The 126,343-nt window shown below is 44.5% G+C and overlaps 5 protein-coding genes and 1 pseudogene across 8 annotated transcripts in view; 5 read left to right on the forward strand and 1 right to left on the reverse strand.

Annotated features, from left to right (window-relative positions):
* LOC139381488 (tectonin beta-propeller repeat-containing protein 1-like) overlaps positions 1-365 on the forward strand; it is a 30,309-nt gene extending 29,944 nt beyond the window's left edge. For both annotated transcript variants that reach the window (XM_071125078.1, XM_071125077.1), the window contains exon 24: positions 1-365. This exon is cut by the window's left edge and continues 1,572 nt beyond it. The gene's annotated coding sequence lies outside the window, so the exon portion shown is untranslated.
* The window catches only part of LOC139381489 (class A basic helix-loop-helix protein 15-like), an 11,883-nt gene extending 144 nt beyond the window's left edge, over positions 1-11,739 (reverse strand). Inside the window, exons 1-2 of the mRNA XM_071125079.1 lie at positions 11,594-11,739; positions 1-2,811 (exon numbers count right to left, since the gene is read on the reverse strand). The exon at positions 1-2,811 is cut by the window's left edge and continues 144 nt beyond it. Of these exons, the coding sequence (XP_070981180.1) occupies positions 2,196-2,771 (576 nt within the window). The 5' untranslated portion in view covers positions 2,772-2,811; positions 11,594-11,739 and the 3' untranslated portion in view covers positions 1-2,195. The remainder of the gene's footprint in view (positions 2,812-11,593) is intronic.
* Positions 11,740-59,351: 47,612 nt separating this feature from the next.
* On the forward strand, positions 59,352-62,048 carry LOC139381691 (parvalbumin-2-like). Its single transcript, XM_071125392.1, has 5 exons — positions 59,352-59,410; positions 60,213-60,282; positions 60,410-60,542; positions 60,966-61,075; positions 61,751-62,048. Exons 2-5 carry the CDS (start codon positions 60,222-60,224, stop codon positions 61,774-61,776), a joined length of 330 nt encoding a protein of 109 aa, XP_070981493.1. The 5' UTR covers positions 59,352-59,410; positions 60,213-60,221; the 3' UTR covers positions 61,777-62,048.
* Positions 62,049-69,667: 7,619 nt separating this feature from the next.
* On the forward strand, positions 69,668-72,008 carry LOC139381169 (parvalbumin beta 2-like). Of its 2 annotated transcripts, XM_071124553.1 has the most exons (6): positions 69,673-69,732; positions 70,553-70,616; positions 70,909-71,041; positions 71,341-71,450; positions 71,608-71,728; positions 71,818-72,008. In XM_071124553.1, the coding sequence occupies exons 2-5, from the start codon at positions 70,559-70,561 to the stop codon at positions 71,631-71,633; spliced, it is 327 nt and encodes a 108-aa protein (XP_070980654.1). In that variant the 5' UTR covers positions 69,673-69,732; positions 70,553-70,558; the 3' UTR covers positions 71,634-71,728; positions 71,818-72,008. The 2 variants fall into 2 exon arrangements, with proteins under 2 accessions (XP_070980653.1, XP_070980654.1); XM_071124552.1 differs by having other exon boundaries at positions 69,668-69,732; positions 71,608-72,008.
* Positions 72,009-82,472: 10,464 nt separating this feature from the next.
* On the forward strand, positions 82,473-91,306 carry LOC139381417 (parvalbumin, thymic CPV3-like). 2 transcript variants are annotated; one of them, XM_071124923.1, is made up of 5 exons: positions 82,473-82,677; positions 83,483-83,550; positions 84,222-84,354; positions 86,877-86,986; positions 90,961-91,306. In XM_071124923.1, exons 2-5 carry the CDS (start codon positions 83,490-83,492, stop codon positions 90,984-90,986), a joined length of 330 nt encoding a protein of 109 aa, XP_070981024.1. In that variant the 5' UTR covers positions 82,473-82,677; positions 83,483-83,489; the 3' UTR covers positions 90,987-91,306. The 2 variants fall into 2 exon arrangements, with proteins under 2 accessions (XP_070981024.1, XP_070981025.1); XM_071124924.1 differs by lacking the exon at positions 82,473-82,677 and adding an exon at positions 83,059-83,159.
* A 14,051-nt stretch (positions 91,307-105,357) lies between these two features.
* On the forward strand, positions 105,358-121,126 carry LOC139381287 (vacuolar fusion protein CCZ1 homolog; annotated as a pseudogene).
* Positions 121,127-126,343: the final 5,217 nt, after the last annotated feature.

Here is a 126,343-nt window from a genome sequence, read left to right on the forward strand (position 1 = left end):
TATATCTGTGAATACTGTCACTTTATCTTCCTATGGCAGTTCATAATACAACAAGTGCATTGTTTGATAATGACACTGAGTACATACTGCTGTTACTACAGTACAGGATTTATCCTAAAGGAGGGACACATTACACGTATAGTTTGGGATGGGAAGGGGGTACACCATAGCATGAAAATCAGAAGTCTATCGGAGGACTTTTCTCTTCAGGATTCCATTGCTTTTGTTGATTATGGTGTAAAACAGAATACTATAAGCCGGTACTGTTCCAACTCGAACAAGGGTGTTATTGAGATATACATTTCTTCCTTCTAATAGTGTGCATGGTCAATGTCCTCTCAATAAATGTGATTATTGATAAGGAAGATTCTCATTTTACATTTTTCAATTCACACTTTCTTGGAGTCTCAGGCGAACTCAGGATTGCAAAGATATTACAGAAGTATCATTCAAACACACATTGTAAGAGCAACATAATTATTACATTCACCTTTCACACCACTGTTCTAATAAAATATGCCATTTAGCTGATGCATTTATTCCAGGTAACTTACAGTCATGTTTGCATACTTTCTGTGTACAAGTGGTAATTGAACCCACTATCCTGGCATTGGAAGCCCCATGCTCTACCAACATAAAAACACAAGATACCATAGGGTCATGGAGGTAAAACAACTTGGTCAACACATACTGTACATTTTGACATGTACACATATGGCTCTGTGTAGATCCTGTGGTCTAGCGATAACACTGCTGGCTTCCTCTTCCCACCAAAGGCATGAGTTCAATTTCCTGCTCTAACCCTTCAAACTGTTTGTCCCACCTACCTGTCTTCCACTCTGCAATTTAATAACTGTCAACCACCCCCAAATAAAATATATACATACAAATATGTTTCTAATGATTTACACTTTAAATTACAGTGTGTATTCTTTCCCTTCCTTAAACAGTACAGTATTTGACTAAAGTCTGTGGGACAAGTATAGGAAATTATATCCTTGTCTTGTACTCTTGGACTGTTGTGTCGAGAGGCAGTCTGTGCGACCAGTATAGGTACGCATATCCTTGTCCTGTATGTGACTGTTGTGTCCAGAGGTAGTGCTCAGCTGGGAAAACAAACATTGTTCCTAAAAGGTTGAAAACATTTATTTATCTACAGCAGGGGTGGCCTGTCCTATCTACAGCAGGGGTGGCCTGTCCTATCTAAAGCAGGGGTGGCCTGTCCTATATACACAGCTTGGGCCCCTGTGGGCTACAGTGTATGCTGGAGAACTATACTTTAACAATCAGCTATTTTACATTTCTGACCAATCAAGTAACTACAGTTAATCGCCAGCTAGGAAAAATGACAGAAAAAATAAAGAAAACAGATTAAATGGCGCTGGAATGTTCTTTGACTTGGTTCTCACCACATATCAGAGTCAGAATCCCACGTGAGATGAACTTTAAGTTCCCCTGTTCTAGAAGTTATATCATGGTCCTTTGGGGATTCTGTCTGTCACAGCTCTGGCTAGGTCTTTGTCTAATCTGACATAGTCCACAGGCTGCTGGTGCTCTTTGCCTGTCTGTCTGTCTTCACTTGTACTCCACCATTACGTTTCTGAGAATGAATGTCAAGGGTACAGTGCTCCAAATCACCTCACCTTCTTGTTTGCTCCATTTAGTGCATGGTCAGGTATGTCGCTATAGCTCACTAGCTTGTCGGAGTATAAGGCTGCATCTCAGATGACACCCTTTCCCCAATCTGTGCACTACTTTTGGCCATGGTCATACATAGAGTAGCAGTGTACAATATGGTAGATAGGGTTTAAGTTGAGATTCGCTCCCCAAGTCAAGCCTGGATGCTTCAACTCTTTGGCTGTGGAGTTAGCACCTGCTAGCTATTAACTTTCCTGGCTGAAGCTTTGGATCTGGGTGAGGAACTGAGGCTAGATGTTAGCTCTCCTGGCAGAAGCTGTGGATCTGGGTGAGGAACTGAGGCTAGCTGTTAGCTCTCCTGGCTGAAGCTGTGGATCTGGGTGAGGAACTGAGACTAGCTGTTAGCTCTCCTGGCTGAAGCTGTGGATCTGGGTGAGGAACTGAGGCTAGCTGTTAGCTCTCCTGGCTGAAGCTGTGGATCTGGGTGAGTAACATAGGCTAGCTGTTAGCTCTCCTGGCTGAAGCTGTGGATCTGGGTGAGGAACTGAGGCTAGCTGTTAGCTCTCCTGGCTGAAGCTGTGGATTTGGGTGAGGAACTGAGACAGGCTCTCATCCCCATCCTCCTCCAGGTGCTGCTGGTAACACTGGAGCAGTCTGGCAGCGCTAGCCTCTGTCGGTGTCTCACCAGGGGGCAGGCGGGCGCTGGATATCCCCAGGATGATGGAGGTCAAGGACTTGATGTAGTTCTCAGCCAACGTCAGCGTCTCAATCTTGGAGAGCTTCTTGTCCATTTTGACATGTGGAATGGCCTCTCTAAGAGCCTGGAAGGCGTTGTTAAGTTTGTGCATGCGCTGGCGCTCCCGCTCGTTGCTCTCCAGCCGCCGGACGTTGCGTTCTTTGTTGCTGTTGTGAGACCGTCGGTGTCTGTGGGGGCCGTGGGTGTTGCCACCGCCTCCGCCTCGCTCGTGGTCCCCGCCCCTCAGAATGCCTCTCCAGGAGCCTCCAATACGGACCGAGGCCTCAGAGCCCTCCTGTTCGCTGGTGCCTGGTTCTCTGTTCTCTGGTTCAAGGTCCAGGTCTGGCTCGGTCCAGGGTTTTCTGCATGACTTAGCCGCCTTCCCTTTAGACTTCATCCTTCAGCCTGATTTAGTTACCCCTCTTCCTCACAACAGCCTTGAAAGACAACATAAACAACAACTGGTTATAGAAAGGACTTGTCAAGGAAGAGATAAGCAAACAAGTGGCAGTGCCTTTGCCCTGAGGGCTACAGTGTTACAGATTAGTTTAAATACTTAAGTTGGAATATGCAGTTTTTTGACCACCATTTTCCCCTTCCACTGTCAAATCAAATCATCCAATCAAATTTTATTTGTCACATGTTTACTAAATTAACTAAAGTTTAAAAAAAATAAAAAATAAAAATAACAATAATGAGGCTATATATATTCATTTTTTTCATTTTTTGTATATATTTCAATCTCTTTTTTCCATTTTCAAATTAAATATACCTTTCTGCAACTCGCCTCATCCAATGTGGTACGGATCTGCTATTTTTTTTTAGACCTTATAACTGGAACCTCCATCAGAGGCAAGCCATCAGAAGCCATCATTAGCTACTAGCTATTTAGTCATTGTTAGCTACTGCTGGCGGTCATTATGTTTAGCTCAGACACCAGCCATTTAGTGCGGATAATACCTGCCAGTCTGCACAGCGCGCTATCAGACCTGAGCATATCAGACTGCTTTTCTCCACTACATCACCGGATTCCTGCTGCAAGCTCTGGACCATTACACTGGATCATCACAGCTAGCTAGCTGCTACCGAGTGGCTATTGTGGCTAACGCCCCGGTCCAGAGGCAAGCACCAGTTAGCCTCGAGCTAGCCTCGAGCTAGGACCATCTCCCAGCTAGCCAACGAAGTACACCAACTACAATACCTCTCTTGCCAATTGGCCTGGACCCTTTGTCGACACGGAGCCCCGCCGATCCATCACGACTGGTCTACTGGCTTCTGCGTTGTGGATGACGGTGAAGACCCATCTACAACATTTTCCATCAAGATAGAACTGCTAAAGGGGGCGGAGTTGCAATCTAATGCAGAGATAGCCTGCAGAGTTCTGTCATAGTATCCAGGTCTATGCTCAAGCAGTTCAAGCTTCTACTTTTAAAATTCCATCTCTCCAGAAATAAGTCTCTCACTGTTGCCGCTTGCTCCCAGCAGTGCCCTGGACACCATATGTGAAATGATTGCCCACCATCTATCTCCAGAGTTCGTACTGTTAGGTGACCTAAACTGGGATATGCTTAACACCCCGGCCGGCCTACAATCTAAGCTATATTCCCTCAATCTCACACAAATTATCAAGGAACCTACCAGGTACAACCCAAAATCCATAAGCATGGGCACCCTCATAGATATCATCCTAACCAACCTGCCCTCTAAATACACCTCTGCTGTTTTCAACTAGGATCTCAGCAACAACTGCCTCATTGCCTGCGTCCGTTATAGGTCCGCGGTCAAACAACCACCCCGCATCACTGTCAAACACTCCCACTTCTGCGAGTAGGCCTTTCTAATCGACCTGGCCTGAGTATCCTGGAAGGATATTGACCTCATCCCGTCAGTAGAGGATGCATGGTTGTTCTTTAAAAGTGCTTTCCTCACCATCTTAAATAATCATGCCCCTTTCAAAAAATGTAGAACTTAGAACAGATATAGCCCTTGGTTCACTCCAGACTTGACTGCCCTTGACCAGCACAAAAACATCCCGTGGCGTACTGCACTAGCATCGAATAGTCCCCACGATATGCAACTTTTCAGCGAAGTCAGTAACCGATATACACTGTCAGTTAGGAAAGCAAAGGCTAGCTTTTTCAAACAGAAATGTGCATCTTGCAGCACTAATTCCAAAATGTTTTGGAACACTGTAAAGTCCATGGAGAATAAGAGCACCTCCTCCCAGCTGCCCACTGCACTGAGGCTAGGAAACACTGTCAACACCGATAAATCCACGATAATCGAGAATTTCAATAAGCATTTCTCTATGGCTGGCCATGCTTTCCACCTGGCTAACAAACCTCGGCCAACACCTCTGCACCCCCAGCAGCAACTGGCCAAAGCCCCCCCACTTCTCCTTCACCCAAATCCAGACCGCTAATGTTCTGAAAGAGCTGCAAAATCTGGATCCCTACAAATCAGCTGGACGAGACAATCTGGACCCTCTCTTTCTAAAATTATCCTCCACCATGGTTGCAACCCCTATTACTAGTCTGTTCAAACTCTTTTTCGTATCGTCTTAGATTCCTAAAGATTGGAAAGCGGCCACGGTCATCCCCCTCTTCAAAGGGGGAGACACTCTAGACCCAAACTGTTACAGACCTATATCCATCCTGCCCTGCCTTTCTAAAGTCTTCGAAGGCCAAGTTAACAAACCGAGCACAGACCGTTTCAAATCCCACCATACCTTCTCCCCTATGCAATCCGATTTCCAAGCTGGTCACGGGTGCACCTCAGCCACACTCAAGGTCCTAAACAATATCTTAACCGCCAACGATAAAAGACAGTACTGTGCAGCCGTCTTCATCGACCTGGCCAAGGCTTTCGACTCTGTCAATCCCCATATTCTTATCGGCAGACCCAACGCCTTGGTTTCTCCAATTGACTGCCTCGCCTTGTTCAGTAACTACTTCTCAGATAGAGCTCAGTGCTTTAAATCGGAGGGCCTGTTATCTGGGACATCTGGCAGTCTCTATGGGTGTGCCACAGGGTTCAATTCTCGGGCCGACTCTTTTCTCTGTATATATCAATGATGTCACTCTTGCTGCGGGTGATTCTTTGATCCACCTCTACGCAGACGACACCATTCTGTATATATCTGGCCCTTCTTTGGACACTGGTAACTAACCTCCAAACGAGCTTCAATGCCATACAACACTCCTTCCGTGGCCTCCAACTGCTCTTAAACACTAGTAAAACTAAATGCATGCTCTTCAACCAATCGCTGCCCACACTCGCCCGCCCGACTAGCATCACCACTCTGGACGGTTCTGACTTAGAATATGTGGACAACTACAAATACCTAGGTGTCTGGTTAGACTGTAAACTCTCCTTCCAGACTCACATTAAATATCTCCAATCCAAAATTAAATCTAGAATCAGCCTCCTATTTCGCAACAAAGCCTCTACTCATGCTGCCAAACATACCCTTGCAAAACTGACTATCCTACCGATCCTTGACTTTGGCAATGTAATTTACAAAATAGCCTCCAACACTCTACTCAGCAAATTGGATGCAGTCTATTTGGCTGGTCCTCGCTACATATTTGTCGCCAAACCCACTGGCTCCAGCTCTTCTATAAGTCTCTGCTAGGTAAAACTCTGCCTTATCTCAGATCACTGGTCACCGTAGCAACACCCACCCGTAGCACGCGCTCCAGCAGGTATATTTCACGGGTCCTCCCCAAAGCCAACACCTACTTTGGCCGCTTTCCTTCCAGGATTCTCTGCTGCCAATGACTGGAACGAATTTCAAAAATCACTGAAGTTGGAGACTCATATCTCCCTCGCTAACTTTAAGTGCCAGCTGTCAGAGCATCTTACCAATTGTTGCAGCTGTACATAGCCCATCTGTAAATAGCCCATCCAACTACCTACCTAATCCCCATATTTGTTTTTATTTTTCTGCTCTATTGCACACCAGTATTTCTACTTGCATATCCTCATCTGCACATATCTGCACTCCAGTGTTAATTGCTCAAATGTAATTACTTCACCACTATGGCCTATTTACTGCCTTACCTCCTTACTTCATTTGCACACACTGTATACAGATTTTTATATTGTGTTATTGACTGTACATTTCCTTATCCCATATGTAACTCTTTCTTGTTGTGTTTGTCGCACTGTTTTGCTTTATCTTGGCCAGGTCGCAGTTGGCCTACCTGACCTACCTGGTTAAATAAAGGGGAAATATTTGTATTTTGAATAAAACTATACAGGGGGTACTTGAGTTTGCGTCCTTATTACTCAGAAAAACAACTACAAATTGACAAACCCAAGTTCTAAAATCAAATCAAACTTCATCACATGCGCCGAATTCAACAAGTGTAAACCTCACCGTGAAATGCTGATTACACTGTAATTACATTGTAATTAGCTAATGGAACTAAACCTACTGTTTATGATGATTAATGATGAGTTATATATGTTATATTACAATAAGACAGAAATATGGCCTTTTTAGAATTGTTTTTATTCAGTTTTAAATGAAGATGTATTTTCTTTTGACGTGAAGAAAAATGTAAGAAACACAGTGTCTATCTAATCAGCCAGTGTGTGAAAATGCTATAATGTAATCTCCACCTGTCTTATCCTACTGTAGGTTACCCAGGCCTCCAGATAATACCCAACTCAAGGTTACGCTCTTTTAACACAGACAGGAGACAGAAAAGTACAGCACAATTTTGGGGAGAGAGATTTTACCCTTGTGTACTCCATCTCATAACTTAAAGGGGAAATCTGCACCTTAAATAACAAAGCGCCACCCCGCCACTGATTTGGTAAACAGCTGAGGGCTGGCGCTGAAGAAATGTTACCACTTTCAAATTCATGAACAGAGCTATGAATGCAAGGACTGACCATCCATGATATCACAGTTATAGTTTTAAACATGCCTTGAGACTATACATTGTTGGTTTACAATTAAATCGTTTACAAACAATTGAGTAAAACAAGCATATATTTTGGATTCTGATGGGGTACGACATTTGCATGTAGCAATCGCAGATGTAGCAATCACAGATTGCTCCTTTAAATTGCAGATCACTGTGTGAGATTAACAGTAAACCTGTCTGAGATATAGGCTATCTATGATGTGAAATGTGTGTCTGTGTGGAGGCTGTTGGCCTACTGGTATGCTTCATCAGACGCCATTAATGTAACATGGTAACAGGTGAAATCACTGCAAGGGGCTATTCTGCTATACAGCAAGTTATTCTAACAGTTTTTTCACAGCATAAAACCAACTACATACTGTAGTATTTACAGAAATTATACATTCAGTATTATTTCATTGTGATGATGAGTTGGGTAACAAAGTAACACTTTTAGGCTTTTGCTTATTATGAAAAGATTATTAAGGTTAGATTGATAATTTTTTATACAAACAACATACATATGGCAAATTTTATTTAATTAACAAGTAAAAAAAAAAGTTTCAAATACAGAGGTCAAAATAATTTGCAACCCTGTTTTCAATAACTTTCAATACCTCACATTGCGAGGATAATGGCACTGAGCCTTTTTCTAAAACGTTATATGAAATTAGAGAACACATAAGGAGGGATCTTAGATCTCTCGCCTCAGGTAGAGTACCTCAAGCTGTAGACCACACTATCTACCAAGAGACTTTTCATCTGTATTTTTCGTAGCTGTCTATTTACCACCACAAACCGATGTCGGCACTAAGACCACACTCAACAAGCTGTATAAGGCCATAGGGAAACAAGAAAATGCTCATCCAGAGGTGGCGCTCCTAGTGGCTGGGGACATTAATGCAAGCAAACTTAAATCCATTTAACCTAATTTCTACCAGCATATGCAACCAGAGGGAAAAAAACTCTAGACCACCTTTTCTCCACACACAGAGACGCGTACAAAGCTCTACCCTGCCCTCCATTTGGCAAATCTATCCATAATTCGATCCTCCTGATTCCTTCTTACAAGCAAAAACTAAAGCAGGAAGTACCCGTGACTCGCTCAATACGGAAGTGGTCAGATAACGCAGATGCTACGCTACAAGACTGTTTTGCTAGCACAGACTGGAATATGTTCCCGGGATTTATCCGATGGCATTGAGGAGTATACCACCTCAGTCACTGGCTTCATAAATAAGTGTATCGATGACGTCGTCCCCTCAATGACCGTACGTACATATCCAAACCAGAAGTCATGGATTACATGGAGCGGAAACACCAATCCAGACGCTTATAAGAAATGTTTGAATGATGCTGAGGAGCAATGCTGTTACAGTGCCTTGCAAAAGTATTCGGCCCCCTTGAACTTTGCGACCTTTTGCCACATTTCAGGCTTCAAACATAAAGATATAAAACTGTATTTTTTGTGAAGAATCAACAACAAGTGGGACACAATCATGAAGTGGAACGACATTTATTGGATATTTCAAACTTTTTTAACAAATCAAAAACTGAAAAATTGGGCGTGCAAAATTATTCAGCCCCTTTACTTTCAGTGCAGCAAACTCTCTCCAGAAGTTCAGTGAGGATCTCTGAATGATCCAATGTTGACCTAAATGACTAATGATGATAAATACAATCCACCTGTGTGTAATCAAGTCTCCGTATAAATGCACCTGCACTGTGATAGTCTCAGAGGTCCGTTAAAAGCGCAGAGAGCATCATGAAGAACAAGGAACACACCAGGCAGGTCCGAGATACTGTTGTGAAGAAGTTTAAAGCCGGATTTGGATACAAAAAGATTTCCCAAGCTTTAAACATCCCAAGGAGCACTGTGCAAGCGATAATATTGAAATGGAAGGAGTATCAGACCACTGCAAATCTACCAAGACCTGGCCGTTCCTCTAAACTTTCAGCTCATACAAGGAGAAGACTGATCAGAGATGCAGCCAAGAGGCCCATGATCACTCTGGATGAACTGCAGAGATCTACAGCTGAGGTGGGAGACTCTGTCCATAGGACAACAATCAGTCGTATATTGCACAAATCTGCCCTTTATGGAAGAGTGGCAAGAAGAAAGCCATTTCTTAAAGATATCCATAAAAAGTGTCATTTAAAGTTTGCCACAAGCCACCTGGGAGACACACCAAACATGTGGAAGAAGGTGCTCTGGTCAGATGAAACCAAAATTGAACTTTTTGGCAACAATGCAAAATGTTATGTTTGGCGTAAAAGCAACACAGCTCATCACCCTGAACACACCATCCCCACTGTCAAACATGGTGGTGGCAGCATCATGGTTTGGGCCTGCTTTTCTTCAGCAGGGACAGGGAAGATGGTTAAAATTGATGAGAAGATGGATGGAGCCAAATACAGGACCATTCTGGAAGAAAACCTGATGGAGTCTGCAAAAGACCTGAGACTGGGACAGAGATTTGTCTTCCAACAAGACAATGATCCAAAACATAAAGCAAAATCTACAATGGAATGGTTCAAAAATAAACATATCCAGGTGTTAGAATGGCCAAGTCAAAGTCCAGACCTGAATCCAATCGAGAATCTGTGGAAAGAACTGAAAACTGCTGTTCACAAATGCTCTCCATCCAACCTCACTGAGCTCGAGCTGTTTTGCAAGGAGGAATGGGAAAAAATGTCAGTCTCTCGATGTGCAAAACTGATAGAGACATACCCCAAGCGACTTACAGCTGTAATCGCAGCAAAAGGTGGCGCTACAAAGTATTAACTTAAGGGGGCTGAATAATTTTGCACGCCCAATTTTTCAGTTTTTGATATGTTAAAAAAGTTTGAAATATCCAATAAATGTCGTTCCACTTCATGATTGTGTCCCACTTGTTGTTGATTCTTCACAACAAAATACAGTTTTATATCTTTATGTTTGAAGCCTGAAATGTGGCAAAAGGTCGCAAAGTTCAAGGGGGCCGAATACTTTCGCAAGGCACTGTACATCCAATGATTGTTTGCCTGAGGCTGTTGATGAGCAGGTGCTTGTACGTGTGTACACATTCTCTTTTTCCTCTTTTGTTCAGTTTGTTGATTGATGATGCATTGGGGGATGGTGGCTTGGGAGGGTTTGGGGTTGGGGAATGGAGGGAGAGGTTGTTGTTCTTTTCGGGGTGGGGGCGTGGTTCTCGGGATGGTTGAGGTGCAGCTCTCGGGGAACTGTGGGATATTGGATGGTTGGTGGCCTGGCAGTTAGAAGCATAGCCGGTGGCAGATAGGTCGCTGGTTCGAGCCCCCGTTTTGACTTGGTGGGAGATCTGTCGATGTTCCCTTTTGGGTCACTCTGGATGTGAGTCTGTTAGATGACTGAATGCATGGTAAATGATGAGCGGCTTCACTGTATGTTTTAATATTTTTTATCCCGCTATAGCCTCAGACGAACCATCAAACAGGCAAAGCGTCAATACAGGACAATGATTGAATCGTACTACACCGGCTCTGACGCTCGTCGGATGTGGCAGGGCTTGAAAACTATTATGGATTACAATGGGAAACCCGGGCCCGAGCTGCCCAGTGACGCGCGGCCGAAGAGCTCTTGTTTTAATGTCATCTGACCATAGCACAGATTCTAATCCAAGTGCCAATGCCATTTAGCAATGTGGATCTTCCAGCATGACAATAACCCCAAGCGCACATCAAAATCCACAAAGAAATGGTTAAATGACCACAAAATCAACAAAATGGCCATCTCAGTCTCCGGATTTGAACCCAATTGAAACCCTGTGGTTTGAATTGAAAAGGAGAGTCCATTAGTGCACGGATATCAAGGACCTGGAAAGATTCTGTATGGAGGAGTGGACTAAGATCCCTCCCAATGTGTCCTCCAATCTCATAAAACATGTTAGAAAAAGGCTCAGTGCAGTTATCCTCGATAGGTGAGGTATTGAAATCTATTGCAAACAAGCATACCAATCATATTTTTGAAATATATATATTACTTGTTACACAAAATATATTTCTCTGAGCAATTGTATTAGTATAAAATAATAACATTTTCCTCCTTTCTTGAGCATACAATATAGCTCAGTATTTGTATTATTTATTTTATACAATATTTTTTTTGCTAATCTTTACCAAGGGTGCCAATAATTACGGACTGGACTGTATATCACGTTTTTCAGTAAGAAAGGCTATTTTTATTTGAATAGTTGAAAAAACTGTGAATGTCTTAAATTGATATAACTTCATTGGATTTCTATGAAGAAAAATGGAATGGACAACAAATTGAAACTTAACTTACCTTTCAAGTGAAAGTAAGATTCCCCTGTATGTAGAAGAATAGTTTTCACCATGGAACATCGATAATATCTTCAGAATGCACGTTTTGCTTAAGTGGTAGAAGCGTCTGAGGTTCCACTCCGAGGATGAAGATAACTGTAAACATGTGAGGTACCTGTTGCTGCTGTAATGTACACGTAGCGCTCGCTTAGCCAATGGGAGTGCGCTCCAACTCCGGACATGGTCATCTGTGCCCTGCGCTACCAAAAGCCTCGTTTACACCTGGTCTAACATGCGTCCTTTGTCCTGATCTTATCCGCATTCTGATTGTGCCCACAGTGAAGCCGTTGGTGGAAGAAGTAGATGTAAAGATAACCTTAATTGAAAATGACTCAAGTAAAAGTGAATGTCACCCAGTAAAACACTACTTGAGTAAAAGTCTAAAAGTATTTGGTTTTAAATATACTTAAGTAAAAGTATAAATAAATTCACATACAGTATATTGCCGTCATTGTAAATTAGAATTTGTTCTTAACTGACTTGCCTAGTTAAATAAAGGTTAAAAATAAATAAATACAAAAATAAATAAAATATTAAGCAAACCAGATGGCAAAATCGTTTTTATTTTATTTTGATTTACTGATTATTTATTTACTCTTACTCTTTACTCCAGCTCCAGCACTCAGACATAATTTACAAATGAAGCATTTGTGTTTAGTGAATCCGCCAGATCAGAGGCAGTAGGGATAACCATTTTCCTGTCCTTCTAAGTATTCAGAATGTAACGAGTACTTTTGGGTGTCAGAGAAAATGTATGGAGTAAAAAGTACATTATTTTCATTAGGAATTAAATGAAGTAAAAGTAAAAGCTGTCAAAAATATAAATAGTAAAGTACAGATACCCCCAAAAAATGACTGATGTAGTACTTTAAAGTATGTTTTACTTCAGTACTTTATGCCACTGCATAAATGTGTCTCTTCTCCGTCCACTGTGTCCACATTGTGACCAGATATCATGGTCCCTCCCTGTATGCAAATTATGCAAATTATTTGAATAACCGCTCTGGAGGTGGTCAGGAAGATAATATCACAATTAGATCACAATGAGAATGTGGACATGCTCAAGACTGTTAGAAGCAGGTATAAACAGGGCTAAAACTGCACTTTGTCAAAATCAAGTAGAGGCTTTCCACATGTCAGTCCACTTGTTGCACCTGCCCATTAATTGTCAGAGGGATATAACATGATTTTTTATGTTGGTTAATCTATTTTAACTGTTTATTTTTCTATTTGCATTCACATCTCAGTGTGTGTGTGTTATATTATGGTATGTTGTGGTCATCAGACCCCTCTGTTACTGTTAATGTGTTCTAGACTAATCCTTGTTGTTATGTTGTGGTCATCAGACCCCTCTGTTACTGTTAATGTGTTCTAGACTCATCCTTGTTGTTATGTTGTGGTCATCAGACCCCTCTGTTACTGTTAATGTGTTCTAGACTAATCCTTGTTGTTATGTTGTGGTCATCAGACCCCTCTGTTACTGTTAATGTGTTCTAGACTCATCCTTGTTGTTATGTTGTGGTCATCAGACCCCTCTGTTACTGTTAATGTGTTCTAGACTAATCCTTGTTGTTATGTTGTGGTCATCAGACCCCTCTGTTACTGTTAATGTGTTCTAGACTAATCCTTGTTGTTATGTTGTGGTCATCAGACCCCTCTGTTACTGTTAATGTGTTCTAGACTAATCCTTGTTGTTATGTTGTGGTCATCAGACCCCTCTGTTACTGTTAATGTGTTCTAGACTCATTCTTATTGGGATACAGGCAGACATAGCCCTGAAAGGTCAACAACTGACTCTTGGTGGTACATTAACTTGAAAAGGGATGGTTTACACCCATGTAGTTGGACCCCTGGTCTATAAATTGTAAAGGGAGAATGTGTAGTGTTCACTAGCGGTGAAACAGCAAGGTCCCACTGTTGAACTCTTCTGTTTATTTGGGTGTTTGTCTTCATTCAGCAAACACACTTAGTCTTCCTTTCCCAGCGGCGGATCCTGGGGTAAACACAAGAAAGTCAGTCAGACTTCTGTATGATATAGTGGTTCCACAAACATACCTACCGGTATCTAAAGAGAATGTCAGACACAGGTGAGCAGCTCCCAGCAGCAAAATGGACACGGGTGATGTATGTATGTATGTATGTGTGTATGTGTGTGTGCGTGTATGTGTGCGTGCGTGCGTGCGTGCGTGTGTGCGTGCCTGCCTGCCTGCCTGCCTGCCTTCCTGCCTGTCTGTCTGTCTGTCTTATTAGGATACAGTTTTTGTATTTTTATTCTTGTATAAGGTTATTTGATGGCTATTGTTTAGCCTCTAGTTCATTCTGTGTTATTTAAATTCTAATATATGAATCATATTTGTCTGTCCGTCCGTGTGTTAAAGCATAGTATTACTTATCACTGAGTTATGCTTCACAGTAGGCAAGGGGAAACCAATCAAAGGAAAACTCTGTATAGAAATATTTGTTTACTTGTTTCTTGAATTTACAATATCATGGTATTATCAGTACAGAAGTTAGTAGTTAGCCTACATAATTTCCAAAAACCTGATGAACATTTTCTTACATTTTGAATATGCAGGCAGTCTTGTCTTTCTCACACTTTATGAGTGAATCCAACCGTCTCCATTGGTGGACTCCATTTATTCATTGCAGGATTATCAGGTCACCTCTTCCTGTTCGGGCCGCGCCGATCCCCTTTTCTGTTTCAGTTAGTTTTGCCTGATTAGTGTCACCTGTTTCTTGTTTGGGTTTTGTTTTGGGCTATTTAAACCCGGTATGCCCGCCTGCTTTTGTGCAGGCTTGTTTTTCTGTTCATGTGTGTGGATTTATGTGGATTCCTTTTTCCGGACGGTTTCGTCCTGTTTGTCCTGTTCCTGGAATAAAGACCCACGTTTGAACTAACTCTGCTCTCTGCGCCTGACTCCTCCACCCACTACTCCTAGAAGCCGTGACAGAAGCCCGCACCACGACATGGAGTCAGCAGGAGCAGCGACCACCCCTCTTCCATTAATGGAGGAGCGCGTCCTCCATCACACGGCTATCCTCCATTGGATCGGTTCGGCGATGGACCAAATGATGGAGAGGATGCAGCGATGGGAGAGGAGTGGTCTCCCGACATCAACTCCAGCTCCCCCACAGACGACGCAACCCACTCCTCCTCCGGCGGTGTCCGGTTCCAGCGCATTGCGTCTCGCGCCCCCGAGGGAGTACGATGGAGCGGCGGCTGGGTGCCAGGTATTTTTGCTCCAGCTCGAGCTCTACCTGGCTACCGTTCATCCGACTCCCTCGGGTGAAGAGAGTGTGAGCTTCCTCGTCTCCTGTCTGACAGGTAGAGCCCTGGAATGGGCCAACGCAGTCTGGAACGGCCCAGACTCTGCTCGGGACTACTACCCGGAGTTCACCCGCCGTTTTCGGGCTGTGTTCGACCACCCTCCTGAGGGCCGAGCAGCGGGTGACTGTTTCACCTCAGACAGGAGACGAGGAGCGCGCAGGACTTCACTTTGGAGTTCCGGACCTTGGCCGCTGGTGCGGGGTGGAATGACAGGGCCCTGAGGGACCACTACCAGTGCAGCCTCCGGGAGGACGTCCGCAGGAAGCTAGCTTGTCGGGACACCACACTCTCCCTCGACGAATTCATAGACTTGTCGATCCGGCTGGACAACCTGCTAGCTGCCCGTGGGCGTTCAGAAGGGGTCCTGTCAGTTCCACCTCCCAGTCCTCCTGCTCCAACTCCGATGGAGTTGGGAGAGGCTGCATCGAGGGGGACCGGAGGAGGAGGCTCCTCCTGCACCTACTGCGTTTGGAGAGGACACACTTCAGACCGGTGCTGGAGGAGCCCGTCTGGGAGTCGAGATGGCAGGCGGAACACTTCTCGGCCACCCCAGGTGAGTAAGCACCAAACTCACCCAGAGCTCCCTGTTGGTCACATGTTTTTATTAATTTCTTTCCCTGCGTTTTCTCCCTCTCTCCAGCATAAGGCGCTAGTCGATTCAGGCGCAGCTGGGAGTTTTATGGATCGCGGACTCGCCCATAGGTTGGGGATTCCGTTGGTGCCGATAGACCCACCCTTCCCCGTGCACTCCTTAGATAGCCGACCGTTAGGGTCAGGGCAGGTCAGGGAGGCTACGGTTCCGCTGGACATGGTAACGCAGGGGGATCATAGGGAGTGGATCAGTTTATTCCTTATCGATTCACCTGCGTTTCCAGTGGTGCTGGGTGTTCCCTAGCTGGCTATTCACAGTCCCCTCATTTCCTGGAGACAGGGGGCTCTTCAGGGGTGGTCAGGGGAGTGTTCAGGTAGGCGTATAGGAGTTTATATCGGTGCCACGTCGGTGGAGAGTCCAGACCAGGTTTCCACTGTGCGCAGAATATGCCGATTTGGCTATCATCTTTTGTAAAAAAAAGGGCAACCAAATTACCACCCCATCGACGGGGGGATTGCGTGATAAACCTCCAGGAGAATGCTGCACTTCCCAGGAGTCACGTGTACCCATTGTCACAGGAGGATACGTTGGCTATGGAGACATATGTTACGGAATCTCTGAGACAGGGGTACATTCGGCCCTCCATGTCACCCGTCTCCTCGAGTTTCTTTTTTGTGAAAAAAAAAGAGGGAGGTCTGCGTCCGTGCATTGATTATCGAGGGCTAAATTCTATCACAGTGGGGTTTAGTTGAGCTATTCTGTTTATTTGGGTGTTTGTCTTTCTTCAGCAAACACACTGTCGTGACGTTGTATTAGTTAATGTGACGAATGCTGTTCATCGAATGATTAAAAGTTTCTAATTTCGTGATTATCTGAATCAAGCAATTATTAACTCATTAACCTGGGGCACCATGGGAAAACTAGTTTTTATTGAGTTTCTATTTCCCAAATTAACTCAAATAATATCAGAATATCGATTTCACAACAGCCGCTAATTAACCAGTTACCTCTACCAATCTCGTTCTGAACGTCGTATAGCCCGTGAATCTGCATGGTGTCACGCCCTGGTCTTAGTATTTTGTGTTTTCTTTATTATTTTGGTCAGGCCAGGGTGTGACATGGGTTATTTATGTGGTGTGTTTTGTCTTGGGGTTTTTTGTAGGTTATGGGATTGTGGTATAGTAGAGTCTATGGTTGCCTAGAGTGGTTCTCAATCAGAGGCAGGTGTTTATCGTTGTCTCTGATTGGGAACCATATTTAGACAGCCATATTCTTTGAGTGTTTCGTGGGTGATTGTTCTTGTCTCTGTGTTTGTTTGCACCAGATAGGTCTGTTTCGGTTTTTCACGTTACGTTTAGTGTTTTTGTATTGTTCGTCATTATCTTTATTAAAGATGTATGAAGATAACCACGCTGCATTTTGGTCCGATCCCTGCTACACCTCCTCTTCAGAGGAGGAGGAAGAAGAAAACCTTAACAGAATCACCCACCAAAACAGGACCAAGCGGCGTGGTGACAGGCAGCGGCAGCAGGAGCAACGAAGTCTGGATTATACGACTTGGGAGGAAATAGACAGGTGGGCAGTTGACCCAGGGAGAGTGCCGGAGCCCGCCTGGGATTCGCTGGAGCAGTGCGAAGAGGGTTATAGGAGAATGGAGTTTGAGAGACGAACACGGCGGCGCGGATGGAAGCCCGAGAGTCAGCCCCAAAAATTTATTGGGGGGGGCACAGGGAGAGTGTGGCAGAGTCAGGAGTCAGACCTGAGCCAACTCCCCCTGTTTATCGTAAGGAGCCAAGGAGGGAACCAGAACCAGAGCCGGTGTTGGAGGTGAGCGAAGCAGAGACTGTGAAGGAGTTAATGGGGAAATTGGAGGAGAGAGTTATGAGGGAGTTGCTGTGTTGGTGCATGAGGCGCGGAATTCGCCCGACGGAGTGTGTCGGGGATTTGATGGCACCTGGGTCAGCTCTCCATACTCGTCCTGAGGTGCGTGCTAGTCGGCTGGTGAAGATGGTGCCAGCCTCACGCACCAGGCCTCCTGTGCACCTCCCTAGCCTTGCACGTCCTGTGCCTGCTCAGTGCTACAGTGCGCTTAGCAGTGCTAACCATGGCGGGCGTGGTACTGGTCAGGCACCGTGTTATGCGGTGGAACGCACGGTGTCCCCAGTACGCATGCTTAGCCCGGTACGCTACATCTCAGCTCCTCACATCTGCCGGGCTAGGGTGAAGATCCAGCCAGGGCGGTTGGTGCCAGCCCTGCTCTCAAGATCTCCAGTACGCCTTCACGGTCCGGTCCATCCAGTGCCACCTCCACACACCAGCCCTCCGGTGGCAGCTCCCCGCACCAGGCTTCCTGTGCGTGTCCTCGGCCCAGTACAACCAGTGCCAGCACCACGCATCAGGCCTACAGTGCGCCTCGCCTGTCCAGCGCTGCCAGAGCCTTCCTCCTCTCCAGTGCTGCCGGAGTCTCCTGCCAGTTCAGTGCTGCCGCAGTCTCCCGCCTGTTCAGCGCTGCCGGAGTCTCCCGCCTGTTCAGCGCTGCCAGAGTCTCCCGCCTGTCCAGCGCTGCCAGAGCTGCCAGTCTGCAAGGAGCTGCCAGTCTGCAAGGAGCTGCCAGTCTGCAAGGAGCTGCCAGAGCTGCCAGTCTGCAAGGAACTGCCATAGCTGCCAGTCTGCAAGGAGCTGCCAGAGCTGCCAGTCTGCAAGGAGCTGCCAGTCTGCAAGGAGCTGCCAGTCTGCAAGGAGCTGCCAGAGCTGCCAGTCTGCATGGAGCAGCCAGAGCTGCCAGTCTGCATGGAGCAGCCAGAGCCGCCAGTCTGCATGGATCAGCCAGAGCCGCCAGTCATCATGGAGCAGCCAGAGCCGCCAGTCATCATGGAGCAGCCAGAGCCGCCAGTCAGCCAGGATCCGCAGGGATCCGCCACATCCGCCATTCAGCCAGGATCCGCCATTCAGCCAGGATCCGCCAGTCAGCCAGGATCTGCCAAATCCGCCAGTCAGCCAGGATCTGCCAGAGCCGCCAGTCAGCCAGGATCTGCCATCAACCTGCCTGAGCTTCCTCTCAGTCCTGAGCTTCCTCTCAGTCTTGAGCTTCTTCTCAGTACTGAGCTACCCCTCAGTCTTGAGCTACCCCTCAGTCCCGAGCTACCCCTCAGTCCCGAGCTACCCCTCAGTTCCGAGCTACCTCAGTCCCGAGCTGTCCCTCAGTCCGGAGCTGCCCCTCAGTCCAGTGGGGCCCTTGGTTAGGTTTACTAGGCCAAGGTTGACGGCGAGGGTCGCCAATCTAAGGACGCGAATTAAGCGGACTAAGACTTTGTTGGACTGGGGTCCACGTCCCGTGCCGGAGCCGCCATGGACAGACGCCCACCCGGACCCTCCCCTATGGGTTTAGGTGTGCGGCCGGGAGTCCGCACCTTGGGGGGGGGGGGGTTCTGTTACGCCCTGGTTTTAGTATTTTGTGTTTTCTTTATTATTTTGGTCAGGCCACGGTGTAACATGGGTTATTTATGTGGTGTGTTTTGTCTTGGGGTTTTTTGTAGGTAATGGGATTGTGGTATAGTAGAGTTGTCTAGGTAAGTCTATGGTTGCCTAGAGTGGTTCTCAATCAGAGGCAGGTGTTTATCGTTGTCTCTGATTGGGAACCATATTTAGACAGCCATATTCTTTGAGTGTTTCGTGGGTGATTGTTCCTGTCTCTGTGTTAGTTTGCACCAGATAGGTCTGTTTTGGTTTTTCACGTTACGTTTAGTGTTTTTGTATTGTTCGTCATTATCTTTATTAAAGATGTATGAAGATAACCACGCTGCATTTTGGTCCGATCCCTGCTACACCTCCTCTTCAGAGGAGGAGGAAGAAGAAAACCTTAACACACGAGCCCGGGTCTCACCAATGAGTTCGTACCACACCAATCTTAGTTGGCTAAAATGATGATAAAAGATACACATAGACGAAACACATTATAGGCTATTGATTAAAACTTAACGGGCCAACACACTATGGCGCGTGTTACCCAAAATTGGGATTTCAAAGAGAGAGAGGAAAAAGAAAGTACATGAGAGAAATATACATTTGGGTGAATTTGTCAGCTATGCTATTCTAACCCTAGCCTTGCCCCAAACTGCCGCTCTTATGGGTCAGAATACAATGATGTAATTACGTGGGGTAGACCTTCGAGGATTCTCTGCGTGGACCGTTCAGGGGACCGTTCAGCTGCTCGATGACACACTTCTCCTGCACACCTCTCTGATCGTCCTCACGATGTCAGTGTCCTTTTGGTTTAGGAGTCTGTTCCCTCACCCTTGCTATGGAAGGGGTCTTCTGAGGACAGACAGCTCTGTAGCTCACAACATAGGAATGAAACCTTTTAGATAACACGATTCGCTGAGATTGGATGCTAAGCTTGAATTCACCCGCTTAGACACAGCTACTCATCCGTAGCTTAGGTAGAAAATTATTCCTTTGTCTTCAAACTTGTGTTGCGTTCTGGGTTCATTGACTTTTTAGACCTTGGCTGCAGCTTGGGTCACGTAGTCTTCTCTGTAAATTCTATACTCACAGGTTTTATACCCTTGGGTCAGAAGTGGGCATAACCGCCTTTAGGGCAATTCTCTGGGCGTACCAAGTTAATGAGGCAAGGTCTAGATTTGACTCAAATCCAATTTTAGACAACTAACTTTACATTTCTTCTTTACAAAAACATTCCCTTTGATTTGGACATTTTCCACACAACGTACAATGTATAAACATCAAACATATACTAGGAAAAGTCTTCACGTTACAATGTTTTCGTAAAAACGTCATCTATTAACCTTTAATAACAAAACAAAAATGACATACATTTTCATATTCCATCTATCGTCATGACCACCATTGTGGCTGATGGAAACCATTGTTCCAAAGTCCCTTTATTTCATGTTTAATGTTCTGAGGTTGGTTCTCCATAGTAACAGGACAAAGGGAATTTGTCTGTGGCCTGAGACTTACCAGGGGCGTGAGGGGTCATAAAACTCATCTTCAGACTCCTAGATCTCTCCTCCTCTGTTGGGGTTGAGAGATAATCTGTAGGGTTGTGGTCTCCTGTAACCTGACCTGATCAGGACAGTCATGACAACACTTAGTCTTCTTATCCCCAGCGGTGGATCCTGGGGTAAACACAAGAAAGTCAGTCAGACTTCTGTATGATATAAAGTTGAAGTCAGAAGTTTACATACACTTAGGTTGGTCATTAAAACTTATTTTTCAACCACTCCACAAATGTCTTGTTAACAAACTAAAGTTTTGGCAAGTCGGTTACGACATCTACTTTGCATGTCACAAGTAATTTTTCCAACAATTGTTTACAGACAGATTATTTCATTTATAATTCACTGGATCACAATTCCAGTGGGTCTGAAGTTTACATACATTAAGTTGACTGTGCCTTTAAACAGCATGGAAAACTCCAGACAATGATGGCATGGCTTTAGAAGCTTCTGATTGGTTAATTGACATCATTTGGGTCAATTGGAGGTGTACCTGTGGATGTATTTCAAGGCCTACCTTCAAACTCAGTGCTCTTTGCTTGACATCATGGGAAAATCAAAAGAAATCAGCCAAGACCTCATTAAAAAATTGTAGATCTCCACAAGTCTGGTTCATCCTTGGGAGTAATTTTCAAACGCCTGAAGGTACCTGTAATGCTCCGGGTGTCGTGGGTGTGGAGTCAAATGCAGGAGACAGAGAGTTCAATGCTGCGCGTCTTTTAATCGCACCAACGCACCACAGGGTGCTCACAAAAACGTTACGTTCCCAAAACACAGGGAATCAAAATGTACAATGGGAAACAATCCCGACCGGACACTAACACGTGCCTATACCACAGAGCCGAAGGTTACATAGAAATAATCCCGCACAACAACCAGGCGGGCCGGCTGTCTAATAAAGACAAACTAATTAAACATCCACAGGTGCTACCACTCAACATACAAGGAGGGGAAGGAAAAACAATCAGTGGCAGCTAATAGGCCGGTGACGACGACCGCCGAGCGCCACCTGCCCGGGAAAGGGAAACACCCTCGGTCGGACTCGTGACAGTACCCCCACCCCTGACGCGCGGCTCCCGCAGCGCGCCGACACCGGCCTCGAGGTCGCCCCGGAGGACGAGGCGCAGGGCGATCCGGATGGAGGCGATGGAAATCCCTCAACATGGAGGGATCCAAGATGTCCCCCACCGGTACCCAGCACCTCTCCTCCGGACCGTACCCCTCCCAGTCCACGAGGTACTGCAGGCCCCTCACCCGGCGTCTTGAGTCCAGAATGGCCCGGATCGTGTACGCCGGGGACCCCTCGATGTCCAGCGGGGGGGGAGGGACCTCCGGTACCTCACTGTCCTGCAGGGGACCAGCTACCACCGGCCTGAGGAGAGACACATGAAACGAGGGGTTAATACGATAATAGGAAGGGAGTTGTAATCGATAACACACCTCGTTTATCCTCCTCGGGACTTTAAAGGGCCCTACACACTGCGGACCCAGCTTCCGGCAGGGCAAGCGGAGAGGTAGGTTTCGGGTCGAGAGCCAGACCCTGTCCCCCGGTACAAACACGGGGGCCTCACTGCGGTGGCGGTCAGCACTCCTCTTCTGCCGTCCACTCGCTTGTCGTAGAGATTCCTGGACGGCCCTCCAGGTCTCCTTGGAGCGCTGTACCCATTCCTCCACCGCAGGAGCCTCGGTCTGGCTCGGATGCCATGGTGCCAGGACCGGCTGGTACCCCAACACACACTGAAAAGGGGACACGTTAGTAGAGGAGTGGCGTAGTGAGTTCTGAGCCATTTCAGCCCAGGGAATGTATCGTGCCCACTCCCCTGGCCGATCCTGGCAATACGACCGCAGAAACCTACCCACCTCCTGGTTCACTCTCTCCACCTGCCCATTACTCTCGGGGTGATAACCGGAGGTCAGGCTGACAGAGACCCCCAAACGTTCCATGAACGCTCTCCATACCCGGGACGTGAATTGGGGGCCCCGATCAGAAACGATGTCCTCCGGCACCCCGTAGTGCCGGAAGACATGGGTGAATAACGCCTCCGCAGTCTGTAGGGCTGTAGGGATACCGGGCAACGGGAGGAGACGGCAGGACTTAGAGAACCGATCCACAATCACCAGAACCGTGGTGTTCCCCTGAGACGGCGGGAGATCGGTCAGGAAATCTATGGACAGATGTGACCATGGCCGCTGTGGAACAGGGAGGGGTTGTAGCTTCCCTCTAGGAAGGTGCCTAGGAGCCTTACTCTGAGCGCACACTGAACAGGAGGAGACATAACCCTTAACGTCCTTAGCCAACGTAGGCCACCAATACCTCCCCTGAAGGCTCCCCACTGTCCTCGTCACCCCAGGGTGACCCGAGGAGGGTAGGACGTGAGCCCACCGAATCAGTTTGTCCCGAACACCAAGCGGCACGTACCTTCGCCCCGCTGGACACTGAGGAGGCGCGGGTTCAGCCCGTAACGCCCGCTCGATGTCCGAGTCCACCTCCCATACCACTGGGGCTACCAGCTTCGAGGCGGGAAGGATGGGAGTAGGTTCGGTGGACCCATCCTCCGTGTCATAAAGGCGGGACAGTGCGTCAGCCTTCACGTTCTGGGAGCCCGGTCTATAAGACAAAGTAAATCGGAACCGGGTGAAGAACATGGCCCACCTTGCCTGACGTGGGTTAAGTCTCCTAGCTGCCCGAATATACTCCAGATTCTGGTGGTCGGTCCAGATGAGAAAGGGGTGTTTAGCCCCCTCAAGCCAGTGTCTCCACACCTTCAGAGCTCTAACCACCGCTAGCAGCTCCCGGTCCCCCACATCATAGTTACGCTCCGCTGGGCTGAGCTTCCTTGAGAAGAAAGCGCAGGGGCGGAGTTTTGGTGGCGTACCCGAGCGCTGTGATAGCACGGCACCCACCCCAGCCTCGGACGCGTCCACCTCCACTATGAATGCTAGAGAGGGGTCCGGATGCGCCAACACGGGCGCATCAGTAAACAGCGCCTTCAACTTGTTGAATGCTCCGTCCGCCTCTGCTGACCACTGCAAACGCACCGGGCCCCCCTTCAGCAGTGAGGTGATGGGAGCCGCTACCTGGCCAAAACCCCGGATAAACCTCCGGTAGTAGTTGGCAAAACCCAGAAACCGCTGCACCTCCTTTACCGTGGTCGGAGTCGGCCAATTACGCACGGCCTTAATGCGGTCACCCTCCATCACTACCCCCGAGGTGGAAATGCGATATCCCAGAAAAGAGACGGCTCGTTTAGAGAACACGCATTTCTCAGCCTTGACGTATAGGTCATGCTCCAGCAGTCTACCAAGCACCTTGCGCACCAGAGACACATGCGCGGTGTAAGTGGCCGAGTAGATCAGAATGTCATCGATATAAACCACCACTCCCTGCCCGCACAGGTCCCTGAGAATCTCGTCTACAAAGGATTGGAAAACGGCTGGAGCATTCTTTAACCCATACGGCATGACGAGGTACTCATAGTGGCCTGATGTAGTACTAAATGCGGTTTTCCACTCGTCTCCCTTCCGAATACGCACCAAACTATACGCGCTCCTGAGATCCAGTTTTGTGAAGAACTGCGCTCCGTGGAACGATTCCACCGCCGTAGCGATGAGAGGTAGAGGGTAACTATACCCCACTGTGATGGCGTTTAGACCTCTATAATCGATACACGGACGCAAGCCTCCCTCCTTTTTCCTCACAAAAAAGAAACTTGAGGAGACGGGTGAAATGGAGGACCGAATGTACCCCTGTCCCAGCGCCTCCGTGACATATGTCTCCATTGCCAACGTCTCCTCCTGGGACAGCGGGTACACGTGACTCTTGGGAAGCGCAGCGTCTACCTGGAGATCTATCGTACAATCCCTTCCCGGTCGATAAGGTGGTAATTTAGTCGCTTTCACTTTACTGAAAGCGATTGCCAAATCGGCATACTCGGGGGGAATGCACACCGTGGAACCCTGGTCTGGACTCTCCACCGACGTGGCACCGATGGAAACTCCCAAACACCTTCCAGAACACTCCTCTGACCACCCCTGGAGAACCCCCTGTCTCCACGAAATTTTAGGATTGTGCCGGGCCAGCCAGGGAGTCCCCAGCACCACTGGAAACGCAGGCGAATCAATAATAAAGAAACTGATACGCTCCCTATGATTCCCCTGCGTCACCATGTCCAGTGGGACCGTGGTCTCCCTGACCATCCCTGACCCTAATGGCCGGCTATCTAGGGAGTGCACGGGGAAAGGAGAATCTATCGGCACCAGCGGAACCCCTAACTTAAGGGCGAGTCCGCGATCCATAAAGTTCCCAGCTGCGCCTGAATCGACTAGCGCCCTATGCTGGGAAGAGGGAAAAAAGCGAAGGAAAAAAGTTAAGACAAACATGTGGCCAACAGGGGGTTCTGGGTGAGTTTGATGCTGACTCACCTGGGGTGACCGAGAAGCGTTCCGCCTGCCATCTCTACTCCCAGACGGACCCCCCCAGCACCGATCAGACGTGTGTCCTCTCCGACCACAGTTGGTGCAGGGAAGGCCTCCTCCTCCGGTACCCCTTGGCGCAGCCCCTCCCAACTCCATCGGAATGGGAGCGGAGGGGCTGGGTGGTGGAACGCACAGGACCCTCTCTGAACGCCCGCGGGCAGCCAGCAGATTATCCAGTCGAATGGACATGTCAATCAGCTGATCCAGTGACAGAGTGGTGTCCCGACACGCTAACTCCCGGCGGACGTCCTCTCGGAGACTACACCTGTAGTGGTCCATGAGGGCCCTGTCGTTCCACCCAGATCCGGCTGCCAAGGTCCGGAACTCCAGCGCGTAATCCTGGGCGCTCCTCCTCTCCTGCCTGAGGTGAAATAGTCGTTCTCCCGCCGCTCGGCCGTCTAGAGGGTGATCAAACACGGCACGGAAGCGGCGGGAAAACTCTGGGTAGTGCTCCCGCGCTGAGTCTGGACCATTCCAGACCGCGTTCGCCCATTCTAGGGCACGACCCGTGAGGCAGGAGATGAGGACACTCACCCTCTCTGCTCCTGAGGGAGTGGGTCTGATGGTGGCCAGGTATAGCTCCAGCTGGAGCAGAAACCCCTGGCAACCCGCCGCCGCTCCATCATAAGCCCTCGGTAGCGTCAGACGGAGGGTGCTGGAGTCGGGAGATGGGGAGTCCGGAACCGTGGGTGCCGAAGGTGGAGAGAGGAGCCCACTCCTCTCCCATCTGTCCATTCTCTCCATCACTTGATCCATCGCGGATCCGATCCGATGAAGGACGGTGGTGTGGTGGAGAACCCGTTCCTCCATCGATGGGAGAGGGTTGGCTGCTGCTCCTGCTGACTCCATTCAATTTGATAGGTGCGGGATTCTGTAATGCTCCGGGTGTCGTGGGTGTGGAGTCAAATGCAGGAGACAGAGAGTTCAATGCTGCGCGCCTTTTAATCGCACCAACGCACCACAGGGTGCTCACAAAAACGTTACGTTCCCAAAACACAGGGAATCAAAATGTACAATGGGAAACAATCCCGACCGGACACTAACACGTGCCTATACCACAGAGCCGAAGGTTACATAGAAATAATCCCGCACAACAACCAGGCGGGCCGGCTGTCTAATAAAGACAAACTAATTAAACATCCACAGGTGCTACCACTCAACATACAAGGAGGGGAAGGAAAAACAATCAGTGGCAGCTAATAGGCCGGTGACGACGACCGCCGAGCGCCACCTGCCCGGGAAAGGGAAACACCCTCGGTCGGACTCGTGACAGTACCAGGTTCACCTGTACAAACAATAGTCTGCAAGTATAACACCATGGGACCACGCAGCCGTCATACCGCTCAGAAAGAAGACGCGTTCTGTCTCCTAGAGATGATTGTTCTTTGGTGCGTAAAGTGCAAACAACAGCAAAGGACCTTGCGAAGATGCTGGAGGAAACCGGTACAAAAGTATCTATATCCACAGTGAAACAAGTCCTATGTCGACATAACCTGAAAGGCCGCTCAGCAAGGAAGAAGCCACTGCTGCAAAACTGCCATAAAAAAGCCAGACTACGGTTTGCAACTGCACATGGGGAGAAGATTGTACTTTTTGGAGCAATGTCCTATAATCTGATGAAACAAAAATAGAACTGTTTGGCCATAATGACCATCGTTATGTTTGGAGGAAAAAGGGGGAAGCTTGCAAGCCAAAGAACACCATCCCAACCGTGAAGCACGGGGGTAGCAGCATCATGTTGTGGGGGTGCTTTGCTGCAGGAGTGACTGGTGCACTTCACAAAATAGATGACATCATGATGCAGGAAAATTATGTGGATATATTGATGCAACATCTCAAGACACCAGTCAGGAAGTTAAAGCTTGGTCGCAAATGGGCCTTCCAAATGGACAATGACCGCAAGCATACTTCCAAAGTTTGGGCAAAATGGCTTAAGGACAACAACGTCAAGGTACTGGAGTGGCCATCACAAAGCCTTGACCTCAATCCTATAGACAATATGTGGGCAGAACTGAAAAAGCATGTGTGAGCAAGGAGGCCTACAAACCTGACTCAGTTACACCAGCTCTGTCAGGAGGAACGGGCCAAAATTCACCCAACTTATTGTGGGAAGCTTGTGGAAGGCTACCTGAAATGTTTGAGTTAAAGTTAAGTTAAACAATTTAAAGGCAATGCTACCAAGTACTAATTGAGTGTATGTAAAGTTCTGGCCCACTGAGAATGTGATGAAAGAAATAAAAGGTGAAATAAATCATTCTTTCTGCTATAATTCTGACATTTCACATTCTTAACATAAAGTGGTGATCCTAAATGACCTAAAACAGGGAATTTTTACTATGATTAAATGTCAGGAATTGTGAAAAACTGATTTTAAATGGATTTGGCTAAGGTGTATGTAAACTTCCGACTTCAACTGTAGTGTTATGGTTCCACAAATATATCTACCATTATCTAAAGAGAATGTCAGACACAGGTGAGCAGCTCCCAGCAGCAAAATGTACAGTGTTGATATGTGTGTGTGTGTGTGTGTGTGTGTGTGTGTGTGTGTGTGTGTGTGTGTGTGTGTGTGTGTGTGTGTGTGTGTGTGTGAACACTAGGGCTGGTCCTGCTAGGTTTCTTGAAATCAACCCTACCACACTTCAGGTTCTGTGCAAATATTTCTCGATTCAGTTTCCCCTCAGACCAACCGTATGTATTTAGTTTACCCATGGGCTCTGATAACTGATAAATACACTGTGCTGGGTATGCTTTAATAATGTGCAAACTAAGCTCTTACAAGCTGGCATAAATACCGTAACACACACACACACAGGCACAAGGACACACACATACAAGCATGAACATGCGCATGAGTTGAGTGCCGTCCTGTCCTGTCCTCCACCCCTTCTGGTCATAGAGCTGTCCCCAGCCCACAGTTGGACTCAAGGACACACCTTGACATACATAGACAAATAAAGGGGCCTCTCCCTCTCTTTCCCTCTCTCTCACTTCCTCTCTCTTTCCCTCTCTCTCACTTCCTTTCCTTCCCTCCCGATTTAATTGAAATGACATGGAAACAACATTGATTCAACCAGTGTGTGCTCTGTTTAGAGTCCACACACACTGTGCAATTTCTTATTATAAAATAATAAAACGGATCAATATTATCTATAACTGATCAATTTGACCTTTAACTGATCAATTTAACCTATAACTGATCAATATTATCTAAAACTGATCAATATTATGTGTAACTGATCAATATCATTTTTAATTGATCGATATTACCTATAATTGATCAATATTATCTATAACTGGTCAATTTGACCTATAACTGATCAATATTATGTATAACTGATCAATATTGTCTATAATTTATCAATATTTTCTATAACTGATACATTTGACCTATAACGGACCAATAATATACTGTATTATTGACTGTATGTTTGTTTATTCCATGTGTAACTCTGTGTTGTTGCATGTGTCAATGTCACGGCCGTGGAATGAAGAGGAAAAAAGCGCAGCTTGGTGAGCATACATATTCCTTTTATTTAGGTGACGCCGACAAAAACAATAAACAATACAAAACAACCGTGAAGCTTAAGGGCTATGTGCCACAAACAAAGTTAACTTCCCACACTGAAAGGAGGGAAAAGGGCTACCTAAGTATGGTTCCCAATCAGAGACAACGATAGACAGCTGTCCCTGATTGAGAACCACACCCGACCAAAACATAGAAATACAAAATCATAGAAAAACAAAACATAGAATGCTCACACCACATCACACCCTGACCTAACCAAAAATATAAATAAAACGTCTCTCTAAGGTCAGGGCGTGACAGTCGAACTGTTGTGCTTTATCTTGGCCAGGTCGCAGTTGTAAATGAGAACTTGTTCTCAACTAGCCTACCTGGTTAAATAAAGGTGAAATAAAATAAATAAATATTGTCTATAACTGATCAATATTATCTGTAACTGATCTATTTTTTATTTTATTTTTTTTATTTCACCTTTATTTAACCAGGTATGCTAGTTGAGAACAAGTTCTCATTTACAACTGCGACCTGGCCAAGATAAAGCATAGCAGTGTGAACAGACAACAACACAGAGTTACACATGGAGTAAACAATAAACAATAAACAAGTCAATAACATAGTAGAAAAAAAATAATCTATATACATTGTGTGCAAAAGGCATGAGGAGGTAGGCAATAAATAGGCCATATGAGTGAATAATTACAATTTAGCAGATTAACACTGGAGTGATAAATGATCAGATGAACATGTGCAGGTAGAGATACTGGTTTGCAAAAGAGCAGAAAAGTAAATAAAATAAAAACAGTATGTGGATGAGGTAGGTAAATTGGGTGGGCTATATACCGATGGACTACAGCTGCAGCGATCGGTTAGCTGCTCAGATAGCAGATGTTTAAAGTTGGTGAAGGAGATAAAAGTCTCCAACTTCAGAGATTTTTGCAATTCGTTCCAGTCGCAGGTAGCAGAGAACTGGAAGGAAAGGCGGCCAAAGAGGTTTTGGCTTTAGGGATGATCACTGAGATACACCTGCTGGAGGGCGTGCTACGGGTGGGTGTTGCCATCGTGACCAGTGAACTGAGATAAGGCGGAGCTTTACCTAGCATAGACTTGTAGATGACCTGGAGCCAGTAGGTCTGGCGACGAACATGTAGCGAGGGCCAGCCGACTAGAGCATGTGGTGGGTGGAATAAGGTGCTTTAGTAACAAAACGGATGGCACTGTGATAAACTGCATCCAGTTTGCTGAGTAGAGTATTGGAAGCTATTTTGTAGATGACATCACCGAAGTCGAGGATCGGTAGGAAAGTCAGTTTTATTAGGGTAAGTTTTGCGGCGTGAGTGAAGGAGGCTTTGTTGCGAAATAGAAAGCCGACTAGATTTGATTTTGTATTGAAGATGTTTGATATGAGTCTGGAAGGAGAGTTTGCAGTCTAGCCAGACACCTAGGTACTTATAGATCAATGTCCACATATTGAATCAATGTCCACATATTCTAGGTCGGAACCATCCAGGGTGGTGATGCTAGTTGGGCATGCGGGTGCAGGCAGCGAGCGGTTGAAAGGCATGCATTTGGTTTTACTAGCGTTTAAGAGCAGTTGGAGGCCACGGAAGGAGTGTTGTATGGCATTGAAGCTCGTTTGGAGGTTAGATAGCACAGTGTCCAAGGAAGGGCCAGAAGTATACAGAATAGTGTTGTCTGCGTAAAGGTGGATCAGGGAATCGCCCGCAGCAAGAGCAACATCATTGATATATACAGAGAAAAGAGTCGGCCCGAGAATTGAACCCTGTGGTACCCCCATAGAGACTGCCAGAGGACCGGACAACATGCCCTCCGATTTGACACACTGAACTCTTTCTGCAAAGCAGTTGGTGAACCAGGCAAGGCAGTCATTAGAAAAACCGAGGCTACTGAGTCTGCTGATAAGAATATGGTGATTGACAGAGTCGAAAGCCTTGGCCAGGTGGATGAAGACGGCTGCACAGTACTGTCTTTTATCGATGGTGGTTATGATATCGTTTAGTACCTTGAGCGTGGCTGAGGTGCACCCGTGACCAGCTCGGAAACCAGATTGCACAGCGGAGAAGGTACGGTGGGATTCGAGATGGTCAGTGATCTGTTTGTTGACTTGGCTTTCGAAGACCTTCGATAGGCAGGGCAGGATGGATATAGGTCTGTAACAGTTTGGGTCCAGGGTGTCTCCCCTTTTGAAGAGGGGGATGACCGCAGCAGCTTTCCAATCCTTGGGGATCTCAGATGATACGAAGGAGAGGTTGAACGGGCTGGTAATAGGGGTTGCGACAATGGCGGCGGACAGTTTCAGAAATAGAGGGTCCAGATTGTCAAGCCCAGCTGATTTGTATGGGTCCAGGTTTTGCAGCTCTTTCAGAACAAATATACTACCTATAACTGATCAATGATATATTTTACTGATCAAAATTACCAAAAATGGATCAATATTATATATAACTGGTCAATAATATCTATTTACTAGACCACTTAGTACATTGTGTAATGATGACGTCATTTGGCCTAAGGCTGAATGTGTCACGAGAGCATGACGGGCGGCACTGTTAGCTACTACACAGTCCAGTGATCTATGTCACTAGATAGAAGGCTTATGGAGTCAGACACTGTCACAGAGCTTTGTGATGTCAGTGTAACAAACTGACAGGTGGTTTGGAACTATCGGAAATAAAAATATAGTATATTTTTTCTTCAAGCTAGCGATCCGTTAAATACTGACTCATCACAAAAAGGATGGAGAGAGGAGGGGAGAGTTGGGGAGAGGAGTGGAGAAGAATGGAGAGTAGGAGAAAGGAGGAGAGAGAGTGAGGGAGAGAGAGAGGATAAGTAATTTTTTCCAGGAGGTCAAGGCTCTATTGGTGACAGAAAAACAAGATTGTATATCCAACCACTTTCCTCACTGCTCCAGGTCAGCGTCAGAGACGTGGGTGAGGACCAGACTGGAAGGTCTCAACTGTGAGCAGGCATGGGTGAATGGACCCCTCCACCTCTGGTGTGGGGGTGTAGAGGTCTGGTGGGGGGATGCTAAAGTATAGTATACTGGACTGTGATATGACTTAATATAATGGTACCATTTTACGGGCTCCTAACCAACTGTTCTATTTTGTGTGGGTTTTGTTGTGCAATTTTTGTAACTTAATGTTGCTGCTACTCTCTCTTATAACTGAAAAGAGCTTCTTGACATCAGAGCAACGATTACTCACCTCGAACTGGACAAATACTTTTTCTTTAATGAGTCCGACGAGGAGGATATACTGCTTCCCGGGGAGACCAGGCCCAAATCCCTGTCATTCGCGTGAAGAAAAGACAGAGATGCAGGGGGCGAAAGTCTTTTTTACCTTTATTTAACTAGGCAAGTCAGTTAAGAACAAATTCTTATTTTCAATGACGGCCTAGGAACAGTGGATTAACTGCCTGTTCAGGGGCAGAACGACAGATTTGTACCTTGTCGGCTCGGGGGTTTGAAGTTGCAACCTTACGGTTACTAACCACTAGGCTACCCTATCACCCCAGTTTGTGTGCCTTATGAGGATTCGTAGGCAAGTGAGTAAATCGCCACTACCATCAGTTCTATTGGCCAATGTGCAATCACTGGAAAACAAACTAAATGATCTACATTCGAGACTATCCTACCAACAGGACATTAAAAACTGTTATATCTTGTGTTTCACCGAGTCATGGCTGAATGACGACATGGATATTATAGAGCTGGTGCATTGGCAGGACAGAGCAGCTACGTTTGGTAAGACGAGGGGCAGGGGTGTGTGTCTATTTGTCAATAACAGCTGGTGCACGATGTCTAATAATAAAGAAGTCTCGAGGTATTGCTCGCCTGAGGTAGAGTATCACATGATAAGCTGTAGACCACACTATCTACCAAGTGAGTTCTCTATATTATTCGTAGCCATCTATTTACCACCACAAACTGATACTGGCACTGAGATGCTGGCACTAAGAGCGCACTCAACGAGTTGTATAAGGCCATAAGCAAACAGGAAAATGCTCAACCGTAGGCGGTGCTCCTATTGGCCGGGAACTTTAATGCAGGCACTTAAATCCGTTTTACCTCATTTCTACCAGCAAGTCACATGTGTAAACAGAGGGGGAAAAAAACTCTAGACCACCTCAGTCACCGGCTTCATCAATAAGTGCATCAACGATGTCCCAACAGTGACCGTACGTACATATCCCAACCCAAAGCCATGGATTACAGGCAAAATCCGCACCAAGCTAAAGGCTAGACCTGGCACTTTCAAGGAGCTGGACACCGGACACTTATAAGAAATCCCGCTATGCCCTCAGACGAACCATCAAACAGGCAAAGCGTCAATACAGGACAAAGATTGAATTGTATTGTTGGTTAATGGCTTGTTAGTAAGCATTTCACGGTAAGGTCTACACCCGTTGTTTTCGGCTCATGTGACAAATAAAAATGTAATTGATTTAATAAGATGGTGGTCGACCATTTTAGTTTTGAGAGAGCTGTCCAAGAAGGAGAAGTCATCCTCCCATTCTAAACCAACACCTGTAGGGAAGAGTGAACACAACCACCATCAGATAGAGAGATAGAGACATAATATTGTCCTCTAAGGAGACGACCCCTGAGGTTGACATTTTAGTTAAAAGGTTGACATTGCTGCGGTGCGGGATTGGGGATTGATCGTTGGTCTCAGGTCTGTGTCTGTAAATGTGCATATGGTGTTTGACCCTTGGTCTCTTTGCTGTAGGTTTCTGGTCAGTGACATTAGCTCCCTGGTGGGACTCTCCTATTGAGAATGTTCAAAATTACATTATTTAGATACTGTAGGTATTAAAACATGATTCCGATGTAAAATACCAATTATCTGATTGATGTTACCTGATCCAACACATTGACAGTGACATCATCAAAGAAAGACACCTTCCTCCCATGTCCTGGTTCGTCCCTTTCTGATGATGCAGGGCTGGGGGATGGCAAGGTTGCAATGGGGGGCGAAAAGACTGGCCTGGGGGACCCTCTCACCTGAGGAGAGACAGCACTGAAAGTCTTCATGCCTGCATGGAGAAAAAGGTGATTCTTTCACATAAAATGTAGTTCATTTTACGTTATTCTTCAACATAAAACTAAACATCTATTGAGACATCCATTGTCTCCTTTTACAATGAGCCATAGCAACAGTATATCTCCTTCAAAACGAGGAATGTTAAAACGGATTACTAAGTGTGCTTTCCATCCAATGACATGGCACTCAGGCAATCATTGGATAATTTATATTTATCATTTTCTCCTAGCCACTTACTGCAAGGCCTGAATAAATATTGGTGGCCGTCCTCGCAGGCGAACACGCAATAGGAACCTTTTTCCGTTCTGTGGTCACCGGGCAACCGTTAAATGAGTGACTCAGGAAAGGAAACGGAGATGCTGACTCACTGAGCGGTATGACGAACAAATGCAAGAGGCACACCACACACAGCCCAGGAGATGCACACATACACACTCATACACAACACACAACACACACAGCTTTAATCTGTGTCTCCTGTATCACCTAGATCAGCAACTCACTGTGTAACAGGTGTGAGTAGGGGGCCACAGCAGTACTGCCCAAATTACCCCTACCAACACCCTACATACAGACATAGCTAAAACACACAAACTCGCAAACAGACACACAAATACACACGCACAAACGAACAAACAACACAAGCATGCACACACACACACGTACACACTACTATAAAAGAAAGAGGACTGTTAGCTAAAGAACATGACAATGGAACTGCAAAGCAATGGTCAACAACTATTGACACTGTTAGTAAAAGTTACAGAATCAGAGGCATACCACTGTTCTCTCTCATTAGTTTGCTCCACAACGACCACACCCCTTTTCGGTAGCCAATAAGATGAGGGTCCATCCAAAGACAGGAAACAGATTCTCTGAAGTGAGGTAAGTCTGTCAAGTGAAGATGAACAAATGTCATTTTACATGTTGCTACATCATGATGCCCTACAACTACAGAACACTACGATGTTATTTTGCAACTTCCTGACATCCAGGCCTATCTGTTACACTATCAATGTGAATTTCAAGAGAAAAGTGACTTAGAGAGAAGGTCAGAATACTACTGTACCTTGTGATTTGAGCCAGGGCCACATTCAGTGGGTCAGTAATCCAGGAAATAAGACACTAAAATAGGAATTGAGGAAAAGAGAAAAAGAGTAGAGAGAGAGAAAGAGAGAGAAGGAGAGAGAGAAATATGTATACAGTAGTCAGTCCCATGGACTTGACCAGTAGCAGGGAACAGACAGATCAGTTAATTGCCTGGCTAATGTAGCAGAGCCTCCTTGGTGAGAGAGAGAGACAGTGAGAGGACAATATACACACACATACACACACACACACACACACACACACACATAGACACACACACAAAGCTCTACAGAGAAGCTGCAATGACAATTTTGACTCAAAATCAGAACCTGAACATTTACAAGAGTGTTTGGAGGAAAGATGTTTTTAGAGACTGATGCAACCTCAGGACCCCTTACTATCTTCAGGACTTTCACCATGGCATATTATTAACAAGCCTATGTGAGTATGAGTGCCCTCTAGTGGTTCTGTTGATAATAGCAGACAGTCGATGTCAAAGACATGTCACACACTTCAGAGGGAGAACAGCTAGGGCCGTCTAGAAAATAGCTACTCTGCCGCTATGTGATTGATTCTCAGGAATCTTAAATATCTAGTTTCAAGTTTATTTGTAATAAATGTTTCTGTACAGATTCAAATAAATTACTACTATCTACTGAATGATGAAATACTGGATTCATTTAGTGAACATATTTTATTTAACCTTTATTTAACTAGGCAAGTCAGTTAAGAACAAATTCTTATTTACAATGACGGCCTACCCTGGCCAAAGCCTAACCCGGGCGACGCTGGGCCAATTGTGCACCTCCCTATGGGACTCCCAATCACGGCCGGTTGTGATACAACCTGGAATCGATCCAGGGACTGTAGTGACACCTCTAGCACTGAGATGCAGTGCCTTGGACTGCTGCACCACTCGGGAGCCCATACACAGTATATTTCCCATACTCTTTCTGACAGAGGACAAGTTGTAAGGTCCGGTCGCTACTGTCCTCTCCCTGGCAACAAAATCACTGATGCTGGAGTTCTACTTGACACACTCATGCAGCATCAGGATATTGTTCCCAGGGAGACACACACACACTCGTCTTTCAGGTCCTCTCTGTCCCTGGTCTGAAGAAGAAGGGAAGGAAGGAGTGAAGAGAGGATTGGCGGAAAGGAGGTAGAGAGAGATGGACAGATGGTGGTTAACTCAAATGGAGGAAGGTGCTTGTGTTTCAACCTAGCCCCTGTGTGTTTCATTAAGGGGTACCCTCCTTCTCTCCTTTCATCCCTCCCTCCCTTCCTCCATTCCTCCCTCCCTCTTCCCGTATAGTCCAGGCATCATGTCACCTAGCCTGCAAACCCTGGTCCTTCTGTTAGGTCAGCCTGATGCTTGAACAGATACTTCACACTTTTTCCACTGAACCTAGCAGTATATCAAATCAAAACAAATTTTATTGGTCACATACAAGTGTTTAGCAGATGTTATGCGGGTGTAAGGAAATGTGCAGAAATATCTAACAAGTAATATCTAACAACTACAAAACATATACCCAATACACACAAATCTAGTATGATATAGGCCAGGGTTGAAAAATCCAAATAAAATATATTTTAATCTAAACTATTTGTGCTGTGGTCAGTCTGTTTACCCAGCATCAACCTCTTGATATAAATCTACAACATTGTCCATTTCATTCATGAATTACAGTATCTTTGATTCCCCCTCTTTGGAAGATTGTGATCTGATGGGCCACATTAAAAGTGTCTTCCATCATTACTCAGGTTTCAGGTGTGACATGGTGACTAGTCGTTACATTCCCTAATTTACTGTTGTTTTTCTAACTGGGGCAAAGCATAGAATATCCCTTCTCCCCTGCCCCTTCCCAGGGTAGTAACAGGTTTATATCTACCTCTCCTCTTCCCAGGTCAACATTAAGGGGCATTTGGTGACAGTCCGAAGAAATTCAATGCACTAGTCCCACAATGCAATGCAACGGCTTGGGACACTTGTCCATGTGCAGACCCTAGTGGGTGGAGTCAGGGACAGAAAGGGCCAATAGTAGCCCTAACCCTACTAGAAAAATGAGATTGAGGGGGGTTGCTTTGCTTTTCTAATTGGGTTAGCTTTGAGTGTCCCACATCAATTGAGTTGTGACACATGTACATTTGCAGGGTGGGGGGGTCCTGCATAACTATCCTTTTACACTAGAGGCGCAGAATCATCATATCCAGCCGTCAGATGACAAGTGACACCAAACAATCCGTGAGAGGAGGGTAATTGGAGCTCGCCTGACTTTTTCTGAGCATGCAAAACACACATACGTACACACAACCACACACACACAGGGCTTATTCTGAGCAGTGCAAAACCGTGACGCCCCAAGCAGGGCCACATGACCCTCTGCTCTCCCACTGTCAAGACTATGTAGCTTTGCACTCTGGGTAAAACTGTGAAATGAGCCCTCCACCACCCAGGCCCTTAGGCTACAGACTTTATTTGGGCACGCCAGGAGGGTGGCGTCTCACTTGTCATTCTGGTGTTTTGCAGGTTAAGGTGAAACTAGACACTGAAACAACAGCGTGTTGTTTCAACAACAAGTGTGGTAAACATGTTATTGTGTCCTGTCAGTTAAATATTTTCACAGGGGAGAAATAAAAACCTAATTTGTCTTCTCCATTAATCAGGGTGGCAAAAACCTCCTGTGCAGTTCCACATTAGCATTCCTTCATGAGCTGAGTGGGATCGTTCAGTTTTGGAGTTGCTAAGTTTGTCCTCCGCTCAAATCTCATTCTAAACCAGCAGTGATGGTCAATATAGAAATGGAATTAAGTGGAAGAGCATTTTTCTTTTCACTAGAGGCTTACTATAATTACTATAATATCTTAGTACAGATTATTGTCTTTAGAGTGCTTGCTGACAGAGTTCCTATAATATCATGACATAAACGTAAGATACATTTCAGAGAGCTGGTAATGCAAAAATGAGCCTCTGTTGACAGCAGTACACCTGCTCTTCCCCAGTTGAGACCTGATGCCAATAATGCACTGCCATTTTGGACAAGTGTGTACGCGTCAAGTGTGTGTATGTGCATTAAGTGTGTGTGTGTGTGTGTGTGTGTGTGTGTGTGTGTGTGTGTGTGTGTGTGTGTGTGTGTGTGTGTGTGTGTGTGTGTGTGTGTGTGTGTGTGTGTGTGTGTGTGTGTGTGTGTGTGTGTGTTTGTGCATTAAGTGTGTGTGTGTGTGTGTGTGTGTGTGTGTGTGTGTGTGTGTGTGTGTGTGTGTGTGTGTGTGTGTGTGTGTGTGTGTGTGTGTGTGTGTGTGTGTACTTGCATGCTGTGTCTGAATACGTTTTGGGTGGGGCCAGTTTAACCTGACGTATTTATCTGTGTTCATTTCCCGGTACGAGCATAACACGCTTTACTGGGATAAGGAACTCTATACTACAGTGTATAGTACAGTAACCTGTAATAGCACCTCCACCCCTCAACACAGTCTAAATGTAGACACCCTGAACACATCCCTAAACAGACATTAAGTAGAGGTAAACACATCTACAGTATGCCCATTACCTGCTGTGTAGAGGGTTGTGTATGTAGAAGACTCCACTCCCCTCCACTATTCTCCCCCCATCCTCCTCTTCTCCTGCTGGGAAAGAGAGCAGGACATACAGTTAGATCCTCTACTAGGCTTCTTCGACACAATCAGATGAATCACGCAGCATATTTAGCACCACTTAAAGTACACCCCCTCAGAGAGAAAGAGAAAACATGTATCTCCTGCCAAAATAATGAAGGCTTTGGTTCAGAGTTGTTGGTTTTTTAAACCCTAAAGTACCAGGTATTTACGTTACATAATTAAATGGTAACTGAACAGTTATAATCAGTGGATAAAGTGCTGTAAAATAAAGTGCTAGCACAATTTCACTAACCTAATATAGAGAAGAGGCATCAGTATTACTCTCCCAAAAACCTGATGATGAAACCAACTTCCCTCCAAAGCAATGACAGTTAGTAAGTGAACACCAAAATCCATGTTATGACAGTATCCGACCACTTGGAGGCAGAGAAACCCATGTCATGACAGTATGCTACCACTAGGAGGCAATGAAACCCATGTCATGACAGTATCCTACCACGAAGAGGCAGAGAAACCCATGTCATGACAGTATCCTACAACTAAGAGATAGATAAACCCATGTCGTGACAGTATCTGACCCATAGGACGCAGAGAAACCCATGTCATGACAGTACCCTACCACTAGGAGGCAGAGAAACCCATGTCATGACAGTATCCTACCACTAAGAGGCAGAGAAACCCATGTCGTGACAGTATCCTACCACTAGGTGGCAGAGAAACCCATGTTATGACAGTATCCTACCACTAGGAGGCAGAGAAACCCATGTCGTGACAATATCCTACCACTAGGTGGCAGAGAAACTCATGTCATGACAGTATCCTACCACTAGGTGGCAGAGAAGAGAACCCCTCCCTCCAGAAGTGCTTGGTCCAATCAGCCAGTGTGTGTAGTGGATGGAAGTTGAACTTATAGGGTCCTGCATGTCTAATAGATATGTCTGTGCTGCTGCTGCTGTATCACGGCTATTTAAAAATAAAAGTGCCATGTCAGTCCGGCCACTTTCCCGCCTGTCACTCTCTGCCTGGGTTCTGGGTGGTTACCGCGATGAGGAGAAGAGATCAGGATATCAAATGACCCATTTTGAACAGGAACACAAATTATAGAGATATAGCTATCCTGTCTATATCTGTACTGTCTATATGTATCTATATATGTCCTGTCTATAGCTGTACTATCTATAGCTGTCTATATCTATACTCTTTATAGCTGTCTACAGCTATTCTATCTTTAACTGTCTATATCTATACTATATATAACAGTCTATATCTATACTATCTATAGCTGTCTATATCTATACTATATATAGCTGTCTATATCTATACCATATACAACTGTCTATATCTATACTATCTATAGCTGTCTATATCTATACCATATACAACTGTCTATATCTATACTATCTATAACTGTCGATATCTATACAATCTAGAACTGTCTATATCTACACTATCTAGAACTGTCTATATCTATACTATCTAGAACTGTCTATATCTACACTATCTAGAACTGTCTATATCTATACTATCTAGAACTGTCTATATCTGTGTATACTGTAAGGTTTGGTTGCCGCCCTGGATGTATAGTAGTGTACATACAGATATATGATCTTAATTTGACCACTCATTTGTTGCTGATAATTGTCCTGCACAGCAGTGTGTTCAAAGTTTAAAAGGGTTTTATAAAGTTTGTCATTTTAACTCTAAAATCTATACTGCAGGTAGCCTAGCCTAGGGGTTAAGGGCATTGGGCCAGTAACTGAAAGGTTGCTGGTTCAAATCCCCAAGCCGGCTAGGTGAAAAATGTATCAACATGTCCTTGAGCAAGGCACCTATCCCTAATTGCCTCTGTAAGTCGCTCTGGATAAGAGTGTCTGCTAAATGCTGCTGCAGGATTATTTTCCTGCTGTAGCAAACTGGCTCAAATTAAAATCCTACATCTTTACATACAAGTGTTAAAAAGAAGACTAGATCCACTTTAACATACTCTGCAGAATGTCTCTAAAGGCTTTATTAAGGGTTTATTGTGTACTTACTTGACTGTTAATGCAACATTAGGTTAGACTGTGAACTGTTGGTTTGGTCTCAGGAGAAAGAGGGGGATTGGAGGGTTCGGGTTCGTAGGGTGTAAGGAAGTGGGTGTTGTGGGGTGTGTAGGCGTGTAGGGGGTTAGTCAAGATGAGCAATGGCACACCTAGGCCTGTCATGACGTTGTCAACCTGTACAACCTCATTTTATGAATTTCACTAAGACTTTGTTACAGTATTTATTATCACGGTGATATTCCCAAACATTTTTGAGTCTTTAAAAGTGAGTGTAGTGAAGGTAGAAAGTAAACTGAAACTATCTTAACGCGGTAACAAGAAACCAATTGAAGCCTGAGACTGTGCCATATAAAGGTACACACACAAACACGTGAAGCAACTCATACAGTTCACCAACACATATCTCACATTTACTGTAATCCATGACGGAGACCAGCTTAGCTCAAACTGATATTTCAGCAATAACATGAAGCTAGCACTGAGCTGCGGCACACACAATCACTGAGCAATTTGGTGCCGACGCCGAGTGGCCGAGGACTGTGGGGAAAGTGTTGAAAAGCTAGACTGTCACTTCTGACCTGCACACACTCAATCATAATCGCAGGCGAACAGCTGTAGAACTCTTGGATGGTGCAAAAGGATCATTCAGTCACAACCACTAACAGATACTAAAACAGTCCCGCTGGGACAGTTAGTCAGGAGGGAGACGACACAACGTGCACACAGTAGCCGGAGAATCTAATGATTGACATATTGTTAAAGCATTGGCATTGGCTATATCAAAATAAATCGGTTTTGTGGTTTTTTAGGACACTGCACGGTTTTTTAGGACACTGTTCAAATCTATACCCTTAACTATCTCTGAGCTCCTCCTATCTCTCACTGAAGCCTGACAATCCATCTCACGCTCTCTACTGATCCCAACCTCCTCCAAGGGGCCCTGGGGAGTCCCTGTCCCTCCTACTCCCCCTGTCATCCCTCACCCTTCACTCCCCCACCACCAGAGAGAGGGAAACTGTCACTCATGCTTTAAGCCAACTGGCATTCGGTTGGGCCTACTCCAGTTCAGGGGGGGTCCTACTCCAGTTGCATGGTGTAACTATATTTCCATCCAAAATGCAATGAGTCAGGGTTACCCCTGGTTACGAATGAAACATACATGAAACAGAAGACAGAAGGACAGAGACAGAGAGACAGAACATGAAGGGTACAAGCTACACAGGCTCAAACGGATTTTCACATCTAATAAATAGTTTACATGACACTTGTTGCGGACTAACTTACTGTACTTATGATTTAAATAATTGTGAAGTTTTTTGTTTTTTTTGTATGGATTTCTGCTTCTAGCCTTACTCTTTAAATACAGCTAGCTGCACTCCTTACATTTCCATGGCAACTGATGCTGGCCAATGGCTAAAGCACAGAGATTAAAGGACACGTTTTAATCTAAAACCATTACGTGAAATAGGCTACAGCATAGTGCAGGCTGGTGGAAGCCAAGATCCCTGTGGATTTGAACATTTCAGAAAATCATCTGATAAGCCTGTCTAGCCCAAATCTCTTAACACTCTTTAAGGGGGGACTGAAGCTTGAGAAGTGCACATTACATTCCACCCCATGGCCCATTTCCTATCCAGTAGGTAACACAATGGAGAGAGCAGCCATTCTCTGTCTCTTTAGAAAAGAAAGGTGGAGGGGAAGAGAGAGAGTCTGGAGAGAAATAGAAAGAGGGAAGAGTAAGGAGCAAAAATAAAGAGAGAATAAGAGATATGGGAGAGAGAGAGAGAGAGAGAGAGAGAGAGGGAGGGAGAGAGAGAGAGAAAAACAAAATAAGAGATATGGGAGAGAGATAGGGGAAGAGAGAGAGAGAGAAAATGAGATATGGGAGAGAGATAGGGGAAGAGAGAGAGAGAGAAAAAGAGATATGGGAGAGAAATAGGGGAAGAGAGAGAGTGAGAAAAATAGATATGGGAGAGAGATAGGGGAAGAGAGAGAGAGAGAGAGAGAGAGAGAGAGAGAGAGAGAGAGAGAGAGAGAGAGAGAGAGAAACAGAATAAGAGTTATGGGAGAGAGATAGGGGAAGAGAGAGAGAGAGAGAGAGAGAGAGAGACGTCGTTGCACCTGCTGATGTGGGTGTAGAAGGGAAACCTGATATGCAATGGCTTTACAACCATCTCAGGGAGCTATAGTACACTAGCTAGCATAGGCCTAAGTAATGGTCTGGTGAGATCACACCAGCAGAGGGGGATATCTGTGCGTGGGGAAGTCTCTCTCCTGGTCTTTCACCAGGAGAGAGACTGGTCTTTAACTGGGACGGGTGTTTTTCTCAGTAAACAAATTGTTGGTTAAAACATTGTCCATTTAATTAAGAACACCTAACAGTATGCAGGTAAGTTGTATTTGATTTGAAGTGTTCATGCAACCCACCTGATAACTGTCTCCATATATTATGCCTAGAAAACATCTGGTCATTTTCATCCCTGGATAAAACTATGTCCTGTTGTGTTCATCCTTCCCTCACAAACCCACAACGGTGTAGCCTACCCTTGGCTCAAGTGCAGATTGCAGAGTGTATGTGAGGGAGGGTGCTTAGGTTGTTGTTGTGGAGCTGACAGGGTACTCAGCCAGCCTGCCAGTAAGTTAGGCCGGAGGGAGGAGTAACGTGAGCATTGATGATCAGAAGGTGAGCAGAAATCAGACAGAACAGTCTTGTTTTCCATTGGTTCCTGTGAGAAGTGGGACAGGGTCACTACAGGGCTCCCATCAACACACACTTGCACTCACGAACACACTGTTTAATCTTGAGTGATTAATGTCAGCGCATCAGGAGAGCAAAACAAAACAGCTTGAGGAGGGAGAGGGAAGGAGAGGGAGAGGCGGGGTTAGAGGTAAAGAGGAGGAGAAGTGAGGAGAGAGGGACTGCGGAGGAGTGGAGAGGGAGGGGAAGAAGAGGGAGATGGAGAGGGAGGCAGAGGGGATGAAGAGGGGAGGTCAGGAGAGGGGAGGAGTGGAGAGGGGAGGAGAGAGAAGAGGGGAGGAGAAGGGAGTAGAGGAGAAGGGAGGGAGGAGTTTGTAGGGGAGGAGAGAGAAGAGGGGAGGAAAAGGGAGTAGAGGAGAAGGGAGGGAGGAGTTTGGAGGGGAGGAGAGAACTGGTGATGGGGTTGGGGGGGGGGTTTGGGATGAATCTGAGAGCGCTATCGGTATGTCCCCTGAGTCCAGGAGAGAAGAGGAGCAATCGCTTTCCCAGGATGGATGGAGTTCAAGCAGTCTCTCTCCTTTATTTTTTTTTCTCTCTCTCTCTCTCTCTCTCTCTCTCTCTCTCTCTCTCTCTCTCTCTCTCTCTCTCTCTATCTCTCTCTCTCTCTCTCTCTATCTCCCTCTCTCTCTCTCTATTGTCTCAATGGGTCAAATGTTTAAACCATAAAAACCACAGCATACTATAAACAACTATCTTAATTATATTTGTCCACAGTAATTACCCAATGACAATATCCTGTTTGTACAACATGGCAGATAGATACGAAGCCCAAAGCCCGAACCCATGGCAGCCAGCTAGTGGGCTGAGCGAGCGAGGGCGGGCTACAGATCTCTGTGCCTGAGTGTAAGAGGAGGACAGTAGGCTGAATAGCTCAGCAGCTGAGCTCCAGATATACTCCTTGTAACTTCACCAACACCTTATCAGATATACTCCCTATGACTTCACCAAGACCTTATCAGATATGCTCCCTATGACTTCACCAAGACCTTATCAGGTATACTCCCTGTGACTTCACCAAGACCTTATCAGAGATACTCCCTGTGACTTCACCAAGACCTTATCAGATATACTCCCTGTAACTTCACCAAGACATTATCAGAGATACTCCCTGTAACTTCACCAAGACATTATCAGATATACTCCCTGTGACTTCACCAAGACCTTATCAAAGATACTCCCTATGACTTCACCAATACCTTATCAGATATACTCCCTGTGACTTCATCAAGACCTTATCAGTGGCAGAAACATTGTCCATAAACAGCAAACAGTGTATTTCAGTGTATTATTTTTTTGCATTCTCACCCTGAAATTTGCACATACCCTAACCAAAACAGGATTTGTTGTCTTTCAAATACTTATTAAGGTGCACTTGATTTAGCTTGCTCTATGCAGTGGCACCAATGGATAAAAAGCAAGAGAAAGAAAGCAAGCCCAAACCCAGCAGGTGAGCAGGCTCTTGCTCTAGCATCTTACCCTTGCAGTAAGAAGAGCACCGCCTGGTTGGCTTGGCAGCTGAGAGTCCGTCCCCATGTCTGTCAGAGAGCCACAGCTATGCCAACAGGACTCAGCTCTCGCCACACCAAAATAGCTCCAAACAATCCCAGCCAGGCATGAGCTGATTAAAACAACTATGTGGTAATCATGGTCCAGGGATCTGGGTGAGATCACTCAGGAGGCGAATGTGTTTTACTATCACTCTGTTTGATCACTCTGTTGTCACAGAGAACTTTCCTGCTGAGCAGGAAATGCAAATTATCGTGGATTCGAAGTTTAAAAAGCTTCTAAAGTTTGTAATTAACACTTTAAAATGTCAAACTGTATTTATACTAACTAAAAATGTATCAACACCTAAAAAAAGGCCATGAATGATAATCCAAATAATAGTTTACATTTCCTGTTGCTGCAGGATTATTTCCTATTGTGAGAAACTGGTCAAATTAAGATAGTACACCTGTATGTGTGTTTTATTCACTGAGCTAGCCAATGTGCCAGCGTGTTTTTTAGTAATTCTGTAGTTAGCAGTTAGACACAGCTATAATGCTGGAGTACATATCCCCCAGGAGGATATATGGACAAGTTTTTACACTAAACATAATATAAGGGCTAAAATAGATCAACAAAATATTTTACAAACCCAGACAATTCAGTCTTATCTCAAAATGTCATAATATCTGGCAAAGTGGATACAGTAAGCTCTATCAACCAGCTCAACACAAAACAGGAATACAATGACAAACACAAATCACAATCACAGAAACGTAGTTTCCCTATCACATACCAACATGTTTGTTCATGTAGAAGAAGGCTGCTCTGGTTCTTAGTCCCATTGTCTTTTCTCCACCTCCTCCACTGCTGCATCTTGTCTTCATGGATCTCATCAAGCTGCACCTGCGCAGAAAACGACATAACACAACAACATCCACACACAGCTAAAACATAAAGTCAATCTGTACCATCTCTACGTGCACAAGCCCAGCCGTCACATCCCTCTTCCCCTCTCCCTCATCCCCCTCTCCTCCATCACACAGGAAACCTGGCCTTCCTGCAAAAAGCGTCGGAGCATGGAGAGGGGACAAGGTCGCGGCCGGGGGCAGGTATGGAGGGAGAGGATGTTTTTGTCATTCCTCAACCCCCCTGGTTGAGAGACCTGCTGTCGTCTATCCTGAGGAAACTGGCTCACGCCATAGGCCTGCACATGCTCAGTAGCAGGCCCACAGCGACACAGACACCATAGCTGCAGAGAGGGCCTGATGCAGATATCAGCAATGTTCCTCCCACATGGGAGGAACAAAGTAGCTTTATTTTTATGGATAGTTGGGATACTGTACAGTAAGCCAATGTTTAATGTAAAGGGAAAGGTGTCAAAGTCAGTTCAATATCTTTATCGATATGTTTCTCTCCAAAGCTAGTTGCTGTTGAACCAGCAGGAAACATTATACTTGACTGTTTCCAAGCCAACGGCAATTATCCATTTCCTGTACATAATAGGCTACAGTAGGGCCTGGCCAGCTGTGAATGTGTCAATACTCCAGCAGGTGACTGCTCAGTGAAAAACAGCCTAACAGCATCAAAGGGAGGTGGCTCTTCAAAATGAATCAGTCATTAACACTTCATTTATCAGGCACCAACAGCTGTGTCTGGCCCAAAGACATAACACGTACAGTACGACTGACACTGGCGATTTGAAGACTCAAAACCTAATATTTTCATAAAACTACGTTTTACCTCTACCCGTGATGTTAGTGAGCCTACCCGCATCACAGGGGAAAGTCCAAATGTGACTGGGCCTCCGAATAACAGGATGTTTATAGATACGGCTGGGGGATCCTGTGCCAGAGAGACAGCTCTGTAACATGGGGAGGGAGATGGGTAATGGGAGTGGAGGAAGAGAGGGAGAGAGGGAGAGAGGAAGAGAGGGCAAGCGGAAGAGAGGGAGATAAGGAGGGAGCAGAGCAGGTCAGCCAGGCGGCATCTGGCCAACCAAATATAAAGCCTTCTATTTTCTTGGTCACTTATCTGTTCTAAAGCCTTTCCCCAGCATTACCTAAAGCCTTTCCCCAGCATTACCTAAAGCCTTTCCCCGGCATTACCTAAAGCCTTTCCCCAGCATTACCTAAAGCCTTTCCCCAGCATTACCTAAAGCCTTTCCCCAGCATTACCTAACGCCTTTCCCCAGCATTACCTAAAGCCTTTCCCCAGCATTACCTAAAGCCTTTCCCCAGCATTACCTAAAGCCTTTCCCCAGCATTACCTAAAGCCTTTTGCCAGAATGTCCTTAAGTCTTTCCCGAACATGTCCTAAAGCCTTTCCCTTTTATGTCCTAGAGCAGGAGTCACCAACCTGTCGATCGCGGTCGACAAGTTGATCTTGAAGCATTCCAAGTCGACCGCGAGTAGCGATCAAAATTAGAGAAAAAAGTAATCATAAATGTCGAAACGTTTTAATTTATTAATGATTATTTATGACTTTAATTTCAAATGTGCCATGTGTGAGCCCTGTGTGTAGTGATGTCCTGACACCTTCCTCATGACCTTCGAAAGGGCGGCCACCTTGGAAGAGTGGCCGCCCACAGAATGGGCGAGCGCATTAGCCCCTCTTTTGACCGGGGTGGCTCAGGAAGCCTATTTTGACCTGGATTCCGGCGAAGCTGCGGACTATGGAGGACTAAAAACCGAGATCCTGTCCCGGTACCAGCTGACTGCCAGAGATAGGGCTGTAAAGTTCCATCAATGGACCTATACAGCTGATCAACCCGTCCGTGCCCAGATCTTCGCATTAATACAACTGACGAAACAGTGGCTAGAACCTGGAAAGGGAGTAGGACATGTGATAGAGACTCTCATAGTGGACAAGATATTGAGAGAATTACCCAGTGACTTAAAAAGGGTTGTGGGGCAAGCCAACCCGTTGTCAGCCGACGACATAGCCCAGGCGGTGGAAACATATCGGTCTACAGGGGAGTTGTTAAAAAGTGACAAGGAGGAACGGAAGGAGTCTTCCAATCCTGTACCACGACTCACCCCGGCGCGCCCTCCACCGAAACGTCCAAGCCCCCCCCGGAGGTGGGAGAAGTCAGCCACCACACAGCAGGGTCAGTGTTATAAATGTCAGTCTCCCAACCATTATGCCCCACAATGCCCTAGCAAGGATGAGCCCATGGTTACGGAGTCATCACTGCCTACCCCCACACATCCCGTTTTGAGGGGGCAGGATCAACACTGTTGGTTAGCAGAGATAGCCCCAGCCTCAGAGATTCCGGTGTGAGTCGAAGGACAAGATGTGGTAGCTATTCTCGACTCGGGAAGTATGGTTACGTTAGTAGAGGAGCGGTTGGTGACCTCCGCAACACTGCTACCAGACAAAGTAGCCGTATCCTGTATCCATGGAGACACCCACTATTACCCCACTGTGAATCTGCCTATTCTCACTCCAAAAGGAAGGTGTACAGTCAGGGCAGGGAAAGTGCCCCAGCTGAAGGTGCCATTATTGATCGGGAGAGACTGTCCCCTATATAAGGAGCTTCGGCAGATGACGTTATGCACGGGAAGAAGGGGGACAGGAAAGAAGAGAAAATCTAAGCCCGAGGTAGTAGTCCTACAAGGAGACATAGCCGCGTCCTCATCCTCTGCAGCAGAGGAAGAAATAGCGACCCAACGTTTACGACAGATATTCCAGGAAACCACCGATGAAGACGTACAGCTCCACGGCCACACCTACGTAACCCTTTGATTCCTCTCCCCATCATAGAGACTCCCTTTGAACACATAGCTATGGACCTCGTAGGACCCCTCCCAAAATCCGCCAGAGGACACGAGTACATCCTAGTGGTTATAGATTACGCTACCAAGTTCCCGGAGGCCATACCCCTGCGTAACATGTCGTCAAAGGGAATTGCCAAGGAGTTATTCCTGATGTTCTCTCATGTGGGCCTCCCCAAGACTATCTTAACCGATCAAGGAACCCCGTTCATGTCCCGGTTGATGAAGGACTTGTGTCGGTTATATCAGGTTCAACAGATACAAGATACGTACAAGCATATTCCACCCTCAAACAGACGGGTTGTGTGAACGCTTGAACAAAACGATTAAAAGCATGTTGAGAAGAGTGGTGTCCCGAGACGGGAAAAACTGGGACATGCTTCTCCCACACTTAATGTTTGCCCTGCGAGAAGTACCCCAGGCATCCACTGGATTCTCTCCGTTTGAATTGCTCTATGGCAGACCCTGTCGAGGAATCCTCGACTTAGCCAAGGAGACCTGGGAGACCCAACCATGCCCCTTTCGATCCACAATAGAACACGTTACCCTGATGAGAGACCGCCTGTCAGCAGTGTGGCCCATAGTCAAGGAGCATATGGAGAAGGCCCAAAGGACCCAAGGCCGGGCCTATGATAAGTCCGCGACCCCCCGTGAGTTCACCGTGGGAGAGAGAGTGATGGTGCTTGTGCCCACGGCCGGCTTGCTGGCGCAGTGGAGGGGGCCCTACGAGGTAATGAAAAGGGTCTCACAGGTCAATTACCTCATCAAGCAACCTGACAGGAGGAAGAAGGTCCAACTCTAACACATAAACCTGCTGAAGACGTACCATGGACGAGAGGAGGAGGTGGCTTTGATGGCCCTGGAGGGCAAAGGAAAAGAGGAGGCTCTACCACAGGTGCGCCGTGGCCAAACTCTCCTACCGGAGCAGTCAAGACAGCTAGACAAGCTGATTATAAACTTCGGTCGAATATTCTCTCCATTCCCAGGACAAACAGATGTTCTGTTCCACCATATCCACACTGAACCCGTCAAGAAGGTGCATATCCGCCCTTACAGGATTCCTGAGGCTCGCCGAGTCATTGCTAAGAAAGAGGTGAGGGAGATGTTGAGGATGGGCGTGATCGAGCCCTCGACGAGTGAGTGGTCCAGTCCCATAGTCCTGGTCCCCAAATCCGATGGTAGTATGAGACTCTGCAACGACTTTAGGGGCGTGAATGCCATCTCTACATTCGATGCGTATCCCATGCCCCGCGTGGATGAACTCTTGGAGCGCTTAGGAAAGGCCAAGTTCATCACTACCCTGGATTTAGCAAGTGCCGGTGGCTCCTGAGGATCGCCCAAAGACTGCCTTCGCCACCCCAGAGGGTCTTTTTCAGTATGTGAGGATGCCCTTCGGACTGCACGGTGCCGCTGCAACCTTCCAACGCCTCATGGATGCCATTCTACGGCCCCATCAAGAGTATGCAGCGGCGTACATAGACGATGTGGTCATCCACAGCGAGGACTGGGATAGTCACCTCCTGCGATTACGGGCGGTGCTCGTAAGTTTGGAAGCCACAGGGTTGACAGCCAATCCAAATAAATGCTGCCTGGGCCTGTCCGAAGCAGAATACCTGGGGTACACCGTGGGGAATGGGAAAATACACCCACAGGCAGAGAAGACCAGGGCAATTCGTGACTGGCCTCGACCCCGGACCAAGCGAGACGTTCGGGCCTTCTTAGGGATAACAGGATATTATCGCCATTTTATCCCGGGATATGCAACCATTGCCAACCCCCTCACAAACCTCATCAGGAAAAACCTGCCAAACCAGGTAGAGTGGAAAGACGAGACGGAAGAGGCCTTTAAATTGCTAAAAGATGGCCTGTGTTCTGATCCCGTTCTACAGGCTCCGGACTTCTCACAAGAGTTCATTGTGCAGGTCGACGCCTCGGATACAGGGCTCGGGGCCGTACTAGCTCAGGGTAAAGGTGAAGAAGAGAAGCCGATTCTCTTCATTTAGTAGGAAGCTCAGCGATCGGGAACAGAGGTATGCGACCATAGAGAAAGAGGCCTTAGCCATCAAGTGGGCCCTCGATTATCTCCGGTACTACCTACTGGGTCGGAGGTTTGCATTAGTTACTGACCATGCACCCCTCACATGGATGGCTGGTAAGAGAAACAATAACAACAGAATAGCCAGATGGTTTTTGTCTTTACAACCGTTCTCTTTCCATGTCATCCACAGGGCCGGATCGAGGAACGGGAATGCAGACGCGCTGTCCCGACGCGACCAGACGCGCCGCGCCGTCTGGCGCCCGACCCTCCGGTTCGGTCCTGGGGGGGAAGGTATGTGGAAGGACCACCAGAGGGCAGGCTGGGCTCATAGATAGTAGCCCAACAAGGCATGGGAGACAAGGTAACCAGAGGCAATTAAGCACATCTGACGGTACTAATGAGATACTCTCCTTCCCCTATAAGAGAGAGAATGGAACCAGCAGAGAGGGGGGGGAAACTATCTCTGGAAGATGGCCACCGAGAGAGAGGAGCTATCCAGGAAGAACCACTAAGACGGTGACAATCCTGTGACTTTTTGTTGTAGTTTAAAGATAAGCCTATTGTGTTCCTGTTTCATCTGGAGAAGAAGATGTATGTTTTTCCTTGGAAGATTTTCATTGATTATGTTGGAATGTTTGTGTTGACCAAATGCCCTCAATAGAGAACTGTGTTCAATCAAGAAAACCTACTCCTGACTCGTTGTCACGACTTCCGCCGAAGTTGGCTCCCCTGCCTGTTCGGGCGGTGCTCGGCGGTCGTCGTCACCGTCCTACTAGCCACCATCGATCCCTTTTTCGTTTGTCTGTTGGTTTTGTCTTATTAGTTTCACCTGTGTGTATTTTAGTTTATTGACGTCCTTATTTATAGTAGGTTGTCCCGCCCTTGTTTCGTGCGGGATTGTTTTGGTTTCATGTATTTTAGTGATTACGTATCGTGCTATTTGCTCCGATATATCTTAATCCTGTGTTGGATTATTTCACCCGTGTTTTCGGGTTTTCAGTGTTTGTTCCGGAGAATAAACTATCGACTCATTGCACCTGCTCTCTGCGCTTGATTCCACCTACCTTGTGAATACGTGACAGAATCCCGCACCCCCCATGGAATCAGCAGGAGCAGCCGCGTCTCCTCTCCCATCGATGGAGGAGAGAGTCCTCCACCACACCAGCGTGCTCCATCGGATTGGTTCTGCCATGGACCAAATGATGGAGAGGATGGATCGATGGGAGAGGAGTGGTCTTCCCACATCATCACTAGCACCCCCTTCTCCAGCACCTCCTGTTCCTGTGACCACATCTGGCTCCGGGGCTCTGCGGTTGACGCTCCCACGGGAGTATGACGGAACGGCGGCTGGGTGCCAGGGTTTCCTCCTTCAACTGGAGCTATACCTGGCTACCGTGCGTCCTGCTCCCTCTGGAGAGGAGAGCGTGAGCGCCCTCGTCTCCTGCTTGACTGGGCGAGCCCTCGAGTGGGCCAACGCAGTATGGAATGGCCCGGACTCGGCGAGGGATAATTACCCAGAGTTCACCCGCCGATTCCGAGCTGTTTTTGACCATCCACCAGAGGGTCGGGCGGCGGGTGAACGGCTGTTCCACCTGCGGCAGGAGACGAGGAGCGCTCAGGACTTTGCTCTGGAGTTCAGGACCCTGGCCGCAGGAGCAGGATGGAACGACAGGGCCTTGGTCGACCATTTCAGATGCAGTCTCAGGGAGGACGTCCGCAGGGAGCTGGCATGTCGGGACACCACCTGCACACTGGATGAGCTCATTGACTTGGCTATCCGTCTCGACAATCTGCTGGCTGCTCGCGGGCGTTCGGATCAGGCCCTGTCGTTTCCACTTCCCAGCCCTCCTGCCCCTATCCCTATGGAATTAGGAGGGGCAGCTTCGAGGGAGACCGGAGGAGGAGTGTCCTCCTGCACCAGTTGTGGTCGACGAGGGCACACGTCAGACCGGTGCTGGAGGAACTCGTCTGGGAGTCGGGATGGCAGGCGGAGCACTGCTCGATCACCCCAGGTGAGTAAGCACCAGACTCACCCAGAGCCTCCTGTCGGTCATGTGTATGTTTTGATTTCTTTCCCTGGGTTTTTCCCCTCTCTACAGCATAAGGCGCTAGTCGATTCAGGCGCAGCTGGGAATTTCATGGATCGTGGGCTTGCGTTAAGGCTAGGGATTCCCCTGGTGTCGGTAGATCAACCTTTCCCCGTGCACTCATTAGATAGCCGACCATTAGGGTCAGGAGTGATTAGGGAGGCTACGGTGCCACTGGACATGGTAACGCAGGGGGATCATAAGGAGCAGATTAGTCTGTTCCTTATAGATTCACCTGCGTTTCCGGTGGTGTTGGGGGTTCCCTGGTTAGCTCAACACAACCCGGTGATTTCCTGGCGACAGGGGGCTCTTAAGGGGTGGTCAGAGGAGTGTTCAGGTAGGTGTAGAGGAGTTGCCGTTGGTGCGACTACGGTGGAGAGTCCAGACCAAGTTTCCACCGTGCGCATTCCCTCTGAATATGCCGATTTGGCTATCGCCTTCAGTAAAAAGAAGGCGACCCAATTACCACCTCATCGTCGAGAGGACTGCGTGATAAACCTTCTGGAGAACGCTGCACTTCCTAGGAGTCACGTGTATCCATTGTCCCAGGAGGAGACGGTAGCGATGGAAACATACGTTACTGAATCACTGAGACAGGGGTACATTCGGCCCTCCGCATCACCCGTCTCCTCGAGCTTCTTTTTTGTGAAGAAGAAGGATGGAGGTCTGCGTCCGTGCATTGATTATAGAGGTCTAAATTCCATCACAGTGGGGTTTAGTTACCCACTACCTCTCATCGCCACGGCGGTGGAATCATTTCACGGGGCGCGCTTCTTCACAAAACTGGACCTGAGGAGCGCGTATAATCTGGTGCGTATCCGGGGAGGGGATGAGTGGAAAACTGCATTCAGTACTACATCTGGTCATTATGAGTACCGCGTCATGCCATACGGGTTGAAGAATGCTCCAGACGTTTTCCAATCCTTCGTAGACGAGATTCTCCGAGACCTGCTCGGGCAGGGAGTGGTAGTGTACATCGATGACATCTTGATCTATTCTGCCACACGCGCGGCGCATGTGTCTCTGGTGCGTAAGGTACTTGGGCGACTGCTGGAGCATGATCTGTATTGCAAGGCGGAGAAATGTGAGTTTTTCAAACAGTCCGTTTCCTTCCTGGGATATCGTATTTCCACCTCTGGGGTGGTGATGGAGGATGACCGCGTTACAGCCGTGCGTAATTGGCCGACTCCGACCACGGTGAAAGAGGTGCAGCGGTTTTTAGGGTTTGCCAATTACTACCGGAGGTTTATCCGGGGTTTTGGTCAGGTAGCTGCTCCCATCACCTCGCTGCTGAAGGGAGGACCGGTGCGCTTGCGCTGGTCAGCAGAGGCGGGCAGAGCATTCACTTGTTTGAAGGAGCTGTTCACCAATGCACCCGTGTTGGCGCATCCGGACCCCTCTTTAGCGTTCATAGTGGAGGTGGATGCGTCCGAGGCTGGGGTCGGAGCCGTGCTGTCCCAACGCTCGGGCGTGCCACCCAAACTTCGCCCTTGTGCTTTTTTTTCGAGCAAGCTCAGCCCAGCGGAGCGAAACTATGATGTGGGGGACCGGGAGTTGTTAGCTGTAGTCAAGGCTCTGAAGGTGTGGAGACATTGGCTTGAGGGGGCTAAACACCCCTTTCTCATCTGGACTGACCATCGTAATCTCGAGTATATCCGGGCAGCGAAGAGAATGAATCCACGTCAGGCTAGATGGGCCATGTTTTTTACCAGATTCCGGTTTACCCTCTCATACCGGCCCGGCTCCAAAAACACCAAGGCCGACGCGCTGTCCCGCCTCTATGATACCGAGGAGCGGCCCGTTGAGCTAACTCCCATCATTTCACCGTCATGTCTCGTGGCACCGGTGGTATGGGAGGTGGACGCAGAGATAGAGGGGGCCTCACGGTCAGAGCCGGCCCCCCCCAACTGTCCAGTAGGAACCCAGTACGTACCGAGGGGGGTCCGGGACAAGCTGATTCGGTGGGCTCATACTCTCCCCTCCTCGGGTCATCCGGGCATCGAGAGGACAGTGCGGAGTCTGAGAGGGAGATACTGGTGGCCCACGCTAGCTAAAGACGTGAGATTTTATGTCTCCTCCTGCTCCGTGTGTGCTCAGAGCAAGGCTCCTCGGCACTTGCCTAGAGGGAAATTACAACCCCTCCCCGTTCCACAACGGCCGTGGACACACTTATCGGTGGACTTTCTTACCGACCTTCCCCCGTCCCAGGGAAGTACTACAATCCTGGTCGTTGTGGATCGGTTTTCTAAGTCCTGTCGTCTCATCCCGTTGCCCGGTCTCCCTACGGCCCTGCAGACTGCTGAGGCCTTGTTTACCCATGTCTTCCGGCACTATGGGGTGCCTGAGGACATCGTTTCTGATCGGGGTCCCCAATTCACGTCCAGAGTATGGAGGGCGTTTATGGAGAGACTGGGGGTCTCGGTCAGCTTAACCTCAGGTTTTCACCCCGAGAGTAATGGGCAGGTGGAGCGCGTAAATCAAGAGGTGGGCAGGTTTCTGCGGTCCTATTGCCGGGACCGGCCTGGTGAGTGGGCAAGGTATGTTCCCTGGGCTGAACTAGCTCAGAACTCCCTACGCCACTCCTCAACTAACTTGTCTCCTTTTGAGTGTGTGCTAGGTTACCAGCCGGTCCTGGCTCCATGGCATCAGAGCCAGACCGAGGCCCCTGCGGTGGAGGAATGGGTACAGCGCTCCAAGGACACATGGAAAGCCGTTCAGGACTCACTACGGTTAGCGGGCGAACGGCAGAAGAGGAGCGCTGACCAACACCGCAGTGAGGCCCCCGTGTTTGCACCGGGGGACAGGGTCTGGCTCTCGACCCGGAACCTGTCCCTCCGCCTGCCCTGTCGGAAGCTGGGGCCGCAGTGTGTGGGGCCGTTTAAAGTCCTGAGGAGAATAAACGAGGTGTGTTACAGGTTACAACTTCCTAGGTATTACCGTATTAACCCCTCGTTTCATGTGTCTCTCCTCAGGCCGGTGGTGGCTGGTCCCCTGCAAGAAGGTGAGGTGCCTGAGGTCCCTCCGCCCCCCCTGGACATCGAGGGGTCCCCGGCGTACACAGTTCGGGGCATTCTGGATTCGAGACGCCGGGTGGGGGGCCTACAGTACCTCGTGGACTGGGAGGGGTACGGTCCGGAGGAGAGATGCTGGGTTCCGGTGAGGGACATTTTGGACCCTTCTCTCCTGAGTGATTTCCACCGCCTCCACCCGGATCGCCCAGCACCTCGTCCTCCGGGTCGTCCTCGAGGACGGTGGCGGCGCGCTGCGGGGGCCGCGCGTCAGGGGGGGGGTACTGTCACGACTTCCGCCGAAGTTGGCTCCCCTGCCTGTTCGGGCGGTGCTCGGCGGTCGTCGTCACCGTCCTACTAGCCACCATCGATCCCTTTTTCGTTTGTCTGTTGGTTTTGTCTTATTAGTTTCACCTGTGTGTATTTTAGTTTATTGACGTCCTTATTTATAGTAGGTTGTCCCGCCCTTGTTTCGTGCGGGATTGTTTTGGTTTCATGTATTTTAGTGATTACGTATCGTGCTATTTGCTCCGATATATCTTAATCCTGTGTTGGATTATTTCACCCGTGTTTTCGGGTTTTCAGTGTTTGTTCCGGAGAATAAACTATCGACTCATTGCACCTGCTCTCTGCGCTTGATTCCACCTACCTTGTGAATACGTGACACTCGTTTATTCCACCTTCCCGCTTTAGAGTGACGCCCAATTACTTGGTCCACTCGCAGTACCCATAAGAAGACGGAAGCTAGCTGTCCTCCGGATACATCATGGTGTTACCCTACAGTGCTGTTGAGGCTACTATAGACCTTTATGGCAAAATAGTATGTTTTAATCAATTATTTGTTGGCGTGTGTCAATGTGTGTATAAAGGCGAAGTCAGGTGCAGGAGAGCAGAGTATGATAAATAAAGCGTACTTTATTATAGTTCCAAACCGGGAGCACAACAAAACAAACTCGCTCAAAAAAACGGAACAATAACACTGTCTACTGTCTACTGTAGATTAATGTGTAATGGTAATGTTCTGACCTCTACTGTAGCTTAATGGAAATTGGGAACGTTCTGACCTCTTCTGTAGCTTCTTTGGAATGACGAATGTTCTGACCTCTACTGTAGCTAAATGGGTAATGGGAATGATCTGTCATCTACTGTAGCTAAATGGGTAAGGGGAATGATCTGACCTCTACTGTAGCTTAATGGAAATTGGGAACGTTCTGACCTCTTCTGTAGCTTAATAATGTGTGCAGGGATTGTTCTGACCTCTTCTGTAGCTTAATGTGTACAGGGATTGTTCTGACCTCTACTGTAGCTTAATTGGTATGGGTCATGTTCTGACCTCTTCTGTAGCTTAATGTGTACAGGGATTGTTCTGACCTCTACTGTAGCTTAATTGGTATGGGTAATGTTCTGACCTCTACTGTAGCTTAATTTGTATGGATAATGTTTTGACCTCTACTGTAGCTTAATTGGTTTGGGGAATGTTCTGACCTCTACTGTAGCTTAATTGGTATGGGGAATGTTCTGACCTCTACTGTAGCTTAATTGGTATGGGGAATGTTCTGACCTCTACTGTATCTTAATTGGTATGGGAAATGTTCTGACCTCTACTGTAGCTTAATTGGTATGGGGAATGTTCTGACCTCTACTGTAGCTTAATTGGTATCCTCAATTGGTATTTTGTCAGCCCCCGCATCTCTCCAAACCTCTATATTTATGTGGGTCCTTAGGAGTGGTCGGGTTAAAAGCAGAATTTAAATTTCAGTTGGACCTGGTTTGCAATTGACCAATAAAATTATTTGAATTTGAATCTTACATTAGGGATGTTAGGTTGCCCATAGGGTCTCATGAATGCAGTATATCTTTGTGTATATGATTGTGGCTTCACAAATGTGTTTATATTAAGACTCAAGAAGTCCAATGAAAAGGAAACTCAGTGAGATATGAACTAATAACTTCAAACGTCAGCGGTTTGTTTGGTCACTTGTCATTTTGCATTGTCCATTCTGCTATTAGCAAACGACTCCATCAGCCCAAATACGTTTTTTGCAATGGTGGGATTGTCCAAGAAGTCTCCCCCTGAAATTGAGAAGATCTTCAGTGATCCTGGACCAGAACAAGAGTGGCAACATCGAACAGGACGATCTACAGTTGAGTCTCAATATAACATACTTGAACCCATGATCAAAACAGCAGCTGATACTAAGCAAATATCACACTAAGAATTATTTTTCTTTAGTTTCTCAACAATTGATGCCTAATACAAGTACTTCTGATCCGTTAGATGGATACAATCAAACACACAAAACCTATACTGTATAGTGTACTGTATGTAATACTACTTTAATGTTTTGTGTTCCATGCTTGTGTGTGTGTGTATTAGGCATTTCCTCCAGAACTTCTCCAAGGGGACTCATCCCCTGACAGCGGCTGAGACCAGAGCCTTCCTCCTGGCTGGGGACAATGACAGGGGTGTGCAGATAGGCTGGGACGGTAGAGTTAGTAGGCAACGAGGGCCGGGGCCAGAGTTAACATTTGTGATTCTTGTGGCAGTTTCAGGATCACTGGATCAGAAACCTAGTTTGGAATGTGGTTGGAAAGTAATTCCATCTCTACATTCTGCATATTGAAGGTTAATGAGCACATTTTCATTTTTGGTTTGTTTGTCTCTCTATCAGAGTTCTCCAACCTTGTCATGTCTTCATAAAGACATGAAGAGGAGGAAGATATGTATTTTGACAATTTGAAGACAAGCTGTACATGGTCTGTGTGAATCTGCTCAGTGCCTTCTTGGGTTGGTCCAGCCTCTGTCTGTCAGTACTAGTAGTATAATCTGAGGTAGTTTTGACAAAGAAAAATATGATATTGTAAACCAACACAAATAAACAGTCTTTGGCTTAACCCTTGCCTCGCCTGCAGCTGTCTTTCTCTGATGGAAAGTATATACATATACTGTATCTGGGTTTGACCATAAATAATGTAGCACCTGTCTTCGTACGACACTGTGATGTATCCTAGCCATGTCATTGACAGGCTGGGCCTTACATGAGCATGTAGCCCAGGGTAAGGAGTCAAGTCAACAAACGTCTATATTCCTCTCATGTGTATCCAACTGCAGTAGATCATCCAAACCAGGTCATTTCCTCATGAATATATGAAGGGCAGACGAGGGATTAAGTTTCTTGCTATAAACTGATAACTTTGGAACCTTTCAACTGTCAAGAAGATTATGTATATGTTTCTATCAACAACAACAGCAACTTTTAACATTTTTAAATGAGACTGTGCTGGTATGTAGGTGATTTATATTGTTTACAAGTATGACAAGCATAAGAATGATGAAGTATAAAATTGAGGCCTACATCACATGAATATATCAATTTGCGGCAAACAGAGATGTTAGTGTCCATAATAGTTAATACTGTAATGTACACTAGCTTAAAACAGTTACATTTGTATATAAATCATATACAACTAAATGATGTGATTTGACAAATACTAAATGGTTCATATCTGTTTTATGATGTAAGACTTGTTCTACACATTCAGAAACTCACTGAGGTTGCAGATAAGGGTCGTATTACAAAACCAATATGCATTGCAGGCATTTTACCTCCAACATGCAGCTGAATGAGTAGATGAGCTTGAGCCCAAAAATGCACGCCTTGCATTTCACCAAGGACTGCATGCATATCCTTAGTTGAAAGGATAAAAATAGCACAATTTGACTACTAGACACATTTTTCCAAAACTAACCCTAAGCATATGGTGTGCGTTACACCTTGAAGGGCGAGAGTATATAATGTGAGAGCTAAAGGAGAATTGCTTCATCCGGCCCTACACTGAGATACAACTGCCTCCTCGCCACTAATCTTCCAAAGGTGAGTTCCCTCAATCGGACTGATGTTCTAATTTACTGACCACCAATGGTTTTCAACAACACGCAAAGATCTTTATTTACAACCTCCACGGAATACATTCAATAAAAATGAAGAGGGAAATGTTTCTATCTGGAATGTGTTTGGAGTTGGAGTTTAAAAAAAAAAAAAAAATATGGGACTTCAAGCGTACCTGAGAGATGGAGATGGAGGACTTATGCCATGGTTTTGGCTCACGAGGAATGTCAGTTCGAGGACCACTCTAAAAAAGACTTACTGTCGCTGGCAGACATGTCTTACTCAATCTTTCTTTCTAAACCAATGCTTGTTCTCAATCTAAAATACCATGGCTGGACTTTCATGACAGTGAAAGTCCTATGTTAATCTTTGTGTGTGAATGGTTGAGAGACAGAATAGAAACAGGTCTAGCAGAGCTAAAGGTCATGGGTCAAAGCATACTACTGTATGCGTGCTGGCCTACTGTAGTTTCTTGCATTGGGGGACTCTGCCTTTGAGCACAGAGGAGCTAAGTTTGGAATGTAAACTTGTAGGATACAGATAAAACAGAACCAATGCTATTTCTTATCCATTTAAATCCATGAATCAACTAAATAATTAGTTAATTAATTAAAGAACATTTGAAAAAAGGTCTATCTATAAGCCTAAAACAGTTTTCTTGACAGTTGTGGTTATCAGTCAAAAGATAGTCTATGTATTTACTGTTAAATATTTATGTTCAGGACTTCGAAAATGTTTCTCTCGCTCTCTTCTCTCTTCTCTCACTTTGTCTCTCTCCATTTCTCAGAATCTAAAAATGGCTTTCAAGGGAATGCTTAAGGATGAGGATATCGCTGCTGCCCTCAAGCATAGTGCAGGTGTGCTACACTTAATTGATTTATGACAACCAATGTCAGTGAAAGTGGAAGGGGCCATATTGACCAGGTTTAATCATCCATGAGCAGGTTGTGATGTTGAAATGACCACAGTGTTTATCCCTCACAGCTGCTGAGTCCTTCAACCACAAGGAGTTCTTCGCCAAGGTTGGCCTGGTTGGAAAGTCTGCTGAGGATTTGAAGAAAGCCTTCTACTTCGTTGACCAGGACAAGAGTGGCTTCATTGAGGAGGATGAGCTCAAGTAAGTCTCATGTTGATTCAGTTGTCAAAGGCTACGTTACTGTCCAGTACAACGCAACACTACCCTTGAAACTGAAATTAATACCAGTGCATATCTTGACTATTCCTTGCTCTCTACCCACCAAGTCTCATATTCATTTGATTGCATAGGGGTAACATAAACACACCCTTCAACTGAAATGAACACCAGTAACCTCCATATTTGGGCTATTCCCTTCTGACTATTCTGAGGCCAGAAATGTACATCTTTTCAACTAAAATAGATCCAAGGGTCAATTCGAGGGTTAAATGCATGTATTCAACTAATGAATTCAAAAGTCATGAATTCACATAGGAAAATAGCACACAATTTTCAAAAAATGCCTTCTCCCTCCTTCTTTCCCGCTCTCCCTCCCTCTCTTCCACCCTCCTCCTCTTTCTCCAGGCTGTTCCTCCAGACCTTCTCTGCTGGTGCCAGAGCTCTGACAGAAAAAGAGACCAAGGCCTTCCTTGCAGCAGGAGATGTTGATGGTGATGGCATGATCGGAGTAGATGGTAAACAAATCACTTTTACACATTTCAATTAAACTATCAAACTAGCAACTATGTACTTTACCCTATTCAGTTGGCCAAGTAACTGTAACAAGTAACTAGGCCTCCTTAGTGGCACAGCGGTCTAAGGCACTGCATCGCAGTGCTTGAGGCGTCACTACAGACCCGGGTTCAATCCCTGGCCGTAACCGGGAGACGCATGAGGTGGCGCAAACTTGGCCCAGCGTTGTCCGGGTTAGGAGAGGGTTGGGCCGGTCGGGATGACCTTGTCCCATCGCACTCTAGCGACCCCTGGTGGCAGGACAGGCGCATGCACACTGACTTCGGTCGCCAGCTGTACACATCCTCCGACACATTGCGCAGGGCTTCCGGGTTAAAGTGAGCAGTGTGACTTGGCAGGGTCGTGTTTCGGAGGACGCATGGCTCTCTACCGTCACCTCTCCTGAGTCATTATGGGAGTTGCAGTAATGGGACAAGACTGTAACTACCAATTGGATATAAAAGTACCCCTAAAAATAACAAGTAACTGCTTTTATGAATCGTGTAACTACTAGTTACATTTTAAATGCCTTTTAAATGCCATGTAGGAATGAGGATTTTATGAGGTGCATTTTTTAAAAGATCTCATCAAGACCTGCCACTGCAATAACTGTTGTTGTTTCCTCCTTGTTTCCACAGAGTTTGTCACCTTGGTGAACGCATAAGTCATCTACCATTGGCTTGGTTATCATAGAAACACAAATCTGCTGTTGAGGTTTTGTCCTGGCCCGCTGCCTGTCACATACTGCATCTTTTTTATATTCATTTTATTTATGAATGTCGCACAGACTGTTTTGACTGTAACCCCACACCCCCAAAGCGTGTTGACTGTTATGTTTTTTAAATATGTCTTATGTTCGCATTCAGCCGGTGTGCAAATATTTACCACCATGCTTTTGCACTTTTTGAAAATTGAAATAAATTCACATTTGGATTAGCACCGACTTCTGTTATTAATCGAACATTGAGTGTCACAACTGAGGAAGTCCCTCAAAGAACTAAAGAATGTTTATTTAGAATATTAGAGTATATAGGACTGATTCAGCACGAGCTACACTGGGATTCCCAGGACCTCTTGGAGCCAGCTCTTTAGGGGGCTGGCCAGCTAGAGGATCTCTGTTCAGTTAGAGCCAGCACATTCCAAAGGGCCCCAGCCAGTACCCGGCTAGGGTTTCAGAACTCCCAAGTTACACCATTTTTGTCAATGAGGCACATTTATGAATACGTTTCTCTCTCTCAGATATCAGACTGAGAGAATGTCATACTCGGTGACATAGAATAAGGCCATTTCTATTTATGAAGAAAGGGAAGGAGAATTGAACAAATTGCACTCTGAACATTTACTTGGAGATATTTGTTTCCAGCTAGAATGTACACTAACTGTATTTAATTATTTTTACATACTAATTGATGACAAGGTGGAATTTAGTCCAAGGATCACCTCTAAGTGGAGTTTGGAATGTCAGAATGTCAGAATGTCCCACATCAGCTTGGATTCAGTCCTAGTTTCATCCAATAACGAGTTGTCCACTGTTCTGACATTTTACAACAACACTCATATTAAATAATGTCAGGAATGGATACAAAGGACATAATCTGAGGGAGAATAGTTAAGGGGTGTCTAAATGGATTCCTCTACCTGTCTGTGGGTAAAGGTCAGGGGTTAGGGGTCAGGTATTACTATGTAATTACCATTTCCCATGTAATTCTCTGCCTGGTAAGTTATGTACCATAAAATATTAACTGATGAGGTTTCCAGTGCTAGATTTATTAAAAGGGTTTGGATAGTCTCTACACAACCATATAAATAGAATGGTAACAAACTGATTCCCAAAGTTTATCCAGCTGGCTGTGAAATTCCTTCACACAAAAGCAAGAGGAAAAACTCAAGAGTGCCACCTGCTGCAGTATAAAACCCATTTGAAACATCCAACGTGGCACCCTATTCCCAATATGGTGCAATACTTTTGACCAGGGCCCATAGAGAAAAGGGTGCCATTTGGGACGCAATGACATTCATCTGGTCACACACGTATGTATACTTGTATGTGGACCAACTGGCAAGTGTCTTCACTGACATTTTCAACCGCTTCCTGACCGAGTCTGTAACACTGACATGTTTCAAGCAGACCACCATAGTCCCTGTACCAAAGGAAGCGAATGTAACCTGCCTAAATTATCACTGCCCCGTAGCACTCACGTCGATAGCCATGAAGTGCTTTGAAAGGATGGTCATGGCTCACATCAACTGCATCATCCCGGAAAACCTAGATCCTAGATTTGGCATGGGTCTCCAGATCCTCAAAAATTTCTTCATCTGCACCATTGAGAGCATCCTGAACGGTTGCACCACCGCCTGGTATGGCAACTGCTTAGTGTCTGATTGGAAGGCGCTACAGAGGGTATCAAATCAAATCATCAAATCAAATTTATTTATATAGCCCTTCGTACATCAGCTGATATCTCAAAGTGCTGTACAGAAACCCAGCCTAAAACCCCAAACAGCAAGCAATGCAGGTGTAGAAGCACGGTGGCTAGGAAAAACTCCCTAGAAAGGCCAAAACCTAGGAAGAAACCTAGAGAGGAACCAGGCTATGTGGGGTGGCCAGTCCTCTTCTGGCTGTGCCGGGTGGAGATTATAACAAAACATGGTCAAGATGTTCAAATGTTCATAAATGACCAGCATGGTCGAATTATAATAAGGCAGAATAGTTGAAACTGGAGCAGCAGCACAGTCAGGTGGACTGGGGACAGCAAGGAGTCATCATGTCAGGTATTCCTGGGGCATGGTCCTATGGCTCAGGTCAGTTGAAACTGGAGCAGCAGCACAGCCAGGTGGACTGGGGACAGCAAGGAGTCATCATGTCAGGTAGTCCTGGGGCATGGTCCTAGGGCTCAGGTCCTCCGAGAGAGAGAAAGAGAGAAGGAGAGAATTAGAGAACGCACACTTAGATTCACACAGGACACCGAATAGGACAGGAGAAGTACTCCAGATATAACAAACTGACCCTAGCCCCCCGACACATAAACTACTGCAGCATAAATACTGGAGGCTGAGACAGGAGGGGTCAGGAGACACTGTGGGTAGTGCGTACGGCCCAGTACATCACCAAGCTTCCTAACATTTTTTCCCCCAGGACCTATATACTAGTTGGTGTCAGACGAAGGTCCAAATAATTGTCAAAGACTCCAGTCACCCAAGTCGTATAATGTTCTCCCTGCAACCGCACGGCAAGCGGTACTGGACCAAAAGGCTCCTTAACAGCCTCTACCCCCAAGCCATGACTGCTGAACAATTACTCAAATGTCCACCCAGACTACTTACATTGACCACTTGTTTTCTTAAGGCCTTATACAGCTCGTTGAGTGTGGTCTTAGTGCCAGCATCTGTTTGTGGTGGTAAATAGACAGCTACGAATAATATAGATAAGAACTCTCTTGGTAGATAGTGTGGTCTACAGTTTAGCTCTATATTATCCGTCATCGTTCAGCCACGACTCGGTGAAACATAAGATATTTGTAAACGCTCGTCGTCAGTGGAAGGAAGAGTGGACCAAAGCGTGGAAAGTGTTCATGATATTTATTTACAAGAAACACTCAAACAAAAATAACAAATCCAAAAAACGAAAGTGAACAGTTCCGTCAGGCACAGACACTAAACAGAAAATAACACCCCACAAAACCCAAACGGAAAATCACAACTTACAGTATATATGATCCCCAATCAGAGACAATGATAGACAGCTGCCTCTGATTGGGAACCACACTCGGCCAAACCAACAAAGAAATAGAAAACATAGATATTCCCACCCTAGTCACACCATGACCCAACCAACCATAGAGAATAAATAAGGATCTCTAAGGTCAGGGCATGACAATATTACAGTTTTTAACATCCCGTTGGTAGGATAGTCTTAATCATAGATTGTCCAGTTTGTTTTCCAATGATTGCACGTTGGCCCTTAATGCTGAGATAAGTGGTGGTTTACCTATTCATCTGCAAATTCTTACAAGGCACCCATCCCTCCTCCCCTTTTCCCCCCCACTGTTTCTTCACACTGATGACGGGGATTTGTACCTTGTCTTGACGAAGCTTTATAACCTTTGCGTCGGACTCATTAAAGAAAAAATCTTCATCCAGTTCGAGGTGAGTAATCGCTGTTCTGATTTCCAGGAGCTCTTTTGGTCATACGATACAGTAGCAGCAAGATTATGTACAAAATGAGTTACCAACAATGCGTAAAAACAAGCAAAATAGCATAGTTGGTTATAGGAGCCCGTAAAACGGCAGCCATCCCCTCCGGCACCATTATATACAGAATTACAATGACACTGAGAAAAAGCAATCACATTCCTCAGCAAAGAGGTCCCCAGTCAACATGTTGAACTGCCCAGGAGGGACCAGTACATCCAACTGTAGGGAAAGATGTGTGACAAGCTATTGAACAGATTCATGATTCCAGAAGTTATTAGGCCCTAATTAGAGTTCTATGAATTCATATTTTTCATGTGGTTGTCACGCCCTGGTCTTTATATTTTGTGTTTTCTTTATTATTTTGGTCAGGTCAGGGTGTGACATGGGTTTGTTTATGTGGTTGTTTTGTCTTGGGGTTTTCGTAGGTCTTGGGGTTTTCGTAGGTATTGGGATTGTGGTTTAGTGGGGTTTTCTAGCAAAGTCTATGGTTGCCTGAGGCGGTTCTCAATCAGAGGCAGGTGATTCTCGTTGTCTCTGATTGGGAACCATATTTAGGCAGCCATATTCTTTGAGTGTTTCGTGGGTGATTGTTCCTGTCTCTGTGTTAGTTTGCACCAGTTTAGGCTGTTTCGGTTTTCACGGTTTTTTTAAGTTTTTGTATTGTTCATGTTTCATCTTCATTAAAGATGTATCGAATTAACCACGCTGCATTTTGGTCCGACTCTCTTTCAAGGCAAGAAAACCGTAACAGAATCACCCACCACAACAGGACCAAGCGGCGTGGTGACAGGCAGCGGCAGCAGGAGCTACAAAGTTTGGAATATACAACTTGGGAGGAAATAGACAGGTGGGCGGTCGACCCAGGGAGAGTGCCGGAGCCCGCCTGGGATTCGCTGGAGCAGTGCGAAGAGGGTTATAGGAGAATGGAGTTGAAGAGACAAGCACGGCAGCGCGGAAGGAAGCCCGAGAGTCAGCCCCAAAAATGTATTGGGGGAGCTCAGGGAGAGTGTGGCAGAGTCAGGGTTCAGAACTGAGCCAACTCCCAATGTTTATCGTGAGGAGCAGCGATCACAGGACTTCTGGACTTGGGAGGAGATATTGGACGGAAAAGGACCCTGGGCACAGCCTGGAGAATATCGCCGCCCCGGAGAGGTGCTGGTATGAAGAGGCAGCACGGCGACGCGGATGGAAGCCCGAGAGTCAGCCCCAAAAATGTATTGGGGGGGGGGGGCTCACAGGGAGTATGGCTACGCCAGGTAGGAGACCTGCGCAAACTTCCTGTGCTTACCGGGGGGCTAAAGAGACCGGGCAGGCACTGTGTTATGCGGTGGAGCGCACGGTGTCTCCAGTGCGGGTGCATAGCCCGGTGCGGTACATACCAGCTCCTCGTATTGGCCGGGCTAGAGTGGGCATCGAGCCAGGTAAGGTTGGGCAGGCTCGGTGCTCAAGAGCTCCAGTGCGCCTGCACGGTCCGGTCTATCCAGTACCACCTCCACGCATCAGCCCTCCGCTGGCAGCTCCCCGCACCAGGCTTCCTGTACGTGTTCTCGGCCCAGTACCACCAGTGCCCGCACCACGCATCAGGCCTACAGTGCGCCTCGCCTGTCCAGCGCTGTCAGAGCCTTCTTCCTCTCCAGCGCTGCCGGAGTCTCCCGCCTATCTAGCGCTGCCAGAGCCTTCCTCCTCTACAGCGCTGCCGGAGTCTCCCGCCTGTTCAGCGCAGTCAGAGCCTTCCTCCTCTCCAGCGCTGCTGGAGTCTCCCGCCTATCTAGCGCTGCCAGAGCCTTCCTCCTCTACAGCGCTGCCGGAGTCTCCTGCCTGTTCAGCGCAGCCAGAGCTGCCAGTCTGCAAGGAGCTGCCAGTCTGCAAGGAGCTGCCAGTCTGCAAGGAGCTGCCAGTCTGCAAGGAGCTGCCAGTCTGCAAGGAGCTGCCAGTCTGCAAGGAGCTGCCAGTCTGCAAGGAGTCGCCAGTCTGCATGGAGCAGCCAGAGTCGCCAGTCTGCATGGAGCAGCCAGAGTCGCCAGTCTGCATGGAGCAGCCAGAGTCGCCAGTCTGCATGGAGCAGCCAGAGTCGCCAGTCTGCATGGAGCAGCCAGAGTCGCCAGTCTGCATGGAGCAGCCAGAGTCGCCAGTCTGCATGGAGCAGCCAGAGTCGCCAGTCTGCATGGAGCAGCCAGAGTCGCCAGTCTGCATGGAGCAGCCAGAGTCGCCAGTCTGCATGGAGCAGCCAGAGTCGCCAGTCTGCATGGAGCAGCCAGAGTCGCCAGTCTGCATGGAGCAGCCAGAGTCGCCAGTCTGCATGGAGCAGCCAGAGTCGCCAGTCTGCATGGAGCAGCCAGAGTCGCCAGTCTGCATGGAGCAGCCAGAGGGGGGGGGGGGGGGGGGTTCTGTCACACCCTGGTCTTTATATTTTGTGTTTTCTTTATTATTTTGGTCAGGCCAGGGTGTGACATGGGTTTATTTATGTGGTTGTTTTGTCTTGGGGTTTTCGTAGGTATTGGGATTGTGGTTTAGTGGGGTTTTCTAGCAAAGTCTATGGTTGCCTGAGGCGGTTCTCAATCAGAGGCAGGTGATTCTCGTTGTCTCTGATTGGGAACCATATTTAGGCAGCCATATTCTTTGAGTGTTTCGTGGGTGATTGTTCCTGTCTCTGTGTTAGTTTGCACCAGTTTAGGCTGTTTCGGTTTTCACGTTACGTTTTTGTATTGTTCGTGTTTCATCTTCATTAAATATGTATCGAATTAACCACGCTGCATTTTGGTCCGACTCTCTTTCACCCGAAGAAAACCGTAACAGTGGTCTGGTATAATTTTGTCTTTTTTACAAAATGTGCAAATATTATATAACAATTACAACATATATAACAATTAAAACAGACATTTTGGGTTAGATTTTGAATTATGTTGCTTTTTGCTTTTATTTTCCTCATATCATTTCAATTGTGTCAGCAGCACTTGGTGATTTACACACTAGTTAAAAGTCCAAGGAAGCCGTTTTTATCTCAATATCAAATCACTTCTGGGTAACAATTCATTACTTTACAGTGGTTGTTTTCAATTGAAATGGTCAAACAAACAAATAGATTCATAGCAAAAAGCCATTTCTCAATCAAGAATTTTGCTAGGACTGTCTGGGAGTGGCCTGAGTGGGGAGGGGAAAATTGAAAACTAGCTGTTATTGGCAGAGAGGTTTGGAACTGTCTTTGTTATTAGTCTACTAACTAATCTGGTGATGTCCCCAGCCATTCCAAAACTCCATCCCAAAACAGTCTGACATTTCAGACAGTCTTTTCAAACAGCTCTTACACTAAAACTGCGTGATCATAATTTTCACAATTTCATAGTATTATTCCAACCTTAAAGTGTGGAAAAATATATAAAACACAGGAAATCACATTTTTGACTGCAATGGGCCTTTAAATGGTGTTTTAAAACTAACAAAAGACACATCAACACTATAATTAGCCATTCAAGTGTCTTTGTTTCCCTCTGCAACATAACACAGCACTCTACACCTACAGCAATACATCATAAACTCTACTTTTGTTCAACACTTAGGCTACATGAGCAACCACTCATTACAGACATTTTGCACATGCCAATAACTCATTAGAGCAACTGTTGTAAATTAGACCTTTGAACTGTTAAACTAAGTGGTTATTGATGCATTTTGTAAAACAGACAGTAAAACATAAAGACACAAGTAAGCATTTCACTGTTATCGCTTTTTTCAAAGTGTAAAGCTGAAGCGATATAAATGTAAAGGTCATTTCAGATTGAGTCGATATATGCATCGTTTACCGAGAATGCGGTCTATGCTAAAGCAGAAACATTGTCTTTAAATTTCAATCACTCTGCAAAAGCTGAACTTCTGCGATGTGGATTGAATAGAGCCCTGTCTACACCTGTTGTTTACAAAGCATGTGACAAATAACATTTCATTTGAAATCTAAACATTTGAAATAATTGTTAAAAATATCACAGTAACGTTTGCGCACGTGCAGGTGCTCACTTGTGAACTTCGAAGCCAACAAAAGATTCAGACATCTGTGTGTAAAATCTGGTTTTCAATAACTACAAAATCCAATTTACCTCATCACATCATCTGTATGGCTTTTCACAGGATATAAATCTGCATCGGCAGCAAGTATATTTCATCCATAGCAGAAGTGTATATTATTAGCCCAATTTAATATTAAGCATACAAGTACCTTTTAAGCATCTTCATGTATGTGTATATAAATAGAAAGGACCCCGACTACTGGACACATTTTCAACCAACTGCTTTGCATGCGGTGTCTATTACATTACGTCTCATGTTTCAGGTGAGTAGGATATATAAGGTTGAAGGCTTAGGCAGGGGGGGCTTACACCATTTGGCAGAATCATCTTTGCGAATCCACTCAAGCCTTAGAGCCAAACCTGAGGTGAGTCTGTTGCAGAGGGATAAATCTTAATCTTGTCAGGTCGACAACATCTTGCATGTATCTTCAACCCTTCGGCTTTACTACACCTTGCTATGGAACTGAACATGGAGGAAGCCTCTACTATAAACGATATCTCAATTAAAGAAGTTTTTTGCCTTTGGAATAATCAAGGAACCAAATGGAAGGACATCATACAACTAAATCCCTAGGCTACATCATTGGGATGATATCCTTTATCATTCACTTCCTGCAAGTCTGGGCTTTGGAATAGAAGACCTTCCTTCCTGATGCTCTCTGCTGTGTGAACCTATCCTAACCAAAATAACCAAAACTAATGAAAATAACCTGTCCTAACCTATCCTAACCAAAAGAACCAAAACTAATGAAAAGAACCTGTCCTAACCTATCCTAACCAAAAGAACCAAAACTAATCAAAATAATGTGTCCTAACCTATCCTAACCAAAAGAACCAAAACTAATGAAAATAACCTGTCCTAACCTATCCTAACCAAAATAACCAAAACTAATGAAAATAACCTGTCCTAACCTATCCTAACCAAAAGAACCGAAACTATCCAAAATAATAGAACTTGATTTTCAGATGTTAATAACATAACAATAACTATGTTATTACCACTTATATTATTAGGAAATGCAATTGTTTAATATGGGTTGAGAGGTTCAATCTTCCAAATATCCAAGGACAAAGGGCAAAGTTTCAGCATAATGAAATCAGTAGTTTCAGTTGCTATACAGAAGCAGGTGAAGAACAGAATAACATTTGCTTTGCTGTAACTGATCTTCTCTGCTTTCTACACAGCTAAACATGTCCTTCGCCGGTCTTAACGATGCTGATGTTGCTGCAGCCCTCGCTGCTTGCGCAGGTAAACCTCTTATAGATGCCTCAGTTCACTTTCACTCTCTAATTTCTGTCTGTCTGTCCGTCTGTCTGTCTGTCTGTCTGTCTGTCTGTCTGTCTGTGTGTCTCTCTCTCTCTCTCTCAATTCAATTCAATTCAAGGGGCTTTATTGGCATGGGAAATGTGTTAACATTGCAGCTCTACCACTAGACTATCCCTGGGCAAGCAGGCACAGCCATGGCCCACCAGCATCGTTCAGTGTAGTTGTAACTGTGAAATCCTCCTACAGCACTAATGGATACCTGATCTCCCCTCAGCTGCTGACTCCTTCAACCACAAGGCGTTCTTTGCCAAGGTTGGCCTGGCCAGCAAGTCTAACGATGACGTGAAGAAGGCCTTCTACGTCATTGACCAGGACAAGAGTGGCTTCATTGAGGAGGATGAGCTCAAGTAAGGACCCCTCTGATATTCCACTCATCCTCTAACACCTCTGATTCTGGTTTATGCCTGCTCTCTCATGCCTCACCAGGCTCACAGCTCCGGTGGTGTACTGAAAGGGAGAGTTTGATCATGTTCCTTAGAGTGAATGGGGGCTTGACTGATTGTTTAGTGTGGGGGGAAAAATACCTAACTTCAAACCTACCTCTCTGTATTTTTAGCTCAGCAAAATATGAGTGGAGAAGGAAAGCAGCAGGATAGTCTGTATTCACGGTCTTTGCTCATTGCCTGTATGCACTGTATCCATCCAGGCTGTTCCTGCAGAACTTCTCTGCTTCTGCCAGAGCCCTGACTGACGCTGAGACCAAGGCTTTCCTGGCTGATGGGGACAAGGATGGTGATGGCATGATTGGAGTTGATGGTGAGGAATATTCCTTTTGGAATTTTGGAGCATTCTTTCAGCAACAAGACATGCATGTTCCTGGCAAGTCTTTGCAATCTCAGATGTAATTGAAAATTAACTGTTGAATAAGACATTATTGAACCATTGATATACATTTTTGTGTTCACATTTTCAGAGTTTGCTGCCATGATCAAAGGATAAATAAAGACCTGACCAACACATCTTGATCTGAAGGAACAACTTGACCCAAGACATCCCCCTTTTCATCTCAACACTTTTATACACGTGACTGTGACTGTCTGAGATGACACCCTATCCCATAGATAGTGCACTACCTTTACCCATTGCCGATGGGCAAAAGTAGTGCACTACATAGGGAATAGGGTGTCATATCAGACATAGCCTGTGACTGTCTACCCATAGTGCATATTTCTGTCCACTTTGAATGTAAATGTAGCATGGCTGTGTCTCCGCTGTCCTCGTTAATTTGAGTTTCGCTTTACTGTCAAATCAATGGTGCACTTTTTGGGAAATAGACATCGAATGATATAGAAGAGAATAAACGTTATTTTTCAATATGGTGTCTCATCTTTTCTTAGGAGTTTGCTTGAATTTCAGTAACACTCCATATGCGATTACCTTTTTAGACAAGAGGGGAATTTTGTCATCACCTGACCCACTTTAATAGAGCTTTTCTCACAATACTGATCTGAACTGAACCAAGCCAAACCAAGCTGTACTGAGCTGGCCTAGTTACACATCCCCCATAGTTGCTGAAAAGGACAATATGAAAAAAATATATTGAAACCAGCATAGTTTGACTCAGTAGGATAGTGCGAAGTGGATATAAGCGGAGCATCCGCTATTTATAATCAAAATGATCACCACATACAGTAGAAACTAAGGTGAGGAGATGAGAGGTCAATGGTTGAACTGGAATAGTCACGTCATATAGTAGCGAACAAGTGGTTAGTCATGTATATTCCTGTCACTAAGACCGAAATCTAACTTTCAGTTACTTGAAAATGAGATAATCTCCAAAATATACAGTTGAAGTCAGAAGTCTACATACACTTAGGTTGAAGTCATTAAAACTAGTTTTTCAACCACTCCACAAATTTCTTGTTAACAAACTATAGTTTTGGCAAGTCGGTTAGGGGATCTACTTTGTGCATGACAAGTAATTTTTCCAACAATTGTTTACAGACAGATTATTTCACTTCTATAATTCACTGTATCACAATTCCAGTGGGTCAGAAGTTTACACTAAGTTGACTCTCCCTTTAAACAGCTTGGAAAATTCCAGAAAATTATGTCATGGCTTTAGAAGTTTCTGATAGGCAAATTGACATAATCGGAGTCAATTTTAGGTGTACTTGTGGATGTATTTCAAGGCCTACCTTCAAACTCAGAGCCTCTTTGTTATGCACGTGAGTGAGGACCCAAAAGCGGTTTAACAAAAACAGAGTCCTTTAATGTCAAAACACAGGGAAGACATAGATCCTCTTCAGATGTATATAATGGCAAAATAGACAACCCGCAGAGAGGGCGACAAATTAATCATAAAGTCCTTCTGATATTTACAGAAGAGTCCCCCTTCTTAGCAGCAGAGGAGAATAGCTGGGTTAGAGTCCCCTTCTTAGCAGCAGAGGAGAATAGCTGGGTTAGCGGCGACAGACTGCTGGTCTCTCTGGGTAGGCGCGGGTCGTAGAGGACAGAGGTACCTGATCACACGTAGCATCAGATGAACAGGCAGATTCCGACAGGACAGGATAAGGGTGAAGCAAACGAGACGATAGTTTGGTTCTGGCATGAGAAACTCAAACGAGAATCTGACAAAGACAGAAGCAGGAACAGAGAGAGAAATAGAGACCTAATCAGAGGGAAAAAGGGAACAGGTGGGAAAAGGGTGAACAAGGTAGTTAGAGAAGATGAGGAACAGCTGGGGAAAGGAGAGGAAGAGAAGGTAACCTAATACGACCAGCAGAGGGAGACGGAGTGAAGAGAAAGAACAGGAACAAGACATAATATGACAATACATGACAGTACCCCCCCACTCACCGAGCGCGTCCTGGCGCACTCGAGGAGGAAACCTGGCGGCAACGGAGGAAATCATCGATCAGCGAACGGTCCAGCACGTCCCGAGAGGGAACCCAACTCCTTTCCTCAGGACCGTACCCCTCCCAATCCACTAGGTACTGATGACCACGGCCCCGAGGACGCATGTCCAAAATCTTACGGACCCTGTAGATAGGTGCGCCCTCGACAAGGATGGGGGGGGGGGGGGGGAAGACGAGCGGGGGCGCGAAGAACGGGCTTAACACAGGAGACATGGAAGACCGGGTGGACGCGACGAAGATATCGCGGATGAAGAAGTCGCACTGCGACAGGATTAATGATCTGAGAAATACGGAACGGACCAATGAACCGCGCGGTCAACTTGCGAGAAGCTGTCTTAAGGGGAAGGTTCTGAGTGGAAAGCCAAACTCTCTGACCGCGACAATATCTAGGACTCTTAGTTCTACGCTTATTAGCGGCTCTCACAGTCTGCGCCCTATAACAGCAAAGTGCTGACCTGACCCTCTTCCAGGTGCGCTCGCAACGTTGGACAAAAGCCTGAGCGGAGGGGACGCTGGACTCGGCGAACTGAGACGAGAACAGCGGAGGCTGGTACCCGAGGCTACTCTGAAAAGGAGATAGCCCGGTCGCAGACGAAGGAAGCGAGTTGTGGGCGTATTCTGCCCAGGGGAGCTGTTCTGAACAAGACGCAGGGTTACGAAAAGAAAGACTGCGTAAGATGCGACCAATAGTCTGATTGGCCCGTTCTGCTTGACCGTTAGACTGGGGGTGAAAGCCGGAAGAGAGACTGACGGAAGCCCCAATCAAACGGCAAAACTCCCTCCAAAATTGAGACGTGAATTGCGGACCCCTGTCCGAAACGACGTCTGACGGAAGGCCATGAATTCTGAAAACATTCTCGATGATGATTTGTGCCGTTTCTTTAGCAGAAGGGAGCTTAGCGAGGGGAATAAAATGAGCCGCCTTAGAGAACCTATCGACAACCGTAAGAATAACAGTCTTCCCCGCTGACGAAGGCAGTCCGGTGATAAAATCTAAGGCGATGTGAGACCACGGTCGAGAGGGAATGGGAAGCGGTCTGAGACGGCCGGCAGGAGGGGAGTTACCGGACTTAGTCTGCGCGCAGACCGAACAAGCAGCCACGAACCGACGCGTGTCATGCTCCCGAGTGGGCCACCAAAAACGCTGGCGAATGGAAGCAAGCGTACCCCGAACGCCGGGGTGGCCGGCTAACTTGGCAGAGTGAGCCCACTGAAGAACGGCCAGACGAGTAGGAACGGGAACGAAAAGAAGGTTCCTAGGACAAGCGCGCGGTGACGGAGTGTGAGTGAGTGCTTGCTTTACCTGCCTCTCAATTCCCAAGACAGTCAACCCGACAACACGCCCCTCAGGGAGAATCCCCTCGGGGTCAGTGGAGGCTACTGAAGAACTGAAGAGACGAGATAAAGCATGGTGTTCTTAGAGCCCGGACGATAAGAAATTACGAACTCGAAACGAGCGAAAAACAGCGCCCAACGAGCCTGACGCGCATTAAGTCGTTTGGCAGAACGGATGTACTCAAGGTTCCTTTGGTCAGTCCAAACGACAAAAGGAACGGTCGCCCCCTCCAACCACTGTCGCCATTCGCCTAGGGCTAAGCGGATGGCGAGCAGTTCGCGGTTTCCCACATCATAGTTACGTTCCGACGGCGACAGGCGATGAGAAAAATATGCGCAAGGGTGGACCTTGTCGTCAGAGAGGGAGCGCTGAGAAAGAATGGCTCCCACGCCCACTTCTGACGCGTCAACCTCGACAACGAACTGTCTAGAGACGTCAGGTGTAACAAGGATAGGTGCGGATGTAAAACGATTCTTGAGGAGATCAAAAGCTCCCTGGGCGGAAACGGACCACTTAAAGCACGTCTTGACAGAAGTAAGGGAATACCCCCCTGAATTGGACAAAAATGAATGGCAAGATATTGGCATTGGACAAACCATATACACGATGTCCAATACCACCCAAAGCGGCGTTGATTCGTGCAAAGTATATGGCAAATGCCATATGGCAATTGCCAATTGTAACACTTCAAAAATCCAACAGGGGGCGAGTGCGCTCCACCTGGGTTTTTCATATTGGAAATGCAACCCAAGTCAACATCCAAAAGCAAAATTTTGAAAAAAGGATTATTTTTTCAAAAACTTTTCACCCCTTAAAAAAGTGCTTTCTGGGCCTTTTTTCGAAATTCTTTCGATTTTTTTGTCAAAAGTCAAAAGTCAAAAATGTCAAAATTTGGTAAAAAACTTCACACATCCTTAAAAAAGTGCTTTCTGGACCGTTTTTCAAAATTCTTTCAATTTTTGTGTCAATTACACATGTATAAGAACTTTATCAACATACTTTAGTCATACTTTATTATCAGTTTTTTTTTTTTTTTACTTGTGCATAAGGCATATGTTTTCTCCATTTGGAATATGATTTCATAGGAAGTCAAAAGTCAAAAGTCAAAAATGTCAAAATTTTATAAAAAACTTCACACACCCTTAAAAAAGTGCTTTCTGGACCGTTTTTCAAAATTCTTTCGAATTTTGTGTCAATTACACACGTATAAGAACTGTATTCGTATTTTATTATCATAATTTTTTTTTTTTACTTGTGCATAAGGCATATGTTTTGTCCATTTGCAATGTGATTTAATAGGATGTCAAAAGTCGAAAATGTGATTTTTTTTAAAAACTTTAAAAACAAAAAAAAAGTGCTTTCTGGACCGTTTTTCGAAATTGTTTCGATTTTAAGACAATTAATCATGTGTAAGAAGTGTATGAATATACTTTTGTAAAATGTTATTATCATAATTTTTTTTTTTTACTTGTGCATAAGGAATATGATTTGTCCATTTGCAATATGATTTCATAGGAAGTCAAAAGTCAAAGTCAAAAGTCAATTTTTTTGGGGCCAAAATTGACTGAACTGATGAACTCGGGACGGCCGGGCAGTGATAGTTGTTCATTTCCATCACTCGTTGTGTTGATTTCATCATGTCCATTTGGTGATGTTTTTTCACTATAGAATCATATTGCAAATGCGCGTGCAACTGGTAACCGAAAAAAAAAAATGATGATTTCATTATGTCCATTTGTTTATGTTTCCTTACTTTTTCAAAGTCACTGTGCATTTGCAATATGTTTTAATGGGCAGGTACCATCACAAATTTGTCATGCTCAAAATTCAAACTATACTTTGCTGAAACTATACCTTTGTCAACTTGTATTATCATAATTTTTTTGTTGTTTTACTTGTGCATAAGGCATATGTTTTGTCCATTTGCAATATGATGTCATAGGAAGTCAAAAGTCAAAGTCAAAAGTAACGATTTTCATCCGTGCAACTGGTGAAAAAGCTAGCCTTAGCTTTTCTAACTACCTGTGTATATTGGTTCCTAACTTCCCTGAAAAGTTGCATATCATGGGGTCTATTCGATGCTAATGCAGAATGCCACAGGATGTTTTTGTGCTGGTCAAGGGCAGACAGGTCTGGAGTGAACCAAGGACTATATATATTCCTAGTTATACATTTGTTGAGGGGGGCATGCTTATTTAAGATGGCGAGGAAGGCACTTCTACTGATGGGCATCATCTACTGATGGGATGAGGTCAATGTCATTCCAGGATACCCCGGCCAGGTCGATTAGAAAGGCCTGCTCGCAGAAGTGTTTTAGAGTGCGTTTGACAGTGACGAGGGGTGGTCGTTTGGTCGCAGACCCATTACAGATGCAGGCAATGAGGCAGTGATCGCTGAGATCTTTTTTGAAAACAGCAGAGGTGTATTTGGAGGGCGAGTTAGTTAGGATGACATCTATGAGGGTGCCCGTGTTTACTGATTTGGTGTTGTACCTGGTAGGCTCATTGATCATTTGTGTGAGATTGAGGGCATCGAGCTTAGATTGTAGGATGGCCGGGGTGTTAAGAATGTCCCAGTTTAGGTCACCTAGTAGCACGAGCTCAGAAGATAGATGGGGGGCAATCAATTCACATATGGTATCGAGGGCACAGCTGGGGGCAGAGGGAGGTCTATAGCAAGCGGCAACAGTCAGAGACTTGTTTCTGGAAAGGTGCATTTTTAGAAGTAGGAGCTTGAATTGTTTGGGTACAGACTTTGATAGTAATACAGAACTCTGCAGGCTATCTTTGCAGTAGATTGCAACACCGCCCACTTTGGCAGTTCTATCTTGGCGGAAAATGTTATTGTTAGCGATGGAGATTTCATGTATTTGGCTAAGGTGTATGTAAACTTCCGACTTCAACTGTAGCTATTTTTAAAGCAAAACATAGTAAGTTCATTGCTGTTTCAGTTAAATCCACCAGAAAATACATATCAAATATTACAACAAATATTATGATTAAAGTCAAATATATTTTCAGGTCTCTCCAGAGATGTCGATCGGGTTCATGTCCGAGCTCTGGCTGGGCCACTCAAGGACATTCATAGACTTGTCCCGAAGCCACTCCTGCATTGTCTTCGCTGTGTACTTAGGGTCATTGTCCTGTTGGAAGGTGAACCTTCGCCCCTGAGCGCTCTGGAGCTGGTTTTCATCATGGATCTCTCTGTACTTAGCTCCGTTCACCTTTCCCTCATGCTGACTTTTCTCCCATTCCCTGCTGCTGAAAAACATCCCCACATCATGATGCTGCCACCTAATTCTTCACCGTAGGAATGGTATTGGCCAAGTGATGAGCAATGCCTTGTTTCCTCCAGACGTGAAGCTTGGCATTCAGGCCAAACAGTTCAATCTTGGTTTCATCAGACCAGAGAATGTTGTTATTGTGACCCACATGACCACACAGCGAGGAAGAGCTGTGACTCACTGGTCTGGACAGGAAGCTATTTAACAAAGCAATATTCACTCAGGAGTTGAGCAGACGCATCGATTGGTCCTGTAAAATGTTTTTTCCCCTAGGGGGTTGAGACGTCTCATTGTTTGGATTTGAAAATCCAACAGTTGTATTGGAAGGGGCGGCGCTCGTGGGCTGTGTGTGGCTGTGCCTGTGGGTGTTTGAGTGAGAAAGACACACAGGAGAACCAACCAGTAAAACCACAGACCCCTTAATAATCAACACGTCGTACCAAAAACATAAAGACACATTTTCCAGACTCTGAAGTCAGGAGGATTTCGAGTAACGTGTCAGTGAATTGCAGGAAAAAGATTCAATCCAATGTCCATAAACTAATTATCATCACATTGTGTATCAACACATCGTGCAGTGCTAGCTGCGTTACTACAGATCCTGGTTCAAAAAGACCCATGAGGTGACGTACAATTGGCCCAGCGTAGTCTGGGTTAAGGGAGGGTTGGCTGGCCGGGATGTCCTTGTCCCATCGCGCTATAGCGACTCCTGTGGCAGGCCGGGCGCATGCACGCTGACACGGTTGCCAGGTGTACAGTGTTTCCTCCGACACATTGGTGCGTCTGACTTCCGGGTTAAGCATGCATTGTGTCAAGAAGCAGTGCGGCTTGGCGGGGCTGTGTTTGGGAGGATGTACGGGAGTTGCAGCGATGGGGCAAGACTTTAACTGCCAATTGGATGTGATTAAAAAGGGGGTAAACATAAATAAGTAAATAAACATAACAAATAAATAAATCATATAAAAAAATATATATGAAAAAGATTCCCTCCAATGTCCATTAACTAATTATCAACACATCGGACCAAAAACATAAAGACCATCTTTCCAGACTCTGAAGTCAGGAGGACTTTGAGTTAGGTGACAGCCAATTGCATGATGAATGAAATGTTCATGCAGACGCTATAGCTGGTTGGACTTTTTGCCCATTTATTAGCAGCAAAATTCAAAAACATTAATTGCAACAATTCCATGCAGGCAGATGTAATTAGTAGGTTCTCCATACCTGTGCCAAAGATAGTGGATTTTAAAGATAATGCCAAAAGGCATTTTACCACTGGATAAAAAAAAATCACAGTTCCGGTCTACTAAGGAGGTGGCTCTCCCATACGCACCAATGCGATAGCAGCTGGGTCTGGTCTACTTAGTTCTCCAACTCACCACAGATTAATCAGAAAAAAGGCCCTATGAAATGTCTTGCTTTCTCTATTGTCTCTGCCTGTGCCATAGAGCCCCACAGTGGAGGTGTCATAATACCCATAACACCTAGCGGTCAAACAGGGAAATGGTTCCAATCGTATTTCCACCATTAAGTTTTCCCATAGGGGATTTTAGAAACACTTCAAATAAGGGCTGTGTTTCATGTAGGCTTACCCTGCATGACGTTTTGATATCCGTTTAAATCTCTCTCAAACAAGGTGTCTTTTATCAATATATCCGGCTGTGCAGCCATACTTATTTGCCATTCCTTTTGCCTCATCCCTCTCAACCATACAATTTTTCAATTCCTCATCAATCCATGGGGATTTAACAGTTTTACAGTAATTTTCTTAATGAGTGCTTGCTTACTAGTAACTGGGATAAGACATTTCATAAATATGTAAAGTGCAGCATCTGGTTGCTCCTCACTACACACCACAGACCAGCAAATATTCTTTACGTCAACAACATAGGAATCACTACATGACGTCATACACTATATTAGGCCCAGCCTTTGGAACTTTGCTTTCCTAGATATGGCTACTATATTGTGATCATTAAGATGGGATCAATACATGTTGATGATTTAATTCCTGTGCTGTTTCTAACTACTCTGGTAGGTTAACTGATAACCTGAACAAGGTTGCAAATACTAGTTACAGTTTGAAGTTTTTTTTTAGTGGGCAGCATAATGAAAGCCAGTTAAAATTTTAATCATGCAGAAAATATACCTCTCTATTGATATCACATACATTATCAAGCATTTCACACATGTTATCTAAATACTGACTGTTAGCACTTGGTGGTCTATAGCAGCTTCCAGCGAGACAATGGTTGGGATTAACTGACCTGGGCTTGGGTAATTGATATGTCATTGGAATGTTTGCTCACGAGTATAATTCATTGGCTGATCCCTCCTGATGACCTGAATGGAATTATGTGATCCTTCCTTAAAGCACAGTAAGTCCCACCATGTTGACTACTTCAAAACTGTGAAAGTCCTCAATGGTGCTGCCCAATCTAAAACGGGCTTTTGGGCACTAGAGTTCTCTATCTATGTTTATTGCCTTTGCATCCCTACTTCCTGGTCACCTGTGTGCCTATAGGCTACAGGTGACCAGTGACCCATGCCCCATGCCCCATGCCTCTAGTGTAGGCCTACTAGACTGCCGACAGATAAAATATAGACAACACAACTTCTGACTCAAACTCCAATCAATCAAACTAGAGGGTTGGGGGGGGGGAAACAGCCTTATCCCTTATTGATTTAATAAGCATATACAACAGTGAACAATTGGTTGAATACTTAGAAGCCATTTTGGCCTACTTATGTGGATGTTATGTTGAGGCCCGTGCATTGGCAGAGACAAACCGCTAGGTGGTGTGAAAGTCAAACGATCTAATGCCAGAGGCACTGTCTGGCACTGAATCAAATTATAAAAATTTCACAAACATGTTTCTTCTTCTATGCATGCCTTCATATCATCTATCAAGATCTGTCAATCAAGAGATGAATGGTTGGTAAGGGGTTGGACTGGGTTTTGGGTCGAGTATAATTGAGAAAAATCATTCCCTTGGTCCCTTCATCTTCCCTCCACCTTCATTTTGTCCTGACTAAATGAAGTCATGAGAGATGCTGCTGCTGCTGTTCCGGATGTTTTGAAAGCCTCTACTGATCCCTTACACATCCCTCACCACAGCCAAGAAGGTTGTTATTAGTGACCAGGTGGAATCACAAGCACAGTGTGCAGGCTATCAGCCAACATGTAGGTTGAGTGAATTTATTCAGGAGGCAGAATACTGTGTGTGGGCTATTCACCTTTACAGTGGAACAGAACACTGTTTGGTACCCTGAGAGTATAACAAAACCGTGCAGAGCAAACATTTCATACAGGAGTTTTTATTCTAACAATTTCCTGCATGTTCATATAAACTAAAAGACTTTTGGAAAAAAAAAGAAGTAAAATAACATGTACAGTAGACTTTATTCACTAAGTATTGAGATTAAGATGTATGTGAGTTAATATGTTGGATTCAAGTGCAACCTTATACTGGTGGGGTGTGACATGGTTAAATTGCCATGCCGTTTGCTGATGGATGGCCAGTGTAATATCTGTCTGACAGCCTACATTAGATTAGCATGAGAAGATATTAGATAATCTGTCCCCATCTGCTCCCACTTGGTTTTTGACAGAATGGTAGGGGAATTCATATTTTAGGATTACTTACTTAACAGGCAATGCTAATTTTAATCTTCTCATGGATCAGTCAGTAGATGTTTCTTTTGATTATTTGTTAATAACATTTCTCAATGTTCAATGTTATTATATAAATTAAAGTCATACATCATTTAGCATTGACTACCACCATTTAAGACTATAGGGCAGGGGATGGTCAGGGGCAAGAACACTGGTATATATCATTTGCAGACAGCAAATTGACAACAAGAATCCCAAACAGATATAGCATTTGACAAAAACAGAATCATTTCAAACCTTTATTACATTGGGATAAGATCCCAAATGCCTCTATTTATGCGTGGGAATACTTGAGAACAGATTTCCTAAATTAAAATTACTTTCAGCTGATTAGCTGGTGATTTTACAGTCTTTTATGTCCAACAACGAAAATGAATATTTTTTAAAGAACAGAAAACTTGGGGGACCTAATAAAATCATTGGGGAAATGCCTATAGAGAACCTTGCTATAGGGAATATCAATACGTGGTGTGTGTGTGTGTGTGTGCACGCGAGTTTGAGGGGGAGAGAGAGAGAGAGAGAGAGAGAGAGAGAGAGAGAGATGCGTAAAACACTTGCTGCTATAGTATAAGGGCGGTACAGTTGCCAATGCCTATTTGCACGCATCAGCCAGTGAAGACGGATATAAATAGTAGGCTAACGGTTAATTAGTTAGGTAAGGAATTCGAGAGGGGCCTGGCTGTGAGAATTTGATACACGGACAGGTAACTCAAGCATTGCTGATTCTCGGTGTATCCAGTCCATATATAAGTCCTCATCGGCTGACATCAGTCACCACAAAGCCTTACATCCTCTGCTTTGGACACCGGCAAGGCGAGACAATCAAAGCGGTGAGCAGGATAAAACACTATTGGAGTTTTTGGTGTGACGTGTGCGTGCTGTAACTTTGCCGACCGAGATATGTTTAGGTAGCCTAGTGCGGCCCAGGTGATACGGAGGAAGTTTCAGGTTAATTTACCTGGCTGACCCTCTCTTAGGTAATTTTTCTCGGGAATTTGTGTTTTTAACGGAATTTGGTTTAAAGGTTTTCGCTAAATAGCCCAGACTATTCCTAATCCATTTGGCAGACGCCATTATGCATATGCATGCAGATGTGTTGTTGCGTGTTCATCGATTGCCTTTTTGCCAGATAATTTCAAATCGGCTAAATCAGAGGAATCAGATCCAGCAGACAGATTACGACAAAACAGACAGAACAGGGACATAGATATATGTAGATTAACAGAGTAAGGAGAGGAAAGAAGCTGACAGAACGAACTAAAACTGTACTTTTAGAAGTCATCACCTGGGAGGGAGGGAAAGGGACATATAGGTAGGTTTAAACGGTTGTGTTGTTCAATTCATGGCAGTGTTGTTGGTTCTGGTTACTTAAGATTGATTCATTTGAGAAAGATTCTGAAGAAATTGATTTGTAACATTGCATAGTTGATGAATTTTGTATCAATGCATTATTATTGGCATAGCCTACTGTACACCCTTGTGTAATCCAGCTGATTTTTTTCCATTCATCAAGGAATATGAATGCAGTCAGGATTACTGACTCATATTCTCAAAATGAAGAGACTGGATTTGACCGTTTAAATAGCCCTGGTGTGTGTGTGTGTGAATAATTTTCGATGTTCCTCTGTCCTACAGGATTAATATGTCACTCACTTCTATCCTTTCCGCGGAGGATATTGAGAATGCCGTTAAGGAGTTTCAAGGTAGGTCTTACTTCAGGAGGCAGGACTACCTGAGAAAAGGGAGAGAGTATTGAGAAAGAGAGAGAGAGCGAGAATGAGAGGAAAACAGAGAGATGAGAGAGATGGTCAGATTCTAACAGACAGTTATCAAGTACTGTAGGAGTTATTGTTAGGTGAAGTGCTTCCTACTCAGTAGTAGGCTGACAGTAGTCCACAAACTATTGCAGTAGAATTTAGCATCCTGAGGATCGGTTTACTCTACGTGCTGGGGTGAAGAGGACTGTACCAGTTTAGGAAGAGTGTCTGTGTGCCAGCCTATAAAGGGAGACATTTCCAGTCTGGACTGCAGCCACGCTACCTAAGCTCCTCAGCAAGTCAATCTTGCCTGAACTCTAACCTGTGTGTATATGTTTGTGTGTGTTTGTGTGCACTCACATGCTGTGTGCCTACTGTCTGTGTGTGCATGCATTGGTGCATTTATGGGTGCATGGGTTCCAGCGGTGGCTGGTGGCACTTTAAAAGGATGGGTCATAGTAATGGCTGGAATGGAATTAATGGAATGGTATCAAACACATCAAACACCTGGTTTCCATGTGTTTGATACCATTCAATTTACTCCATTCCAGCTCATTATTATGAGCCGTCCTCCCCTCACCAGCCTCCTCTGACATGTTCTCTCTTACTCCATTCAGCCCCAGACTCCTTCAGCTTCAAGAAGTTTTTCCAGCTGTGTGGCCTGACCTCCAAGTCTCCCAAAGAAGTCAAAGATGTCTTCCAGATCCTTGACGACGACAACAGTGGCTACATCGAGGAGTCAGAGCTCAAGTATGACATTTGGAGTAATCCTTTAGAAGGAGGGACACTTGTGACCAATTTATTGTGTAATGATAATATAGGAATGCAAATTACATAGTCATTTTACTGACACCTTGATTTAATTACATGGTTATTTTACTGACAGATTTATTTAATTACATGGTCATTTTACTGACATCTTTATTTAATTACATGGTCATTTTACTGACATATTTATTTAATTACATGGTCATTTTACTGACATATTGATTTAATTACATGGTCATTTTACTGACATATTTATTTAATTACATGGTCATTTTACTGACATCTTTATTTAATTACATGGTCGTTTTACTGACACCTTTATTCAAGTGACTTATCGTAATACATTCAGTTGGCTGTATGTCGCACTGGGGGGATTCAAAACTACAACTGTGCCAATTAGCAGATGCTTTTATCCATAACAACTCACAGTACAGTGAATACATACCATACATTTTTACTAGAGGTCGACCGATTAATCGGAATAGCCGATTAATTAAGGCTGATTTCAAGTTTTCATAACATTCGTAAATCTGTATTTTTGGACACCGATTTGGCCGATTTATTATAATAATTTTTTTACACCTTTATTTAATCTTCATTTAACTAGGCAAGTCAGTTAAGAATACATTCTTATTTTCAATGACGGCCTAGGAACGGTGTGTTAACTGCCTCGTTCAGGGGCAGAACGACAGATTTTTACCTTGTCAGCTCGGGGAATTCAATTTTGCAACCTTACAGTTAACTAGTCCAACGCTCTAACCACCTGCACTCCACGAGGAGACTGCCTGTTATGCGAATGCAGTAAGCCAAGGTAAATTGCTGGCTAGCATTAAACTTATCTTATAAAAAACAATCAATCAATCATAATCACTAGTTAACTACACATGGTTGATGATATTACTAGTTTATCTAGCGTGTCCTGCATTGCATATAATCGATGCGGTGCGTATCGTTGCTCCAATGTGTACCTAACCATGAAGATCAATGCCTTTCTTAAAATCAATACACAGAAGTATATATTTTTAAACCTGCATATTTAGCTAAAAGAAATCCAGGTTAGCAGGCAATATTAACTAGGTGAAATTGAGTCACTTCTCTTGCGTTCATTGCACGCAGAGTCAGTGTATATGCAACAGTTTGGGCCGCCTAATTTGCCAGAATTTTACGTAATTATGACATAACATTGAAGGTTGTGTAACAGGAATAACAGGAATATTTAGACTGATGGATGCCACCCGTTACGGAACGGTTCCATATTTCACTGAAAGAATAAACGTCTTGTTTTCGAGATGCTAGTTTCCGGATTCGACCATATTAATGACCTAAGACTCGTATTTCTGTGTGTTATCATGTTATAACTATGTCTATGATTTGATAGAGCAGTCTGACTGAGCGGTGGTAGGCACCACCGCTCAGTCAGTCATTATTACAAAAAAAAAAAAATGGCCGATTAATCGGTATCAGCTTTTTTTTGGTCCTCCAATAATTGGTATCGCAGTTGAAAAATCCCAATCGGTCAACCTCTAATTTTTTACTAAGCGTATGTGATTCCTGTGGGAATTGAACCCATGACATTGGCATTTTGCCAGCAGCACACTCTTATAACCTGAGCCACACAGGACCACCAACTATGCGGGCAGCAACCTGCTGAGCCATCAGAACCACAGAGAGCATTTCTAAATGTATGCTGTGTGAAAAAACAAGTATAATTGTTATATTTGCATTATATAATGTGCTGTCTACATTAAATAAATGTGCCAGCCAGCAGAATTTTGGACACCAACTGTATGACCCAAGTACAGTTGAGTTCATGGACAGATGCAGTATAGCAGAGATTTTACTCAATTGACTGTCCCTCATCTTCTATGACAATGCATATAAAAAACACTCGTTAGGAAGCTGTCGAGAAACCAGGCTGAACATTTTTACAAAGCTGGCGAGAGACCAGGCTGAACATTTTTACAAAGCTGGCGAGAAACCAGGCTGAACATTGTTACAAAGCTGGAGAGAAACCAGGCTGAGCATTGTTATAAAGCTGGCTAGAGACCAGGCTGAACATTTTTACAAAGCTGGAGAGAGACCAGGCTGAACATTGTTACAAAGTTGGCAAGAGACCAGGCTGAACATTGTTACAAACCTGGCAAGAGACCAGGGTGAACATTGTTACAAAGCTGGCGAGAGACCAGGGTGAACATTGTTACAAAGCTGGCGAGAGACCAGGCTGAACATTGTTACAAAGCTGCAGAGAGACCAGACAGAACATTGTGCCAGGGAGTTTATCATTTGATGTTTTGGCTATATAACCTAGCTATATTACTTTCAATCCTTGTTTAAGTTGAGCCAAATAACCTTTATGCCAGAAGGGCTGTCCTGGAAAACAAGTTGTGTGTGTGCGCACGTGACACATGCATGGTACTGTATGTGTAAGGCTCACAAAATGATTGTATATGTGTTTGTATTCTGATTGTATGTATGTGTGTGTATGTGTGTGTGTACTCCCCTAGGTTCTTCCTGCAACGGTTTGTTCCCGGGGCGCGGACGCTGACGGACGCTGAGTGCAAAGGCTTCCTGTCTGCGGCTGATGATGACAACGACGGCAAGATCGGAGTAGAAGGTGAGTCGCTCTCTGTAATCACCTGCAGGCTGGGTTATTATCATGAGCCAGTTGGTAAGGCTGTTAGCATTTCCTTGTATCAAATAGTTTAAAGTTCTTTCTTAGTATTCTGCCATCCTGTCCAGTATGGCAGAATACTATTGAATCTAAGCCAAGCATGCCGATGGTCGGGTCTCTCTTCATATTTATGGCATTGTATGGCCGTGTGTATTTTGTAGTATGAGATTAACGTTATGCTCTTTAGAGTTGTAATCTGCCCTGACACCTGTCAACACACATGTATGGCTTTGAAGGGCCAGCCCAGGATAGACAGAATAGAATAGGTAGAGTGTAGGTTTTACAGACAGCAGATGTTTCAGGTCATTAGGAAGGCTTTGGGACAGGCCTGGTAGAGTTTAGAGTAGCATGTGTTTTGAGGGTGACAAGAACAGATTGTGGAGTTCAATTGCTCTTAATGGCAATCCCTGTTGGTCTTCTTGCCAAGCAGATATCCATAAGTCACAGCTTCCAGCAGACCTTGGTTTTAAATGGTATTCGAAACCTTTCATATACTTTTAGCGTTTGATTGAGCCTGCCTGGAGTGCCAGATGGGTGACGTTTGCATTTTTGGGTCTATTCCATTGATTCCAATAAAGCAGACAATTCAGACAACCCTAAACATTATTCTCTGGTTACAAACCAACTATTTGGTTCAGGGTAATTTTGGTCCTTTTTTCCCACATTCCCTCTATTGATGGAATAATGAACCAAAACGTTGTGTAAGCGTTTGGGTGTTTGTATTACCTAAGGTTTGTTGTTATGCTTTATCCAACATCTTTTGAACATGGGGGCGAATTGATTCTGTGAAAGATACTTATGTACAGTGGCATGCGAAACTATTCACCACCTTGGCATTTTTCCTATTTTGTTGCCTTACAACCTGGAATCAAAATAGATTTTTGGGGGGGTTGTATAATTTGATTTACACAACACTTTGAAGATGCAAAATATTTTTTATTGTGAAAAAAACAAGAAATAACACAAAAAAACTGAAAACTTGAGTGTGCATAACTTTTCACCCCCCCCCCCCCCCCTCCCAAAGTTAATACTTTGTAGAGCCACCTTTTGCAGCAATTACAGCTGCAGGTCTCTTGTGGTATGTCTCCATAAGCTTGGCACATTTAGCCACTGGGATTTTTGCCCATTCTTCAAGGCAAAACTGCTCCAGCTTCTTCAAGTTTGATGGGTTCCGCTGGTGTACAGCAATCTTTAAGTCATACCACAGATTCTCAATTGGATTGAGGTCTGGGCTTTGACTAGGCCATTCCAAGACATTTAAATGTTTCCCCTTAAACCACTCGAGTGTTGCTTCAGCAGTATGCTTAGTGTCATTGTCCTGCTGGAAGGTGAACTTCCATCCCAGTCTCAATCTCTGCAAGACTGAAACAGGTTTCCCTCAAGAATTTCCCTGTATTTAGCACTATCCATCATTCCTTCAATTCTGACCAGTTTCTCAGTCCCTGCCGATGAAAAACATCCCCAGAGCATGATGCTGCCACCACCATGTTTCTTTGTGGGGATGGTGTTCTCGGGGTGATGAGAGGTGTTGGGTTTGCGCCATACATAGCGCTTTCCTTGATGGCCAAAAAGCTCAATTTTAGTCTCATCTGACCAGAGTACCTTCTTCCATATGTTTGGTGAGTCTCCCACATGCCTTTTGGCGAACACCAAACGTGTTTGCTTATTTTTTTCTTTAAGCAAGGGCTTTTTTCTAGACACTTCCTGTAAAGCCCAGCTCTGTGGAGTGTACGGCTTAAAGTGGTCCTATGGACAGATACTGCATACGCAGCTGTGGAGCTTTGCAGCACCTTCAGGGTTATCTTTGGTCTCTTTGTTCTCTGATTAATGCCCTCCTTGCCTGGTCCGTGACTTTTGGTGGGCAGCCCTCTCTTGGCATGTTTGTTGTGGTGCCATATTCTTTCATTTTTTAGTAATGGAGTTAATGGTGCTCTGTGGGATGTTCAAAGTTTCTGATATTTTTTTATAACCCAACCCTGATCTGTATTTTCCACAACTTGTTCCCTGACCTGTTTGGAGAGCTCCTTGGTCATGTGCCGCTTGCTTAGTGGTGTTGCAGACTCTGTAAGGCAACAAAATAGGAAAAACGCGAAGAGGAGTGAATACTTTTGCAAGGCACTGAATGTGTATGGTGGTATGCACAAATAAAAGTAAGGCATGTGATACAGTGCATTCTAAACTATTCAGACACCTTGACTTTTTCCACATTTTGTTATGTTACAGCCTTATTCTAAAATGGATACATATTATTTTTTCCCCTTATCAATCTACAGACAATACCCCATAATGACAAAGTGAAAACAGGTGTTAAGACATTTTTGCAAATGTATTAAAAATAAAAACCAGAATTACTTTATTTACATAAGTATTCCGACAACATTGAGAGACTTCTGGGAAAGCTTGTAAAACAGACCAGGCAGACCAGGCCGGGATTTGGGGTTTGAGAAGTCAATAAGAAGGCTTCCATTAATCAAAATCATTGCGACATGTGTAATGGAAACGTCAGATATTGGAGACATTTTCTAAAGATGGTCAACATTTTTACCTGTTGGACAGGAGTGGATTTTTATTTTTTCTGACTGTCTTTATTGCCACAAATTATGACGGAAATGATGTGATGTTTGCCGAATACATTTGAAGGTACGCGGGGCACGGAATGTAACTATGAAGCTCCACTTCACACTCATTGGTGTAAAGTCCTGAAGTAAAAATACTTACAAGCACTTTTTAAGTATTTTTTGGGGTATCTATACTTTACTATACATTTCTTTGACAACTTTTACTTCACTACATTCCTAAAGAAAATAATGTAGTAAAAAAGTACTCGTTACATTTTTTATGCTTAGCAGGACAGGAAAATGGTCCAATTCACACACTTATCGGGAGAACACGTGGTCATCTGTAGTGCCGTCTGCTTTGCTTAATATAAATCATTTGAAATTATTTATAATTGTACTTTTACTTGTAATACGTAAGTATATTTGATAAATTACATTTACTTTTGACACTTAAGTATATTTAGAACCAAATACTTTTACTCAAGTAGCATTTTACTGGGGGACTTTTTACTTTTACTTGAGTAACTTTCAACTTTTTCCACCACTGGAAACACTTCAACCACTACATTTTATTCAATACATCTTTTTTTAGGTTTGACGTCATTACGTCCAACAGTTTTTTATTGACACAAGATAATTAAATGGAAACGTACTTTAGCAGGCAATTGTCGTTTCTATTTTCTATACTTCCTAAATGTCGACCAAAAAAATCCACGCCCCTACATTTTTTTAAGGTATATGTGACCGAGAGATGCATATCTGTTTTCCCGGTCATGTGAAATCCATAGGTTAGTGCCTAATGAATTTATTTCAATTGACTGATTTCCTTATATGAACTGTAACTCAGTAAAATCTTTGAAATTGTTGCGTGTTGTGTTTAGATTTTTGCTCAGTGTAGTTGAACATATTATTACTCCAACCTTGTGAAAGTGACAAACTGACATGTTTTCGTTTTCATCAAATACAACTTTATATTCGAAGGAGTGCCATTGATTTGAAGGCCTGCACGTGCATTTCGGCATGATACGACTGTTAGACCCAATGACATGTTTCTGCACATGAGTTTAGCTAGCCAACGTCGCCATGACATTGCCTAAAAGTGTGATTGGGGATTTCTATTGGAGAAGCAGTTTCTGCCTATCTTCATACTGTACTGTCTTTGATAACACAGTTCATGTCCATTCTAGTATTCCAATTCTTAATTCTATGGGCTGTTTATTGAAGTGATTACATAAATAACCAACGCTTGCGGAGTACTGCTCTGATCTAATCTCAGAATGTTATTTTTCTTATCCAGAATTAGAACTAATCTCACAATGTTTTTTGCATTCTAATTCTATGGTTTCTCTCCCGCCACAGAATTCCTGATCATGGTCCAGTCCTGAGAGATCCATGGGCGCAGAGAGAGCAGCAGGTGTTCGTTCTCCTCTCCTTCCTCCAGCTTCCAGCCTCCAGTCTACTTCCTCAAGCCTACAGCAGCCTCCATTCCTGGAAATTTGATTTTCTCTGTCCTGCTTGAATTGTACCCTTCAAGTTTGATTTTTGTCAGAGCCCCTCTCGATTCAATTACATTTTGAATCCATGAGACCATTTTTTTTGCCTTTTGATTAAGTTCTAGAAGGTTGTATAGCTGTGTCGCTCCATGTTTCCTTCCAATGCACACCACATTGTCTATCAAAGAAATTAATAAACACATTGTAACTTATTGTGGTGAATTGCATAGCTTTTTTTCCCAAACACAACTCCTGAACATTTCAAACACATCTCCTGAACATTTACATCTGTTAAATGACTGTATCGTAACCATACAATAGATGCCATGTAAGGAAGTGTTGTATGTTACACTTATCCCTCGAGAGAGTGCATTATCCTATTGTAGTGTAATTGATTTAACATAGCTTTTGGGCTAATCCACACTGGACATCATTTTAATGCACTATTACTTTATGTTACGTAGTGTTGCCTAAAATGTAAAGAGCTGCTATGTTAGTTGTAACATTGTGTAACACAGTTCTGTCCATCCAAATCACAATATGAATACACTACAGCTTGTATGACACAGTGGTCTGTCTTAGTTGTGTAAAGCTCACAGGTCATTACAGTGGTTAGCGTCATTGCTAGCCCAGCATCAACCCACATATACATTGACCGACTGCACATGAAACAGAAAACAAGATACCATTGAGGTGCCCATTCAGACAACTGTTGAAGGAGTAAGGGAAATCCTTGCCTGCTGTTTCTGACAATCAAGTGTAAAGGGAGCTGTTCTGTTATATTTCCCTCAGTGCTTAGGTAGCTAGTAAAAGTGAGCTATGACCTTAATTGACACCAGTCTATCTCTCAGGCTATATCGGGTAACACTTGTGTCCGTTACACCGCATTAAGTATGCCTGTGTGTGTGTTTACCTGAATAGAAGAGGGCACAATAACCAACCACCATAGGAAATTATGTCAAAATATATATTTAAAAAAAAATTCTGTCATAAAAGGTTAATGGTCAACACTGAGCATAAGATTATTCCATTACATTTACAAGATTTGTTTTGATATCTTTGTTTTAATATTTGATAATTAGGTGATGAATAATATATGAATAGTTTACTGAAAATAACATTGTTTATTCTTCAGAACAATGGGAAACCGTATTTTGTGGTTGATAGAAATTTCAATAATTCAAAAAATGGATGTTGCTCATTGTTTATCCAGGAATAGGTCTGGAATAAGAGTGTTAAAGATTTAAAGCAAATGGAGGTGACACAGGGTGCAGGTTAAGGCCTCTCAATGTATCAGTGGAAAGACTACCCCTCTTAGGTTTCTGTTGAATGAATTCAACTTAAAGTGAAGAGACAAAAACATGTCCAGTTCCATAGAAATAGGAATTAGAATACTAGAATGTCCATGAACCTGGTCTAAAGGTCAGCCCTTTTTGTCAGGGAGTTAGTTGGTCAACCATGGTTTGCCAGCACTAGGATAAGTAAGATATTGTGTAAAATAATTAATTTGAAAAATATCTATGCTGTATGTTTGTTAGTTAGCCAGCCCGTTTTAGAGGAACGATTCCATAGATTTTTCAAGTTAACTACCAATATGGCAACATTCCAACAATGCACTCAATCCAAAGCCATTCTGTACGCTGGCCAAATCAGTTGATGATAGGACTTAGACACGTTTTTAAAGTACTGATATTGTTTAATACAATAGCACTCACAGCTTTCCAAGAAAACAAAAATTGAGACATTTATGGTCTGTTTACATATAGAGGCAATATATACAGAAAATTGGTATAAAACCCATATAAACTGTATTTATATGACAATATGATATCACATGCCTTACTTTTATTCTCTTACATAAGTAAAATCAGGATTATGCATCTATTGCCATTAATTTCAATTAGACTGATTCGGATTTAGACTGATTCGGATTTCTCCCTGACCAATATGGCTGCCATTTTTGTCCCCACTTGTAATTTAATAGGATCTCTATGGCAAGTTCGCATATTACATTATTACTGATAATTTATCCAAACAGTAGTATCAACATCATACAATAATGATATGATTGAATTTGACAGTTGTCAATTGCCTGTCACTTGTTTAATTGTTCCATCAACCATTTTTAATAAACAAAGACCATCAAGATCATCAAGACCAATTAATGTTCATAATGTTCTCCTTCAACATTGTATTAGTACAGTGCCTTGCGAAAGTATTCGGCCCCCTTGAACTTTGCGACCTTTTGCCACATTTCAGGCTTCAAACATAAAGATATAAAACTGTATTTTTTTGTGAAGAATCAACAACAAGTGGGACACAATCATGAAGTGGAACGACATTTATTGGATATTTCAAACTTTTTTAACAAATCAAAAACTGAAAAATTGGGCGTGCAAAATTATTCAGCCCCTTTACTTTCAGTGCAGCAAACTCTCTCCAGAAGTTCAGTGAGGATCTCTGAATGATCCAATGTTGACCTAAATGACTAATGATGATAAATACAATCCACCTGTGTGTAATCAAGTCTCCGTATAAATGCACCTGCACTGTGATAGTCTCAGAGGTCCGTCAAAAGCGCAGAGAGCATCATGAAGAACAAGGAACACACCAGGCAGGTCCAAAATACTGTTGTGAAGAAGTTTAAAGCTGGATTTGGATACAAAAAGATTTCCCAAGCTTTAAACATCCCAAGGAGCACTGTGCAAGCGATAATATTGAAATGGAAGGAGTATCAGACCACTGCAAATCTACCAAGACCTGGCCGTCCCTCTAAACTTTCAGCTCATACAAGGAGAAGACTGATCAGAGATGCAGCCAAGAGGCCCATGATCACTCTGGATGAACTGCAGAGATCTACAGCTGAGGTGGGAGACTCTGTCCATAGGACAACAATCAGTCGTATATTGCACAAATCTGGAATTTATGGAAGAGTGACAAGAAGAAAGCTATTTCTTAAAGATATACATAAAAAGTGTTGTTTAAAGTTTGCCACAAGCCACCTGGGAGACACACCAAACATGTGGAAGAAGGTGCTCTGGTCAGATGAAACCAAAATTGAACTTTTTGGCAATAATGCAAAACGTTATGTTTGGCGTAAAAGCAACACAGCTCATCACCCTGAACACACCATCCCCACTGTAAACATGGTGGTGGCAGCATCATGGTTTGGGCCTGCTTTTCTTCAGCAGGGACAGGGAAGATGGTTAAAATTGATGGGAAGATGGATGGAGCCAAAGACAGGACCATTCTGGAAGAAAACCTGATGGAGTCTGCAAAAGACCTGAGACTAGGACGGAGATTTGTCTTCCAACAAGACAATGATCCAAAACATAAAGCAAAATCTACAATGGAATGGTTCAAAAATAAACATATCCAGGTGTTAGAATGGCCAAGTCAAAGTCCAGACCTGAATCCAATCGAGAATCTGTGGAAAGAACTGAAAACTGCTGTTCACAAATGCTCTCCATCCAACCTCACTGAGCTCGAGCTGTTTTGTAAGGAGGAATGGGAAAAAATGTCAGTCTCTCGATGTGCAAAACTGATAGAGACATACCCCAAGCGACTTACAGCTGTAATCGCAGCAAAAGGTGGCGCTACAAAGTATTAACTTAAGGGGGCTGAATAATTTTGCACGCCCAATTTTTCAGTTTTTGATTTGTTAAAAAAGTTTGAAATATCCAATAAATTTCGTTCCACTTCATGATTGTGTCCCACTTGTTGTTGATTCTTCACAAAAAAATACAGTTTTATATCTTTATGTTTGAAGCCTGAAATGTGACAAAAGGTCGCAAAGTTCAAGGGGGCCGAATACTTTCGCAAGGCACTGTATATAGGCCTAATTTATGCACAGCCTGGAAAGGCAAGGGCATCACAGGAACTTTTGTTGTGGAGCCAAGGTAAGTCGCTTCGTTGTGTTAAATTGTCAAATTCATCTGTGGTTCAGAATTAGTTTCCCCAGATCGCTGCGAAAACAACTACAGTGTAGCGGATTGTTGGCGCTGCTGCAGTGCAACCAGCATACAAATTGACCACCTAACTGCTTTCTATATTTAACAATTTAGCTTTTTAAATGTATAAACTTAGCTAGTTCGATTGCTTTGTATCACATGTGTCTTGTCAGATGGCAAAATATTCCCCGTTGTGTTCACCTGGCTAGGCCGATGTGGAATCCCTAGCCCTTGATCAAGACTCTCAGTTCCAAGGCTTCTTCTGTACAGGGTGTTTTGTTAAGAACACCGACGCACATTCTGAACATTAACACAGAAGCTAAGCATTTTAGAGACAGATTGACATTTACTGGGGGAGGGGCAGTGGTGTAAAGTACTTAAGTAGAAATACTTAAATATTACTGAAGTAGTTTTTTGGGGGTATCTGTACTTTAATCAATCAAATGTATTTATAAAGCCCATTTACATCAGCCAATGTCATTAAGAAACCCGGCCTAAAACCCCAAACAGCAAGCAATGCAGATGTAGAAGCATGGTGGCTAGGAAAAACTCCCTAGAAAGGCAAGAACCTAGGAAGAAACCAGGCTCTGAGGTGGGGCCAGTCCTCTTCTGGCTGTGTCGGGTTGAGGTTATAACAGTAAATGGCCAAGATGTTCAAACGTTCATAGATGACCAGCAGGGTCAAATAATAATCACAGTGGTTGTAGATGGTGCAACAGGTCAGCACCTCATGAGTAAATGTCAGTTGGCTTTTCATAAATCAAATCAAATCAAATCGTATTTGTCACATACACATGGTTAATGCGAGTGTAGCGAAATGCTTGTGCTTCTAGTTCCGACAATGCAGTAATAATATAGCCAAGCATTCAGAGTTAGGGACAGCAGATGCGGTAGAGAGAGAGTCAAAAACAGCAGGTTTGGGACAAGGTAGCACTTCCAGTGAACAGGTTAGGGTTCCAAAGGTGCAGGCAGAACAGTTGAAACTAGAACAGTAGCACGACCAGGTGGACTGGGGACAGCAAGGAGTCATCAGGCCAGGTAGTCCTAAGGCATGGTCCCAGGGCTCAGGTCCTCTGGGAGGGAGAGAGAGAATTAGAGGGAGCATACTTCAATTCACCCAGGACACCGGATAAGACAGGAGAAATACTCCAGATATAACAGACTGACCCTAGTCCCCCAACACAAACTATTGCATCATAAATACTGGAGGCTGAGACAGGAGGGGTCGGGAGACACTGTGACCCTGTCCGATGATACCCCTGGACAGGGCCAAACAGGCAGGATATAACCCCACCCACTTTGCCAAAGCACAGCCCCCACACCACTAGAGGGATATCTTCAACCACCAACTTACTACCCTGAGACAAGGCAGAGTACAACCCACAAAGACCTCCCCCACGGCATGAACCCGCGGGGGGCGCCAAACCCGGACAGGAAGATCACGTCAGTGACTCAACCCACTCAAGTAACGCACCCCTCCTAGGGACGGGGTACTATTTATGGTTTTGACAACTTTTACTCCATACATTCCTGAAGAAAATGATGTACTTTTTTACTCCATACATTTTCCCTGACACCCAAAAGTACTCATTACATTTTGAATGCTTAGCAGGACAGGAAAATCGTCCAATTCACACACTTATCAAGAGAACATCCCTGGTCATCCCTACTGCATCTGATCTGGCGGACTCACTAAACACGAATGCATCATTTGAAAATTATGTCTGACTTTTGTAGTGTCACATGACCCTCCCATTGTACTGTAAAATAAATTGAACACCCTCCCCCCTCATAGAATTAATTCAAAATAATGTTTACAACCACAAAGAACAATAACTGTAGTGACCCTGTGTTCATAAACATGGATGTCGACTTTGCCACTTCAACATGCTTTTATGGCACAGTCGATGCCACGGAGGGCTAGAAGGTTGAGGGTTCCCCGAGCAGCACTGACGAGCTAACTCTCCATGTTGGTTTCATTACGCTACGATCATAGTCGGCTGCAGACAATGATCAGCTTGGGGGAAATCTGATTTTCAACATTTTGATGCCCTATTTATAATTATATAAAATATATGCAACAGATTTTCCACCAACAGGATTCTGTGCCAATGCACCACACAACCAATAAACAAAGCATACAGACTTCGGGCACTTCAATATCATGGTTTTCAACACCACAATAAATAGACTGTCTATCTCGACAAACAGAAAATGCATCCCTCCTGACCTTGTATCGAAATATTGGCAATCTCTGAATGCCATTAAAACTTTTTGGTGTTTTGTAACCCATCTCTTTCCCTTCATCATTTGGTCGCGGCACAGTTTGGATTGATTGATTGACTGATTTTATTTGTCAGTTAAAAAAACACAAGTATACACAAAAACAAGTGACCTGGGATTGCACATTAAAGTCAGAGACTTATTTCCATTGTGGTCCCTATTTTTTTTCCACATAAATACATATACAATTACATAGATAAAGACACATCCCAATGTTATAAAGATGGAAAAATGCTCAACCTCCAGATCAGTATGAGGGGGGAGTTTAAGTCAAATTCTTACAAGCTTGTTTGGCTGGTAGCTTATACTTTAGATGATTGGGGTTGTTGGTAAACCATGTGGAGGCATAATCAAACTGACACCTATAGCTAGGTTTCCATCCAGTTTGCAACAAATTTTCATGTGAATATTCTAAAATCTTCGTAAAAACAATATGCCATTTCAGAGTTTAATTTAGGAAAATTTGGCACCAGACAACATAACAGGGAAGATTATAATTTACCAAACATTTGAGACATTTTATGGACATGCATATGCATTCACATCCAACCTGTCGCAGGCAGTGCCATCAAACGAGGGATGTTGGCCAAATTAGCCTAATTTACGTGTTCTTGAAAACAGCTTATAACAAATTTCAAAAACACAATTTCTTGTGTTTCGATGTGTAGCATATACAAAACTTTATAGCCTGTTTTAAGCTACTATGTGGCTCAGTTGGTAGAGCATGGTGCTTGCAACGCCAGGGTTGTGGGACCAGTATGAAAATGTATGCACTCACTAATTTAAGTCGCTCTACATAAGATCATCTGCTAAATTACACAAATGTTAATGTAAATACTATCCTAAAACAATAATTGCCCACCTCATGGTTCAGCTGTCAGTGATTTGAGCACTAAATGTATCAGTGCATTGCATGCAAATGCCTATAGGCTTAGGTGTCCACTGTATAATATTCATGTATTAACAAAAGTATGCATGTATTGAAAGCACAGAATTGTCTAGAATGTCATTGTATGCTGTAGCGTTAAGATTTCCCTTCACTGAAACTAAGGGGCCTAGCCCCAGACCATTATTGCTCCTCCACCAAACTTTACAGTTGGAACTATGCATTGGGGCAGGTAGCGTTCTCCTGCCATCCACCAAACCCAGTTTCGTCCATTGGACTGCCAGATGGTGAAGTGTGAGAACGCGTCTCCAGAGAACACGTTTCCACTGCTCCAGAGTCCAATGGCGGCGAACTTTACACCACTCCAGCCGGCGCTTGGCATTGCACATGGTGATCTTAGGCTTGTGTGCGGCTGCTCGGCCATGGAAACCCATTTCATGAAGCTTTTTATGAATCAGTTTTTGGGCTGACGTTGCTTTCAGAGGCAGTTTGAAACTCGGTAGTGAGTGTTACAACTGAGGATTTTTACGTGCTAGGCGCTTCAGCACTCGGCGGTCCTGTTTTGTGAGCTTGTGTGGTCTACCACTTTGCGGCTGAGCCGTTGTTGCTCCGATGTGTTTCCACTTCACAATAACAGCACTTACAATTGACCGGGGGCAGCTCTAGCAGGGCAGAAATTTGACGAATTGACTTGTTGGAAAGGTGGCATCCTATGACAGAGCCACGTTCAAAGTCACTGAGCTCTTCAGTAAGGCCATTCAAATCAAATCAAATCAAATTGATTTATATAGCCCTTCGTACATCAGCTGATTTCTCAAAGTGCTGTACAGAAACCCAGCCTAAAACCCCAAACAGCAAGCAATGCAGGTGTAGAAGCACGGTGGCTAGGAAAAACTCCCTAGAAAGGCCAAAACCTAGGAAGAAACCTAGAGAGGAACCAGGCTATGTGGGGTGGCCAGTCCTCTTCTGGCTGTGCCGGGTGGAGATTATAACAGAACATGGCCAAGATGTTCAAATGTTCATAAATGACCAGCATGGTCGAATAATAATAAGGCAGAACAGTTGAAACTGGAGCAGCAGCACGGTCAGGTGGTCTGGGGACAGCAAGGAGTCATCATGTCAGGTATTCCTGGGGCATGGTCCTAGGGCTCAGGTCCTCCGAGAGAGAGAAAGAAAGAGAGAATTAGAGAGAGCATATGTGGGATGGCCAGTCCTCTTCTGGCTGTGCCGGGTGGAGATTATAACAGAACATGGCCAAGATGTTCAAATGTTCATAAATGACCAGCATGGTCGAATAATAATAAGGCAGAACAGTTGAAACTGGAGCAGCAGCACGGTCAGGTGGTCTGGGGACAGCAAGGAGTCATCATGTCAGGTATTCCAGGGGCATGGTCCTAGGGCTCAGGTCCTCCGAGAGAGAGAAAGAAAGAGAGAATTAGAGAGAGCATATGTGGGATGGCCAGTCCTCTTCTGGCTGTGCCGGGTGGAGATTATAACAGAACATGGCCAAGATGTTCAAATGTTCATAAATGACCAGCATGGTCGAATAATAATAAGGCAGAACAGTTGAAACTGGAGCAGCAGCACGGTCAGGCGGTCTGGGGACAGCAAGGAGTCATCATGTCAGGTATTCCAGGGGCATGGTCCTAGGGCTCAGGTCCTCCGAGAGAGAGAAAGAAAGAGAGAATTAGAGAGAGCATATGTGGGATGGCCAGTCCTCTTCTGGCTGTGCCGGGTGGAGATTATAACAGAACATGGCCAAGATGTTCAAATGTTCATAAATGACCAGCATGGTCGAATAATAATAAGGCAGAACAGTTGAAACTGGAGCAGCAGCACGGTCAGGCGGTCTGGGGACAGCAAGGAGTCATCATGTCAGGTATTCCAGGGGCATGGTCCTAGGGCTCAGGTCCTCCGAGAGAGAGAAAGAAAGAGAGAATTAGAGAGAGCATATGTGGGATGGCCAGTCCTCTTCTGGCTGTGCCGGGTGGAGATTATAACAGAACATGGCCAAGATGTTCAAATGTTCATAAATGACCAGCATGGTCAAATAATAATAAGGCAGAACAGTTGAAACTGGAGCAGCAGCACGGTCAGGTGGACTGGGGACAGCAAGGAGTCATCATGTCAGGTATTCCTGGGGCATGGTCCTAGGGCTCAGGTCCTCCGAGAGAGAGAAAGAAAGAGAGAAGGAGAGAATTAGAGAACGCACACTTAGATTCACACAGGACACCGAATAGGACAGGAGAAGTACTCCAGATATAACAAACTGACCCTAGCCCCCCGACACATAAACTACTGCAGCATAAATACTGGAGGCTGAGACAGGAGGGGTCAGGAAACACTGTGGCCCCATCCGAGGACACCCCCGGACAGGGCCAAACAGGAAGGATATAACCCCACCCACTTTGCCAAAGCACAGCCCCCACACCACTAGAGGGATATCTTCAACCACCAACTTACCATCCTGAGACAAGGCTGAGTATAGCCCACAAAGACCTCGGGGCGGGGCGGGACGGGGCGGGGGGGGGGCAACAAAGACAGGATGACCACATCAGTGAATCAACCCACTCAGGTGACGCACCCCCTCCAGGGACGGCATGAGAGAGCCCCAGTAAGCCAGTGACTCAGCCCCTGTAATAGGGTTAGAGGCAGAGAATCCCAGTGGAAAGAGGGGAACCGGCATTCTACTGCCAATGTTTGTCTATGAAGATTGCATGGCCGTGTGCTTGATTTTATACACTTGTCAGCAACGGGTGTGGTTGAAATAGACAAATCCACTACTTTGAAGGGGTGTCCATATACTTTTGTATATGTAGCCTATATAAATGAATAGAAACTTAGGCCTAACCCCAGAGACACCGACATGCATTTCTTTATGTAAGAATCAAGCACACTGCGTCTGCTATACAGATGTACAGAAGGATTTTAAGTAATTCAGAAGTAATTTGTAAATATTTTGTATAAAGATAAGCATTATATTGTTAGATTATAGGAGAACTCTGGTAGGCCTGAAACAGTCTTCCTCACCTCAAGTTCAATGGTCAGATTCAGTTGGAGTGCCTCCCTACCTTCATATCATAGGTCTGCTGTAGCTAAAGCTTAATAATAGCCACACGATATCAAACCTTTACAAACGTTTCTAAACTTAATTAGGGTAATATCAAAAGTCCAGCCATTGTTTATTGGGAAAATACGAGCAGAAGAGCGAACGTAAATCAGGGGAAAAATGCACTACCTTCCCATGTGCCGCCCCCCCCCCCAAAAAAATAAAGTTTGACAACCCTCTCCTATTTTGGACCACCCCTCCCCCCAGTACATTTAGATCTGTCCCTTATCATTCATATTAGATATAAATAATATTATTATTAATAATACAAAGGTTAAATTGACACACACCTTGATAAAGTTGGAGTTACTTTTCCAACACCGCCATATCTCCACGTTACAGCACTTGTTTGCCGAAGACAGACTGAAGACAAGAGGCGAACACCTGTGTGTAAACTTAACTCGGGAAGTGTAGTTTCATCGGATGGAGACACCCATAGTTGTATGGATTTGTGCAAAACTGCTACAGTAAGTGTATATTTTTTATTGGAAGGATTCTTTCTTGTTAATGAAAGATAAGGGCTGTATGTTTTGAAAGCTGTACAGCAGGGGTGTCAAAGTCAAATGGACGGAGGGCCAAATAAAAAAATCAGCTACAAGACGAGGGCCGGACTGTTCGAATGTTCATTGAAAAATTTTTAAATGACGCATATAGTCTAGTGAACCTAATTGAACCTACTGAAAACCTAACAAATATATTACAATATGATCAGATAAATAAAGCAATATTTTCTTATGGCTCTGTCAGTAATCTTTAATTTTCAACAGACACAAAAGACAAATTTCCTTTATATAAATATCCCCATAACATGAACATTAAATGAAAGAAACCGGTATTCAAGGCACCATCAGTAGACTATATTTTCTATTTTAGCAAAAGTGGGCTAAATTTACTTCAAAGAAAAAACAATAATAGCAATTTTCTATCATCCACTCAACTGAAATATTTTTTAAATATAATTGGATTGAAATACAAAAAAATAAAGTGCAAAAATCTATTAATCAAAAACAACACTTTGTTTAAGGAGAAGTAACATGCAGTGAAAACAAATATTAAATTTTAACTTTTAAACTTGAACTGAGTAAAAACTCTAAATATGTGATTGCACAGTAATGTTCACTTGTTTGAGGTTGAGGGTGATACTTGGTGGTGTCCCATCTTTTCCACAAGTTCATCAATGTTCGGGGTAAGGCTCTGAGCTGAAGAAATCCTCAGAATTGAGTGGAGGTGTTCAGCAGTAAGTCGACTTCTGTGTGATGTTTTGTTCAGGTTCATCAAAGAAAACAGTTGTTCACACAGGTATGTGCTGCCAAACATAGACAACGTTTGAGCAGCCTGGATGCGCAGCTGGGGCATTGTGCCGGGGAGGAAACGGGCGAACTCCGCAGCACCCACTGCCTCATATTTTGCCCTCAGTGCATCATTGCATTGGAGGTCAATCAACTCCATTTGGAGGTTTGGTGGTGAGCTTTCCACGTCAACAGCAAATGGGTTACCGAGCAGTTCCAACCTGCTTTTTTGTGCTTCAAAGTCAGCAAATCGGCGTCGAAAGTCAGCGGCAAGCATACCTATTTTATCAGCCAACTGTGTGCTCGGGAACGCACTGGTAGAGAGCTTCTCTTTCATGGTCTGGCAGCTGGGAAAGTGGCTCAAATTTTCTTTCCGCATCTGCGTCTCCCACAGAGTCAGTTTGGTTTTAAATGCCTTCACTGTACTGTACATATCAGAGATGACACGATCCCGACCCTGCAGCTGCAAGTTTATTGCATTCAGATGACTCGTAATGTCACACAGAAAAGCCATTTCACACAGAAACATTTCGTCTCGGAGTTGTGTTGTGTCTTTCCCTTTGCTGTCCAAGAACAGACAAATCTCCTCACGAAGCTCGAAACATCTTTGAAGCACCTTTCCCTGGCTTAGCCATCGCACCTCTGTGTGATAAGGCAAATCACCATGCTCCGTTTCTAACTCCGTCAGAAATGCCTTGAACTGGCGGTGATTCAAACCTTTGGCTCTGATAAAGTTAACTGTGCGCGTGATGATGCTCATTACATGCTCCATTTTCAAGGCTTTACCGCACAACGCTTCCTGGTGTATGATACAATGATAAGCTGTCAGCTCACCTGTCGCGTTTTCCTCTTGCATCTTTTCCCGTATCTTCGCCACCAGTCCGCTCCTGTGTCCACACATCGCAGGTGCTCCGTCGGTTGTCAAACCCACGAGTTTTTCCCAAGGCAGCTCCATCTCATTTACACATCTTGACACCTCTTCATACAAATCATGCCCCGTAGTTGTGCCATGCATAGGACGTAAAGCCAAAAACTCCTCTGTCACGCTTAGGTTGGAGTCCACTCCGCGGATGAAAATTGACAACTGGGCAATGTCAGAAATGTCGGTGCTCTCATCCACAGCCAAGGAATATGCAATAAAATCTTTTCCCTTTTTCACAAGCTGCTCTTTTAGATTGATTGACAACTGGTCTACTCTCTCGGCAATGGTGTTTCTGCTCAGACTCACATTTAAAAAGAGTTGCCTTTTTTCTGGGCAAACTTCGTCACAAACTTTAATCATGCAGTTTTTGATGAAATCCCCCTCCGTAAATGGCCGGGCTGATTTAGCGATCTCTTCTGCCAAAATAAAACTGGCCTTGACAGCAGCCTGGCCTTGTGATTTGGCTTTTTTGAACAGAGCCTGTCGAGATTTGAGGCCTCGTTTTAATTCCTCTGCCTTTTGTAGCCTTTGTTCCATGTCCATATTCTTGTTTTTGTCCGCGTGTTTCGTTTCATAATGTCGTCTCAGATTATACTCTTTCAGTACCGCCACACTTTCTCCACACAGAAGACACACAGGTTTTCCAGCTACCTTCGTGAACATATACTCCGACTCCCACCTTGTTTGAAACCCCCGGTTCTCAGTATCCACCTTCCGTTTTGCCATTTTTGATGGGTATCTGAAAGTTAATTTTACTGTGATGCTGACGACTGCTGTGCCAATAAATATTGAAATGAAGCAGCCTACTGCTCGGTGCGTCACCTTTGCATTGTGGGAAATGTAGTATTGGTGCGTGTAAAAGATCTGCGGGCTGCCGGCTTGCTGCGGGCCGGTTCTAATAATAAATCAAGATCATCCCAGGGGCCGTAAAAAACCTTCTTGCGGGCCGGATGTGGCCCGCGGGCCTTGACTCTGACATATGTGCTGTACAGCAAGCGATTATTGACATTTATAAACATTGAAATGCAACGTCTGGATTGTAGTTCACATGAGCCAGTAGTGGGCGAAGTTAATGACTGAGAACTGTAGGGAGAAGGCAGAATGTCGCCTAGAGGTTGAGCGCTAGGGACTCCCTAAAAACACGGCACCTAAATACGAGTGACTTTTGTAGCAGGTTAGGAGAGCATTTTCGCTAACCCTAGCCAGAATTGTTTTCCGACCCTACGCTTGCTTACAGCTGCACTGGGGTCGAACAGGCTTCCTGTTTACATTAAGACACCATGGAACCGCCGTGAGATATGGCTCAGTAAACGTACCTCAATCCAGGAATGAGAAATGCGTTGTTCCCCGAATTGCTCCATTATCCCAACTGTTACACCGAGAAGATTGAATTTCTGTTATAATCTCAACCCGGCACAGCCAGAAGAGGACTGGCCACCCCTCAGAGCCACTTGATTTGAGATTTTTCTAACCCAGTGCAAGGTGTGCAGATTGGAAAATGCATAGCTATCTTTCAGCCCTGGGTCAAGAGATCGAGATTGAGATTTTGATGCAATTTACTGTCTAAAGTAAACTGACCAAATTAATTGACACACTCACTGATTCTCTGAATCTGAAATGATGTGTAGAGTTTAAAACTGATATTATTTTTGTCTGCAGCCACAAGGCTCAATTCACTCTAGAACAGAGGAAGTCAAGACACAAACCAAACTAATGCTGATGATGAGGTAAAACCAGGGTCTCATTGTGATAACAAGTGATACACCTTTCAGTCTGTTCAGTCACAGACAGTTGATCAGCATCTTCCTCTGTTGCAGTCCAAGAATGACTTTGCGAATGCAAGAGAAACGGTACACTTCATCTCTACTCCTTCATTTTGGCCATGGGAGGGAGAGGTGAGCTCCACTTGGTGGTTTTGATTTCCTGTGTGTGTTTCACATGTTTTCACTATGAACTTCAAACACAGTTAGCTGCTATAAATGATACAATGTGAATATCTGCCAACTTTGTTATTCTACCATCCCAGTGAGGTCGAGAAGAATGAGAAGATCCGTAATGTTGGCCATTGTACAGTTTACCAGGTACACAAGAACTACAAACAAATCGATAATCTGGAAATACAACATCTCACATCTATGTTAGTTGTGTGTATTGTCTTCCTGACCACCATCATTGCTATATTCCAGAACCTTCTGTCAAACAAAAGCTGCTTAATCCCTCCACTCACAGAAGAACAGGCAGTTCTTCTTCTTTGAAGTGGAGGACAGTTTCTGGATCGTCATGGTAAGCTGGTGTTCCAGCTCCTTTACACATATTATAAACTTAGTGTAGAAAACATTAATAACGCCTTCCTAATATTGAATTGCACCCCCCCCCCCCCTTTTTGACCTCAGAACAACCTCAATTCGTCAAGGCATGAACTCTACAAGGTGTCGAAAGCGTTCCACAGGGATGCTGGCCCATGTTGACTCCAATGCTTCCCACAGTTGTCAAGTTGCCTGGAAGTCCTTTGGGTGGTGGACCGTTCTTGGAGGAGGAAATACTTGTAAGTCTTATTTTGTTGTGTCTTTTATTCATGTTTATTGATCTTTGTCCATTTATGAGCAAATTCAACTCTTCTATGCAGAACTTTTATTTCTTATTCAGATGTTTATTCTCTTTTTCCTGTAGGACACAGTTTATGGCGCAGTACTATTACATCTAGTAAGGATGTGGTTAGCTGATGGTTCTTTAAAATGCTATTTTATCCAGCTCTTCAATGGCACATTTGGCAGAGCAATGGAAGCAGGTGGGGTGGAGCTGCTCATGCAGAAGCTCGTTTCGAGCTTCTAATCTACAGGGTAAACAATAAACACAACATAGTAAATGATTCTCTGCATCTACAGTACCAGTCAAAGGTTTGGACACATCTACTCATTGAAGGGTTTTTCTATATTTTTTATATTTTCTACATTGTAGAAAAGTGTGCAAAGCTTTCATCAAGGTGGCTACTTTGAAGAATCTCAAATATAAAATATATTTTGATTTTGTTACACTTTTTTGGTTACTACATGATTCCATATGTGCTATTTCATAGTTTTGATGTCTTCTTTGTTATTGTACAGTGTAGAAAATAGTCATATCATGTAAAACCCTTGAATGAGTAGGTGTGTCCAAACGTTTGACTGGTAACTGTATATGCATAGTAATGGAGGGCACTAGGTGGAGGTGATTTGTCATGTCTTATTGGATGCAGAACATTTGTTTTACACGTGTGACTATATACTTTGAGAATTGTAGCTTGATTGCATGGTTCAACTGAAATAGTCCAAGCATGTGTTTTCTCAATTGTTTTGCTAGGAGCAGGGCACTGCTATTTCAATGCCGGATTCTTTATTATCTTTGTAAATATAACATATTTGACACACATTGACTCATACTTAGTAAGTCCTACCTTTTATGCTGCGTTTAGACAAGGGACGTAAAACCGTCATACCAGTTAGCATAGCGGGACAAGAAAGCAAGAAAGAGGGTGACTGCAAAACCAAGCCAGCACGACGGAATGCGTTGCTGTGATGATTTCAGTAAACAAACAGTGCAAATCAACATCCGGTAGAAAACAACGTTACGGCAAAAGTCAAAATATTTTAACTCTTTACCAATGGACTATGTACAGCTGCAGTGATTGGTTAGCTGCTCAGATAGCAGATGTTTGAAGTTGGTGAGGGAGATAAAAGTCTCCAACTTCAGCGATTTTTGCAATTCGTTCCAGTCACAGGCAGCAGAGAACTGGAAGGAAAGGCCGCCAAATGAGGTGGTGGCTTTAGGGATGATCAGTGAGATACACCTGCAGGAGCGCGTGCTACGGGTGGGTGTTGACATCGTGACCAGTGAACTGAGATAAGGCGGAGCTTTACCTAGCATAGACTTGTAGATGACCTGGAGCCAGTGGGTCTGGCGACGAACATGTAGCGAGGGCCAGCTGACTAGAGCATACAGGTTGCAGTGGTGGGTGGTATAAGGTGTTTTAGTAACAAAACGGATGGCACTGTGATAAACTGCATCCAGTTCTACTGTGAAAACATTAGCATCCGGTGTTGTAAGCTACAATGCGTAAATACTATCCACTTTGCTAACAGTCTGATGGTGGTGTCCAGGCCAGGCTGCCTGCTTGACAGACAGGGTGCTTCTAGCCGTCACCAGAAGGGTTGATCTTGTATTGCGTTTCCAGTGACTAAATGCAGGATCAGATGACAGTCTTCAAATATGGCCTCCCCCACTAATTAGCCCTGCTCAGAAATAGTGCCTTCCTCAAGGAGAGCTGGTCAAAGCTTCTGCCATACTACAGGCCCAGCCCATTTATTTCCATGACCTGTCAACATTATTCATACCTAGCCAATCAGAGGAAACCCCCAACTCTCCCTAATTGTATGAAGGGCTTCCCCTTCCATTATGTAACCTAAAGACACAGAAGGCATGTGGTGTCTGTATTGTATCCCAGGTTGAATGTCACTGTTCTAGCCATTTGAGATGGCGTCCTCTTGTCTTTGGGAACAGCAATGTATGCACTATGCAGGTAAACTAATATCTCCAGCTTTGACCTAACAGGGACCCACCTTGGACAGAAAAATTGTTGCTGCTGAAGCTGGAAATGGGAGCATTGTATTGTCCAGCATACAGTTTGCAGGCCTTTTGTGTTTCTCAATGAGGTTTCTCAGATCTGAAATCTGAGCACAATGGGATGTGTGTATAATGTTGCTTTCTAAGCTAATACCTCACCTTCCCCAAGTATCCCTAAATTAAATTAACCAAACTGATACATGTCTTTCTATTCACCTTCCATTGTCCACTCAGACTGCGTGTATAACTGTCCTCTATCCCTGGTCTCCTCCAGTACCTGCAGACGCTGCACCTGCAGTCCTGTGACCTGCTGGACGTCTTCGGGGAGAATCACCTTTTCCCACCTGGACAAGATGACTTACCTGAAGATCCAGTAATTTGTCAACAGAGTGGAGGAGTGCCTCAGGCTGATCAAATGCTCAGCTTTCCTCTACAACGACCAGCTCATATGGTACAGTTGGGGGAACCAGATCGTGTGTAGGATGTGTGGGGGTGGTCTGCTGTACTTTGGTCTTAAACACCTGCCCACATGTAGAAACCAAATTTAGCCTACAATTTGCAAATGCATGGGTAGGAATAAAGCTAACAGAGCTGGTTGGAAAAACATAAGCTCTGAATTGTATTCTCCCATGATCTTGAGACACAGGCTGCTCCACCATTCAAATGGCCAGGCTCTGTATCTAGTAGGCTCTTTTTCAGGCCTCCCCACCATGCCAAAGCCAGGGAGGGGAGGAGAGAGCTTATTGGGCTTCCCCTCCTGGTGTGCGTGCTAGAGCCCTGATCTAGCCCTTGGTGCCTCCAGGCAGCCCTTTACCACTGTAAGGTGTGGGGGAGCCTGGCAGCAGTAACAGGCATCCCTCCAACTCTCCTCATCCCATTAGGGTTGGGGCTGGGAGGCACAGAGACTTTAAATACATACCTTAATCTGATTACAGTAACCCTGTAATCCCAACATGTCTCTCACTTTTAACTCAGTCTGACCTGATATCTAATCAGGTGATTATGTGAACGATAATATAATTATCGTAATGATTTGATTGATTGCTAATCAAAGAATTTGAGCAGTTTTTATAGCATTGGGCCTGAAGATGATGGGCTTAGTTTATCAATACTCCTGAACAGACTGTGAACCGGAACAGGACATGTTTGATGCTAACTAAGGTGTGTCCCCTTTTTTTGTTGTCCCCATTCAGAAGTTGTCTGGAGCAGGATGACATGCGGATCCTGTACAAGTACCTGCCGACGTCACTGTTCCCCAGACACTCCGAACCAGAGGTGTGTGTGTGTGTGTGTGTGTGAGTGAGAGAGAGGGTCTCTCAGAGCATACACAGTCAGCCCACTGACACCCCTATCAGATCACAGCAAAATCACATTCTACTTCAACAGAGCAATACTCAATCATGAGGCATCAGAGCCAAAGGAACTGCATAATATTAAGAAATGCTATTGATGGAAGGAAAGTAGTGTAGAAATCTACCAAAAACAATTAGGCAACAAGAAATTAAATCCCTTTTAGACAACTTCCGGGGCAATACATTTCACAGTAATAGTGAAGGTGTAAACTTGACAGTTGAAAACCTAGACAGTATACAGTGGGGGGAAAAGTATTTAGTCAGCCACCAATTGTGCAAGTTCTCCCACTTAAAAAGATGAGAGAGGCTTGTAATTTTCATCATAGGTACACTTCATCTATGACAGACAAAATGAGAAGAAAAAAATCCAGAAAATCATATTGTAGGATTTTTTATGAATTTATTTGCAAATTATGGTGGGAAATAAGTATTTGGTCACCTACAAACAAGCAAGATTTCTGGCTCTCACAGACCTGTAACTTTTTCTTTAAGAGGCTCCTCTGTCCTCCACTCGTTACCTGTATTAATGGCACCTGTTTGAACTTGTTATCAGTATAAAAGACACCTGTCCACAACCTCAAACAGTCACACTCCAAACTCCACTATGGCCAAGACCAAAGAGCTGTCAAAGGACACCAGGAACAAAATTGTAGACCTGCACCAGGCTGGGAAGACTGAATCTGCAATAGGTAAGCAGCTTGGTTTGAAGAAATCAACTGTGGGAGCAATTATTAGGAAATGGAAGACATACAAGACCACTGATAATCTCCCTCGATCTGGGGCTCCACGCAAGATCTCACCCCATGGGGTCAAAATAATCACAAGAACGGTGAGAAAAAATCCCCGAACCACACCTAGTGAATGACCTGCAGAGAGCTGGGACCAAAGTAACAAAGCCTACCATCAGTAACACACTACGCCGCCAGGGAATCAAATCCTGCAATGCCAGACGTGTCCCCCTGCTTAAGCCAGTACATGTCCAGGCCTTTCTGAAGTTTGCTAGAGAGCATTTGGATGATCCAGAAGAAGATTGGGATAATGTCATATGGTCAGATGAAACCAAAATATAACTTTTTGGTAAAAACTCAACTCGTCGTGTTTGGAGGACAAAGAATGCTGAGTTGCATCCAAAGAACACCATACCTACTGTGAAGCATGGGGGTGGAAACATCATGCTTTGGGGCTGTTTTTCTGCAAAGGGACCAGGACGACTGATCCGTGTAAAGGAAAGAATGAATGGGGCCATGTATCGTGAGATTTTGAGTGAAAACCTCCTTCCATCAGCAAGGGCATTGAAGAGAAAACGTGGCTGGGTATTTCAGCATGACAATGATCCCAAACACACCGCCCGGGCAACGAAGGAGTGGCTTCGTAAGAAGCATTTCAAGGTCCTGGAGTGGCCTAGCCAGTCTCCAGATCTCAACCCCATAGAAAATCTTTGGAGGGAGTTGAAAGTCCATGTTGCCCAGCAACAGCCCCAAAACATCACTGCTCTAGAGGAGATCTGCATGGAGGAATGGGCCAAAATACCAGCAACAGTGTGTGAAAACCTTGTGAAGAATTACAGAAAACGTTTGACCTCTGTCATTGCCAACAAAGGGTATATAACAACGTATTGAGATAAACTTTTGTTATTGACCAAATACTTATTTTCCACCATAATTTGCAAATAAATTCATTGAAAATCCTACAATGTGATTTTCTAGATTTTTTTTCTCATTTTGTCTGTCATAGTTGAAGTATACCTATGATGAAAATTACAGGCCTCTCTCATCTTTTTAAGTTGGAGAACTTGCACAATTGGTGGCTGACTAAATACTTTTTTGCCCCACTGTATTTGACCCGAAGAATGTATTATAACATTGACAGTTAGTTGAACACCCATTGTTACCCCACAGGCTCCAGACAATGTTGATAATGATTTGTTAAGTTATATTAAAGCAGGTTTTCGCTTTCTCTCCACCATCTCTCTTCTCCACCCACTCTCCCTCTCTTCCCCTCCCTCCCTTTCTCTCTCCAGCTGGCTGGTAGGGACTCTCCCGTAAGACCTGAGGTGGCAAGAAATCTGCTTCACTATGGGAGGCAAGTCCTTAAACACCCTCTCTGGTCCCCTGCCTCCCTCCCTCCATTTATCGTGTTCATTCAGGATGGGTTTTAGTGGATATATTGTTAGGTCAATGTAGTGATGGAATAAATATATTGTGTTAACGTAGTGATGGAAGAACTATATTGTTAGGTCAACGCAGTGATGGAAGGACTATATTGTTAGGTCAATGCAGTGATGGAAGGACTATATTGTTAGGTCAACGCAGTGATGGAAGGACTATATTGTTAGGTAAATGTAGTGATGGAAGGACTATATTGTTAGGTCAACGCAGTGATGGAAGGACTATATTGTTAGGTCAACGCAGTGATGGAAGGACTATATTGTTAGGTAAATGTAGTGATGGAAGAACTATATTGTTAGGTCAACGCAGTGATGGAAGGACTATATTGTTAGGTAAATGTAGTGATGGAAGAACTATATTGTTAGGTCAACGCAGTGATGGAAGGACTATATTGTTAGGTAAATGTAGTGATGGAAGAACTATATTGTTAGGTCAACGCAGTGATGGAAGGTCTATATTGTTAGGTCAACGCAGTGATGGAAGGACTATATTGTTAGGTAAATGTAGTGATGGAAGAACTATATTGTTAGGTCAACGCAGTGATGGAAGGACTATATTGTTATGTCAACGTAGTGATGGAAGAACTATATTGTTATGTCAACGTAGTGATGGAAGAACTATATTGTTATGTCAACGTAGTGATGGAAGAACTATATTGTTAAGTCAACGTAGTGATGGAATAACTATATTGTTAGGTCAACTTAGTGATGGAAGAACTACAGTTGAAGTCGGGAGTTTACATACACTTATGTTGGAGTCATTAAAACTTGTTTTTTCAACCACTCCACAAATTTCTTGTCAACAAACTATAGTTTTGGCAAGTCGGTTAGGACATCTACTTTGTGCATTACACTAGTAATTTTTCCAACAATTGTTTACAGACAGATTATTTCACTTATAATTCACTGTATCACAATTCCAGTAGGTCAGAAGTTTACATACACTAAGCTGACTGTGCCTTTAACCCTGCTTGGAAAATTCCAGAAAATGATGTCATGGCTTTAGAAGCTTCTGATAGGCTGATTGACATAATTTGAGTCAATTGGAGGTGTACCTGTGGATATATTTCAAGGCCTACCTTCAAACTCAGTGCCTCTTTGCTTGACATCATTGGAAAATCAAAAGAAATCAGCCAAGACCTCATTAAAAAATTGGAGACCTTCACAAGTCTGGTTCATCCTTGGGAGAAATGTCCAAATGCCTGAAGGTACCAAGTTCATCTGTACAAACAATAGTATGCAAGTATAAACACCATGGGACCACGCAGCCGTCATAATGCTCAGGAAGGAGATGCGTTCTGTCTCCTAAGAGATGAACATATTTGGTGCGAAAAGTGCAAATCAATCCCAGAACAACAGCCACGGACCTTGTGAAGATGCTGGAGGAAACAAGTACAAAATGAAACAAGTCCTATATCGACATAATCTGACAGGCCGCTCAGCAAGGAAGAAGCCCATGCTCCAGAACCGCCATTAAAAAAGCCAGACTATGGTTTGCAACTGCACATGGGGACAACGTCGTACTTTTTGGAGAAATGTCCTCTGGTCTGATGAAACAAAAATAGAACTGTTTGGCCATAACGACCACCGTTATGTTTGGAGGAAAAAGTGGGAGGCTTGCAAGCCGAAGAACACCATCCCAACCGCGAAGCACAGGGTTGGCAGCATCATGTTGTGGGGATGCTTTGCTGCAGGAGGGACTGGTGCACTTCACAAAATAGATGGCATCATGAGGGAGGAAAATTGTGTATATATTGAAGCAGCATCTCAAGACATCAGTCAGGAAGTTAAAGCTTGGTCGCAAATGGGTCTTCCAAATGGACAATGACCCCAAGCATACTTCCAAAGTTATGGCAAAATGGCTTAAGCACAACAAAGTCAAGGTATTGGAGTGGCCATCACAAAGCCCCGACCTCAAACCTATAGAAAATGTGTGAGCAGAACTGAAAAAGCGTGTGCGGGCAAGGAGGCCTACAAACCTGACTCAGTTACACCAGCTCTGTCAGGAGGAATGGTCCAAAATTCACCCAACTTATTGTGGGAAGCTCGTGGAAGGCTACCCAAAACCTTTGACCCAAGTTAAACAATTTAAAGGCAATGCTACCAAATACTAATTGAGTGTATGTAAACTTCTGACCCACAGGGAATGTGATGAAAGAAATAAAAGCTGAAATAAATCATTCTCTCTACTATTATTCTGACATTTCACATTCTTAAAATAAAGTGGTGATCCTAACTGACCTAAGACAGGCAATTTTTACTAGGATTAATTGTCAGGAATTGTGAAAAACTGAGTTTAAATGTATTTGGCTAAGGTGTATGTAAACTTCCGACTTCAACTTATCAAGTGAAATCAATCAAGCGTGATGGCACAATTGGGGTGGGGTATTTTTTTTATCGTTTTGCTACGAAAGTGTCATTATTGTAGCATTAGGTTGTAATTAAAGTGTGTTGGTGGCCAGGCAGGCGTAATATCCAGTCTGATTGTTTAACATCATGGAGGATTACTGATCAGTGTTACAACACAGCGTGGTCTTACCCCACTAACAATAATGAGATTTGCAGCTCTCTACCATCCCACACACAGACACAAAGGAGGGGGATTGACTCTGGGATCACACTTAACAGAGAGAGGGAGGGAGAGCTAAGCTGTTTAAGAGTCCCGGTCTAGCCTAGTCCACCCTAGAGCCCTCTGTGCTTGAGAGGAAGAGACACTATGCGACCGAAAGTATATGTGGACAGCTGCTTGTTGAACATCTCATGCCAAAATCATGGGCATTAATATGGAGTTGGTCCCCCCCTTTGCTGCTATAAGAGCCTCCACTCTTCTGGGAAGGCTTTCCACTAGATGTGGGGACTTTCTTCCATTCAGCCACGAGCATTAGTGAGGTTGGCACTGACGTTGGGCGATTAGGCCTAGTTCGCAGTCGGTGTTCCAATTCATCCCAAAGGTGTTCGATGGGGTTGAGGTCAGGACTCTGTGCAGGCCATTCAAGTTATTCCACAACAATCTCGACAAAACATTTCTGTATGGACCTCGCTTTGTGCACATTGTCATGCTGAAACAGGAAAGGGCCTTCCTCATAATGTTGCCACAAAGTTGGTAGTACAGAATCATTGTCTAGAATGTCATTGTATGCTGTAGCATTAAGATTCCCCTTCACTAGAACCAAGAGGCCTAGCCAGAACCATGAAAAACAGCTCCAGACCATTATTCCTCCTGCACCAAACTTTACAGTTGGCACTATGCATTCGGGCAGGTAGCGTCCTCCTGGCATCCGCCAAACCCAGATTGGTCTGTTGGACTGCCAGATGGTGAAGCGTGATTCATCACTACAAAGAACGCGTTTCCACTGCTCCAGAGTCCAATGGTGGTGAGTTTTACACCACTCCAGCGTTTGGCATTGCACTGGTGATCAAAGGCTTGTGTGCAGCTGCTCGGCCATGGAAACCCATTTCATGAAGCTCCTGACAAACAGTTGTGCTGACGTTGCTCCCAGAGGCAGTTTGGAACTCGGTAGTGAGTGTTGCAACTGAGGACAGATGATTTTTATGCGCTACGCGCTTTAGCACTCGGCGGTCCTGTTCTGTGAGCTTGTGTGGCCTACCACTTCGTGGCTGAACCGTTGTTGCTCCTAGATGTTTCCACTTCAAAGTAACATCACTTAAAGTTGACTGGGAGCAGCTCTAGCAGGGCAGAAATTTGATGAACTTGTGTTGGACAGGTGGCATCCTATGACGGTGCCACGTTGAAAGTCACTGAGCTCTTCAGTAAGGCCATTCTACTGCCAATGTTTGTCTATGGAGATTGCATGGCTCTGTGCTCAATTTTATACACTTGTCAGCAACGGTTATGACTGAAATAGCCTAATCCACTATTTTGACAGGGTGTCCACATACTTTTGTGTATATATAGTGTAATTTGCAGAGGCGCTCCTCAGTTTAGCCCAAGTCCCAGAGGTGGGCCTGTTGTACAGCTGTGTCTGAGAAAAGCCCTGGGCTCTGTATGAATACTGTAAAAGTGCACCCTTCCTGCGTCCCTTCCAATCACTGATTCAACACAGCTGTATAGACGAAAGAATGGGTTCCACTACAGTGTACTGATTCAACACAGCTGTATAGATGAAAGAATGGGTCCCACTATACTGATTCAACACAGTTGTATAGACAAAAGAATGGGTTCCACTATACTGATTCAACACAACTGTATAGATGAAAGAATGGGTCCCACTATACTGATTCAACACAACTGTATAGATGAAAGAATGGGTCCCACTATACTGATTCAACACAACTGTATAGATGAAAGAATGGGTTCCACTATACTGATTCAGCTTTAGCTGTATAGATGAAAGAATGGGTTCCACTATACTGATTCAACACAACTGTATAGATGAAAGAATGGGTTCCACTATACTGATTCAGCTTTAGCTGTATAGATGAAAGAATGGGTCCCACTATACTGATTCAACACAGCTGTATAGATGAAAGAATGGGTCCCACTATACTGATTCAGCTTTAGCTGTATAGATGAAAGAATGGGTTCCACTATACTGATTCAACAGAACTGTATAGATGAAAGAATGGGTCCCACTATACTGATTCAACACAACTGTATAGATGAAAGAATGGGTCCCACTATACTGATTCAACACAACTGTATAGATGAAAGAATGGGTTCCACAACATGGCTTTCACCTATCCTGTCTGGTCAGATCAGCGATTACCTCATAGAAGGGAAGAGAATGAATGATCTCAAAGAATAGGTCGAATTAAGAGGTTATCCCTTTAGGGCAAGTAGCTTGGCAGAAAGTAGTCAAACACACAGAGACAACATTTTATGTAGATCTAAGTAGAGGCACAGAGAAGACAATACAAGCACTTCATATAAATGCATTTTCAAAGCATTGAAATAGAGCCGTTGTTAGAGGAGGAGGTGGGGGGAGGTGACCCCTAAGAGTGTACTGCTGTCGGTGTGACTCGTGACTGCGAGGGGAATTGGATACGCCAAGCTCAGGCTGACTCCTGGGATACACAGAGAGAGAGAGAGAGAGAGAGAGAGAGAGGATCATTTAACAAGGAGATTATCCAGCAAAAGCCCCAAGGGCAGGGGAGAACTGTTAAAGTGTAAATGATGGAAGGGTCGCACGCACGTACAGTACGTACGTACACACACAGTATGCAAACCCCACAGTCATACAGTATGCAAACCCCACAGTCATACAGTATGCAAACCCACACAGTCATACAGTATGCAAACCACACAGTCATACAGTATGCAAACCCACACAGTCATACAGTATGCAAACCCACACAGTCATACAGTATGCAAACCCCACAGTCATACAGTATGCAAACCCCACAGACATACAGTATGCAAACCACACAGTCATACAGTATGCAAACCCACACAGTCATACAGTATGCAAACCACACAGTCATACAGTATGCAAACCCACACAGTCATACAGTATGCAAACCCACACAGTCATACAGTATGCAAACCCCACAGTCATACAGTATGCAAACCCCACAGTCATACAGTATGCAAACCCCACAGACATACAGTATGCAAACCCCACAGACATACAGTATGCAAACCCACACAATCACACAGTATGCAAACCCACACAGTCATACAGTATGCAAACCCACACAGTCATACAGTATGCAAACCCCACAGTCATACAGTATGCAAACCCTACAGTCATACAGTATGCAAACCCCACAGTCATACAGTATGCAAACCCACACAGTCATACAGTATGCAAACCCACACAGTCATACAGTATGCAAACCCCACAGACATACAGTATGCAAAGGACCTGCTAACCTCAAAGACCCAGAGGCCAAATTCCGCTTCCCCAGAATATTCGTCAACACAGAGGACAATTATGAGGAGCTGCATCTGATTGTTTATAAGGTGAGGAGCTGCATCTGATTGTTTATAAGGTGAGGAGCTGCATCTGATTGTTTATAAGGTGAGGAGCTGCAGCTGATTGTTTATAAGGTGAGGAGCTGCAGCTGATTGTTTATAAGATGAGGAGCTGCATCTGATTGTTTATAAGGTGAGGAGCTGCATCTGATTGTTTATAAGGTGAGGAGCTGCATCTGATTGTTTATAAGGTGAGGAGCTGCAGCTGATTGTTTATAAGGTGAGGAGCTGCATCTGATTGTTTATAAGGTGAGGAGCTGCATCTGATTGTTTATAAGGTGAGGAGCTGCATCTGATTGTTTATAAGGTGAGGAGCTGCATCTGATTGTTTATAAGGTGAGGAGCTGCATCTGATTGTTTATAAGGTGAGGAGCTGCATCTGATTGTTTATAAGGTGAGGAGCTGCAGCTGATTGTTTATAAGGTGAGGAGCTGCATCTGATTGTTTATAAGGTGAGGAGCTGCATCTGATTGTTTATAAGGTGAGGAGCTGCATCTGATTGTTTATAAGGTGAGGAGCTGCATCTGATTGTTTATAAGGTGAGGAGCTGCATCTGATTGTTTATAAGGTGAGGAGCTGCATCTGATTGTTTATAAGGTGAGGAGCTGCATCTGATTGTTTATAAGGTGAGGAGCTGCATCTGATTGTTTATAAGGTGAGGAGCTGCATCTGATTGTTTATAAGGTGAGGAGCTGCATCTGATTGTTTATAAGGTGAGGAGCTGCATCTGATTGTTTATAAGGTGAGGAGCTGCATCTGATTGTTTATAAGGTGAGGAGCTGCATCTGATTGTTTATAAGGTGAGGAGCTGCAGCTGATTGTTTATAAGATGAGGAGCTGCATCTGATTGTTTATAAGGTGAGGAGCTGCATCTGATTGTTTATAAGGTGAGGAGCTGCATCTGATTGTTTATAAGGTGAGGAGCTGCATCTGATTGTTTATAAGGTGAGGAGCTGCATCTGATTGTTTATAAGGTGAGGAGCTGCATCTGATTGTTTATAAGGTGAGGAGCTGCATCTGATTGTTTATAAGGTGAGGAGCTGCATCTGATTGTTTATAAGGTGAGGAGCTGCATCTGATTGTTTATAAGGTGAGGAGCTGCATCTGATTGTTTATAAGGTGAGGAGCTGCATCTGATTGTTTATAAGGTGAGGAGCTGCATCTGATTGTTTATAAGGTGAGGAGCTGCATCTGATTGTTTATAAGGTGAGGAGATGTCTGCGTCCCAAATGGCAACATATTCCCTATATAATGCACTACTTTTAACCAGGGCCCATAGGGCTCTAGTCAAAAGTAGTGGAAGGCTCTGGTCTAAAGTAGGACACTATATAGGGAAAAGGGGGGGTTATTTGGGATGCAACTAAAGAGAAGGGAACTGTGGTCTTGAGGTTATTAGGAACTCGGTAGCATTAATTATGGAAATCACCCAAAGAGGCTTTTTTTTATGTTTTAAAGAGAGCGAGATTGGTAGTACTCCCAACCCATTATTTGTTTGGCAGACAATTTGGTAATCTGGTATTATTTCATAACTGAAGGACAGAGGGAGGGTTTGACCCAAGTTGACCTCTTGTTGGGAATAGACAGCTTTGTTCTCTGGTCTCTCAAATGGCTTTTAAATTCAATATATTTGGTAAGTTCTAAATTATAGTATTCCTTTCTCTAGACCCATTATATTCAAACGGCACATTGCTTTATTTCAGGCGATGAGTGCAGCGGTTTGTTTTATGATCAGTGGTGAGTATCTTCTCATATCATATGGTCAAACTCCCCCCTTCTAAACATCTGGGCTGATGCTTATTACATTTTCTTAGTCTGCTGTTCTTGCGAATATAGCAATGGCAAACTATTGGCAAAATATTATGTGGACTGTGAAAAGAAAAAAACCTAAAGTTCCTAAATCCATTCTACTAATTCTAACTGTATGGTCATATTCTCTCCCAGTGTCGGTGGAGCTGACGAGGGAGTTCTGTGAGCAGCTGGATGGCCTGGTGGGTCCTCAGCTCACCCTGCTGGCCTCAGACGTATGTGAACAGTACAACGTCAACCGCAGGATATCAGGGTCAGTACTGTCACTTTAATCCGCAAAGCCTCTAACCTCCACTCCAATTCCTCGGCCTGTGTTGCTTCAACATGCAATGATGGAGATTACGGTCCGAAATATTGAAAGAGGTATATAGTCAAACGACCCCTCATTAAACTTAGCATCCGGAACCAAATCTCACATGTGCGCTTGCCAACTTCGTCTGTCACAAGAGACTTACCCCTTATAAATACAACAGCTAGAGACTATTGTCACAGCATGCACTGAAGTGGAGCTTGCCCTTATCTGGAGCAAATGAATGTAATTGAATTTGGACTGGAAGATTGTTCAGCAGCCAAACAGTTTTATTTTAGCTGTTTTAACACAAGCCATTTCTCTGTTGTCAGGATGGGTACCACCAGCCTATTTCCGCAACATTTAAGAGCGTTGAAGCACGAGATTAACCTTCTCTACCGTTGTTGTCTTGTAGCTACCCAGTGTAGCAATGTGAAGCTCACCTGCGCAGATACTCTGTGTGACTCTGAGAGCAAAGTCTTGCATCGTGCTCATCTCAATATCTGCGGTGCTGCGTCTACCCTTAACATAACATGTTGTGCTGGCAAGGATATTTTATTTTCATATTGGCCTTTCCAGTACGGTTCCAGCAACTCTGTTGAATGAGCAAGCAGGCTAGCACAGTACAGTTCTGCTTGGCTCTGCTCATCTTGACTCAGTAGTGTGAAAAGGTCATTTGACTCTCCTCTCATCCTTGTAATTATCGTCATCCTCTCCCTCTGTGTTGCTGTAGGCCGGACAAGGAGCCCCAGTTCAACTTCATCTACTTCAACCACATGAACCTGGCAGAGAAGAGCACCATCCACATGAGGAAGACTCCCAGCGTGTTTCTGACCTCTGTCCACGCAGACATGAAGATTCTGGGAGACATCAACTGTGACTTTGCAGTAGTACAACAACAATGTATCACAACAAAACTACAACCCTATTAGGGTTAGCTCTCTGAGGCTTAGTTTTGACAGCTCTCTGTGAGTAGAGTATATTATAGTGTCCTTTTGTTCATGTCCTTTTTGTATGTTGCCTCAGGGTTGATGAAGATCAAGAGATCATTGTGAAGGCAATGACAGACTACTGGGTGGTCGGCCAGAAGTCGGACCAGAGAGAGCTGTACGTCATCTTGAACCAGAAGAATGTCCATTTGTTTGAAGTTAACGGTAGGTCCAACATAAATAGATGGAAGAATTAAGGATTTTTTGGAGCTCATCTCACGTTTTCTTGGTATGCTATGCTTCTTGGTATGCTATGCTTCTTGGTATGCTATGCTTCTTGGTATGCTATGCTTCTTGGTATGCTATGCTTCTTGGTATGCTATGCTTCTTGGTATGCTATGCTTCTTGGCATGCTATGCTTCTTGGTATGCTATGCTTCTTGGTATGCTTATCCCAACAGAAGAAGTGAAAAGGCTCTGTGCGACACAGTTCAACAACATTTTCTTCTTGGACTGAAGGAAGGAAGGAAAGAAAGAACTGCTCAAAGAAGAACAAGAACGAGAGACCGAGAGAGAAATGGACTGTTTCACCACATTGCAGGGTAGTATGACAGTATCAGTGTAATGCAATAATTGCGTAGATTATGTAACCAAACCATGAAAATGCCACGCACACGTCCCTCCGTGGGGTTAGGTCCAGAATCTATTTAGTAACCACATTATAGGCCTGTTAGAACACACACTTCTTGCACAGTCTTCACATTTTGCTGCCTTAAAATGAAATCTAAAAAGGGAGTAAGTAGTTTGGTTTCTTACAGATCTACTCAACTCTACATTTTCAAAGAGAAAAAGTTATTGACAATTTTCTAATTAATACAAAAATGAAGGTGTCTTTATTGTGTATATCTTCACATCCCAAAGTTAATACTTGGTGGAAACACTGTTGGCAGCCATTACAGCTGTGAATAATTTGGAATAAGATTCTACCAACTTTGCACAACTCTTAGGGCAACATATGTCCATTGTTTTTGTCAAAATGTCTCAAGCTCAGTAAATTTGGACAGCTCAGTAATAATGGACAGCAATATTCAAACCTTGTGTCTGATTTTCAAGCACATTTAAGTCAGGACTGAGACTAGACCACTCAGGTGCACTCAACACCTATTGTAAAGCCACTGTGGTGTGTTTTCTGGGGCGGGTTTTCCTTTATATTTTTCCCTGGCTTTGCCCCCTTCATATTTATTTTGCTCCTGACAAACTCCCCAGTCCCTGCCGGTGACAAGCATACCCATAACATGATGCTGCCACCCCAATACATCACAGCTATAGAGTTTTCTTTTTCTGCAGGACAATTACACAAATTATAATGCCAAATACACCAGAATGGCTTCCCAAAGGTGTTGAGTGTTCCAGATTGGTCCAGTTAAATCTGCTTTAAAAAATCTGAGACAAGATTTGAATATTGCTGTCAATCAATGATTCCCAACCAAATTTGCTGAGCTTGAGAAATTTTTACAAAAACAATGGATATATGTATTTTGAATATTTTATTAGGATCCCCATTAGCTGTTGCAAAAGCAGCAGCTACTCTTCCTGTGGCCCACACAAAGCATGAAACATGACAGAATATTAATAGACAAGAACAGCTCAAGGACAGAACTACATCAATTTAATATGTTGCCCTAAGTGTTGTGCAAGGTTGGTAGAATCTTATTCAAAATTATTCACAGCTGTGATGGCGGCCAAAAGGTGCTTCCACCAAGTATAAATTCTGGAGTGCGAAGACCTATTCAAATGCATCCTCATTTTTTTCTATTTCTTAGTCATTAGGAAAATGTTCTAGAATTTTTCTTTAACTTTGAAAACATGGAGTAGGTTGTGCAGATCGATATGATTATTTTTTTATGTTATCCTTTTTTAGATTTAATCTTAAGGTAGCAAAATGTGAAGACCGTCCAAAGGGGTGTGTAGACTTTCACTAGCAACTGTACATTATGAAGGATTTGACAAATACTCACTTTTTTGTATCAGCTTTTCTGAATGGGTGCCTATGGTTGCATGGCCATCGGTGTTCCATTGATCTCTTACTGTATGTATAGTAAAAAATTAAATAAAGAAGCTTTTCACATCATGTAATTTTCATTCTTGTAATTAAGAGTAAAATGATCAGAATTGTTTAGAAGCTTGCCCTAATGTGGATTGTAAAATACAACCCAAACATTATATAAATTAAGAAATTATAATTTCAACTACAGCCTAAAAATATATGTTCTGTTTGACAAGGGAATGCTTTCCTTACTGTAACGTCAAAACATGCTAAAAAGGTTTTTTGCTAACATAGATAGTGTTCCCCCAACTAATGGAAAACTGGACACTCATAAATTAGGGGAACATTACAAAAATGTTCTCTCTCTCCCTAGAATTGTTATCTAGGTAACCATAACAACAAACATTGATCAGCTGCTTCTGAACGTTTTGTACTTTCCTAAATTGACCCTGTAGGGACTGATAAAGCCACATTATAACCAATGGTTCAGACTGCTCTGGGGGGAAGTTTCCCCCAGGTGCAGATCTATACTGATCAAAAATATAAACGCAACATGTAAAGTGTTGGTCCCATGTTTCATGAGATGAAATAAAAGATTCCAGAAATGTTCCATATGCACAAAAAGCTTATTTCTTTCAAATGTTGTGCACAAATTTGTTTACATCAATGTTAGTAACAATTTCTCCTTTGCCAAGATATGCCACACCTGTCAGGTGGATGAATTATCAAGAAGTTGATTAAACAGCATGATCATTATACAGGTGCACCTTGTGCTGGGGACAATAAAAGGCAACTCTAAAATGTGCAGTTTTGTCACACAACACAATGCCACAGATGTATTGTGTTTTAAGGGAGCGTGCAATTGGCACGCTGACTGCAGGAATGTCCACCAGAGCTGAATGTTCATTGAATGTTAATTTCTCTACCATAAGCCGCCTCCAATGTCATTTTAGAGAATTTGGCAGTGCTTCCAATAGGCCTCGCAACCGCAGACCAAGTGTAACCTCCACATCCAGCTTTTTCACCTACGGGATCATCTGAGATCAGCCACAGCTGATGAAACTGTGGATTTGCACAACCAAATAACTTCTGCACAAACTGTCAGAAACGTCTCAGGGAAGCTTATCTGCGTTATCGTTGTCCTCACCAGAGTCATGACCTGACTGCAGTTTGGCGTCGTAGTCGACTTCAGTGGGCAAATACTCAGCTTCGCTGGTCACTGGCACGCTGGAGAAATGTGCTGAATCCCGGTTTCAACTGTACCGGGCAGATGGCAGACAGTGTGTATAGTGTCTTGTGGGCAAGCGGATTGCGGATGTCGACATTGTGAACAGTGCCCCATGGTGGCGGTGGAGTTATGGTATGGGCAGGCATAAGCTACGGACCACGGAAAACAATTGCATTTTATCAATGGCAATTTATATGTACAGAGATATCATGACGATATCCTGAGGCCCATTGTCGTACCATTAATCTGCCGAAATCACCTCATGTTTCAGCATAATAATGCACGGCCCCATGTCGCAAGGATCTGTACACAATTCCTGGAAGCTGAAAATGTCCCAGTTCTTCCATGGCTTGCATACTCAACAGACATGTCAACCATTGAGCATGTTTGGAATGCTCTGGATCGACATGTACGACAGCATGTTCCAGTGGGATAACCTTCCACAGGCCAAAATTAACAGTCTGATCAACTCTATGCAAAGATACTGACTGGTTTTCTGACACATTCCCTTACCTTTATTAAGATATCTGTGACCAACAGATGCATATCTGTATTCCTAGTCATGTGAAAGCCATATATTAGGGCCTCATTTATTTTAATTGACTGATTTCCTTATATGAACTGTAACTCTGTAAAATCTGTTAAATTGTTGCATGTTGCGTTTATATTAACCTCCACCATTGGTGAAGAAAATGATACATTGACCCAAGATCAGCATCTGTGGGCAACTTCACTCTACTCTGTCCGGCCAAGATCTTACCACAAGTAGGTCCCTAACTGATACAGGGTCAAATATTTTTTCAACGCCCCACTGGTTGAGGTTATGATTGCGAGTAGGATGATCTGGCCCTGGTGCAACTTCTACTGTTAAAGCCACCTGGCTCAGATACATGAAGTCATTTCCACCTGGGAGTTACTGTCTGTCTGTCTGCCTCATGGTTGTGCTGCTGACAACACTGTGACCGCCCTTTTGTGGTGTGTTGAAAGTACACACAAGGTGAAATTTGAAACGATAAAATTGGAGAGATGATGAGAGTGGGAAACAGTTACATTCCATAGGACAGGACATAGAATAATCTTTATGTTTAATAGGTCTACATTAAATGAGAATAATGCCAGGGACACAGGCGCACACACACACACACACACACAAATGGGTGCCAGACTTTGAAAGTTAGGGTGCTAAAACATACCTTTACACTGATATTTCGAAAGTGGGGGTGCAGCTACTATGTTTTGCTAGATTGCTCAAGCGCCGATGCACCCACACAGAGAGATTAAAAAAAATAGAGGGGAGTTTACATCCTTGTTAGAGTGCATTTTTCCTTGCCACGATAATCCGTCCACCTGACAGGTGTGGCATATCAAGAAGCTGATTAAACAGCATTGTCATTACCCCTATGTGAAAAAGTTGCGCCACATTTAGCGACAATGACTCCAACCAAACACTTGCTGTAGTTGTTGATCAGTCTCTCACGTCTCTTCTCTGATACAGAGCAGAATTAATGGCCGTCATTGTAAATAAGAATTTGTTCTTAACTGACTTGCCTAGTTAATTAACGTTTATTAAATGTTTATTACACAGGTGCACCTTGTGCTGAGGGATAATAAAAGGTCACCAAAATGTGCAGTTTTGTCACAAAACAATGCTACAGATGTCTCAAGTTTTGAGGTAACGTGCAATTGTCATGCTGACTGCATGAATGTCCACCAGAGCTGTTGCCAGATAATTTAATGTTAATTTCTCTACAATAAGCTGCCTAAACGGATGTTTTAGAGAATTTGGCAGTACGTCCAACAACCGCAAACCACGTGTACCAAGCCAAGACCTCTAAATCCGGCTTCTTCACCTGCTGAATCGATACTAGCCACCCGTACTGCTGATGTGCAAACCCACAGTTTCAATCTAAGACTTTCTGCTCAAACTGTCAAAAATCGTCTCAGGGAAGCTCATCTCCGTACTCGTCACCAAGGTCTTGACCTGACTGCAGTTTGGCGTCATAATCAACTTCAATGGGCAAATGCGCACCTTCGATGGCCGCTGGCACGCAGGAGAAGTGTGCTCTTCACTGATGAAGCCCGGTTTCAACTTTACCGGGCAGGTAATGGGAGCCATCGGCATGTTTGATTTTCACCAGGCATAATGGGGAACTATCTCATCCAAAAAGTTGACTTAAGTTTGTCAAGAAGCACCTGGATGATTAAGACTCTTGGAAGAATGTTCTATGGACAGATGAGTCAAAAGTATAACATTTTGAATGACATGGGTCCCATTATGTCTGGAGAAAACCAAACACTGCATTCCACAGTAAGAACCTCAGACCAACCGTCAAGCATGATGGTGATAGGGGATGGTTTGCTGCCTCAGGACCTGGACGACTTGCGTTAATAGAAGGAACCATTAAATCTGCTCTGTATCAGAGAAGAGACGTGAGAGACTGATCAACAACTACAGGAAG

Source organism: Oncorhynchus clarkii, chromosome 23, assembly GCF_045791955.1.
Source record: "Oncorhynchus clarkii lewisi isolate Uvic-CL-2024 chromosome 23, UVic_Ocla_1.0, whole genome shotgun sequence".
In the NCBI taxonomy this organism is placed as follows: Eukaryota; Metazoa; Chordata; class Actinopteri; order Salmoniformes; family Salmonidae; genus Oncorhynchus; species Oncorhynchus clarkii.

Coding starts and splice junctions, on each gene's coding strand:
- LOC139381691 (XM_071125392.1), top strand. CDS start 60,222: ATGGCTTTCAAGGGAATGCTTAAGGATGAGGATATCGCTGCTGCCCTC. Junction 60,283..60,409: donor TGCCCTCAAGCATAGTGCAG/GTGTGCTACACT, acceptor TATCCCTCACAG/CTGCTGAGTCCTTCAACCAC. Junction 60,543..60,965: donor ATTGAGGAGGATGAGCTCAA/GTAAGTCTCATG, acceptor CTCTTTCTCCAG/GCTGTTCCTCCAGACCTTCT.
- LOC139381169 (XM_071124552.1), top strand. CDS start 70,559: ATGTCCTTCGCCGGTCTTAACGATGCTGATGTTGCTGCAGCCCTCGCT. Junction 71,042..71,340: donor ATTGAGGAGGATGAGCTCAA/GTAAGGACCCCT, acceptor GTATCCATCCAG/GCTGTTCCTGCAGAACTTCT. Junction 71,451..71,607: donor TGGCATGATTGGAGTTGATG/GTGAGGAATATT, acceptor TCACATTTTCAG/AGTTTGCTGCCATGATCAAA.
- LOC139381417 (XM_071124923.1), top strand. CDS start 83,490: ATGTCACTCACTTCTATCCTTTCCGCGGAGGATATTGAGAATGCCGTT. Junction 84,355..86,876: donor ATCGAGGAGTCAGAGCTCAA/GTATGACATTTG, acceptor GTACTCCCCTAG/GTTCTTCCTGCAACGGTTTG. Junction 86,987..90,960: donor CGGCAAGATCGGAGTAGAAG/GTGAGTCGCTCT, acceptor CTCCCGCCACAG/AATTCCTGATCATGGTCCAG.